The sequence below is a fragment of the Lagopus muta genome, chromosome 7 (assembly GCF_023343835.1).
Source record: "Lagopus muta isolate bLagMut1 chromosome 7, bLagMut1 primary, whole genome shotgun sequence".
NCBI lineage: Eukaryota > Metazoa > Chordata > Aves > Galliformes > Phasianidae > Lagopus > Lagopus muta.
Window position 1 is genome coordinate 44,079,525 of NC_064439.1, and position 143,265 is coordinate 44,222,789.

At 40.7% G+C, this 143,265-nt stretch overlaps 1 long non-coding RNA gene across 1 annotated transcript; it reads left to right on the forward strand.

Moving 5' to 3' along the window:
- Nucleotides 1-5,061: 5,061 nt before the first annotated feature.
- Nucleotides 5,062-113,856, forward strand: LOC125696446 (uncharacterized). The gene is made up of 4 exons (XR_007378346.1): nt 5,062-5,106; nt 106,988-107,125; nt 108,729-108,897; nt 112,021-113,856. It is a non-coding gene; the product is annotated as an uncharacterized LOC125696446 (long non-coding RNA).
- Nucleotides 113,857-143,265: the final 29,409 nt, after the last annotated feature.

Sequence of the window (143,265 nt, forward strand, 5' to 3'; positions counted from 1 at the left end):
GGTGGTGTGTCTATTCTGAGAGTTTGTAATTGAATAAAGCAGGAAAACAGGGTAAGAGTTTATTGACAGAACAGTGGTTCTGTGTTCATAGACTTCAGCACCGTCTTGTATTATTAACTGAAATGTTGCTTCCCCAGCATATAGCTGTTCTATGGCTGTCTTAATCATTTTGCTTTGTAACCTCTAACAGGGCCTTCAGTGTGCTACTAGCAGCAGGGTCAATCTGTAAATGAATCTGATGAAATGTCTGTTTTTTCCTTTTTTTTTTTTTTTTCCCCTTGTTTGAAGGGGTAGAGAAAAGCACTTCTGCAGCATAAGTACATTTACCTGGATGGAACAAACCCCAAGGGGTGTTGAGTTTTGAAATACAGAAGTCTTTCCTTAGATTCCTACACTTATATCTGGGACAATGAGGAAGAACAGTGGTAAAATTTCTCTGCCTATGCAAGTTCCCTGTCTCTGGGAGCTGCAAGGAGTCAAATTTTGGTTTAGGTTGGGAGGAGTTTTTTTCTTTTTTTTCTTCCTCCTTTTTAAATGTAGTTCAGCCAGCCGTTTGGAAGATGAAGATAAGATAGCACTGAGGTTGTCTGCAGACCCAAGTCAGGAGGACTTATAGGCCTCTCTCTCTGCTCACAACGAAGTGTTGCAGTGTGCACCTCTTGGGATCCATGATGAAGGCATGTATTTGATTCCAGTTTCAGTGCTTTTCTCTTGGTTTCTGAGGCTGTATTCTTGCTAAGGAAGCAGGAAGATGTTTCGGTAGTATTAGAATGAGCCATCAGTGTTGGAACTAACACCTTTGCTGTGAGCTGGGCAAGAGCGCTTCAGAAATGGCACGTGGTTGTTGTTAAGTGCAGTGAAAAGCAGCAGTGTCTTCTAAAAAAAATTAACTTCCAGGATTTCCTGTGGAGCTGACTATTTTCTTGATCTTCATGTAAGTGCTCAGTATTAGTGTTCATAAAAAGATTTTAGTGCTAATCCTCCTGTAGGTTCCTTTGAAATACAATGTTAACTTTTTTTCTTTACTCCCATAAAAGTTGTTAATGTGCCTCCTACGCTTCTTTCAGCGAACACACAGTCTCTGATTTATTAATGCACAACGTGTCCTAGAAATCAGTTTAACTGATTCCCATCCATCATTCAGCACCACTTCTATTATTTTGCAGAGCGGATGTCTTTGAAGCCTATTTTGTATATGCAGGATGATAGTTCTGTCTAACTTCTTTGAAAAAGAGATAGAACTCACCAGTTTTATTATTTATGATTGAAGGGTGCATTGGTAAGAGCAGAGCCAGAAATCTACTTTCCACAAAAACGCTGAATGCTGTTTTTTAGAAGCTGCCTTTCATTTACACTTCTTAAGTTTTAGGAAATAAATTTAATGATCAAGAAAGGACTGGCAACACCAGTTAAAACAATGTTTAAGGCCAGGTCTGTGCACAAAAGCAAGGTCTGTAATCATACACTGTGCTTTACAAATTAATCTAAACTGAAATGTTATTTCTTGGAGGCCTGGAGCAAAGCTGATACTTATCCCAGGAATCCTTCCGTTCTGCCATGTCATGTCTGTCCAATGCTCCCAGCTGCCTGTCTTGAGGCACTGATCTCTGCTGAATACAAAATGCATTGATTGTCACTTCTGCTCTGTGACATTATTGAAGCCTATGTAGAAGGATGTAGAGCTACTATTTGTTATGCTACGTCAGCCATAACATAGTGCCTGTACCAAAACAATCTCATGGTCTCTGATGTTCAAAAGCAAGCAATGTCAGGGGAACAAAGACAAGCCTATTACTTGAGGACTTGTTTCATTTGGAACCTCCCCTAGCTAAATACTCCCTGACCTACATCTGGAGCTTGACTGCAATTAGGAAATAACTATGTCTGCTGTGTTGAGCAAATCAGGAGAGAAGCTCTCAAAACAAGTCAGCAGTGGGTTATGCCTAAGCTAGAGATACTTAAAGCAGAATCCAGCAGTTAACACTCAAACAAAGAAAGTGAGAGACATGATAACTTTCTGGTGCTTAATCCTACACCCTGCTCAGAAAGCTGACTGAAAACAGTTCCCTTAAAGCAGACCTCTGTGGGTTTGCTGATGGAGAAGCTGAGTTACCAGACTGATCCATAATCAGCAGTATTATGCACTGAGATGGTTGGGATGGCCATGCTAGAGTCAGGCAGTCTCTCATCGTTAAGTAGGAGTTTGCAAAGCCTCAGATTACAGTCTGAGTAGGAATTAACTCTGTTTTTCACAGGGATTAAATCTCAGTGAGACTCCACTAGCAGGACTCCTTTTTGCTCTCTCACAGTGAGGTGGTGTCCACAGCTCTGTATCTTTTCCCAGATCTTGTGGTGTTGATGTGTTTATAACAAGCAGCAGCACTGAAGTTAGCTAAGAGGCAGGTAGCGTGTTGGCACTGAGGAGAACTTCAGCAAGCAGTTCGTGGCCATCCCACACAATTGACACATTGCTGTGGTATTCAGTTTGCTCTGTATAAACTGTTAAACAATGAGTTAGGATTGCCAGCAAGCATTGTCAGTTTGGGAGTATGAAAATGTGTGCATCAGCATCTCTAAAATAACAGAAGAAGTAGAAGCTTTGAGTCTGGAAAAGATTTGCAGATAGGCAGCACCCACTTGCTTTAATCGAGACTGCAAGAGAAGAGCTGAAGGTGACCTGTAAGGGTATAAAAGCTGATGTGTGTAATAGCAGAACAGGGATTAAAAGACCTGAGGAAGGGAGCTGACTATCAATGCTTGCTAGTGAGAAGAGGAAGCTGCAGCTTTTGGATGAGTAGAGACCTCTTCACTATTCAGTAAGAACCCGTACTGATTGAATGCAGTTTCCTCCTTTCTGGCTAAACAAAGACAGATGGAATATTACAATGAACTTCAGCCTTTTACTGCTTTAGTCAGTACAAAATTAGAGGGAACAGGTCAGCCTTGTGAATGCAGAGGAAATAGTTCAGAGGTGCAGCATATGAACAGCGTAAGAACAACAGCATCTCTTTTTTCATAAGCTATATTATTCCTGTTTAGAAGCAGATTCTGGGCTTCGTGAAGCCCCAGAGGGTGTCTGTTGTGAACTCTGGAACAGGTAGATGAATGGTGGCTGAATTTAACTAATATTTAGCATAAAGAAGCCTTCATTAACTGATGAACTGAAGAAGAACAAAGAGAAATCGAGGTTGAATAACCCCGCTTCTCCTCTGAAAGGGAGAGCAATGACATGGAAATCAAATGACACACTCCTTACATGGGAATAAATTTCAGGCCAATGTGCTGAACAAAGATATCAGTGCTTGATTTGTTTTCCAGGTTGTACCTGTGCTGGCAAACTTCATTTCTGACAAGCTATTGGTAGTTGCTGGTGCTAGGATTCATGGGTGGTTTATGCCAAAGGGTGAGTCCCACTCTTGGCATTTGAGGTCTGTGCTCTGCATGCAATGTAGTTGTCAACATTTGGGCTCATGACCTTATTCTGAGTGACACATCCTATCCTATGCCCTGGAAAACCCATATGTGCACAATCCACTGTTGAACAGAGTTCATAGAGAGGACATACTATTCATATAAAACTTGTTTTGAAATCTTTGGTCTTTGCCCTTTACCTATTTATTTGTAAGTTTATTTACAAGTCTGTACTCTGTGTCCATTTGTGTTTTGTTGATAAGTGACAAAACCAGATCTCAGTGCTCACACTTGTTTACTTCTAGTAGATGGTGTGATATAGGTGCTAGGAGAGGTGAATCTATTGTAAAACAAAGCAAAAATATATTTCATTCAAAAATGAGCTTAGATAATTCTTCCAGTGATTAAAACTCCTTTGCATTGCATCCAAATATGAAATCAGGTAATAGTGCAATGTGTCCTAATCAAAGTCAGGGGTCACTTAATTAGATGATCTCTTCATTTGACACAAATAGTATGTGGCCAGATAGTAGGGGACAGACAATTGCTGCAAATAAAAAAAATACAACCGAAACCAACTTCCACCTAAACCAGCCTTTAAAAGCCAAGTCATTGGAAAGATGAATCCTGATGTACTTAGTCTGAGATTAAAGGCACCAGGCCAGAGTAGATAGAATATGCCATGACTGATGAACTGCAGCTAGTCAGCTCCAAGTGTAAACAGTCATATAAGGGACAAGGTGGGAGAACTGCATGCAGAGGATTGGCTAGTACTTCAGGTTGCTATGTAAACTTGAGTGGCAGAGAAGAACTAGGACAGGTTTTACTCTTATGACAGCAGTGTGAGTCATGCCATGAGTTTTTCCTGGTAAATAGTTTCAAAGGCTGAATGTGAAATTTGAATGCAAGTGGTTATTATTCCATTAAAAATAAAGATGTACTGCATCTGGCTTCACTGCGTATCCAGGCAATTTTAACATTTTTCCAGATCAAAACTGCACCAAGAAAACTTGTGCGAGAAACTTGCACTTACTCAGGAAAGAAACATTATTTGCCACTAGATGCTGAGCTGAATGTACAGATGCTGCTGCTTCGCCACATGTGAAGTTCTTCTGTGTTTTATAGTTGTCTGATTTTTTTTTTCATGTGGATGTACTTTTCTTTTGAATGTATTTTCTCCATTTCTAAAGAAAGATCAACAAGTATGTGGCACACTGACATATCAGCAGTTATACAGGACAATTTTCCATGAGAAGGATGCTAATTAAATTTGAATCAAAATGCATTTGAAATTGCGCTTGCCTTCTGGTGATATGTAACAAAAGTTAATAGCCTATGACAAGTGGGACACGTGTATGAAGTTTAGTCTTTTGTGGTGTGGCACTCAGGAAAATACTCCTCAAATTCATGTTGTGGAATTTCACAGTGCAGTGGTTAATAAGTTTTTCTCTATTTCATTCCCCAGAGATAGAGTATACCCTTGGAGAAGAAATGTTGAATCACAGTCTGAACCAGTGATTGAACACCTGGTGGGAAGGCAGGGACAACCCAGGGGAGCTCAGGTGCAAGCAATGAACCTGAGTGATTGAGAGGGCTGGAGCCAGGATCCACCCTTTCTAACACCTCAGTTAAGGGTTGGTGGTGGAGGTGAGGGTATCTTGCTGGAGATCCCTGCTTATCTGAGGTCTTCTGAAGGTAAGCAGCTTCTTTTCTTTATTTTTGTGGCCATTGTGTTTGGACAAATCCTCGCTTGTTGCAGCCTGGGATCTTGCTGCTCTGCTGTCACATCTGTGCTTTCCATTGTGTTACAGCCCTAAATTGTGCTCTTAGTCTATGGTAGTTCTATGGGCTCCTTCCAGATCTTATTTAAAAGCAAATGGAAAATGGGAGAAGTAGATATGGGAGACAGTAAGCTAAGGTTACAGAACATCCAGCTTCCAGGAGAGGTGTGCAATACAAAGGTGTTGACTGGTTTTCTCACTTAAGTCTTCTTTATCTTCAGGAGGGATTTGGTTTGTTGTTTATCTATCAAAGGATGGTGGCAGGAGGAAACTTCTTAAGTACTTGAATTTAAGAAGCTCCAAGTACACTCACCTTCTAGGGGTTTGCTGTTTACTGGTGTGGATACCTTTTCCCTTCTTAGTTTCTTGTCCCAAGGAACTCCCTGGTGTAGCCTCCAGCTGCTCTAGAAAACTCAGTGCACAGCTGTAGTTGTGGATTCCAAATTCAGTGACCAAACTTACGAGGTTTTCTTCTTGGGTTAGAGCCACGCTTTTCAAGCACGTGTGTGCAACTTCATCAGATCTGTTTTGTTTTCAGCTGATTATGATTATGTTTGTATATGAAGCCCTATTGCAGGATAAATGCAGAAGTAACACAAAATGAAGTTGTATCAAAGCAAAAGAAAAAGTTTGGACTTCACAGTGTCAGCAATGTGTATTGCCTCCTTTGCGTTCCTTGATAGGCAACAGAAGTTCAGGGTTTCTGCTTTTGCTGTGCTGTTTGTTACAAGGCTATGCTGCCGAAAGAGAACTGTGGCTTCTTTCTCCTGTTTCCATTTCTTTTTCTTCTGTTTGTGGAACTTCTCTTTGTGAATGTAGTTCATCAGCTGGATGTATATGAAGAGATGCAGCTTTGACAGCTAGAAATATATGGTTCTTCAAGCACAGCTGTTGAGAGGAGAATGCCATTTGTGATTGACAGCTTATTACTTGGCTGTGGAGTAGCTTTTGATTAGTTTTAGTGTAATGTAGACGTTCTCCAGGTAAGAGGAAGTTCATGTAGAATTGGGATAAATGTTCTTAATAGGCTTTTTCATTTGATGAAGCAATAATAATAAACTTGCAATTATTGTGTATTTATTTCTAGACAAGTCAATAATTTGCTTCCAAAGTGACTCAGTTATGTTTGGCCACTCATAATGAAAAGCTTTATTCTGATAAATTTACAGCACATGTCTTTTAATCTCTCATTGAAGACTGAAGTATAATGCCTAATGTGGTTCTTCCTTGTTATGTTTTGCTAAAAAAGTACTTGTCTTTGTAGTTCTGAAATGGATTAAATTAAACTTCACAGTACTGCTGTGAAGAGAGGAGGTAGGAAGTGCCCAGGATCATTGAATCATCACTGGAAAGCAGTTTAGCTCTTCATAAACACTCCGGTAATCTCAGTGTACTAACCTGTGGGCAGAACATAAAGAAAATGATATAAAATCCAATTTAACTTCAGGCTCTTTCATTTCATAAACAAGAAGAATTTGTGGATCTGCATAGATGCAATAGAATAAAACATGTAATGCAAGCCCTTTTTTGTGGATTTAGTTTAACCAATTTCAGCCATGTGCCCAGTCACCTGAGGGGGATGCTCCAAGAACTACTGAAGTCACAAACCTCTTAACTAATTTTGTTGATGCTAATTTAAATTCTTGTAATAAATTTCCACTAGAAAAAGGTCAGAGGGAAATGAGAAATACTGGTACTTAATGCTCAGGAGATACAGAACTAGTCTGATTTGCTGGGGAGCTTGTGCCTTTTAAAATTCCACACTTATGAGCAGTCCTATGAATGTTTTGGTCAGTTGCTGCCATTTAATGAAATCTTCTGAATTCATGGCATCCTTAAGAACCCCGTGGAGCATCTAGTTGATGACAGGACTTGGACCAAATGATTTGGTGTCTCTGGGTGATGGATGACTGAGAAGTCTGCTTTATAAAAGCTCTGTGACTTCAAGGCTGTACGCACACAACTTAGTTGTCATACCAGCGCTTCTGTATCTGAATGTGCTGGAGCAAGATGCCCTCGGATGGAGATGGAAAGCCACAAACTTTGTATTAAAACATCCTCATTTGATTGAGGGACTTTGAGGGAGTAATTCATTACTAATTACCAATTTGATTTGGTAATTAGTAATGAAAACCATGCTTGTGACCTACCGTTAACACTAGAAGGAAAGTTTTTGGAAGCCAGGTGTGATGAAGGTCTACAGCTTGATTCACTTGCTTACATGTCCACAAATGACCTTATTTTAAATGACTTAAGATATCCAATCTGACCTTCAGCTGCTGCTCCAGATCTGCCATGTGACTGTCTCTGATACTGTAGAGAATCTCAAAGGCTTTTAACTGACCCACACTCCTTGAAGAGTAAGGTGGGAAAGTCTGCTTGTTGCCAATGCAAAGATGTTATCATGATTGCTCTTTCTTAAAAGCTTTGCTGTGGAAGAACAGCTTTAGTTAAAAGCTCAGTTTGGTGGGGCTTCTATTTATAGAGGTCACCTGGAAGATAGCAAGTATCAGCAGTACTCAATCCTTGGCTAGACTAGGTGTTCTTCAGTACTGAGCTAGGATGTGCTAGGTCCTTCATTTATTTATTTATTTCTGACCACTTGTGCTCTCTAGACAACTGTTATATTTGGATAGGTCTCAGGTTGAAGATCACTGCAGTCATTCACTCTTCCGATCATCCTGGACATCAGATTCGTGTGAAAATGAAATTGGCTTGTCATGCTCATTTCTGAATAGAAACATTTTGCATGCCTCTTATGTCTATAACTGGGCTTTGTGTCAGATACTTTGAATGCTCAAGATTTTATTCTTTAGCTGTGGCAGAGTACATCATTGATTTATCTGTCTTGAGTGTTTGAAACTGCAAGGAAGAGCAATTTTCACAATATGAGTGAGAAACCTGCAGAATTACATATGGTGACTAGCAAGTAGAGGTTAAGGTAACTTGGTCTTTTTAATTTAAAAATGTAATGTGAGATAATAAGTTGAAGGAAACACTGTATGGTTGTACATGACACTGGAATAGGGGACTTGCACTCAGTGTTGTTACAGGAACTTGCCACAAGCAAATTTTACTGGCTCGTTAAAAACTGCCTTATTAAGAGCATGGTGAAAAATGGATATTTAAGATTATTTTTTGAGTACAGAAATAATTTACTTTTAATGAAAACTTTATTTCTTGACCATCTTAAGCTATACATCTTAAACCCTGTTTTACTTGCTCTGTTACTACCAGAAATGCAGTGTGGTGAAACATGAAGTACTCTTAAAAAAATAAAATAAAAAATCACAAACATTACTGGAGTCTTCTATGGGCACTTGATGTTGAAACATCTTTACTAGCAGTTTATAGTCACTTAAAATGTCATTGTCCTATAAGGTCAATTGCTTTTGCAACTTCACTAATGGGAGTTACATTGCCTGCCCTGTATTGCATGAAATCTTTGTATACTCATTTAGAGTCATATGCTTCTTCCATTTCAAATACTCTTACATATGTTATAGGAACTAGAACTTTTTAAGCAGGCTTTTTAAAATCTGATGTAACTTTTTGTACAGTCAATGAATATACAGATGATATAGTATATCCAGGAGCTTGGCTGAAGTAGTTATTATACTGGAGTAGGAAAGAAGGATGCTCACCCTACCCTGGGCTCACATGAGAAACTCCAGTGGAGTGGATCTCCAGAAGAGAACCTTCCCACCTGCAGTCAGCTCTTAAATGGGTCTAGGAGAGGTGCAGCCAGGCTCCACCCCTTCCAGCAGCACAGCTGAATGGCCTTCCCCTGTGCTCCTGTGGCTCAGTGCTCGCCTCAGGTGATGAATGAGAGTTTCAGGCTATGATTCAGCAGCCCCATACTCTTTTAAATCATATTTGCCTTCCCCTCGTTTATTTCCGGAGCTGTTAAAGGCACATAAATGAAAATGCTTTTGTAATATAATTGATGTCTGCCTATAACGCTGATCTTGTCATACTCAACTTTTACCTCTGTTCTTATATCACTCTACTTTTTTAGCAGAGTTGAAGAGGATAGTGTCTGCTCTTGATAGCTCGGGTACAAATAAGGATCTATGGAGAGTCCTAAATGAAATCATTTATCTGCTCTAAAACTATACTGCGAGGACTGTTATGCTTTCAGCAGAGATTTGTAGGGGAGGAGAAGAGATCAGAATGAAAAACTGAAGTGATGAGTCATATGACATACTTGCATACAAGCATCAATAAATAGACTTTTCAGGGGCATTTGCTGGTATGTACTCCTCCTGAGTGTGAGTACAGAGGTATGCTGTCTGCCAGTGCCCATTGGGTGGTTCAACATGCAGCTACACACACTAGCTTAACAGAATGCACAAAATGTAATTCCTGGAGGCATAAATACATGTACTGAGAATATAATTCCTTAGGAGCAAGCAAACTGATTGTTTGACTCAAATTGTTTCTTAATTGAAACACAAAACAGCTCCTCTTTAATCTTCAGACTACTTGAAATCATGTCTAGTAGGGAATATATAATGTCAATATATGAACTGCATCTTTGAGGAATGATGTCTCTACTTTTTTTTCCAGTAACAGATGCCGTTTGGATTAACAAATAGGGATTCTTTTCACAGCAGCAATATCTGATGAGGTTATCAAATTCTGTGAAATTAAAGAGAATGTGACAGTGACATCAATCAGATGTTATTGCTGCACATACAAATTCATTTGCTAGCCCAAGTGGTAGTTCATTTTTGTACAGATGGGAAATTCCTTTCAAGATTTGCTAGTAGCTCAGCAGCGTTTGAGTGGATTTGTGTACATAAATGACTTATATGGGTGGCAGTACAAAGGCATACAAATCTGGAACTGTTTGCTCCTGATCTGAGGCTTTCTATCATCAGAGCTTTGTCTTTTTGGGCTGTGTTAGGCATGAGGTGCATAATATCAAGTTGAAACTTGCCTTGGTAGATTCACAGATCATAGAATCACAAGGTTGGAAATGACCTGTAAGATCATCTAATCCAACCGTCTTCTCATTACGCTGCTACCACAAGCACTAAACCACATCTCGCAGCTCCTCATCCAGATGCCTCTTGAACACTGCCAGGGACAGTGACTCCACCACCTCCCTGGGCAGCCATTCCAGTGCCTGACCACTGTTTTTCCTCACATCCAACCTAAACATCCTCTGGTACAACTTGCGGCCATTTCTGCGGGTCCTGTTCATTGCCTGGGAGAAGAGGCCAAACCCCTCCTCGCCACAGCCTCCCTTCAGGAGGTTGTAGAGTGCGATGAGGTCTCCCCTGAGCCTCCTCTTCTCCAGACTAAACAATCCCAGCTCCCTCAGCCTCTCCTCATAAGACTTGTGCTCCAGACCCCTCACCAGTTTCATTGCCCTTCTCTGGACACGCTCCAGGGCCTCAACATCTTTCCTGTAGTGAGGGGCCCAAAACTGAACACAGTGATGTTTCACCCATGTTTTTGTTAAATTCCATGTAGGTCTGCAGTATCAAATTTCAGTCTTGATTAAACCTACATCAGATTATAGTTTGGAGCTGCAGTTTTCACTTTCATTTTATAATGGAGTAGGTATCAAGTTTAAAACATTGCCTTATGTCCCTAACGGTTAGGGGGTGTTCAACACTAGACTTCTGTTGTAACCTTGCCTTTATAGTTTTAAATGGTAATTGCACTAGTGGCTATTTTATACACTCAAGTGGAAGTGCTCTATATGTGTATAATACCTGGGCTTAACAGTTGTCTTTGTTCAGTGCCGTATCAGGCATAGCAACAGCTCCTGCAAGTCAAAAGCTTTTACCTTGTGAATACCCTCCTTGCCTCTCTTAGTTGACCTTCTCTTAGCAAAGAGGTTCCCAGCAGGACTCAAATATCCTGCATGCGTTTCTCATTTTGTAGTGGAGCATTGCAACTGCAATGTCCTCTCGTGCTTTGAGGCTTTGAAGAGCTCCACTTCCTTATGGCTGCTTTTAGATTAAAAAATAAAATGTGATCGGAACAACAACAAAAAGCCAGCAGACTCTCCAGCTTTGCATTAGCACTCCATGTATTGCATTCATTTTCTGGGCTGTGGTTGCACTAATTTCACAGTGCTTTCCAATATTTAGTAGGTCTTAATCAAAAGAATCTTGGTCTTTTCTGTGTCTAGCTGTTCTGGATTTAGAACAGTCTAGAAATTAAATAATGTTCTGATCTTTCCTTAATGGCAAATGAGAGAAGACTACTCATCTGTGTGAGCGTGGCCAAACTGTGGCCCTGATTTTAATCTGTGGAGGGAACATACTTCCATCCATGCTGTTATTGGGCCATGAGAAATCAGTTCATTCTGACCAGATTTTAGGAGAAAAAAAGAAAAGGAAATATCTTGACCATTGCTGTTTTTTTTTTTTTTGTTTTTTTGTTTTTTTTTTCTTAAAGCACCCTGTGAAGAAAAAGCACAAATTCTGTTCATTTATGGAATCAGGGGCATCTCAATATGTTTTTGTACTTGTTAATGAAATGGGATGGCTGCTTGGATATTCAGAAATTGTGGTTGAAAGAAACTCTAAGAAACGTGTGTGTGTGTGTGTATGTGCATATAGAATTGATTCACGTCAGTACAAAAGACTGTAAGAAAAATGCTATTCCAATCTCTTTACAACCTCCATTCAGTGGTACTGGCTTTGAAAGGTACAGTCCACCCCTACTTTGCTCACATGTGTACACTACTTCTATTTTAAAGTGTGCTGTGAATAAAAGCAACCAGTGGGTAGGATTCATCTTCTTAGAACTGAGTTTCCTTTATAGTCAATAGAGATCAGATCAGGACAGTCAATAGATTCTGGAGTGCAATTCCTGCTATCTTAAAGCAATGCTTAAATAGGTCAGATTAATTGTGCCTGAAGTTTATTTCTTTGCACTGATTACGGAGGGAGAGTAGATGGTTGTGTTACAGTCATCAGCTGTGAAGCTCAGTGATGTGCTTCCCACCTGCGGTGTCAGTGCAGAGTGGTTCCTGCAGCAAGGTCCCTCCCACCTACTGGCCTCCAGGTCTTCGTTTCTGGGGTTCTGCTTTCTTGCACACAAGTGTGTTTTTTCCCTTGACACTGGAGTTCATAGATATGAAAACATAGTCTCCAGGTGTTTTAGAGAGTGGTTCTTGTGCTGACAGGCGGAATTAAAACACTTGAATTGACATAATCTATAGGAGAAAAGTGGAGGTGCTGCAGGAGGCTGCTGTTAAATGTCTTCGTTATTACAACTAGAGCAAGGTAGTTCTGTTTTGAGTAGGGTTGGATTATGCAATCTCCAAAGGTCTCTTCCAGTCTGGTTAATTCTATGACTCTTCAGCCAAGCAGTCATGATTAGTAGTGGCAGGTTAGAAGTTGGGCAATCTCTCATTAGACAACTCTCCAGGTCATAAAATAACAGTCAGTATTGGGGCTGTACCTTGCTACCTGACCTACTGCTGGGGCTGGGTGAGGAGAGCTGCCTAGCTTTTCTCCATGAAATAAGATGGATCTTCTGTAGATATTCAGCAGAGTATTGCTTGGCTTTTTATTTCTTCTCCTTTCCTTCCTCTACAAAGAATAAATATATAGAATAAAGTGAAAGAGGATATTTTTCTGTTCTGCTAAGGAAATTTTATAAGACTTGGCATGAGTATCCTGGGAGTCTGAGCTAAAGATGGTGAACATATGGGAAAGCCCAGGAGAAAGCACGGAGTTTTAGTTTTCAAACCTTACTCTTGGATTGCTACAGTAATGGAATGAAAGGACATTAAATGAGCTGAGGTTATTAAACCCTAAAGGTTATAGAGTCCTACTGGGGACCACATTCAAGATGTAATTAAACCAAGTCCAGATATTTTAATTTCCAGCTGGAGATTTACACAACATAAGCTGATTTTTTTTTTTTTTTTTTTCCAGTTCTGAACTTTATTGAAAATAGGCTTGTTAATTTGCTTATTTCTTTTTAGTAGTAACTGAACAGACATTGTTTAGGCCCACTTGGCTCTAGTAAAACAGTAGGTACCAGTATCAAAGAGTCATGGTTCAAATCAGAGCACGTATCTGGGAAGGCAGATGCTTGCATTCTGCTATTAAAGTCTCACTCCCCCAAAACTATGTAGTCTACAAACGGTTATCCATTCTGATCCTCCAAGGCTCTGCCTGTCTGTTGTTCCAGATGGTCCATTGCTCTCCATTACAGTGCGAGAGACAACAGTGGTCCTAGAACTGTTAATTCTGCTTATTAGAAATACAGGCTTAAACTTATTAATGAGATTGTTTCCATCTAAAACATTCCAATTTCTTTGTAATGTGAGCTTAAATGATTTTAACTCTTCAAGAACATGTTTGTTTGTTTTTTTTTTTTTTTGTAAGGAAAAAAAAAAAAGAACAAAAGTTCACTAAACATGAATGCCACTGAAAAAAATCCCTGAAGCAAACCAAAATCCAAAACCAAGGATGTGCCTTCATGGATTTGACTTGACTTCCTAGCGTTGGGTTGGCTCAGCTTTGGAGTAGTCCCTTCTCTCCTTCTGTCTGACTAGCTGCTCTTCTCTGAAGGAGTCAGAGATTGGCTCTGCCTTTTTTTTCCTCAGGGAAAGCTGCCATGAGAGTTCAGGTGCCTTGTGCTGCAGTTTGCAGGTCTGTGTGAGAAAGCTGACTCTTGAGACGACCTGGGTGAAAAAGAAGACATCACTCCCTCTACCCCACACCAATTTATTTCTTGGACTAATTCTGTGACCTTTTTGGACATTGTGACTCCCAGGAAGTTTCTGTGTGAAGCATGTTTGGAGTGTGTCCTGTGGCTGCCTCAGAGCTGGGTGTTCCTCCTCCTGGTGAATGATCCCCATTTACAGAGAGCAGTGGAAAGTAATTTGAGAGGGCAAGAAGCTAGATGTCTGCCTTGGTGACTTGTGCACGCTGACTGGGGTTTGAGTGACCTGGGATGATCAGACACTGTGGCAGGGTACATCTGGGGGTTGTAAAAAGGTGTGGATTAGAATTCGCAAGGTCAGGGGAGACTCAGTCCTAAACCTTTCACCTTGTTTGCCTTGACTGTTGGAAGCAATGAATGCTTAAGTTTTAAATTCAGAAAAAAAACTGCAGCAAGCCAAATCGCCTTAGTAGAACTTACTACTTGCTTATAATTCTGTCTGCTACATCAGTGAAGACATGAGTTAAGAGCAATTGTAGGGCAAGGAGGAAGGTAAGGAAAACATGGTTTTTAAGGCTGTCTTAATATTCAGTCATTGGATAAACAAGGTTGCTAAGTTTGTTTCTACAGCTAGAGTAGGGAAAACCTGTGAAGAGTTGCTCTCCTGCTGGAAAGTGTATTTGGAAGTGCAAGCGCTCTGCCCAAGAGACTGCAGGCAGCAGGTTGGAGTAAAAGCTGCTTCAAGGACAGAATCCAGTGAGAATGGTTTGTATGCAGGTGGAGGAGAATGTGAACCTTTCACCCTGCTCTCCTATTTTGTTTTTGTTTTTTGTTTTTGTTTCCCTAATCTGATAGGGCTGCATAGGGCTGGGCTTCTTAGAAGAGTAACTATATTAAAGATAGCAGTTATTGGAAAGGTCAGTTTAGGATACCTTCCTTTTGGTAAACAGGCAAAAAAATAGATGTGTGAGTTTTGCACTTGAATCTCGACAAGCAGGAGGCATGTGGTAATGTGTGAGAAGAGCCTCAATGTGCGGAGTGGCCCAGAGAGACCGGCTCAGTAGCGGATCTGGATGTGGGAGTCAGCCAACGCTCCCACATTAATTAATGAGGTGAGGAGAGATAGAATTGCATCTTCTCCAAGCTTGTTCTCCTCAGAAGATTTATCTGGAAAAGCTTCTGTGTTGATTTAATGGAGATGTGCACGCCATAAAGTGTTTGTATAGTTCTGGGCCATTTGGATGCATGTCCCAAAAGCAGAGTAGGGCAAGTGATTATAGGCTTCTCCCCTGCTGATTGATTTATTTGCTTATCTTATTTTTCACTGAGCAAAGGTGCCCTGTGTGTGAGCTGGTTATTTCCCTGTCCTTCTGGGGCACAGTGCCCATCCCTGCCTGTTCCCTGCATGAGTGTTTCCTGAGGGAAAACTGAATGAGGAGCGCGGAGTGAAGAACCTGTTTCCCCCAGGAGAGCAGCTCAGGGATTTGTCTTGGAACAGAACAGTGACTGAATTTATTCCTTATCCAAAATGTTTCATTAATGCTGCCAGCTTGCCAATGCATTTAAAAAAAAAAAAAAAAAAAAAAAAAAAAGGGGGGGAAGTACGTGTGTGGGGAGGTGGATGGAAAAGGTGATGCAGCAGCCTGTACAACCCATGCAAAAGGGACAAAGTGAATGTGCTGTAGGCAAGGCAAGCTATTCTGGGTGAGGTTGAAATGGAGAGGGGAGCAGGTCACAGGCACAAGCTCAAGAAGGTCAGCTTTGAAAGGCACTCCAATGGATTTTCTCTGTGTTAGGGAGAGGCAGTTGCTAATTATGCCTCTGCTGAAGTTGGATTTTGTGCTACTGCAAGCTGCAGTAAAAAAGATGCAACGTCCTCTGCAAAATGTCAGCTGAGCACAGAACTGGGTTTGCAGGGATTGCAGGGGTAGATCAGTCTATTGGCCTGTGAGCTAAAATGAGCAGGAAGTGTGTCACAGGGAACAGCTGATGCCCCATGGCAGCTGATGGCTCTGTTCTATGTGATCATGGCTCTCTGCTGTGTGGTGAGTATTACTGGCAACGCAGGTAGAAGACAAACAGGACACAGAGTCATTTGCTTCTTTATTAGTGCAAGCTTGATATTGCACTGATATAGTGCAAGCTATGCACTTGTTCACTCTTTCACTCGTGTGTGTGCTTTGTCAGCTGCAGTTATGGCAGGGAGTAAGGAGTCTCTGTCCCATGTGAGTTGTTGCTAGAGGCCAGCCAAAGATGCCTTCCTGTTCTGGGCTGTGGGAAGCATGGCCTTTGTACGCAAAGATGCCATCTTGTGATCTTCTGAAAGGGCAGGGAAAATACAGGCTGCCCTCATTTAGGGCAAGAAGGGGAAGGGAAACTGTAGAAGAGAACTCTCCTTTATAAAAGATGTTAACCAGCTGCTAGTGTGGAGGCTGCATGCCAATAATAGTTTAGGATGCTGTAATGTCCAGAACTGAGCAGTTAAATGCAGAAGTACACAAATGCAAGACAGACCCAAATAGTCAAATGCATGGAAATAAACAACTAAGAAATTTCTGTAGCTTTAGCTTAAAAAAAAAAAAAACAAAAACAACAAAACAAAAAAAAAACCAAACATTCCTAGTTTCACCTAAAATCTTCCAAAGCAGGCAACCCCTTCAGGTCTCAGGTGTTTCTGAAAATTACTGGAGCCATAAATATTCTTATACAGCATTCTTAACGATGTCATTATTTCCCTTTTTTTAAAGGGAAAAAATTGTATTGCGTGACTTACGAATGCATTTCCATGCATCAAATTTCACTTGGATTTCTTTTCAATTCAAACTTAAATTGAAATTTCTTTTGTTTTATGGTTCTCCTTCAAGGGATTACTATGATATTCCTAGTTTTGCCTTTGCTATACTGCTGTGATGCCAGATTAATGTGGTTTTGATTGAGGAGAGCCAGTGCTGGAGTTAGAGAGCATCCAAGACTGTGTGTATTTAAAGAAGCCTCCTGCTTGGTGACGTTGTTTGAATAATGGAGAGAAGGTACCACGATGTTTTCTAACAATTGATAGGGACAATGCTGGATAAACTCGAAATATTGTTCAGTCTTTTTGCCTCCCACTCTTGCATGTAAGTTCAAGTGAAAGCTTCAGGTCTGGAACAGATTTCATAGAGTAAACACATTTCCTTGTATTAGAATTTATTTCCTCAGTTTTGCAGAACTAAACTGTGCTACAGTTGAGGTCACTTTAAAACTTGTCACTTAGGCACTTCAAAATCTTTGACAGACCAGTTATAATTAATGCAATGTGCCTAAATCATAAAAAAAAATTTCTCATCTCTTCTATTTGAGTATCTGTTATATATTTAATTTTCTTGAAGTTTCTTCATAAATTTTTAGGTTACCTTACTCTTCTGCTTTATAATAATTGCATCTTCTGAGTTAACTGTGCCCTTTATTTTTCTGCTGGCTGTTTCTTTTAGGCTTGCCATCTGGGACTGGCAGTCCTTAATAGATCCAAGCATTTCACTGAAATTTGAACTGATCTTTTCTTTCCTTTTTCTTTGTCTAAACCAGTTGGTTCAGGGTGCATGGCACACAGTGTGCTTGGCTGAGAATTTCCAGGCAGGGCGAGGATCCTTATTAGGAAAATCCATTCCCTTCAGGGAGAGCTGCCTCCAGACCCTGGGAGCCCTGGAACAACTGCAGCTGTGCCTTGCAGTAATCTGGGAAGCAAGAGAAAGATTAGACTGATTGGGAAATAAATGATATGGTGTTTGTAATGGACAGCTTTTCTGCTGTCTCTGCATATATTGAAAATCTGTGTTATTTGATGTTGCCTCTCCTTTTCCCACCAAATGTTTTGTGGCTTGCTCTGAAGCTCCAGCAGAGTCCTGCTGTGGTACCTGACTTTTAATCTGAAGGTCGAAAGGCTGGGCTCATTCAACAGCAAACTCTATGGTCACCAAAGTGTCGCTGAAGCCATGTCCCAAGATACATCCCGGTAAGGTTTTCCAGAAGTGAAAAGATGACAGTTCTGACAAAAGCCAATGAAGTGGGAATTATCAAAGCAACATCAAAGGGGAGTGAGTTCACTGAAGAAAATAGAAGTTTCCTTCTGGGACTGGGGGGAAGGACAGAAATGAAATGAAGCTTTCTTGTAAATATTATAGAGAAACTCTTTGCAGGCTTGGCTGAAAGATGTTTTCCTAACAGTATAATTAGTCTACGATAATTTTTGAGTCTGCATTACTTTTGAGAGATTGTTTTTCTGGGCAATCAGACCTTTGGAACCTGCATTAACAGAAGTTGTTCTCCTATAGTCCTCTGGATGCAGAAACATGATGTCACCTAGAAAAAGCAACACAGAAATCATAAACTGAATGTGAATTTGCTGAAGAGGATCGTTATGTGCTCCTTAGCTCAGAATTGCGTGATGCCTCCCTACAGGGGAGACTCTGAAGGGGCATTCAAAATGGAGTACTTGATATGCTTCATGTAAAAACCAGTGTCTTAGTGGAAACTGGGCATGGTGTTTTAATATTCATGGTTTTGCTGGGGAGAAGGAAAAAAAAAAAAGAAAAATCCAGGTTGTTGTTTCTAAATGAGTTCTAGCAGTGACCCATACAGTCCACCCTCTTCTTTTACACATGCACACAAGGGATCTCTCACAATAAAGAGTGCTAAGTTTGCATGCTTAAATCTAAAATCCTGCTTAAATAGAGTTTAACTAAGACCTTAACTCTCTTGACGTTAGACCTAATAATTATTAAGCAAAGCAAGTACTGTCTCTTATTAAACAAATGGGTAGAGCTGGAATTAAAACAGATGAGCTCATAGGTGTAAAAGGATTTGTCTGAATATTTTTCCCCCACCTCTCCTAGTCAGTGAGGGGTGGGGAGAATGAAGTATTTTTTATCCATTCAAACCTTTTCTTGCCCATGTCCTTGATTCACCGCAACTCTGTTATACACTATATTATGAACTATTGCTTGTATTGTGGTGGGGTAATAAAAATGAGAGGCCCTATTGGGGGAAGCTACAGTCTGGTTTGGACCAGACTCTATGGTGAAGTGCAGTAAGCAAAGAAGCAGCAGCATCAGGAAGAAACCATGAACAAAGCATGTTTCTGAAGCTTATAGCTTCAGAAGCTATAAGCAGCTTCTCCTTGCTGACAATTAAGGAACTGGGGATAAAATAAGTGATTTTTGAAGGAACTAATGAAACTTGTGAGGTTATACGTTAATGTCCAGTAGATGTGGGCTCCCAGTCACCAAGCTGGCCTCTGTGTTCTGTCATTTTTTCAGAGGTCTGTGGCAGATGTAGGAAAACATTGGGAATTCTGACCTGGGACCTTGGTTGGGCTCTTTAAAGAGGCAGAGGACACTTAGAAAAATTGGTCTGAACTGGGATTTGGAGCAATTAGGTGATCTGAGAAGTTCAGGTTTGGTATTGTGCCGGATAAAGTTATGCACTACCGAGCCTCTCTCTCTTACTTGGTGAAGCAGGACTGAAATCTGCTTGGATTTGTCCAGTTTAGCAGGATTTTAACTGGCACAAAGCACATATAAACTGTGTCTGCACCATTCTCATTATCCCTGACTCATGCTGGATGCAAACAGCAGCTATGTTTACAGTATCCTGTTCTACAGCCATCTCTGGTCTAGCGGGCCAATATCTGCTTGAGACTAACAATGGTGCAGGCCTTCCTGGCCAGTTGGAAAGCCTTAGCATGCAGGTCTGGATGTGAAAATAAGTCTCGTCTGCAAGAATAATTCACCTGCATTGTTCCGAGACCTCATTTTCTATAATGAAGTGAAAACACTGCTAATGAATTTCAATTCACACACATCAGATCTGCTTGAATTTGGTCAAATATGAGACTCAGTAAGAGGCGATTATAGTGTCTCAGTAGCAGGAGTTATGCTCTCTCTGCTGCCCTGTATTATCCAGCATCTGAACTAAGCGTGGTAGAGCCTGTTGCAAAGGTGGAATGTGCTTAGCTTAAAAACTAGGTCAGGGTCTGAGCAGGCAGTGATTTATATCAGGGTTCAGACCATGTGTAACCCATTTCTGTGAAATATTTATATTCCTGAGAAGGATTTTTATCATGGGAGGATTTCCCAGCAGGTTAGGCACATACCAATGTACCTTCATTTTTCATGCTGTGATTTAACTGGGTCTATTCAGGAAATGAGTAATTGCTACACCATTGTGATTTTTTGCTTTCTCTTAGAACTGCAAATTTATCTGTTGCTACAAAGTTCTGCTATGAACCTGGTGAACCAGGAACAAATTGCTTGAGGCTGAAATGGTATGGCTGTATTAGCTGTACCTGTGAATGATTTGGACCACATCTGTTGGCTAGTTAACTTTTCCCATTTGTGGTAATAAAAAAAAATCCAAACAACAAACAAACCACCACAGCAGAATAAAGTATGTAGTTCTTGCAGTGTTTGTAATGCTTGTAAGAATATTTCCAATGGCATCCATAACAGCAACTAGGAATCATTGTATGTTTTCATTGGAGATGTGTATTGAAAAAACTTTTAGAAGAGTATTTTGACTGTGTGATCATTTTCTATCACTTTTATTTTTCTTGGGAGTATTTTCTGCTGATTGTCATCATTCACACAATCATAAGAAAGCCAAAGAATGAAAACTGAGACATGGGCAAGATCCGAGTATGCTATCTGGTGCTGGTATTGCATCACGACGTGAATTGTCATTCTGACCAGCCACAGAGAATGTTGTAGTTTTGTTTTGTCTTCTCAAGCTTATCTACTTTCTGCAATCACCTCAAAAATGCAAGGCTGAGCTATGCCTCTTGATGAGTCTGCTTCATGCAGCTGTTTAAATTACAGTGTCTATCCCCCATCATAGCGCAACGAGTCATTTTTCAGCTTCAGAGTGCTTTCAGACTGTCCACTCTTAGTCCACCTAATGCTTGAGAGACAGTGGTTGAGAAAGGGAGGTTATGGGGCTTGCTTCAGGCCACAGAAGCAGTTGTTGTCTGGGCTAAAATCAGGTTTCTGTACACTTGATTCCCATTCTGGAATTATGAGCCTCCATTTAAAAGCCAGCTAAAGCTTTTATCTACTTATTTCTTTAATTTTTTTTAAAGGGTGAAGGCTATATTTTGTTGCTCCACTGCAGCAACACTAATGCAAGTTCCAATGTGTGGCTGTAACAAATACCTTCTTACAGGCGACAGCTTAGAGTTTCTCATAATGACAGCTCCACACAAATAACACACACAGTAGTTCTGTGTTAGGGCTGTCTGATGGCAACAAAATTCTCAGATCAAAGGTGTGGAGGTAATTAGGAATCTTGCTAATGATTCTGTGCATTTTTGTTTTTTCCTTCTCAATGAAATGAGATTCACATAGATTAATTACTACCTGCTATAAATAAACCCTGAGACTGGCAATCTGCATCGCAGAGGCAGAGGGTAGCTGTCATTTAATATATCACAGCTTTCCATGCACCTGTTCACCCGGTGCTGTTGCCATGGCAACTACACTTTATAAGGGAAGCTCTGCATAATTAGCATGGATCGAGGTCTATATCAATCAGAATAATTTGGAAGAGTATGGAGAGCCCAGAGGAGAAGGCAAAACTGCTTGTCTCAGTAGGGAAGGTATCAGACCTCTGCTGTGTGGTACATAGCAAGGCAGTTATTAGAAAATTCAGCTGTATTACAGATCTAAGGAAGCCAAATTATACAAAACAAAACTTTTGCGTGCGTGTTATGAAACCATGCTAGAATGAGCTTTGAAAAGTGAACAAAATCAGAAAACCAAAACAAAAACCATACTTGCGTAATTAACTTGGAGGCTTTGTTGCAACCTAGTATGTTTCATAGAGTGCACAAGTGTTGTCAGCCTGGGAGCCAGGCAGTGATGGCCAGCAGTGCTGGTAATGTCCAGCTATGCCTTTTACCTTCATTGGTCCTTGTTTTTTGTCAAAACCTGCCAGACACATTTCAAACTGATGCAGATGTGTGACCCATGTTGCCTCCCAATGCAGCACTTTAAGTGTAAAACAACAGTTCTGACTTCAGTTTTATTTTTTCCTTGACTGCTGGTACCAGAAATGCCTCTTTAAAAAACAGGACTTAATGGTTTTATAAAATGCCTATGAAAAACTAGTTGATTTTTTAATTTTTTTTTTAAAGAAAAAAAACTGGGAGAGCTTTGTGTCTGGGTGCATGAGTGTGCATTGAATGATTGTGAGTGAGTCTTCTAACACAGTCTTGGCTTCAAATCTCATCTGGAAGTGACTCAGGTTTAGTGGAGCTGTATCAGTCTCTGCAGCTGTATGTGAAGTGGTGACCTTTAATTCACTGGGGATCCAATTTGAATGCATGTGTTGATAGTGTAGAATCATATTTGTGTTGTCATAAAACTTTGTGATGTGAGTCATCAAAGCATCTTAAAAGAAAAAAGGAATGAGAACTTCAAAATGTGTGCTCTTCTGCATTAGTAATGCTAGAAAATAATTTCAAATACAGTGGGTGTTAGAGGTCATACAATGGCAATGTGACAGTGCAGTATGTGTATTGTCTTGGCTTTTGAAGATGCAGTTACTGAAATCTGTCTAGAGTTGCAGAATTTATAGATTTTATATGACAAATGTTAGAATTTTTGGGTGACACTGGTTTGTGTTACTTCATTACAATATCAGAAGATCATGGCAACTTGTTGCACTGGCCAGATGTGAAAAAAAAAATTGAATTAAAATCACAAATAGGCTTAGTTCACTTAGCATAACATAGCATAGCATTTCAGTCCATCCTTACTTATCCCTAGGATTTTATTCAGCTTGCCGTATTTCTGAGTGCCGCATTAGATGACACACTATAGGAAGCTCCTTTGCTACACCTGAGTAAGAAGTCTAGGAGAAAAGGCGTTCTTGTGCCTCTGCTGCTCCTGGGTTGGGTCCTAGGTGGAGAGGCTGTGTGTGATTATTTTTTTTTTCCTATAGGGATGATAGTGGGAGGATACTTGACAAACAGAAGTGAAGCATTGCATGCCACTGTAACAGAATATGAGAAGATACTCCTCTTAGGTTCTGTGGAGGACAGGGCAGGGATTTGAGCCCTTGATGTCTTGAGGACTCCTTGCATGGCATCACAGCTTCAACAGGCAGAGCCTTGAGCACCCTTCACTTAAGTGGGTGGCTGCAGCACTGGTTTGGAAAAATCAGTCCTGAATCTTCCTAAAGTGAGCCACTGGAAAGGAGAGCTGGGGGAGCAGCCTTAGCTGTGCTCATTCCAGCTTGGCTTTGCACCAGTGCTACTGTGGCCTTCCTGGCCAGGCTCAGAAAAAGAACCTGACATGTGACAATTTCCAGTCAAATAAGCAAGTGAATAAGGAGCTTAATTTCTTCCAGGAAAAGGTTGCAATTGAGTGAAGTTTTCTGACTTGTAACTTTCCAGGGAGATAACTACTATCCACAGAAAATCTTGTTTTTAGGAGCAAATCTAGCTTCAAGTCACTGTTCCAAGTTAAGGAATTTAGCTTTGATAGTAATGATGCAATCAAGTACTTCCATAAATTCAATTCATTTAAAAAAAATATTTTTTTGTGTTCCCAAAAGTACCAGATCTCATAGACTCATAAACATTTGAAATTTTTAGATAAATGAGTTTTTTATTGTTTTTCAATAGGAGAACATTGCATCAAGACAAGGAACTCTTGGTGCAATTCAGTCAATTTTGGAGATGTGTTCTCATTGGAATTATTCCTCATTTCTCTTCTGTGTAGAGGAACACCAGGTCCTTAGGTCCAGTGGTTCAAATCTTTTTATACTTGTAGAGTAATCATGTTGAAGACAAGGGGAAAAACTTGTCCAGAAAAACTTAAGCAGTATGGGGTCCTAAGTTTTAGAAGGTAATCTTTGTACTAAATTAAGATTGAAGAGTGGCATGGACAAGTGGTTAGAATTTCCTAACCGATGTCAAATTATTCTGTGATTTACTAAAATAGCAGACTGGACTTTTCTCGGCATGTCTGCTTCTTTTTTTTTTTTTTTTTTCTTCCAGTGCTCATTTTTTTTTTTATTATAAAATGTCATATATTTGAAATCTACTAAAAAAAAAAAGTGAAAAATGCACTTAAAATCTTCCTTAAATATATAACCATCCATTTATTCATGCATCGTAGATCTATCTGAAGTAAGACAATGAATAAAATGTCTCCTGATGGAAAGCTTTAAACAACTAGATTGAAGCAAAGATTACTTTTAAACATGTTTTTTTGGTGTTTGTTAAAGGGACTAGATTGTGACAGTAAGGGAAAGTCCTCTAGATCTGAGTTTATTAGTAAGGAAGAGGTCCACTGCCTTGTCAACTTCTGTGGCCACACCATCAGGGATACTTTAATGACAATTAGTGAGTGATTGTCCTTTATGGAGATGAAATAAAAGTTTACTTCCCTCCTCCCCTGCCCCATCCTTCCTCAGTTTAATGATATTAGAATGGACCACTGTCATCCAAAAACTTGAGTGAAACCACTGAATCATTCCATATGTGCCTTCAGAAACCTCTTTAACCATGACAGGCTTTAATTGCTATCTATACAGGAAATTGAGATGAAATGGGAGTCTGGTATGTGTGTTATCAGTTCCCAAAGCCAGCCAATACACTTGGCATAAAAATACATTCATATTCTAGGCTTACTTTCAATGCCTCTTGCTGAAAATGAAGAGACTATACATTCCACCTTTGAGCTTACAGCCGATTTATGTAAGGTAGCAAAATGGGATCAAAGATGTCCTGATGTGTCTTCTAGTTTGTGGTTTTTGTAAATTCACAAAACATTAGTAAATCCAGCAAATTTCATTCTCATACCAAATAGTTTCTTCAATGAACAATGTTTAATAGACTCCAGGTGATGAGACAGGCAGAATTGCAGGAAAGATCTTTTGAAGGTGTGAGGATTAGCATAATGTGTTTGGAGTTTGGGTTTTACTTGTGGTCCAGTTTGTCCCTCGTGGACCTAGAATAACCTAGAATAACTAGTTTCTTCTGGAAGTGTGGCTCTTTGCTTTGTTTTGCTTTGGTTTCCACACTTGAGACTGCACACTGCAGAACAGCTGCTGTCAGTTAGCCTTTACTTTTCTTCTTTTTCCCCCCTTTCTTTTTCTGCCTAATTTTTGCTGAATCTTTCTCCTATTGTGGCTTACTTTAACTCATTCAGATCTAGAGATCCGGAATGGGAGTAGGGAAAGCAGTCAGATTTGTAAGCTTTATCTCTTTGGCAAAAGCAAATGGCACTAACCCTAATTCTTCATCACTTTTATTACATCATTATGCTGACTTACTACACTGACTCTTCAACGTAAAATTGGCACAGTGTGGGCTTTTGGAAAGTGGGGTATAATGCAGGTACAAAGCTGTGTAAAGCATGTTCTGGGGTTGCACTCTAGAGGAAAGAGTGAGTAGGAAAAAAAGCAGATCTGTGTAGCACCCAAATACTTCTACTTCAAGCAGTGGATCTGTTTGTTTCTACTGGCATACGGAGGTGCTTTGGAGGGCAAAGGGATCCAGAATTTTCCCATCTGAGACTAGGAGTGAAATGTCACATACCCTTATAGGGCTCAATTAAAACATTCTGAAATGCTTATACTGAGCATGCGTACAAACACATTCAGAAGAAAGGAAAGACTCAGTTAATGATGGTGCATCAAAAGTTTGGTGTCCTAAACCTTCCCTTTTAAACTCAGAGTCTTTAGAGATGTTGTCGATGGCAAATGCTGTTTATGTTGCTTAACAGTGTCTTCTGCCACTGACAAAGCAGCACTTTGCTTTTGTAGTTAATGCGGCAGATTCTCTCTGTCCCCATTTGGATGCTGATGGAAGTTATTTACAACCTCAGCAGAAAGATCACACAGCGCTGTGATAACTGGCCCCTATCGACACTGCCAGGTTTCCAGGTCTGTAAGACAAATGTTGCTGCTGGCTCGCAGCACCCTGTGTGCCTTGCATTCTGATGCAGATTTTTATTACCTGGCAGGTGGCTCGGGAGCCGTGGTTGGGGAAAAAAGAGCTGAGATCAATAACTGCAAACGATCGAGTCATGTCAGAGAGAGGTCAGCAGGCAGCACTTGTGGAAGCTGCCCCTTGACATGACTCTTTCGGAGGAGGAAAGGGCCTTGATTTCTGAAAAGCACTGTGCTGTGTTAAGAGTGCCTAATTATAGCTATTGCTATGGCCAGCTGAAATAACAGAGGGCTTTGAACAGGACTGGTGAAGAACTGCATTTTGCTCTGATTGTTGGCTGCATTGCTGCTGTCTCTCGCTTGTCTTGGGCGCTGCTGGCCTAGGGCACAATGCTGTGGGCCTGGGAGAAGTCCCAGAGGCCTTGGGCAGCCCCACAGCAGCCATTTTGTGCCTGGGGTGGGCTTATCCTGCGTGCTCTTAAACACCTTCAGTGTCACCTTCCTTTAGCACGCTCCCTTCTGTGTGGAAATTTGAGCTGCTGCTGTTTCGTCCGTAGGCATTTCAAGGTGGAATTAACTCTTCCAGTTCAAAAAGGTAGAGTGTCTACGACTTCCACTCCAAAAAAAAAAAAGCTGCTGTTGTACCTTTATCCTGCTGTGCTTCTGACAGAATCGAGGAAGTCCAACTTTCTGCAGTACGATCTGAAGGAACCATCTGATTTAAACTAGGTACTAAAAACAGAGGAAGGTTTCTAAAACCAAAACCAGCAATTTTTGCTCTGGTTGCACAAGCAGAACTAGGAGAGGCAAGGGCCTCATCAACGTTTCAGGCAGAACTCAAGCAATCTCTTCACTTCATCTTGGTTTGTATCTCCTTGGAATTAGATGAGCAGCAGATTCTGCAGTTTTCTTCCAGCGCAATCCAGGAAGATGTCTGTAAGCAATTTCTGCATTATAGTCCCTATTTATATCCGTAATTAAAGAAGGTAAGTATCGTAGTTATCTTTCTAATTTCATAATTACCTCTTTGAAATAATAGCCCTGTTCCAGGTGTTTTCAAAAATAAAACAGCTAGGGAAATTAATTTCAATTAGAAAGGAAAAAATACAAACTGAAGTGGAGTGTTTTTTTTTTTTTTTTTTTTTTTTAAGATAACAGAAAAACCAACAATAAAACACAACTGCAAAGAAAAAGAAAAAAGCCCAACGTGCACTTCTTGGAGTGTACTTCATTTAGGTAATTAAATCCGTGCAGTGTGAATGAACCATTGGCAGCAGTGCCCTTTGTCAAATGACATTTAGAATGCATTAATCTGCTCAATTCTGAGGCTTCCCAGCAGCTTAAAACACATCTGGAGGCAGAAAAATCAGTGAATTCTTAATGGGAGTGAATAGTCTTTTGGTATGTATGCTCTAGGCTTTCTCACTTGGAAGATTCAGTAATGTTGAGAAGCTCAAGCTGTATACGTGTGAATTCAGAAGCAATCACAAGTTTATGGTGTTTGTGTTGGGGTTCAGAAGGCATTTTTTCCATTCCAAAGAAAATGAGGGAACCCATGAAGGAGAACACTCTTATCTCAACTATTTCATTCCTTCCTTTCTCCCTAATCTTTCTTCCAGCACCTTTTGTATTGTCTGTTACCACTACAAATCCTATTTTCTTCCTGTGACAGGGTTGTAGGGGAAACTGTTTGATGTGGGATATGTGGAAAGGAGCTCTTAGAGAGCTGCCAAGGCTGACAGATTTTGGGAGAAAGTCATGCTTGTTAAAGCTCAAAGTCTGAAGTTGAATTCTGTTAGCAGCACCTGTTCTCTTCTCTTCTCTGGCTCTTGGCAACCCTTCAAAGTGGTCACTGGAACAGAGCATATGAAAACAGATAAGGCCTGAAAGCACATTATTGAGGTCACAACTCTCTTCTAGAGTCTTTCAAAGTGTTTGTTGCCCTTGTGATGTTGCTCTTGTCAGGATTTACATCAGCAAGGTACAGTAGAACCTACCTTCCTGCTGGTCCCCTTGTGAGCCATTACATTTGAGATTTTGAAAACTTATTTTGAGGCTTTAATTCATCTGTGCATCTTCAAGGGTGTATAGTGGCCATGATGAAGCTTCAGGTTTTGGTAAGCATTTGATACAAGAGAAGTTCTTAAAGTCTAGACCTTTGGATTTGTGCGACGTTTGAAAGTGGCCTGGTTATCTCCCAAGAGTGTGTTCTCTGATAGGCTCCTGAACTTCTCGGGAAAGAACTAAAATTGTTCTTAACAAGTACGAAGAAGTGCTGTGGCAGATGGTGAAAATGAACAGGAGAGTTCATTTTACCTCTTTAGAGGTAAATTACAGTACTGGGGATACTCAGTGTCTGAAAGTATGTACTTTGAGGTTTAGAGAGAACTTAATGAGATCTGCGTTATGCTAGCTGTGTACTATTACTATTTCAAAGTAAGATCTGGCACATGCCACCCCTTTCCATCACACACATCACCTGAACTAAATAATTGCTTTCAATTGCAACGATTTCTCCAAATTGAATATCACTCCTTTAACTAATGATGTGGGACAACAAACTGGGAGGGAAGGCCCTCAGTGGGCACCGAAGAGGGATGGAATGAAAAATGACCAGGATTCATTCATAGGAAAGGTACATTTCAAGGGTGGGACTGCAGAACAAAAGAAGAGAAAGATCTTTGAAATTAGTGCTTTAAAAAATATTTAACTTCTGGGGGAAAAATTTTTTTGAACATTGCAAGATGCAGTCGGATGTATATTTTGTAATTGTTCTTTTTGTTAGTAACTAAGGTTTTTACAGCTTGAAGAGTTGATCCCTTGCAGCCTATCATTTTATCTCTCCTTGATCCTGCAGTGAAATCATACTACTTTTTTTTTTTTTTTTAGTGATATTATGATCATTTCCATGGCAACAGACTGATGTCCAAAGTATGGGATCATGACTTCAGTGTGGGATCAAGGAAGGGGAGATAAAGTCCTTATTCAAATACGCACTTTGTCAATAAGGAAAGAAACTCATGAAAAATCCATTAATTTTATTATGCGTTTCCTTCTCTAACTGAACGCAAGTACAAAAAAGAAGTACTTTTTTAAAAGAGGCTGTTTATTTTTACTCATTAATGCTGATCAATAAAACCTTGGCGTTAAAGAAAATGTGAGCAAAAGAATTCAAGCTATCGTATATCATATGCATATATAAAACCTTACGTAAAATCCTGATTATATATACTTTTTTAAACCAAGGAGTGTTTTCTCCTAATAGCAGACCTACTAAAGATTATGAAAGTAGACCTTCCCCTGAAAAGATTACCTTTGTGCATTTATTATGCCCATAAGGAAGCTCCTGATCACCACAGCTGTAGTTGTATTCCATTAGACTCTCTTTGTCATGATATCTCTCTCTTAAGATATTTGTTCTGCCTCCAGTTAGTCACATCAGGGAAAAAGAAACCTTGGCCCCAGTAGCCTGTTCTGCAAAACCTGATATGTATTTGGCAGAGGTGACTGCCTTCTGACCTACTATTGAATATCCCAGACCCACCAGATGTCTGGGAGGACATCAAGAAGGCCTACGTTAAAAGATGTCCATATGCTATTGGCGGTCCAGAGGCATCAAAACAGCTTTCTGAAATAAAAATGGTCAGGATTACATTTGTTATGTGCACTCCCTTTCCTTAGAACTGGGGCTAGCTTGGAGAGGTCGCTGTGTGATCACTTTCTTGATATTTCTAAGTAGGAGCAAGAAAGAAGCAAAGGATGTCCTGTTTTATTATCCTATACTGTAAAATATACAGTGAGCCTCTCATGCAGTGGTTATTAGGAGTGGTTTCATACTCAGTCTGAAGCCGTCAGACCTGTCGACTCCCTCCAAGACGTTTCTAACAGTTGTCCCCCAGTGAGGAATTACCAGGCTATCTGTATGTCTGTGATGTGTGGAAGGGCTGAAGGTGTGGCTGCCAGCCTGTAGTGGAGAAAGAGGGATGGTGAGGCAAGGATAGATGAGACTGAACCATGAATCCCAGTCTATTCCATGCTATTGGCTTCTGAGAAGCCACTATGGTCAGTCTGTGGTACTCTGATATATTTGTCTTTTGTCACTGGACGAAGATATTGAATTCTCTGCTGTCACCCCATGGACCTGGTTCTCCTCTGACTTACACCAATGTATGTCAGAAGTATTCCTCCTGGGGCCAATAATTTGGCCTAAATTAGAGGAGAATAAAACCCTCACTACAGCGGATAAAAAACAGACGTAGATTTCAGGATCTCTTCTCCCATCGGTGTGTGCCTGATTTATGCACAAAACTCCTATTAGCATTTGTGGGAGAAGAGATAACTTACATTGCTAAACAGGATTTTTTTATTTTTCCTCAGCTGCCTGAAGCTACTCAGCATAAGCCTGTTGTGAAAGTGATTGGAGATTTAGGAGAAGGAATGCCAGAGAGAAATAAGAGAACCAAAACTAATCCTAAACCAAGCAGCTGTAAGAACTGTGGGCTTTTTTTGTGATTTTTCTTGAAACCTAGAGTTTTTAAGTAACTAAATAACTATTCTTAATGGTTTCAAAGTCTTGGAGTAGCTCTGTGGGTGGGGATTTGCAGAGCCCCTGATGAGGGTAGATGTAAAAGGACAAGGAAAGCTCTTAAGTGAGAAAGCAGGAGTCATTTCTCTGCTCATTTCCCTCATCCCAGTGTTCCCTGTGGCAGCAGAACTCTATAGAAATGCAGCTCTAGCCCTTACTATTTTGCAAATCAGGTTTTGCTTCTTTTTCCTTTTAATAAAACTTCTGCTCTGTTTGCCAGCCTCAGAGCTGTTACATTCAAGATTAGTTTTCCCTCTCTCCTTCCTTCTCTGCAATGTCTTCTGAATTTCTATGACTCCTCTTGAATTTCTGGTATCTATCAGAAGGCTCATTGTCTTGCCCTTATGGATATAGCCACCAACTTACTCATGGAAATTTTGGGTAGAATCCAGCCGTTCTGCTATTTGCTAAGTGCAGGCATTGCAGTAAATTCTTTCAGGGAAGAGTTAACCTTTTTTAAGCAGAAGCATACAGGACCCACATAGACTCTATAGTCTCACTATATTCTCACTCTTACCATTTCCTTTATTGATTTGCCTGTCTAAATGAGTACTTCTAAACTCTGTGGGAGTTTTCCAATTAGATAAAAGGCAATTCATGTCACCCTGCTGCACCTCTAACAGCCATAACCAAGAGCGTGCATTGAGGACTCTCAGCAGAACAACCTGGTTTAATCAAGGCAGCCCCCTTCGGTGCTGCCTCATCTGCAGGACATCTCTCAACATGCAAAGCTTTCTTTACTGGAACTTTAGAGGAATGGGCTGCAGCTACGCTAACAGCTAGATGGCTAGCAGAGAAGATGCGCGAGCTTCCCTCTCTTCACCTGTTTGGGGGAAGTGCTGCTGCTTTCAGACTGCAGGCATGATGCACGCAGAGCTTGGCAACTTTCACCAGCCAGGGCTGCCTGTAGCATCGCCCTTTCCAAATGAGAACAAAATGTCTCAGAATAGCACTGCTGTTCATGTGAATGGCGTGGCTTCTGTGAGAGCTGAAACTGATAAACTTGCTAACAGAACCAAGCTAGCTTTTGCTGAATGTTATGCGCTTGCTGGAGAATAATAGACTCTGCATTTTGTGAGAGAAACACATTTTCTTATATGCCCGGAGAGTGCTTATGTTCCCTGTCCTGAGAGGCAACTGATGGACAACCTCTGGGCATGGCTGAAGAAACCACAATAGGAAGTGTGGGTTTCAAACTGAAACTCCATTGAGCTTAATGCTTTGCATCCTATCCTGGCTTTGGCTCACCAAATTTCTCCCTGCATTTGCCTTTTGCCCTCCTCAGCTTCACGCCTTTCCTAGCTGACCTGTCTACCTTTGGTAGGATCTCTGTGCTTCTTGGTTTATTGTCCTGCACCAGGTTCCTGGCGCCTCTCCTTGGTTACTCTAGCAAAACAGCCCATGCAACTATCCATCTTTTTTGAGATGCAAGCAGTCTCCAGGCTCTGTGTGGCTTTTAAAGGCAAGGAAGTCCCTCACATCACAGGGATAACGCTCCAACAGCCTCCTATTAGCACAATGACCCCCAGCCAATAGTAGATTTAGCTGCTGCTGAGGGGAGGCTGGAAGGGGAAGGCTCAGGAGGGGAAAAAAATGTCGCTCTCATCCAAGAGGGAAAAATCTTGGGAATGGGGGTCTGCAGCAGAACTTAGAATAGTGCAGCCTGGTCCCAGTGGGTGGGAGCCCAGCATTAGGATAAGGGCTTTTTATTATGGTTCTGTTTCTCACCTCCTCCTGGCTGCCTCAGGGAATGGCTTCTTGGCTCTCTGAACACACAAAATGAGGCTTTGCATCATTTTTTTTATTTCCTGGGTGAATGAAGTGCCTCTGTGGAGTGCTGCTTGGAAGTTTGTTCATCTGTACACCTGTGAAATGCAGGAGAAGTAGGGGAACAGGTAGATCTTCTAGGAAGGGAAAATAAAGTTGATCAACAGAGTAGTGTATGTGAGAATTATAGCTGTGAGCCTGTTTGTTCATTTATACTTAGGACTGCTGGTGTGATCCTCTGGTGGATTGTGAGCAGTTAGTTGACTGTTCCTTATGCATCCTCTAGAGTTCTGAGGAGGAGATGGGCATTCTTGGCCTCAAATGTTTGTTATTAGGAGAGAAATGTGTCTGAGTGTGCAGAATTTCATTTGTTTTGCTTTCTACCTGTAGTCCTCTCGGAAGATACCTTGGCTCAGAATTGCTGAGTGGCACAGAGCTGAAGTAAGGGAGATGGTTTTCTCTTCGTTACTCCTTGGTCTTATTTACTCTCTGGTGTACGGTATGGGGTGCCCATAGCATCCTGCAGCATGGAAAGAGCTTGTAGCTTTGACTGTAGGAGACAGATGGAGATGTGACCTATCTAGATACTGAGCACAACTGAAATTTCTTTACACGTGTAAGATCTCCACAAAATACTTTCCAGTATCAGATGCTCTTTCTCAAGGAACTGGACCATCTAAGAGCTCCTGGAGACTCTAGAGCAGTGCTGCCACATGTCCCAAACTGTGATCAGAGTCCCGTGGAATATCAGGTAGCCAAGGGGTATTTTTCAGTTGCAACTTCTTGCATTAATACTAAAGTTACAGTGAGGAGTATGTTAATTATTATCATTATACTTTGCCATTGTCAAATCTAATGCTGTAATATTATTATTTTTTTCAGTGGGGAGAAGTGAAAATCCTGTTTTTCTGTTATTTATCCAGTCTAATTTGAATGTGGTATTAGTGCTTGTGCGTTGCCTTTGCAGAGCAACCAAAGAAAACGTGCTGTGATTCCAGAGTTCTAGATGTGCTTTCAAGCAAGTCATTTTCATTTTTCCTGGCTTGAATCAAGGTGACCCATCCTTCTTGCTCCAGAAACTACTAGTGCTTTTTCAGTGACAGCTGAAGAAGTATCTCAGTTCCTCCTTTGAAGGCGCTGGGATGTATCTCTGTAGGAGGTGGCCTGTACTATTGCAGTTCAGAGCTCACCTTCTGGCTGGGGCAGTTTGGGCAGAGCTGAGAAGCTTGCCAATGCTCTATGTAGCTAAGTAGGACCAACTGTTGGACCCTCCTGAGTTCAAAACGTCTTGTTGTATCAAATTTACAATGTAAAGAAGTGACTCACTGCAAATGGTAATGCACTTCTTTTGAATAATATGGCTCTTTGTTCAGCCTTAGCAGAGTGTACTTGGTGCACTGGGTCTCCTCCTGTTGCCATGGCTGAATGCTGCAGTAGCTCTGTGATTTGCAGCCCCTTCTCTAAGTGTATCAGCTGTCTGCTCTAATATTCTCATTCTGCTGCCCTTAGTTGCATGGCTACATGAATCTTCCCATTCAGCATGGTGCAGCTTAGCTGGGACCTTTCCATCTCTGTCTACTGAGGCATTAGATTTCTCCAAGGGAACAGTATGGAGATATGGCTGGTAAACCTTGCTTATAGGGAGCACTGAAGAACATTGCCAATAGGAAAACGTGATTTGTCCCTCCTGTCCACACTCTGCAGTAACCTCATGGCTGACCTGCAGCTTTGCATTGTCAGTATGTTGATGCCACTGGCCGCTGTAAAGCAGAATGGGAGACAGCTCTGCTCTGCTTGTCTCTCTCCTGGAGCATTGCTGGCCGTGCTGATTTCTGTCTTCTCTACTCTGCCTACTCATCCACTAAACTTGTAAGAACTCAGTTATGTTAGAAGCTTCCCCAGCCCCTGCCCCCCCCTTTCAAACTTGGGTAAAGTTAGCTGAAGTCAAATGATAGGGGAGAACTTGTAAATTTGCATGTTGTCTGGACAGACAGTGTGAATGTATCAGCACGCTACTATTAGAAAACTAGCCTAGAAATGAATAGTAAAATTCCTGGAAATTTATAATGTAGTTCTTCATGTCTTAAACATCCTCATATGGTACCATACTCTTAAACAAATTATTATAAAAACATTCAGTGGGGAAAGGTAGGAAAAATCCCCAAACAGTCATGGCAAATGCTGTTTTTCAGCTCTCGCTGGAACATGTGCCGAGAAGCAGAAACCCAGCATCCAAAGCTAGGATGACTAACATGCTACTCCTTTCTCACACTGAGAGACTGAGAGCAACGTGAAAAGGAATGTTAAGAAGAGTAGAAGTGTAATGGAGGCGACGAAAAGTCTTTGATGGTAATTAACATGTTTTTCCTACAAAAGACTAAGAAAGTTCTTTTTTTTTTTTTTTAAATGTTTAGAATGCCCCTAGCTGTAAATCTTACAAGTGTACTGGAGAACTTTATTAATTTTGAGAATTCTTTAACCTTGCTTTACATCATCTGTGAGGCACAGCTTTACTCAGGAGTATGTAATTGCTGAACAAATGCTGCATCAGAGGGCAAGATGAATAGAATTAAGGTTGCCATGGGTACTTGAACTTCTTTACTTTGGAATTTGAAGTCTAAACATAAAAATCCCAACAATTTTTAGCACTGAATACACATGTAAATTAATGGCTTACTCATGGCTTCAGTGTAGCTATTACTGTCTAATGTATAATTCCCTGTAAATAGACAAGCTTTGATTTCAGTTGTTCTCTAAGTTTTTAATTGCCTACTGTTTTGCTGTCCAACATAAAGTGCAGGTGTTCAGAAACTATGTAGAAATCACAGAATGGCCAGGGTTGGAAGGGACCTCAAGGATCATGAATCTCCAACGCCCTGCTACATGCAGGGCCACCAATCTCCCCATTTGATGCCAGACCAGGCTGCCCAGGGCCCCATCCACCCTGGCCTTGAACACCTCCAGGGATGGAGCATCCACAACCTCTCTTGGCAGCTGTTCCAGCATCTCACTACTCTCATAGTAAAGAACTTCCCCCTGACATATAACTAAATCTTCCCTCCTTCACCTTAAGACCGTTTCCCCTTATCTTGCTGTTATCTACCCTTTCAAAGAGTTGATTCCCCTCTTGTTTGTAGGCTCCCTTTAGGTACTGAAAGGCTGCACTGAGGTCACCCCACAGCCTTCTTTTCTCCAGGCTGAACAAGCCCAGCTCCCTCAGCCTTTCTTCATAGGGGAGGTGCTCCAGTCCCCTGATCATCTTTGTGGCCCTCCTCTGGACCCTCTCCAACAGCTCCCTGTCTTTCTTGTACTGGGGGCTCCAGACCTGGATACAGTACTGCAGATGGGAATGAATGAAGGGAAAAATTAAGAAAAAGAAGAGAACCAGGTTATCTTTTGACTGAGAAATTTACTCTGGCATTTGGAAGAGAGGAAGGAAAGATAAATGATGATCAACATTCAGTTGGGGGTTTTATGGGTACTAGTGCAGGCTATAAAAAAAACAATCAGAAGGAGTCTGTGAATAAAGGCATGTAAATGTCATTGGTTGGGAGAATATCAAATTGCAGAGCATTTCTTCTCTTATATGCAAATCTGGGAAAAGGAGCATGTCTCTGAGAGGAAGTTAACTGATTCCAGCCTGAAGGTTTCATCAGGAAGTTGTGTCAGATCCATTTGATGTTCATGCTGGGGAGGCTCGTGGATAATGTAGTAGGTTCTGCCTCGAGGTGCGGGGCATAGACGTAATCCCAGGAGGCCCAGTCTCACCTCACTGCTGTTGATGTGCCTGGGACCTCATGGGTGTGACTGGTGCTGTGAAGTTCATGTTCTACAATGTGTTTCTGAAACCTGGCAGAAAGAACACAGGACCCTTTCAGACCTGGCATACAGGGATAGTGCTCTCATCTGCTACTGAATTAGGCAGAAGAGAGGATCCCAACAAGTTCTGATCCAAGCTACACCTGGTTGAAGGACTCTTAATGAATACTTTCATAGTGTCTATACACGAGCCACTGCTGACTTAATTAATTGCCTTGGTTATTAGTAATGGTGCTCTGCGTGCTTGTGCTGCTGGTTCCCCAGATCTGAGAGATGTGAGGAATCCACTGGACCATGCTGTCCATACTTGGCTGGTGCTGAGTGTTCCCCACAACGTGTTTTCAAAGGCACTGTCTCACTTAATTGATTCAAGATGTGGTCTCTGCTTGTTTCAGGAGATATATTTCAAAATACAGTGAACTTCCATGTTGGAAAGCATTTCCCATCATGCAGCCTTCTCTTTTGCTGGTTTAATTACTACTGCCATTTTGCAATTACCAATACTAATTACCATTGCGTGTTCATTTATAAAACAGTGTAGTGAGTTCTGCACTAAGCTGGCATAGTAGGATTCCCACTGATTCAGAAGAATGCAGCTTGGATGTATGTTTGTCCTGTGGGAAACTCTAGCAAAAGGCAACATTTTGTTCTAAATCAAAGCAAAGCACTGAAGTGGAAAAATAAATTCTTATGAAATTAGGATTTCAAGAAAAGAAGCTCTTAAAATCAAAGTAAATTATTTCAAATTTGACATTATTTTAAGTAATTTAGCCTATTTTTAAAATCCATTTTCTGCTTTAGTTCTTTTTCTTTCAGTGTTAACACTTTTTTAGATGACTGCTACTTTTTAAGCAAGGGAAGCATCATCCTTCCTGGCTGATGAATCCCCTGGTTCAGATGTGTGATGCTGCTCCCTCCTTTGGTGCACAGAGTTGTCTTCTCACTAACGTGCTAACTTCCTTGGATCTCAGGGCTCCTGAGGAATTCTTTTTCATGCAAGCACACAGACCTGGCTCCTTGACTCCATAGCAATCCTCTGCTGCCCATCCAGAAGTCCAGGGAACCTAGGAAACCCTCAGAGGAAGTCAAGAAGGAATTATTCCGGAATTATGTGCCACTCTTCCACAAACTGCTCACCTTTTAGTACCTTCCTGCAGAAAACTACTTTTCTGGAAAAAACTGTGTGTGTAGGGAGGGAGTTTGAAGAGAGTACTGTGCAAGCAAGGAGAGAAGTGATGGTTATGTAGGAGCATCTGCTGGCAGGACTAAGTTCCTGCTGGTTACCAGAGATGCGTTGATACACAACTCTACCTCTCTGAATTTTGTGAGGCATTCTGGGGAGTATCTTTTTAATGGTAATAGCCACAAGTTATAAGGTGTGCCTTGAGACAGAGGTGGCTTTTATATGCTCTTACCTGCATTACAAATTGTGGTACATACTTGTGGTTATGAGCTTGTGTGTGTTAGTCTTGATAGAGTTTAGTCATTATTTCAGCTTCAGTGGTTTTTAATCATGCTTCCCCTGTCAAACATAGCAAATGTTTCCATTCTTCTCTCGGGTAGCTTTTTCTTTTTCCCTGTAGCTCTTCAAAATGAAACAAAGCAGTAGGATTATTTCAGTTCATCTGTATGTTTGTGCATCTCTGCTCTTAGCAAAAAGCACACTAAAATTTATGTCCATTGAGGAACTGTTGCTATTGCCCTAGCTGCCTGATACTCCACAATATCTGTAAAGTGAAGTCCACTGGAGTGTTTAGGACTGGAAGAACACTTAATAGGGGAAAGGAACCCATCTGGTAAATTGTATTTAAGACTAGTTGCTGGGGATTTGCAGTTTCTATCCAAATCAAAGCAATAGTGGATATTTTGAATAGAAAGAGCCCAAATGTCACTAAGATCAACAGTGCTCAGGTTGGGGTCTAGAGGCAGTAACTGCGGAGTTCTCCTCCTGATTTGCTCCTGATGTGTATTCTAGTCTGGGACAGCTCATCTACTGAACCTCTAGCTTTGGTTTTCCTGTCTGTAAAATGAAAGTGTCAGTGTTCACAGTGATTAAGATGAACATTATGCAAGTGCTGGGGAAGAAGGGAATAAGATGCTCCTTCTCAACACTGGTCCTTAGAGGAATGTAATTCTGGCATTATCTGAAATTTCTTCCAGCCTTCACCGTTTTACTCTTCTTGCCCTTTTTCCTTTGGGTTAACCTTTCTATTAAGTCTCCAAATTGGCTCAAATTCTTTGTAGACTTTAAATAAAATGTCAGAAGAGGGGTTTGGTTCTTCAATTCCACAGGGGCTGAAACAGAGAGGTAGAGGTTTTAGGAGAGGGCCTGATCTGCAGTGTCAGAAAGGGCTAGAGGAAAAAGAGGAGCTCCAGAGAAAACTGCTGAATCATGTATATGTAAGAATAGAATGTAAGATATTTCATGGAACAATTCTCAACAGAGCAGATGTGGAAAAGCAATCCATCTTGCACCTGATTACCTTGATGTATTCTGTAGCAGGCTGTTGCTGGATGGCTTTCTGGCTGGATGGCTTTCTGGATACTTGTCCTGAGCTGCTCCAATACAGCCATTTCTCTTCAGCCCCCTGTGTCTTACTGTTATTTTAATGTTTCTTTAGGATGTCTCTCATCTCCTATGAGTAACTAACTACAGGCTATCCTGAACTCTTCTGTATCTGAGGCGAAGTTTTAATATCTTTATTATTGGAGATTCTTTCCATTACAACTCTGCAATGTTTTTTCTTTCTATTTGTTTACATATGTGCAGTAAATAAAACAACATTCAGCCCTGTTATGTAAAATTTTTTGGGAGCATTAGTCCATATATTGAAATTTATAGTTCCTTATATAGATTGCCTTGAAACTTCAACAATAGATTTGAAGAAATTTCTGTACACAGTTTAACTATTAGTCTGGAAGCTATTTTACGTATATATATTCTTTGTGCATGGGCTCCCTCTGGAGCTTTCTCTTATTAAAAAAAGAAAAAGAAAACACCCCAAAATCCTTTAAAATACTTTTAGAGAGAGATTTTAATAAAAGGTATCAAACAAATGAAACCAAATACTGTTTATGCCATTGCAGGTTTCAGTACCACATTGTTCGATACCTGCTTTAGATACATGAACAGTTTTACTGTGTTATGCCAGCTGAGGAGAGAAGCCCTTAAAATTAACATCTAGTTGGACTTGGAGAGAGCCTTGTGTGAAAACAATGCCACACAGCATAAGAGTAATTAATTACAGTACTCTGAAGATGCAAAATGCCATGTAAATCCCAGGCATTCATCATAGCATTTAGACTCTAATGGCTAATAGCAGATTTGGTTTTGCTTTCAATGAGTCATCATCATCAAAGAAAATTTTGTTTCTCTGAATATTTTCATTATTTTCCATATGTGTTTTATTAGAGTGCGAGCACACACAGAGGAGAAGCACTTAATTTACTGAAATCAAACTCTGCCAGTATTGGTGCAGACACTTTCAATGCTTTCCCCTTGGAAATTCTGGGAAATTTTTGGAAAGAATTGTATGTGTGAAACCTATTTGATGATGCTGAAGTGTTTACCAACTTCTGGTGGCTGGCAATCCTGCCTGCAGTAGGGCATTGGAAATTGGTGATCCCTTCCAACCCAAAGCCATTCAACGATTTTGCCTTTTTATGATTTTCTTTATTAAGGACAAAGTAAGCAGTAAGATCTACATTGGCTTTCTCTGAGGGGAAGATAGTCAAAGTCCTATTTCCTTAAATTCTGTTATTGCTGCTTGAAGAGCTTATAGACAGTGTTATTCTGAGGAGCACTTTCTATATATTTTAATAAAATAGGATATAATTGTGCTGTGACCAGCTGTGTGTACGTTTTTAAAGATGCAGTCTGATTGACAACAGTAAATGAGTACAGATTATGTACTTGATTTTTTTTATCCTGTTATCTGCTCTCCGAGTCTCTTAACCTGAGCAGGACTGTAGTTTGTCCATCTCCCAATGATAATGGATGAGGTGCATCAGAAACTGTGTCACCCTTCTGGCCATTACTGTTTTTATCAGAGATTTTTTTAATGCCATATCAGATTTGAAGGAATTTCTACTGTATAGCAGCACGACTGGATTTCTGTTTCTTTTTTGAAGCTATTTCAGTGTTTTCTTGATTTGTCTTCTTTCTGTTTAACATGAAGGGGCCTTGTACAATTAGCTTGCAGACAGCGATGTGATAGAGACATTTCTTGTACTTGTATACCTGTAATGAATTTCTGACTCTCCTTGTGAAGGCATCCTGATAATAAGTGATCTTTTTCCTGCGGAGCTCGGAGAAGGAGGCCAGCATGTTCAGCTCTAGAAACAAAGATTCCCCAGTCATTTTTTTCTTTTTTTTCCTTTATTGTGAACAAACATTGTTTGTTTGTTAGTATCAGAGGCTCTTTTGCACTCCAGCTTTTAGCAAGAATGACCCAGGGAGTACAAACACTGTTGCTAGGTATGCAGAATCTCTCAGCTTTGGGCGGTGCTCCAGTCCCCTTCACATCTGGTCAGTTTTTCTCTGGAGGCTCATTGGTCTGATTGATTCTCCAAGGTAAGGATATCATGGGTGTCCATTCAGTTACAGTTTCTCCTAAGCGTGGTGGTTTGCTCAAAGTGCATGTTCCCTTACACTAGTGTAAACCTTCCTTGACTGTGCATTTTATTTTTGCAGCATTCCTTCCTGTAATGGAAGGTTGTTAATGGCTATGCCGCTCTGCCTGTTTATTTTTATTTATTAACCGATGCGAGCCTAGTAGTGTGGACTTTAAATAATAGAGCCATTACCTTTGAGACTACTATAAGCTGACTTACTTCTTCAGTTAATATTTCACAATTTTATTCAATTTGCAAGTTAAAAATCACATTTTCACTTTTAACATTTACTGCTTTTTTGGGAAAATTTAATTTCCTATCATCGTCTCTTAATTAAGTTACTGTGTAACTTAAAGGACATTAATAAGTAGGACATTGCACCAGCTGTTTGAAATCTCTGCCCTTTAGAATAGACACATTGAACATGGATGTGGTTAAAAAAAAAGTGAAGGAAGGCAAAATCCAATGGGATTTTGTTGTTTTACTGAGCCATGTACCTGGTGCTGTGACTGTGGTCCTACTCCTGAAAAAATGTTTCTTGATACTGTGGTGAAATATGAATTACCTTTCAGGCTGAAAACTTTTTCTGAAGTTCTGCTGCAGTAGGGTTTGGCACACAGCACACACACATGTTTTTGCCCTGTGTTCTGTCTTCTGGATCCAATCACTCTTTTTATGTGGTGAGAAACACCAGCAAGCACTTCAGCCTGGCAGGGACTGTGTGAGAGTTTGGAAGTGGAAAGCAAAGTGCCTTCCCAGGTGAGCACAGAGGCACAGCAAAAGTAGGACTGCAGAGAGGTGAAAGTACCAGCTATAGGACCAACAACATTAGTAAATTAATTTTCTGGGCATTTATTCAGATGCCATGGATTGTAAAAGCCTACGTTTTCCCTTGGTGATAAGGCCCAACAGCTTGCTCTCTGAGATTTCCCCCTCTCTTTGCAGAGTGAATCTCAGGTGTTTTATGAGCAAATGAAAACCAAGATTTGCCTTGGTCCTGTGTTGTTAACAAGGTTGATTTTCCTCTGTCTGCTAGAGCTGCTGCTGATGCTGCACAAAGCGTAGCTGGTTGTGCAGGAATGGAAATGATATTCTGTGAGTGATATGAAAGGCATAGAAAGGCAAGAAAGAGGGAAAGTAATTGTGTGGGCTCAGCTGTTCACTATTTGCAGTGTATAGGAGACTTTTTCTGGTCTTCTTTAGTAAACCTGGTGAACTGAGAGTGTGATAGTTAGCTCAGTTAGCTCAGTCTGTAGTTCCTCAGTTTTCTGTGGTTTGGTAAATAAGGACAGTGATTGCAATTTTTTTCCCTTAGAAGACCACTGAAAACTGTGAGCTTGTGCTGCATTTGCTACTATGCCTTTCTCTTCCTCTCTCCCTCCCAGCTACCTCCTGACCCAATTAATTGATGAAGAGGTAGAATAATAAAAAATAATGAGTTCCCATTAGTTTCTTGAGCAGAGGTGGCTCATTGAAGAGGATGGGTCCTATGCATGCTCCCATGAAGCACAAATCCTTGGAAAATGCACAGGGTGCAAAGCTGTGCTTTGGATCAAAATGTTTCAGAAACAATGCTTCTTAATTTTGGCTGCTGATGGCTCTGTTAGCTTGTAGTTTTAAGTGCATCAACTTCTCCTTGTGATGGCTGAATGAGGGTTATTGCATTAATTTGGTTTATGTGAGGAAATTTTCCATACAGTTGATGCGTGAATGGGCTTATGGTCCAATTTAAGATGAGTCTGGGGCTCTTCTGGAATATTCTGCTCAGCCTGGATGCCTGGCAGTTCATAAGGCAGGAGGAATCTGACACCAGAGACAAACTTACTGATTTATAAGAATATAAAATGTTAAAACATTCTTTTTCCCTTTATAATTGTCAATCTTAAGTCTCTTGTGGGGAAGACCTATTCACATTAAAATAAAATTGAATGCCACTGTTATGCTGAAGACAGGAAGGATTTTTTATTTCCTGTTTGATTAACCGCAATATTGCTTTTACTCTTAAACATTGTTTCCTTTTCTGTGTTGTACCAATAATATCCACAGAGTGCTTGTACAAACCTAGAGACTTTATTCCTTAATTTATACTCCAGAGGGTACATCTCCTAGAATCTTTCTAAGGAAAGGCCAGGGAAATAAAAATTGTAAGAGCTCTTATAGCCACACCACTGAAGTATTTTAACCTTTTTATTGCTGTGTGGGTACATGCCCACAAATATTACCACTGACCTAAGTTTGTTCTGGGTAATAAAAGTGCCTTCTGTTGATAAATGGGACCTGTCTTTCCAGACCAGGAGGCCAAGTATTTTAGGTCTCACATGATTATGATTTCCTCTTATTTCTGCTTGTATGAGCTTAATCCAATACCCAGTTGAGGAGATAAGTCTTCCTGTCGACGCATGCAATCGAAGGAACAGATACAACAAAGTTGTTTGAAAGTTGCTGGTAGTTCATTTTTGTCAAAACAGAAGTGACTTGGTGGTTTCTTTACAGCTCTTCTCTCTGGCTGTAAGTATGCCTGGAGAGGGAGCCCCAGCTCTGGATCAGGAAGCGCAGCCCCAAACCACTTACCCCATTCTGCTGATGAGTGTCTGAAGCGTACAGGGTCCTTTTGTATTCTCGTTTTGCCACCAAGTATAGGAAAGGCTTTTTATTTTCATTAGTATACAAAGTGGCATTAAGTTAGGTCTGTTTTCCAAGCAATCCTGCTGATGCATGTCTTGGACTTTGTCCTTTGGGCTGCTCCTACAGCATCATGCTACTGTGGTGGTACGGCGGTCATCCTAGTTGGCTAAACTTCTCTATGTGCAAAGTTTCATCGCTGAGCCTGGAGGAAATGTGCCTTCCACAGGAATCCTAGTCTGAAAGCGAGCAAGGAGTTAAAGTGGCCTTTAGGGGCGACTTTATGTCAGCCTCTGTATTCATCCTTGTGTTATGTGTGCCTTCTGTGCTTTGCCTATCATGGAAAAATCCAGGCTTGATTATTTTCATGGATGTATTGTCCTGTTTTCTCATGCGTATTTATCTCTTCTCCTTTCTTCCTTCAGGACTCCAAAATAATAATGTCTTGTGTGATTGCCATTGTGAGCGAATTTATGGAAGAATATTCCATTCAAACTGTCAGCGACACAGTATCTGTACAATAAGCAAATATATAGCTCTGGAGATAAGGTATGGAATAGGGATGCATTCACAGTATGTGTGTGTCTGTATACATGTACATGAAAAGCTGTATTTGTATGTATCATATATGTGGTGTGTGCATAGGTCTAAGTATCTACGTATGTGCATGTAGGTAGATTCTTTTACTACAAGTGGGATTGGTGAGCTGAAATCTGTGAAATAGTAATTGCATGTTGAGAACGAAAGTGAGAAACGTGCATGGGAATACATCAGCAGATCAGGTAGCTTTGCAGTTGCTGTTCTATGCAAACAGACTGAAGAGCATTTTGGAAAATAGAGACCAGTAGGGTTGGTGCATTTTCAAGAAACTGCTTTAGGGCAAAGAGAAAAAGCTGTCCTGTGCATTGAAAAATAGTATATAATGCTTTTCCAACTGACTAAAGAGGCCATATTTCAATTAAGCTCACACTGAGCCAAGCACTATGTTTGTTGAGCCAGCTTGGATGCAAGAGGGCTTTTGTAAGACCAAAAAACATGCAGTTGTTCTTGTTTGTGCCAGACTCCTTTGTTTCACTGAAGAAAAAGAAAATAACTTCATACATTAAATCTGGAAACATGAGAAATGATGATGATCTTCTGTGTGCAAGAAGCTTTGTTGAAATCATTGGTTTTCCTTTGGATTTACACCATTGTAAATGAAGGATGGACTAAACTTACAGAGGAAACATGAGGGCACAAAATCAAAAATGTCAAGGCACAGAAACAGCAACAGAAAATAATAGTAAGAAATTGTTCTAGAAAGGTAATAGGATGACCAAGGGAAGAATCAGTCTTCTACTCCTGGGAATGAGATATCTGAGCAACAGGTGATGTTAAAAAATAAGTAATACTCTGTCTGTTCATGGAAGAGGTCGCCCATAACTTGTGTTTGGAATAGTAGAAGTGACAAATCTTAGCCTTTAACAGGGACAAACAGAATGGAGACTTCATGACAAATTGGAAAATTTTAAATCAAGCTTGACTGAGAAACTTCATCCAGGACTTATAGCATTGCTGGAATGCCACAGCAAGTTACCAATAGTCAAATCAAAGGGGCTCAGACACAGTGTTGTGCAGTATTTTCATGTCACCTAGAAGGCAGCGTAGATGATGCTAAGCCAGGATGAACTGCCAAATATTTAAAAGGGAGATATGAGTTCTAAATTCATAAATCGAAGCTCCTATTAAAATAAAAAAAAAAAAAGGAGGTTCTGCAGAAGTAACAAGGTGAGATGCTACGAGTACATAAAGCTAAATGACCACACAAATTTGGGATAGTGAAGTCCCATGGAAAACGTGTGAAGGGGAAACTTGTAGAGTCACCTCTGCACACAAAGCTAACAAAAAAGAAGATAATTCTAGGATGCAGCAATGGGAAGTAATTGCTTTGCTGAGTATCTGAGATACTGCCAAACTCTTCACCTGGTGTGGTTTACTCAGTTTTGGTTATCACACTAAAGAAAGATGAGAACAAACTATAGAGAGCTCACAGAAGAGAAGAATCAAAGATGCAAAGGCACACCTGAATGAAGCGATTTCTCATCATAGAGGGAAGGTGACAGGATGGGACGTGGTATTGTTTTTCAAATATTAAAGGTAGCTATGTGAGGAAAGAAATAATCTATTTTCCATATCCAAGGAGTTGTTTGCTAATATGAATATCCTCATCAGATGCAGAATTGAACTCTACTTTCTTCTTTATTTTATGAATCAACGTATGCATATTGTGATCTAACACTGATGCATGACCAGCCACCCTTTCTCTGATCACACAACCTAGTACATATAATTTTGTGGGTAAGGTTCAGAAAAAGGGTGGAAGGGAGTTGTCAAGAAATACAGCCAGTATGTTTGTGCCCAAAATGGGTACAACTGAGGCATTTCCATCTGAAGTAACAAGTTTGAATAGAGATTAGTTGATATTTCAGGCTTTGAAATGTTTCTTTAAGCTTGACTCCTTTAACTATAAAGTTAGAAAATTAACTTGGCTTCCTGGGTAAACTTCAGTCATCCTGATGAACCATATGCAAAGATGTTTGGATAAGAAAAGAGAGAGCATTACTAAGGTGATGCTTAATTGAGCTAAATCCACATGTAATCATTCCTATTATAGTGAAGTGCTGTTCCTCTTAAATGAAGTAAGCCACTTAGAAAATTCTGCAAATGTTTCGTTGTGTTGCTGCTGCTTCTCTAACTTACACTAATGGGGATGAGGAAATGCTCTGTTGAAATCTGTGGTGCTAAGCAACTGTTAAACATCATTTGACATGCCAATATTAAGACAGACTTATGTTTTCTTTGATTTTCTTTTAGTAAATTATTCATTATTATTATTATTATAAGTGAATGGGCAAAACTTCAAAAGGAAGGAAAAACAGCTAAGGATTGAAACAGGAGGAGCTCACGTTGAACTGTTAATAGCCACAAGGAAGGTGTTTTGGAACAACAGCAACAAAGAAGACATAGCTGTTGTCCCAAATCATCATTTTTCCTCTTGAGTCATTTATCTAGGGAATATCTGACAGCTTCTGGCTCCACTTAATATCAGTTTTATGTACTCTGCACTCTCATTTTTCTGTGGCTTAAGGAGAACCTGTTGCTATTCAGGTGCCAATTTGGCTAACGTAGATAAGTTTGTGGGGGAATATCCTGCATTGGTAGCAACCAATACATCTGGGAAGAGAGAGATCAACCCAGTATGTTCATTCCAATGCTTTAACTGCTCTTGTTTTTTAAAATTATTCTATCAGAAGTTGGTAAAAGATTAAAGTAAGGGGAGGAAATGACATAGTACGTGGTTATTTCATGCTTGTATTTTGAGGTTGTCTTCTGGGCATGATCTGCATTCCTTGGTCTTGCTTCACCCTGTCTAGTGGATGGAGATGGAGGGCTTAGCTCTGGTGTAAAACCAGCTGTTTCTGCTAGGAATCATGGTAATATTCACAAGATTTTTCTTCGTGTGCTTTTTAGTTGAAATTAGATGCTCTGGGAGTTACTTGAGTTGCTTATGATGCTTTTCTAGGAGTAAGGAGTAAGTGAAATATTCCTGGTTTTTTTAGAGCACTATTTTTCTTTAAATTAAACCATTTTCTTGCAATTTCTGTGCACTTGTATTAAGCCGTTTCTTTACCCTAATTTAAAAAAAAAAAAAGCAAATTTATACAGGGGGGAATTCAGAAAAGTAGAGAACAATATTTGGCACATTTTCTGAAAAGTGCTGTATTTCTAAATATTGGGTTAGTTGTAGTTTATCATAGTCTTTGCCTGTTTTTTTCTGAAAGCTTTGGTCATCTTGAATTCTAGAATAGCTGTATCTTTTGTGAAAAGTGAGTATCAAAAAGACTGTGAGGGTCCTGGATTAGCAATTTCTTTCCCCCAGTCTTTTAGGCTGGAGAGAGACTGATTGTAGCTGACAGTGCTGTACTTCATAAATTTTCTTTCCAGTTGTTTCTGACAAATGTAAAGAAATCTCTTCTGATATTGCTTTAGAGAAACACCTTGTTCTCTGGTTTCTTGCTGAAAGCTCACTAAGATCTTATTATTCAGAACTCAGCAATTCCTGAGAGGAATAACTGCTGTAATTTGGACTGGGAGTTTAGGTAATGTAACAGTATTTACCTGAGTCCATGTACACCGGAAAAGAAGAAGAAAAATGTGAATAAGGGAAGGAGAAATATGTCAAGTATTAGCTCAGGAAGATTTAGCATTCACTAGATTGTTTAGAATTTAGTCCACAACAGCAGTGCTAGTAGTTAGACCCCATTTTGTCTTTAGGATAGCAAGAATTCCTCCTTTTTTTTTTTTCCTCCAAAATATGAATTTAGTATTGTGACTTGTTAGATATGAATCCTTTCAGCTTTCCTAAGGGCTTGTGCATCACTGGAGATATTAAAGATGGAAGAGCCTTATTCAGTCATCAACAAGGCCGTCACAGTTTTTATTCTCTGGACTATGGTTTCTAGTATTGTGCTCTCCTGATCTGATATGCTCTCAACAATAAGGCTGCCTTATCATTTCTCAGGAGGATGTTCCACTGCCTAATATGAATCACGATCAAGAAATACTTGAGATATCAAGATTACTGTTTGTAGGAGATCTGATGCAGCACTATGAAATCGCTCTGTACTGAGCTCGTGCTGATCCATCAATGCAGAGGAGCTCAGCCTGAGCTTTCTGCTGCTGGAGTTCACAGGAAGGTTCTCATCAGAGGAAAAGGTTTCTCACTTCACTGCTGAATATATCCCACCTAAAATTGATTTTGAACAAAACTAATGACAGTTCATCCTCACTGGTAAAATATGAGGTCTGCTCCAAAAATAATGCCTCCTATTTTGTTGGCCTACAACATTGGAGGCAGATGGTGATGGTATGGCAGTAGAGGATGAAAATTCCCACCTGGAATCCATTGCATTTTGTTGTGGGACAGGTGGCAGTGGAAGGGCAGTCTGACAAAGTGGTATCTGGCATGGAAGTGCAGATGAAGCAAAGATAGGTTATCCAGTGGTCCCTTCCAACCCCTGTCATTCAGTGATAGCTAATCAGTGCAGTCTGAATTGGGCTGCCCCAAAAACTTAACACAGGAGCCACAAATTCATACAGACAGTTCCTTCTAGTTTTTCCTCTGGAGCATAGTAAATATATTCTTCTTTGTTTTGTTTTTGTTATTTTCAAGCTTTTTGCAATTTCCAGGCTGTTGATCTCTCCCTTTCCTCATACCACGAACAGATTATGGAGACTTGGCTCTTTTAATTCTCCTTTATAGATGAGCTCCTTCACTTCATGTGCCCTATTTGTCTTTAAACTCCATCCATTTTATTAACATAAAGCAAACTCTGTTATCTTCTAGCTAAGACTTGAGTCTGTTCAGCATGTGGAGTGACTCTGGAGCCACAGAAGCATGAATTTTTACCACCCTGACTGCTAAGCAGCAGCTGTAAGAAAACTGAAATATATGTATCAGTTTTATTATGTGTGCTCAGTTATGTCAGTCTTTCACCCCATCTCTGAAGTCAGTTACGTCTGTTCCTACGGAATACCAGGAAAGCAGGTTACCTTGTTAGGAGTATTTTATTACCTACTTCATCCCAACCACTGAACTAGTAAAGAAGTTTCTCCTCTGTAGCACCTCCCCAGTATATCTTTGACTGTCTGTGATCTTCATAGATGTTTGCAGAATTCTTACCACCTCAGGTGGTTGGACATTTGCTTAGGTGTCCCCTACTGCTGGCTTAAAAAGAAAAGCAACTGAGAGAAGGACCTTTGTTACAGCAAAATCAGAGCAACCGGTAAAACCCATTCAGAAATCTGCAGTACTTCTTGGCCAAGGGCTCCCCAGGGAGCTCACTGGAAGTAGTTCTGTCCATCTGCTGAAAGTAAAGATACATGCTATTGCTTACCTTTGCAGCCAACCCCTCTCAGCCAGTGTCGAGGTAATATCAGCATTCAGTTTTCACCGCATCACCTGCTGAACAGACTGCAAAATGTGATGTGAGCAATGGGAAGAGTAAGGGGCATTCTGTGTGTTCATGTGCTTAATGTGAAGGTAATATTATCTGCAGAACCTCCAATTTGCGTTGGTCAGAAGCTGTCAAGTTTGCTTTTGTTGTGAGGAACAAGATTAAAAAAAACGGGAAGTTTTCTACTGCTTTCATCAGTATGACTGTGAATTCCAGCCACAGAACACAACAGAGATTCTGAATTTATACTAGTGAGTACAGCATCTGAACCTTTACCTGCACAGGCTTTTCCACAGTACTACCTTTAAATTTGTGTTGTTCCTAACTGATCTCACTGCTCACACCACCATACGTGTTGATCTTTTGAGATGTGCCTCTATTGAGAAAGGGCATCAAGGAATTCTGCTGCGTGCTGCTCATTCTAACCAAAGCTGCTATCCTGAACTTAGTAGGCAGCTCTGCTCACAGAGCTTGGCTTTCCTTTGAGATGCTCTGCATTGCTCCTTCCAATGTGTGAGATATTCTCACTCAACAGCATTTCGACTGTCAGGAATTGACAGATGCATCTGTTTTGGCTGTTCCGTGTTCATAGTCTCAACCTGCACCAGCTGTTTTCTCCCAGTCCCGTTCAGGCAGGAGGGCAGACTGAGTGCCACGTATATCCTTTCTCTGTGTGTTTGTGAGTCTGTGTTGTCTGCTCCTTTATAAAATATGTCTGTGATGACAATCTCATATAATTGAGGGCAACCTCTTGAGACACTATCACTTTTTACAGCCATTGTTTCTCTTCATTGAGATGCACAGTACTATTTTCACGAAGTAGGACAGTTTCCAGGGCTTCCAATTGTATTGTTTTATTTTTTGTTTTTCTCTATCTGTTGCTTTATACATCAGCAAATCTCTAATGTGTTTGACATTGGATTTCAACAGTGTAGGCAGGCATTCTGATTTTCAATTTTCTGTTGAACACAATGTCAGAGGGTGACAACCCACACTTTAATGGTATTGTTCCTTAATTAAATAGTACAGAATACGGATAGGAAACTGATTCCAAGGTCTTTCAAATAAGCACTTTATTTTGATACCGCTTACCAATATCTCTTTAAATGAAGGATAATGGAGACTAGTGGTTGCCTGTCTCTAGGCTCTCTTTGAATTCATCACCATTAAACTCTAGTCCACTTTCAGACATACCTCTGGGCAGGTAGAACATACAAGAAAAATGGATTTGAGATAAGCAGTTGTTAATTTAATTATACTATCTTCTAGTGAGACTGTTTCAAAGGAATGCAGGTAGAAGTCTAAGAGAAGTTTGTTTTAATATGCAGAACGAAAAAAGATTGGGAGTATGCCATTCCAGCCATGCTCCACCCTGTAAATTACTTCTGGTGAGCTAATCCTTGGCAATAGCTGTTACTGGTAACCAGAAGTGCAAACTGACAACTGAAACCTCTTTTGTTCAACTTCAGGTAAAGGCTGCTGAATACATGCCTGTTCATCAAATTGCTATGCACTCCATATGTTTGGAAGTACTTTTATTTTCTCTCTTGGACGATGTGTGATGCCAGAGTAAGGAGTTACTAGTTAATGCTGGGTAATTTCTTCCTTAATGAAGGGAGACAGGAGTTTTTTTATGCTTTCTCTATATGAGCTTGTGGCTGTTCAACCTTTGACACAAAAGCAACACTAATCCCCATTGCTGGGATGTGCATCAAGGAGTCCCTTTGTTTAACTATCCCATATCATAGATATGAGTCTTCTAACTCTTTTGGTTTCCACATCTATTTTTTGCTATGGCATCCTCATGTTGTTCATTTGGGCACAAGTCCCTCCACTGCTTTACATCCTTGAGGATCCTCTGTGTCCTCCCTTCTGCTGGGTCATGTGCATTGTGATAGCTCCAGCAACACCACTTCCACTACCAGGGCTTGCCTCAGGTAACCCAAAGAAGTGATCTTAATCTCAAAATAAAGTCATCTTTGCCTCTAAAGGGAGGCAAATAGACAGCCTGAATAGAAAGTCATCTGAACTCTCAGTGCTGCCTTGACTTTTTTTTGGTGGCTGCCTGATAGGGTTCACTGAGGCATATTTGAACAAAAGAGCTCATTGCATAGCCTGAGCTGAGCTGTGTTCGTAACATCCGTTGTCTTGAGCAGTGTAGTTCTGCAATCTATCTTTAGTTTAAAGCACCTGTCTTGGATTTTAACTTCTGCGTAACTGAAGAACCAAGTTATAACATTCAGAACAGGGTAATACAATGAAGCACTGACATGTTTTGTAGTTTAAAGAAGCACCAAGTTTATTGTAGTAAAACAGGGAAGAACAATTTGCATTTGCTTCTGCAACTCTAATCTCATCAGAGTTAAGACAGCCAAGATAAACCTAAGGCAACTTCATACTTAACATATCTTTTTTATGCAGTCATGCTTAACAGTGCTGCTGCTGTATATTCCTAGGATAACTACGGCCTGTTTTTCAGCGTGTGTTGGAGTGTTTCTGTTTTTAATATAAGGATCTGACTTTGAAGAGGAGAAAAACATTCTTTTTCCAAGTTTTTCATGCTGAGAACTACAATTAAAAGTAATTGCTTCTATTTCCAAAGTAAAACATGCCTTTTAAAAGCTGTAATATTCAGCAGTACCAGGAGGACACTTATGTCATGTAGAGACAGTTTCGATATTTCACTTTATAGGTGCTCCCATCTGCCTCTCTTAAAGCAGTTCTTCCTGAGAGATGAATGAAGCAGGTTTCTCAAAAAGGCTATATAAAGGGAGAGGAACACAAAACACCAGAAGCAGAAAAATGAAATAAATACGAATGCTGCATCAATCTGAAGGCATTTGTGCAAATTGCCTCATAAATATGAACAGTGTAGACTGCTGTGATAAGTAGAGACATTTTAAGGTTGAGATGTTTTGTATACAGCTCCGATGCTAATTGTAAACTAAAAAGATTATATTGATAAATGAACCTTGTCTTTTTTTTTTTTTTGCTCATAAAATAGAAATACAAATTGCGTGAGTTAAATTTGTTTTACCTATAAACCATTATAAATAAGAGAATCAAGGGAATGTCTAAACTTTGAGGGGAAACGGAGCAATGTAAATGGATTTAGAAACCAGTCCTGACCTGGCAACAAATTGTGCTGAAACAGCTTAACACAGAAGGACCTGATCAGAATATCCCACGTTTGGAAATTGAGGTTTTATGCCTGGAAAGGAAAAGTGTGAATTAAAATAAAATACAAGTTCAGATTATGTTGAAAGGGGATATGTGGCTTTCTGCAGAGCTTATGTCTGCCTGGGAAAATCTGCTGTGATCCGACACATCCAGAACAACTGGACAAGCATTGGTTTTGCTGGCTTCCTTAATGTTGTTCCCTAGGGAGCACGCTGTGGATGCAGTCAAAGCCAGATGCTTGCCAAATACAACAGAAAGGAACTACAGAATTAGAATCCTTTGCAGCCTCTTAAAACATTATCAAACTTGTGAGATTGACACACAGCATCACTGTTTTCTGGCTTAATTAATTTGCTAAGTCCATTTTCCACTGCCCTTTGGACCTCCTCTGTAGGTCATCCCCCTGCAGAGACTGGCCAGCTTTTTAGGAGACCCAAGCCTTTAAATATAAAAGCCATATTTTTAAAGGCCATGCTCACATATCCGTAGATGTAGAAAGTACTTTTAGCAGTAAGGATGGGGGGCAGGTTGGAGCATATGTAGGAAGGCTGGGAAACCTGATGCCCTGCCATCCTGCTCTCCATACATTTCCTGCAGGATTTGGGGCAAATTACTTTGCCTCTCTGCCTGGCAGTTACACAGTTGTAAAACGGGGACAGCTGTCCTCCTCTATTTCTCAAAGGACTTGTGAAAATAAAGGCATTAAAGATTGTGAAGCCATCTGTTGCTATGGTGATGAGGCTCATTTAGGCACTGAAGCACCAAGATTAGGAACTAATATGTTTCCTGCACAACTTATTTAGAAATATAGATGGGCGGCATGACGTATAGGGTCTGGCTCTGCCTCCAGTAACAGGGTTTCTTGTAGCAGGCGCTCTTTGCTAAACCCTGGTATGTTAAATGCCTCAAATTGGGTCAGTTGCATAATACCTCATGGTTGCTTGTTACACCAGATAAAAGCAACGTGCAGGATTTTAACACCTGTCACAATTGCTAGATGCTTTTGTATTTCTTGTTAGGCATTCAGAGCTCAGGTGAACGCAGTGGGAATGTAAAAATTTTGCTGGGGAGGTACTGGGGAAAAGCAGTAGCAAGGAAAGGGTATAGGGAAAGGTATTTTCTTGCTTCAGCCCTGTCATAAAGAGCATGCTATGAATGAGTCAGAGGCTGGGGAGCAGAATACCTGTGATACTGCTGTTGGTGGGGAAGGATGATGAAACTTCTGTGTCTTGGTTCGGCCTGCAAGTGTAAGTTTGATATACCGAGGTTGACAGATTTTGCAAATGTTACCTGCCTGTCTTTTCCCAATGCTCTGCATCAGTACTGCTAGTGCCATTTAGCTTTACTGAATAATTCAGGTTAGAAGGGACCTTTGGGTCCTCTGGTCCAATGCCTTGCTCAAAGGAGGGTACGCTTCAAAGCTAAACCAGGTTACTGGAATTTTTGTCTAATCAAGTTTTTAAAACCTCCAAGGATAAGAATTCCATTTATGGACTTCGGTTTCGGTTCTGATCCATGTTTTTTCACTGTTATCTAACTAGAATTTTCTTTGATGCTGCTTATTCCTAATGGGTCTTTATTGGACTCTGAGGAAAAATCGCAGTACCTTGAAGCCATGAGACTGCACCTGCAGGACATTTGCTTATTAGCAAATGCTGCATGACCAGAAATCTTCCTGCTTGCAAGGCCTGAGCTACACCCCATGTGGGACAGCCCTGTGCCACACTGCTGCTCATTCTCAGTTTGCCTGGGTCTCTCTTGCATTATGCTGCTCTGCACCATCTGTGTTTGCCCTTGGAAATAAAGAGATTGGAAAACAAAAATCTACTTATGATGGGGAGCTTTAATAAGCACTTGATACAAATAGAGAAAGCATCTGGGGTCGGCTGTAAGATGTTTGCTTTTAAATGGCCTATCAAAGTATGGGATGCTTTCTTTAAATCTGATCTTGAGAGAAATCTGAGTGCTATATCCCATTTCCAGATGGCATAACTTAATATTGTGGTGAATCATTTGGCACACTTTAAACAGATTCTTCTTCTCCCGGCACCTGAGACAGAAGCATCATAAAATTATGTCTGGAAAGTTTGGTGAATTGTTGTTTCTTATACTTAAAAATGTGATATGGCTTTCCAGACTTTTCTGGGACCGGGTCAGCGTTCTCTCTTTTTAAACCTAACATGACTTTTTCTCCTGTGTATTTGTGTTTGTGAGTTATTCCAGCACACCGTTCCCAACCATCTGTTTTTGTTCAGTGTTTTGAATCTTATTCCTGAATCTTATAGCTGCCCTGTAGCTCAGATATCTCTGGTGCAGAGGGAGAATAAGAGCCAGTAAAACAGTAGAGCAGCTAAGTGGCTCCTGCACGAATGGTGTGTGTTTGCCCTGTACTTAAACAGTGTGAATATGACCGCTAAATGCAAAATGCTCTGAAGGAAGAGAGCGAGGCAGGAAAGCTGCTTATTTTCTGTATTTTGCTGAGACATTTTAGTCAGAAGTAACAGGAAAATCGATTATTTTCTCACATCCAGGTGATGGCGCACATAGCCTCTATTAGCCAAGGACAAATTTAGATTGTATTTATCTGTGCATCGTAGCTTTGTCAGTAATTTTCTGTTGAGTTAGTAAATAATGTTTACTGTGTAGAACAGGATCATAAATACTCTTCTTTACCACTGTCTGTTGTTTAGAAAATTAGTTTGAGAGGAAGGATTCGTATTTCCTAGCTATTAATGTTTATTTGTTAAATCATTCATGGCTTGTTCAGGTGATCCAGTAAGGGCTGAGTTCTGCTTTCCTGTACCTTTGAGTCACTGCAATGAATTCCAGTTTTTATTTGCTTCTGTTGCCTGAAGTATAAGCCAACAATCACATGTAAATGCACTTCAGAAACTCCACAGGTGCTTCATGAACACTGGCTTATAGAGTTGAGACAGAACAGGATGCAGCTGAAACATAAAAGTAAAGGTTGCAGAACTGTATTTCTGCAGCTGAGACCATGCCTTGGGGGACATTTACCCATTCAGATATCTCCTGATTAGGACTTGAAGAAACACAGGAAAGCAGAGTCCAGCTAAGAGAGGTAGGAAGCAGGAATTAGGGTATTGCAAAACACACAAGCCAAAATCACACAGCTGAGGAGTCAAAATGTCACGTATGGAGTGGCTGAGCCAGAAAAACAATTGGAAGCCAATCGAAGGATCATGAAACGATCACAAAATGTGGTCAGAAACAGGGATAGAGCAGGAATGAGCAGCGCTGACCCTTGAGCAAGTTCAGGATGAGGTGCGAGAGCCCCATGCAGCACAGTGGTGCTGTTCACATGTCCTCCATACCTGCCTGGATGCTGCCACCATACCTTAGGCTGACTCTGAACACTCTCCAGCACCTCTGCAAGCTGTACTGCTCGGTTGCATTTGCAATTTCTTAACCACTTTCTTCTTGGCAGTGCCTCTACAAGGAAAGGAGCAACACTTCTGTCTCTTTCCTTTCGCTCTGTCAGCCTTGTTCTTTGGCTTGCCAGGGTTATTATCATTAAGGGTTTGCAAAGCTCTCTTCAGCCTGTTAGCAATTAGCAGACAGTGGCCTGGGATTTCTGAGACAGAAGATATGGCCTTGCAAAAGCAGTTACAGCTCAGAGAGGTGTCTTTGCTGTGCTCTTTCAATACATAATTGACTGCTTCAGGGCAGAGAGGGAATGAGCAGACAAGAATCGGAAGGAGAAAAGTGTATTGCCTTTTCTTGATCTCATACAAGCACCTGCTTGAATCTGCAGTGAGCAAGTCATGCTTGTAAACGGCCTTTGCTTTGCTTTGTTTTGTTACTGCCCAAACTACTTAGAGCTTTCCAAAGTTTTGGTGTTAAGTCTACAGGAAGGATTTCCATCTGTTATACTCAAAATGGAGTAAAAGGCTCTAGGGGCCAAAAGCCTTTGGACTTTAACTGTGTTTCCATACTGGAAACCTAAGTTAAACACTGCATCACCACTGCAAGCTTTGGCTCTGCCTTAGAAACTGGACTGGTATTTTGTGGACTAACCACTGGGGCTGGGAAAGCAGACTTGAACTGTGGTTCAAACCTGGTAGAAGCAAAGCTCTGCTGACCTGAAAGAAATGGATCTTTGTTCCCATTTCTTCCACTGTTTGGATAGAGAACATTTTGTGAAAAATGATCATGTTCCAGTTAGCTTTGTTGCAGCTGATAGCTATAGCACTGCCTGTAGCAGTATCATCTCATTTCAGCTCTGGGTGACAGCAATAAAAGATTCAGTGGGCTTGATGCTGCTCTCACTCAGATATGTTTATGCCAGCAGGCTTCTGTGGCCGTGTTATTGTTTGTTTATAACAGTGTCAGAACAAGAACAGAGCTTCTGGGGACAAATCTAGGTAACTGGAATATTTCTGTGGAATTCAACTCATTCCCTGCTCTCCCTCACCTGTCCAAAAGCAAGCTGTCCAAAAGCAAGGGACTGAACCAACTTCGCAGGTTGGTCCTGTTCCAGGAAGGTCATCTGAAAAGTTGTACCACTTGCCAATGATTTAAAAATAAATAATAAAACCTGTTTGTCTCACTTCTTCGGCAGAGAAAGAAAGGGCACCAGCCTTAAAAAGAAGGTTTTGAGCTGTGAATTCCAAGGAGATAGAGGCATTAACGCAGCCATGCAGAAATTATTGGAAGAGAATGCGGATTTAAGAAATACCCTCTCTTTACTATGTATTTGTTTTCTAAGGATGGAGGAGCGTGGATTTTAGATGGTTCCTAGGTTCATGAGCTTGAGTACATTACACCCTGTTATCGTGCATTAAATGCACCATCTACTAGACAGGATCTCTCAGCAAAGGTGAGGTCTCTGAAGTGAGATATAGTAGTGGCTGTCTTCAGTTCTGTCTTTAGTGTGAACATCTTTGCCCAAAAAGGGAGCTTATTTAACTCTTTTTCTCTACCAACATTTTGCTTTGGTAAAATAAGTGAAAAATCCTATTGTTAGACAGGGAGGAAAAAAAAAAAAAAAAAGAGGGGGACTTTTTGTCCCTCATTGTGTTCTTTGGAATATTTCAAGGATGTGATGTTTCGAAATCAGTGAAAGCTAGATGGGATTTAAATATTAAGAGGCAGGAATTTGCCTTCAGGTAAAGGATGACATTTGCATAGTAACAAGAATGACTCATGTTTTTAGGTGAATGTCTAAGTAAAATTCCTGTGTATTAGTGACTTTTTAACTCTGTAGCAATGGGAAATATGTTAAGCAGGGAGCCCAGCACTTCATCATGTTCCACCATAGGAAATGATCGGAAGGAACTCACAAATAGCGTGTAGTGTAACAAGATGCTGAACTAAGTATTATCACTGCTCAACTAAAACTCCTATTGCTTTTAATAATGTACTAGGTTTTTTTCTTTCTTTTTCCCACAAATACCAGGAAATCTCGTCATGTAACAACTTCTTTGGAAGCCATGAATTTCACTGCAATTTCATTTCTGTAGTTTAAATTATATGAAAGAATGTGCTGATTTATCTGCTTACCCGTGTCTCTCCTCTGCCTGGCATTACAATTTTCAAAGTATCCAAAGACAGACAGGCGGTGAGATGTCTCTGTTAAGTTATTCTGATTAATGTACCAAAATGGAGGTGATGGGTTCAAACATAATGTTCTTTTTTTCTTACTCTTTGAACCAACTTTCCTGCAAAGAATTTGCTTCAAATGCAGTTCTTCATCCTAAATTTTTTTCTTTAACAGTTCAGGCAAGTTAACACCAACTGATTTCATCTAGGTTTCCCATTAGGGGTGTAACTCAGCTAGAATTGCAACCCAACCTCTTCAGCTACTCATCTTGTTGCTGTATGTAGTAGTAGGTAGGGTCATCTCTTATTCTGTCATTTCATCTTCTCTACAAACATTACAGTCCCCTCATTTAAGAAAACTATATCCAAGTCCAACTCAATTCTGTAGTAATTTCCTTTTTTCCTCCCTCTTGCTTCCCACCCCCTCCCTCTTCTTTTCTTCTGTATCTATAAACTACTTGCTCATTGGACACTGAAAATATTCCTTACAGCTGCTTAATGTAGAAGTATTACTTTCATATGGAATGCAAGGTGAAATAGATGATGACTTTTAATTGCTTCTTTATGCAAAACAGAGTGACTGCAGCACTTAAAATATGGAGAAATGGAGTTGTGGTGTCTGCTGGAATTGCACAGAGTGAAAATACAGAAACTTTCCCAGCTATACTGCCAGGGCCCAGCTCTGCTTGTCTGCAGTAATTCTCATTAGTTCTGGATGAGCTCAAATGGGTATTTGTGTGAGTCCACAAAATGTATATTTACTTGAGATTTAAATACACAATCCAATAATGAGCTGGTGCAAATCAGTTGACTTTAGGAAACCTATGCAGCTGCAAAATTAGACTGGTAAGCAGAGTCCATGAATGTCTGCCTGTGCCCTGAAAGGCAGCACTGCAGTTTCCTTCTGCAGCTGAGGATTTCATACTTTTTCTTTTTAATTAAAACAATAAGAATAAGGGGTTGGGTGTCCTCATTACCATCAAGATAAGCAGGGAATTACTCTACTTTCTACTGGAAAACAATAGTTTCATGGAAACTTCCTGACTTTCATCTGTTTTTGCAAGTGTTATATCAGCATATAGAACCTTGCAATGCTTCTGTTTCTTTCCAACAGTTTTTAAACAGGCTAAAGCAAACCTGTCTTGCTTCTCCCACAAAAGGAATGTGACTGCCTATGGATGTTTAGTATCATGTTTTCAGAAGTTGCAGAATAAACAAAACCTGACTGTCTGTTCAGTATTTCTTTTAGCATCTTTTCATGGTATTCAGGGAAATTTCTGCCTAAAGTATTTAAGTTAAATTCAGCATGACTTTAATTCGCTGCTGTAAATAGGGTTTGAAGATATCTTTCTGTTTGCTTGGTTTGCTCCCCCTAACACTTGTAAATTTAGCTCCCCTAAAGAGACACTGCTGCAACACATTTGTTGGAGTACTTTTAATGCCCAGCACTTGGTTCTGTTTCAGTCTCAATGTTGTTACTTCCTCAGTTGTGTTACTGTAGGAAAGGATCTTGAATTCTGTCTGCCTTGGGTGATTCACTTAAAAATGATTATCTAAATAGCAACCTACTTATATTGTTAAGGATTAATTCATTTATTAACTGAAAGCACTCTGTAAATATAAAATGCTATAGATGTAATTTTTATCATTAACAGCACTTCAAAACTGGGAGTGCTGAAGCATTCATTAGCAACATCTTCTGGGTACTGACTGAATATTACATCAGCTCAAAATGGGAAAGTACCTCATCTGGAAACATGAAGTTGTATGCAGTATTGTGATCCCTGGGAGTGCAAAAATCCTGATCCTGTGCTTCCCTCATGCCAGCATTCATTTTCAATGGTGATGAGTTCTAACGTAAGAGTGATGAAAAACATATCAACAGTTGGGACTGATGTGGAGTAGATACAGATCAATGTTGTATAAAAACATTAAACGTGCTCTTGCTTTTTGGTAATCATTCCCTTACACCTTTCACTGTATTTTTGACTCGTATTCTGTGGGGTCCCTATTTGATGGCATGAAAGGATGAGCAGGAAATACAATTTGTTTCTCAATATTAATTGGTCCAATACATTGTGCTTCCCTGCGCGTCTGTCTTCTTCAAAGTTGGCTCCAGCTCAAAGTGCTTTCTGTTATGTTGTTTTAAAGGGCTTCTAGCAAAGGAACGGCACCATTCACTGATGGGGAGGACGCTGCGCTTTGATCAGTGGTGTTTGTCCCTGCTGAACTCCCTTGCTCTGATCTCAATGCTGCGTGCATGCCTCTGAATGCTTGATCTGTGTATTTTGTTTCTGTAGTTCTTGTCACAGTATTATGCAAAGCTTGTTAAAATGCTGAAGCTCTCCCCGCCCTCAGTTTATTTTTCCTGTGCTATTTTCATGACCCGTGGCTGAGGCATGGCCTCTGTGCACCTCATATACTAATTTGCTGTTGTGTTGGAAGCGGGATGCTCTAACTTGTTATCTACATCTAGGATATAAAAAGATATATTCAGCAAATTCAGATGCTAAATATTGCTTACATTAATTAATATGTATATATTCTATTTCATAGTATCTATCACAATTTGACAGTCCTGAAGTAGACATAAGACACTTTAGATTTACTCTAAGATAAATTTAATGAGATAAGGGGCAGCATGGACCTTGTGTAATTTACCTGCAATAAAACATAAGTGGCAACCACCTTGAGATTTACGTGGCATGAAAGCAGATATTTATTATTTGTGGCATATACGTGCAACAGAAGATGCATTTATGTGTCAAATGTACTGCCTCAGCAGTGAGGCACTTGCTGGTCAGTGGGGTGTCATGGCTTGTCAGTCAAAATGGAATTGCTGCTGTATTCCCCTACAGCCTTCACAGACAGAAGGTCAAGGGACTGGGAGCACTCACCAGTAGTCAGGTCCTTTGCAGCATCAAAAGCTTTATATTTTCTCTTATCTGCTAAATATACAAGAAGAAAAAATTCTAATTTTCTGGGAATCTCAGTCCAAGTATAAAAGCTGGACTTTTATCTACACCATATATGTCCTGGGCTGCACTCACACTTGCACTGGCTGCGGCTATGGCTCTCTGTGCTGCAAACAGCAGCTCATGCTGCAGAACAGTGAGCCTGGCTCTGCACTCGCACTGCTCTGAGCAAGGGGCACAGGGGAAAAATGCTCTTTCTTTAGAAAGTGCCATCCGGTTCATTAATCTTGTATTTAGTTTTAAATATTGGGTCATTTTAAAAACATTCTCCTTTAAGGTGTTAAAACGAGCCCTAACAGTGTACAAGCATGGACAACCAGCAGACAGTTCGAACTTTGAGGTATGAAGTCTTCAGCCACGTCTTTAACTTTTGCAGGGTGCGAATAACATGGCCTGAAGTGACTTAAACAAGCAAAATTAATTGTGCTTAGGGATGGTCAGTCCAGTCCCTTTATGTACAGTAATACGACTCAGATATGGAAATACTGTAAAAGTGCTCAGTACTAATTTAGGCACTAAATTAGACTGCTCTGAAAAGGTAGCTGAAGAGGCACCCGCTTGCCTTTGCAGTGCTGCAGAGAAGGACTGTGTATCTGTAAAAGCACATCTTGTGTAGCAAACAAAATAAAAAATCCGCTGGCTTAAATGGCAGGTTTTATGAAGGGCGAGAAAGAGAACATAGCTAACCCTCTTCCCTCTGCGACTGTCACTGCAATAGGACTCTGGCATTAGTCTTATAATGCTTTTCAGACATATAAGCACCCTTTCCTTTACAACCTCTCAAATTATTCCACAGTTCCATGGGAAGAGATTTCTTGTGCAAAGAGATATTCCCAAATCCCCTAGCCAAGGAACCAGGTGGATTAAAAAACTGAACAATGGTAACCCCCCTGCCTTAAGACGGCAAGATATGTAGCCTGCTGCTGCTGCTTTTTCTTTTTCCTTTCCAACCATATCTTCCCTCTTTTTCCCCTCCCCTTCCCCTTTGTAGTATGAAATGCTCATTGTGACTCAACTTGCATCCTCCAGGTTGCTTGGACACTACTGCCACTCGAGCCTTAAAATTATTCCCTAGACGTGAGTGTGAGTTAAATTCTTTTTTCCCCCTCAAAGCAGAATCTGACCCTTTTAAATCTCATCTGTTAATGCTGACTGGCTCTTCTGTCTTAGCGTTTGTAAAAACATTAACTGGGCTGACCACGTGCAGCTAGGTGGGGAGCAGCATAGACGGCACGCTGTGGGTACAGAGAGACGTGGAAGGCCGGCGGAGATGTAATGTGCTCATTATTTAAGGCTCACTAATAATTGCAGGAGTTCTGTCTGGGTTGCCAGTTTTTAGATTTGTGTGTTGAAACATCTTGAACAAAATGTTAGCGAGAGCATTTCTGCAGCATCCTGCTGACTGAATTCAAGGTGCTGCCGCATTTGCCATCTGCCTGCGAGCTCACAGTGGTAATTATAGCGAGTCTTGCAAGTGCTGGAACGAGAGGTATGTCAAATGCATTTTCCTTCCTTTTGAAGGTAATTTTCATTTTCTCAACTCATTGGAAACTGCATGTGATTATCAGCCACAGGTGTGAGAGCCATGCAAGAGACAGACGTGTACACAGCCACAGAGCGGCATATCAACTCCTAAAGCGTCCACAAGAGCTTGCATACTAAGCTTGGCACTTCTAAATTAAATGCAGTGCTGGAGAAAATTCCCTCATTACTGCTTCTTCTATCCTTGTGGATAGAATCTTAATGTCTCTCTTATTAGTGTAATAGTATGAAAAGCACTTGATTTGGTTGAGTATCACTGGAATAACGTGTGCTGGAATAATAACATATTATAAAAGCTACTGAAAGTGTATGTCACGTTCCACTTGTAGAAACTTCCAAGGGTTTCTAGTTTTAGCTGAGTTGCTGCCATTTTATACGTCACTTGTTTCAAAACCTTGCAGGGTTAAAAAGGATTGTGAAGAATAGCAGGGAGAGGTAACTGAAGTAGGTGGTATGAACAGCCTTCTCTGCTGCTGAAGGCATTTCATTCAGTTGCCATTCAGAGCACCTGCTTGTATTCTGTGAGGTTGGTGGAGAAAAGAGGTGTCTAGAGGCTGACCCAGAAGACTTAAGTTAGGTGTGTTCCCTGCATGGTTGCTGTGGGACGTGATGTGATGTGCAGCGTGGCCTAGAGATCTCTGACCGTCAGTTTGGTACTAACAATGTGTCCCTCATGGGGCAGAAGGGAAAGGGTGGCTCATGGACACAGCCATGGTGAGGCTAAGCAAGGTGGAAGGTAAAATCAGCCCTAAGTGACGAACAGTTTCATTTGATGTGTGAATGCCACTGAGAAACCGGGCTAGTAGAGCTGACTTGTTTTGTGATTCAAGATCTGTTGTGTTTGAGTGTTGGCCACCTTGGAGGAGGAGGCTTGGAACAGGCGCTGCACTTATGTACTGGCTCCAGACCTGCAGCAGTCTGCCCCTTTTCAGACTTGAGGCTGGAATTCTCCTGGAAGAGCAAGAAGGCAAAAGAACAACTGCTTCCATCATCTGACTTCTTTAGTGAGTTGGGAAGATGGGTGGGGAGGAACAGAAGTTGGCTTGCTATGGACAGCACGGTGGGACTTGTTTGGAGTGACACACTGGATGTGTCATTATCCATCAAAAAAAATGTCTATTTTCGTTGTTTTACTGTTTGCCATATTTCTGGTTCTGGTACTTGGCCAGGAGGCGTGAAGTAGACACTGTGATGTTCTCCCTTTGCTCTCCCTGGTTTCTCCCTTGAAAGAAGAGGGAAACTTTGTCCAAGTTGCACATTCACTGAAGTGTGACTGAACGTGCCTGAACTGCTTTTCAGGCTTTTTACCCTCATGAGACTGGAAAGATTGGGGCTCTGCAGGGAAAGAGCAGCTGAACTTGATGGGCTTAATGAGGGCAACTTACAGACCACTGGGGCCATGGATAGATTTTAAAGGAAATAGAGAAGGGTCCTCTAAGAGATTTGAGCAGCAGGCCTGTCACAACCTGCTTAAGCAGAATATTCTTTAATATGACTTAAAGTTAAACCTCTGTATTTGCACTTGTATGTGAAAGATCAGGCACACTCAGCAGTTTAATATGTCAAAAGCAAGAGAAGACTCGAGGTTTTTGATTTTATGCCTTAAATAAAAGCTCTATGTTAAGGTTGTCTTTTCTTTTTAAGATATAAACTAATTCTGAAACAATGGAATATCGTGTAGTTTTCAAACAAGCACCTGAGCCATTGAAGTCTAATTTCCCATGGGTTTGTATTTCCTGGCAACTTATTAGCTCCAAAGGACATCATCACCATGACTGTAGAATGGACCATCTTCATTCCACACCTTATTCCTTGCCATAGCCAGAAGGTTCTCTGCTGAGCTCATCCAGCAGCCTTTCTTTAGTGAGAGCAGTCACTTGGATACCCAGCTGCCTTGCACAGACTGGAGGACTTTACTTCCCATGGGCACTTCACCATTCTGTCAGAGGTAGCTGAAGTTAGCCAATCGGTTCAAAAGTTATCAAGGAACATATATAGAGTGTGATCTCATAAGTCAAGTTTCCATAGGAACTGCCTAAAAATAATCTGCATTAATGCTCAGTTTCTACCATGCTGAACTATTATGTAAGTCGTTTTTTTTTTTTTCCCCTCTCTTTTTTTCTCAGTAAGAACATTGCAGCCGCTTGTTAATAGTTTGTGGTAGAATTTACAGACAAGTTTACGAGTCATCATATGTGCAATCAACTGTGTTTATTATATCATCTGCCTTCTTTCCTGCTGACTAAAATGGGAAATTAACAGAGCATCCTGTCTTATGTCATAAAAATGTCCAGAAGATTAAAAATAGCCTAGGGCTTAAAAACTTCTTCACCTGTTAAGGTAGAGTTCTGTGCTAACAGTCATATAAATGTGAATGTTGTAGCCACATCAGTATACAGGGCTATATGTGGGGTCTGAAGAGGAAGGTTTGGATGCCTGTACATCACAGAAATCATGCCATATTGCAGCATGGCAACTTGTGAATATTTGCTCTTCGGAAATAATGAGTTGCTGCAGACCAGGAAATTGCCACCAAATGTATTATTCAAATTTTGAATCCATTCTTATCCCACAAGAAATGTTCTTAGGACAGCAGCTTTTTTTTTTTTTTTTTTTTTTTTTTTTTTTTTTTTTTTTTTTGTGGCGTGATGCTTTAAGTTGTGTAAGAAGAGACCAAGAAAGCAGCTTAGCACGAGGTGGTGCATGTTATAACATCATAGTGCTCCGTGACTAAGATGAATTTTTGTGCTTGCAACTACTTTTGTGTATGTTTCCAGAAACAGATTAGAAATTGTCTGTTGTGTCAGCTGGAGGATGGGAATGGGTGATGCATTCCTAAGGAAACAAATCACTACAGACATCTACTTTGAAATGTGTAGAAGTATCTTCCACTGGACCTCTGAGGATCCTTCTCTATCCCATTTTAACATTTGATCTCCACAGAATTTATGTTCGGAATTTCTGGGGGGCATTTATTCCTCTTCTGGTTTTTAAGTTTCTTTTAGAATCACAGTAGGGCTCAAATTGTAAAGCTTAGTGTTGAGAAAGATTTTTTTAATTCAAATTTTAACAGTAAGAAAATAATGCATACATATACTTATATATACTGTATACTTACTAGTAAAATTCATGGAGTTTACGTGATACTGTACTCGGTATAGCATGCCAGAGAAGGAGAAAGAAGGAGTACATGTATTCTGAACCTTATAATAGCATGCCATGGAAAAAATTTGAGTCATGGGTATTAGCAAATGCTGAATAATTTACACACCCAGAATTAATGATCAAAGTTATTATTTAAATTAAAAATGAATTCAAGAATTCAACGTGATGTCTGTGGACAATTCATTGATAGAGCAGAAAAAAAGAATGAAATCAATCAAATAAATAATTCATTGTAAGTCACTTGCTTCTAATTATAAAAAGGTGTTAAAAAATTGATCTGCTTTTGAGTTTGAGTGCACATACATATCACCACAAATACAGCTGACCAAGAAGCTGTCCCTGTTTTAATTGCATCTGGCTCAGGACAATAGGTAGATGCAGATGTGGTAACAAAGGCATTGACTTACCCAATTTATTAAAAGTTTTTTGTTTGCTTGCATGACAAAGCAACCTAAGCTAATGGCTCTGCAATGTCAGAGAGACCAGTTTAGCCTCTCCAAATCTTCAGAATGCAAGTTCACACAGGCTGAGGTTTCCTGTTCTTCTCTCACTGTCTACCAGCTCAGAGCTCTCTCTTCCCAGGGAGCTGGTTACTAAATAGGCATAGAACAGACCTTTCCTACTGTCCATGTCTCCTGAAGGCAGTACTTGCAGATGCTCCTGTGCAGCGCTTGCCTGTGTGCAGGTGGAGCAGTAGTGAGAGGACCACACCGGTGGGCATGGGGACCTTGTCAGGAGCATTTCTCAGCAGCCCTGAGAGCAGAGTTTGTAGATAGAGGGTGGGGAAGAGACGACATGGGAACTAATGTAATGTGTGTAAAGACTTTTATTACAAGGCCTCCAGAGAAATGAATCACCAGGCGCTCCATCTTCAGCATCTTTGGTAGCTGAGAGTGAGGTTTAGTAAGCCATGCTGGTCCCACTTCTCCATCCCACTGCACTGCCAGCACTTGCTGCTGCAGAGACTGTAACACTGAGTAGGCAGGATCCAGCATTTATTTTATTTCATCTTTTACATCTTTTGCTTATCTTTCTCCTTGCCACCAGAAAAACTGTTTCTTTTTTTTTTCTTTTCTTTTTTTTTTTCATAAGCATAAAGCAAGTCAGGGTTGGATGGGTCTCACTTGCAAGAACTGTGTTACACAGGGAAGAACAAATCCAGTCCTTTGCGCTGCTTTCCTAGTTTAGCTCCCATTACAATAAGGGCTAGCAGCAGTTGTAGTGAGAAGATGATGGCATTTATCATGAAATACCTGTACAGATTTTGAGCAAAATTGCTTTTACTGCCTTTAGAATTGCTAGGGAAGTGCTAGAACAAAAGCCAGCTAGAAATCCCGAGTGCAAAAATAACTGTGCAGTGTGAACTGGAACATCCACTTAAGTACAAATGGTGCTTTTCCTAGCAAGCTAAAAAGTCCCTGTCCTGTCAAAATCAATGTCATGACTGGAAGTCTGAGATGCTCCATGGTAGTGGGTTCAGTATTTTTGGATGTCTGCACTGTCCACTCTTGGCTTTGTCACATCATCAGGTCAGGCAGCAAGTGGCAGCCTGACTCTGTCACTGTGCTGTAACAGCGTCAGTCTCTCAGCCATCAGAAACTGCTGAAGATTCTAGTTTTCTCTGCAGCTGAATAATGCAGAAGTGTAACATATATGCAGCACCTGTGAAATGACTGAAAAGTGGGGTGGAAGAGCAGGAATTAGGTGAGTGCAGAGGATTAAATTTGCCTTCGTGTCAGCCATGCCTTACCATATTAGTAAAAATAAAATCATCAGAATAATACCATCTCACAAAGGTCTTTACATCAGCATTTTGTCCTCTGAAAATATATTAGTGGCAGTTTTTTCACCACTCTAGCAAAACTTGCAGTGGTGGAAAATTGCTTGCCATTAGTATACAATAAGGCTTCCATTTCTTCCTCTTAAATTTCAAATCCCCAAATAGTTCATAGTAGTCCCCAGTATGGCAGTGACTTTGGGATTTTTGTAGTGTTAGTCATTTCGAACACGCAGTGCTTTTGTCTTGGTGACGTGAGAGCAATTGGCACTGTGGAACAAGAAAAAATGAAGGAAAGACCAATACAATGTATTAATCACCTTCAAAACATCATAAAATCCAGATTGCCACATGCTGAATACCAATGTGGTAGAAATGTTCAGAAACTGCAATCAAATTGCTTTGAATGTCAAATGAAATTACTCTGGGAATCTTCTAAGCCCTCTTCTTAAAGCACACTGGAACGTAAATCCCCTACTTTCATTTGATTAGTCCGAAAGGCTATAGGATATATTATTACATCTAGAAAACATGACTGGAGTCTTAGTCATTAGAACTGCTGAACTCACAAATTCTCTCAGGTCTTTATTGTTTCTTGCTCTGTATCTTCTGAATGGAACATGGTCAGTGAAAGCTTTAAGTAGGATTCTATCTCAGACTCATTGATTCTTATGATGTATATATTTATATATATACATTGAAGAAAATCCTTTGGGATGTTTGCATCTGCTGGATTAGTGTGTGATAGCAAAAATGAAAACATAATTAGTGAATATTTAGAATTGTGTATAAAGGCATAGGTGTAAAGAATATTTGATTGGCAAACTACCATACACGAGTAACAATCAACTTTGGCAACAGAGCTTTGATGTGATTAAATCACAGAAGTGTGCACTCAGACTGCCCTTAATGATTTGTTGCAAAACTTCACACATTTAGCTTACAGCTGGGAAAATGGCAACAGAAGGTGAAAGCAATTGTGCAAAGGCATTTGTATGAATGGTAATGACATCTTACGTTGGACAATGGTAGCAGGTGGATCTGTATAATATGGAAGTGTTGGGAAATGCACAGTCCTACTTTGCTGATAGGCTCTCCCAGCCTCCAGTGGCCTGAGGTCCTCAGCCTGGTATTCTGTCTTCACGTTTATTAGCCTTTGAAGGAGTTTTTTGTTTTTATTTTTTTTCCTCATCCATGATTATTTCTGGTCTGCTTTTGCATGTGAATTAGTAGCGTCCTATCCAAGTTCTACATGTTTGGTAACAGCTTCTATGGCCAGACTACACATTCAATTCTTTGTTTAGAATGTACATTCTAAGAACTTTGATGCCTACTTGTGTTCTAGCACAAGGGCAGAAAACGAACAGTTGTTTCTCTTGTCACCGTGCCTTTCCTTACTTTGTCAACTCCCTCCATCTTTTTTCAGGGTGAGGAGTCACAATGTGTTAGTTGTTCCTTGCTTGGAAGCTGTGCCAAACCTTTGATTCTCTCTATTGTGTTTCTGTATCTTTCTTCTAAGTCAGCTTACATTCTTTCTGAAAAGAGGAGAGTAGAATTTAACAGTAACCAAGATATGGGCAAAATGATGGTTTTTGGTTTTGTTCTCTATTTCTTTTTTAATAGTTTCTAACATTTCAGTTGCTTTTTGACAACTACTTAGCACCAGCTTGACACGTTCATAATGCTATCTATTATAACTCCAACATCTCTTGTTGGAGTGCTAATTGCTAGTTCAGAGCCCATCACTATGTCTTTAGAGTTAGTAATTGTTTTTTTTAACTCATGTGCATTACTTTTTATTGTTGCTTTCACACCAGACAGAGGATGAGGTATTGACCCTTTTATTTTAGATTGTTATTTGAGAACTGCTCCATGTGTTTGGTGCACGCATCAAACCAGAGTTTGAGCAGAGCCAAATGTGGACTTCAGTGGAGCTGTGGTCCTTTGCACTTACAGGAGCTGCCTGCAGTGAAGAGTCCCTCTGCGTTCTTGGCTAAACCAAAAGGTCGCATAACATGTGTGCCTTCTTGGCAATTGAATAAAAAGCTGAAAAACTGGTGATCTGCATGGTGGGCAAAATAGGGAAGGTATTTGGGCATATCTCAATTTCCCTCAGCATTCACACCAGGTAAGAGATGTTGACACTTTTGATTACAGCAATACCCATTTGTTGCCCCTGACTGCTGCCTTTGTGTGTACAAGGGGTACAACTCCAGAGCAGCCATACTGTGAAAAGAGGAAGCTTGAACATTAGCTTCATTAGTGAAGTCCTGCAGTCCTTGGTCATTTGTGGGTGAACGAGTGCCTCTTCCTAGGCAAACCTCCAGGGCATGCAGTTTCTTGACATTTAAGTCTCTCATACAGATCTGTGTGAGGATGCCTTAAAGAAGTCAGCTTAGGGGTGCAGCTTCTATAGTTGTACACATGCATTCTTTACTAAAAAATCTTATCTCTGGCCAAACCAATGTTGTTTACATCTGTGTTTATCTTGAGACTGACAGTAATAATGAAAACAATCAATAATACTGTGGTTTCTATGGAGCATTTAAATAGATGCCATTGCTGGGTTCATTCCACAGTTGTTTTTTTTTTTCCAAGAAAAATAGCCCGTAAATTTGATTTTTTTAAGAAGTGAGACGTTGTTTAGTCTTAGTAAAAGATACTGTTATTACTGCTAGCTGCAATACAAATGTGACAATTTATGCAACGCCCTCCTCACTTTTACAAATAACAGTATTAGGATGAAAAGGAAAAATAATGACATTCAGGATGGGCCTGGATCTATCTAAAAATGCTACTGATACTTTTATTTCAGTTTATTTGTACTCAGAAGTCAAGTTCTGCTTATGGAAAAAGAAAAATGAAATCAGCACTTTTCCTCCAACTAAGATTTGAGGATGTTGCAATTAGGGCAACAGATTATGCCTCCGATTTCAGAGAATTTTCTGTTTAAAGTTGCATGTACGTATACGCTTCTACAATATCTGACATCTGCTTGAATATGCAGATATTTGTTTTGACACAGTGACAGTTGCAGAAAATGTTTTTTGTTAAATTTTTGAAACATGTCAGTGTGATAATTAGACCTTGGTTCCCATTTGCCAGTGACACAGGGTTTGAAGTCAAGCATTTTCTCATTTATTTGTAGGCTATTTTCTCTAGTCCACCACTTGTGAAACCTGTGCTATTTCTGTAAGGTGTAGACTTCACTCAATAAGTATTTGGCTCTGGCCCCAAAAGTAATTTCTATTTGTTATTAAAAAACCAAGTATTTTTAATGAAGAGGATCATCCAAGTTCTGGATTACTTATGCAGAGATCAAGGCCCACCTTCTGGCTCAACAGAAGCCTTTTGTGCAGTGAGTTGAAGGTTAGATTGCAGTAGTATATTGAAGCTAGTCACAGCCTAGACTTCATTGTGCTCCTCTCCTTATTAACTGATCAGTTAAACTGTCTTGAGAAGTCTTATGGTTCAAAAGTTGAGGTAACCTTTGTCTTAATGGCTGATGCTATGTAAGCACGCCATAAAGCCCTTAAGTCCCCGCTCCTTTCCAAGCATACTAGATGTGTTTCTATGCTATACAGCTTATCACATATTAAGTCCATCCATAGGCCAAATGATTTTTCGGTGCTTACATCAATTCCTGCCCTGAGGGGCATACATAACGGCATGCAAAGCCACAAAATAGAACAGGATTTTCCACGGCAAAGTGACTGCAACAGCTGATTCCCCTCCATCCCCACACTTCACTGTGACTGAAAAACACAGGAAAGCCTATAGCTGTTCTGTGCACAGGGTGGTCAGGTTCATGGTGAACCTCTTGTGTAGCAGTTTTTGAGTTGTGGCCTGAGGGTATTCCCTGCAATTTGCTATGAATTGCTTTGTTACTGTTACCCTGTCCCCAGGCTCCGGGCACTGTTTACCTCACCTGATTTTGCTTAGCATTTTCAGGAAATCCATCATAGATCTGTTGGTTCTTTATGCTTGTGGTGAAAAAGTGATCTTTTTTGTTTCTTTCTCCATAACCTTCAGCATTTTGCACTGCTTCTGTAGGCACAAACATCTTATGTGCAGGTCATTATCACAGATTCAACTTCTTTTTCAAAAAACATCTTCTATTATTAGAATGTCTTAAATGGCAAGGAAGAGCTGCAAAGAACCACATGAAAAGCTAAAGGCAAGCAGAGAAATGTTAGAGATAAGTAAAGCTCTGGAAAACTTTTGGAAGCACAGTTGGTTGTTAGGGATCACTTGTGAATTATCTTTTCTTACCCGTGAGGTTTGGCACTGGGTGTTTTAACATTATAATACAATCAGAACTGGGTTTTTTGTTTGTTTGTTTGTTTTTTTCCCTAGAATTTGAGTCTTATGTTCTTCTTTACCTTCTCTGTTGTGTTCTGCAGTACCTTGATGCTCCAGAGTCTTAAAGGAGGCTCAGTGAGGTAGAGACCTTTGTATCTGGACACTGGAGTCATTCACATACTTTGGAAATGTTGAGTCTTTGTGAACCATTTGGATGAAAACAGTTGATTTCTCCAACCTGCAAAGCTCTACTTTGTATTTGTTCTGCCTATTTGGATTGCAAGTTCTTTGAGGCCAGTGTGTATGTATGTTTGTGTAACATACAGAGCAGTAGCCACAGTATCAGTTGGGTTCCTGTTTCTACAAAATATAATTAAGCTGGCTGCTTCTTTAGAAGAATAACAAATACACAAAAACAAATATCTACTTAAATTGCACTACGAATTGATGTCTTAAAATGAAAATGTGAATATCCTAATTAACTTCTTCAAGGTGCATATGCTATTGTGGTTGTAAGGACAGTACATCTGCTCATTTCTGCTCTCTTGGGACTGGCTTAAAATGAAGTTGCGCAGATCCGGGGATTGTTTTCAAACTGTTGTGCTTACTGACTCCTACAGAGGAAAGCAGAAAGTGTTTTTAAGAAGACATATTACAAATAGTTGCTACTTACTACATCCACAATTCCTCTGTCTGCAGCCTCTGCACCTGATGGGTTCTTCCTCCAAAGGCTGTGGAACACCATCATGGTCACGGTTCTTGTCCTGTAAACATCAAAGAATCATAGAATGATTTGGGCTGGAAGGTACCTTTAAGATCATCTAGTTCCAACCCCATAGCCGTAGGAAAGAACTCTTTCCTCTAGACCAGGTTGCTCAAAGCCCCATCCAGCCTGGCCTTGAATGCCTCCGGAGAGGGAGCATCTAGAACCATTCTCAAGCCATTTTCCTCCCAGTCTGTATTTGTTCTTAGGATTGCCCCTACCCAGGTGCAGAACCTTGCACGCGGCCTTGTTGAACTTCATGATGTTGGCATGGGCTCACTTCTCAGGCCTGTCCAGGTCCCTCTGGACAGCATCTCTTCCCTCTTGCATATCGACTGCATCACTCAGCTCGGTGTCATCTGCAAACTTGCTGAAGATGCACTTGATCCCACTGTCCATGCCACCTACAAAGATGTTAAATAACACTGATCCATGAGAAATGCTGTTCATCACTGGTCTCCACTTGAGAGCTGAGCCATTGATTGCAACTCTGGCTGCTGCCATCCAGCCAGTTTCTTATCCAGTGAGTGATCCATCCATCAAATTCATTTTTTCTCCAAGTTGGTGACCAGTTTTTCATGTGGGCCATTGTCAAACGCTTTGCACAAGTCCAGGTAGCTGATGTCAGCTGTTCTTCCTTTATCCACCTACACTGTAACCCCATCATAAAAGAACACCAAGTTTGTCAGGCATAATTTGCCATTGGTGAAGCTACGTTGGTTTCCACCAATCACCTCATCTTTATTCTCTGTGTGCCTTAGTGGGGCCTTCAGGAAGATTTGCTTCATGATCCTGCCAGGCACAGAGGTGAGACTGAGTGGTCTGTAGTTCCCTGATCTTCTTTTCTTTCCCTACTTGAAAATGGGGGATTATGTTTCCCCTTTTGCAGTGGGAACTTCACCAAACTGCCATAACCTTGATGGATACTGGTTTTGCAACTTCATCTGCCAGTTCCCTCAGAACCCATGGATGGATATCATGAGGTCCCATGAACTTACGCACTGTCAGATGCTTAAGATGGTCTCGAACCCGATCTTCACTTACAGCAGGCGGATCTTCCTCCATCCAGTTCTTACCTGGCTTTCTGCAACGTGGGCAGTGTGGCTAGAGCCCTTGATGGTGGAGACTGAGGCAAAGAATTCATTGAATACCTCAGCTTTCTCTGTATCCTTCAAGATCAGGTCTCCAGTTTCCTTCTGGAGAGAGAAGTGTGCATAGGAACTAGGACAGAGAGTCTTAGTAATTCTATGCACCAAGGCACCCTTAGATAATGAAACAGAGAATATGGAAGAATAACATTCTTGCTTAAACATACTTAATGAGGATTTGACAAATGTAATTTTCCCACCTTTACTCAGAACTGGAGTATTATGGTCATCTCTGTATGGTCCCAGTACAGAAGAGACATGCAGATACTGGGCAGTCCAGCAAAGGCTCGCAGGGATTACTATGGGGCAGTGATTGCAAAGAGAGTTGCAAGAAATTCCATCCAACCCTAAATTTTTCTCTGTGAGCCCTTGTGCAGGTTTCCCAGACAGTTGTGGGGTGCCCTCCTTGGAGATCTTCAAAACCCAGCCTGCCCTGGGTGGTTCTGCTTGAGCAGGGCTTGGAGCAGATGTATCCAGAGGTCACTTCCAACTTCAAGCGTTCTAATTCTGTAGTTTATGTAGACTTTTTAGGTTGTCCTTAAATGGCTCATTAGATGAGATCAAATTTGTGTAAATACAAAGCTGGAGTCTGTATTAGTTCCATTCTATAATACACTATCAAGTAAATGATTCTGTCTTCTGCAGGTGCTTTTTTGGTCTCTTTTGTATATTTTGTCTTTATTCTGATGATTTTTTTTTCTTTCTTTAGTTACTATTATAACTGCATGTTTTACAAGTAAGAGAAGACTGAGTAGGAACAGAAAATTATTTATCTTCTCTGTGGGAAGAATCCTAGGTCCAAATATTCACAAATTTTGTCTGATGATAGCCAGATTCACTTCTAGGACCATTAAGAAATTAATTCAAATAGTAGTATTGTTCAATCATAGAATGCAGCTTGCTGTTATGTGTGTTCCCAATAATTTATTCCAGATTCATGGAAAAGGAAAGTCTTGTCATAGGTGCCTCAAAATCTACCTGTTCCCTTGTTCAGTTAGAAGCATTTACAAAAACAGCCACAAAACAAAGTATTTAGCTTTTCAACATTTTATAGTGATCCAGTGATTAAGCCTCTCAATATTCCTGTGATGGAGATGAGTTGGTATATATTGTAAATTAATAGCTAAGAAAGTTATTAACTCAGTCACAAGGGTATTTTATTTAAACTTTAGTCATTTGACTTCTAATTACATGCTGTAACAACTACACTATGCTTCCCTGGAAGGGAAAGTCCTTTAATGAAGAGCTTCATTCCAGGAAATATTTTGTTTCCCTCTTGCTGATCAGGAGAGCTCTGTCGGATGGCTTTCCAAATCAGTGCAGCAAAAACTACAGATTTTACTCTGCGAAAAACTTTGGAAGGCAAACTTGAGGTTTGATTGGCAGAAGCAAAGGATCTGGGCAGACTTGGCACTAAATGAGGGCAGCAGTTGGTTAAAGTGCCTGAAGCACTGTCAGTCACTTGCTAAAGATATGCTCATGAAACAAGAAAATATGCTGGTAGCAGCACCTAGGTAATCTTCCCCCTCGCTCCCCCCTACATTCGCTATCTGACTTAATCAGCAGCCTTGCAGCTCTGTCCTCTGGAGGAGATAACCTGCACCTGTGGTTTTCTTTCTATATGAGGAGGGATTTGAGTTGTAGAAAAGAAAATCCTGACAGTGGGTCTGAGAGGGTCAAGAGTGGTCTGCTGTGGAAAGTAAAGCCAGCTGGTTCAGCTTGTGAAATAATTCAAAGCAGCTTTAGGAGTATTCTGATATTTTCCAGATCGGCACTGGCCCCATGCAGCTGTTCCAGCAGCTGGAGAATTGCCATCGTGAGCTGCTGCTGACATTTGCCTACATCACCTCCAGAGGGAGGGAAGAATGATGCGGAGTTGCTTGTTCTGGCTTTGCAGTGTGTGAAGGGAATCCAGCTTGTCAGCCAGTGTGGCTTTATGGCTCTTCCATGCTCCTATGGTGGTGTAAATTAGAGCCAAGTTCCGTACTGAAATAAAGCAGGAGATGGCTGCTGCTGCATGTAAGGGCACAGCTAATTCTTTCTACTTCTTCCCATCCTTTCTTGAACTCAAGGAGGCTGTCAAATTAGTTCTGCATTTTAGCACACTCTGTAGATATATGTGGCTGAGAAACTTCTTCAAGTTTCCTTCCAAGAAGCTTGGAGCACCTATGAACAGTGTATAGGTGTGCTTTAACAGATTAGGATTTGCATCGGTGATCCTTGCAGAAGGTGTTGGTCCCATGAGGGCTTATACAGATGCTTTTGTTGGTTGGTGATGGCATGGCAGCACCTAGGACAGAAAGACAGAGCTGTGTAGCCACCTGGATGCTTGAACTCACGCTTTTTTTCCAGTATCAAGTATTTAAGGCACTAAATAAAAATCTGAATACTTCATGCCTATTTTTCTCCCAGAATGCTGACAGAGCACTTACTGATGTCAGTGTCACTGCAACTCTTATGATGCAAATTGTCACTCTGCTACCCTGAAATATCTCTCAGGGGACCTATTTCACGTTAAAAGACTGACCTCTGCTCTCAGTAACCCCAGTATAAATCTAGAATAAATTTTATATTGTCAACAGCAATTATACATGCCACTCAGGGTGTAAGTGATAGATGCAGGTCCTGCCCGAAAGTTGATTCAAAGCTCTGATGATAATCTTACTGCCCAGTGCAGACATTTGCCATCAACTTTGGTTGTGCACCCATTCCTTTCCTTTGGATTCAAATTCTCTTTTTGGAGGGGAAAGCCAAACTTATCTACAAATGCAAAATACAACCTGGCTGTTCTCATTTCCATGCATTATGTTGGATTTCAGCAGACGGCCTGTCAATAATGCTGACCTTATGCATTTTATTTTCTCACCTGGCTACTTAACATTGCTTCGGACTGCTCTGATTTTACCTACAGACTGAGGAAAAAAGTCACCTTGCCTCTCTTTCAGTGTCTGCTCTTTTTTTCAGTTGAAAAATTAAAAACTGGAATAACTACCAGAAAAAAAGCTGCGAAGAAACTTAAGGTAAAACAAGAGTCTACAAAATAAGTATAATGAAAAATGGAATAGGTGCAAAATAACCTGAAGTAGAGCTTCAGGTACGCAGAGGTCCTTCCTGTCAGCCAAGGTTACCACCAAACTATTAAAAGTTCACTGAATAAACCACTGGACATTGTGAATGTTCCCATTATATCATAATTACAGAAATAGTCACTGAGTAAATTTATGCTGATCCACTGGGAACATTTTTAGAAAGTTTAATAGCCCTTAAAATTTCTCATTTCTACCTGACGTGGGCTTGCCTTGTGGCTGCTCATTTTGCTGTGTTATAAAAGGAGGCAGAAAATCAGATTTCTGGCTTAAAATCTCACCAAAACCTCCTTGCTGTTTAAGACAGCAGTAGCCACACATGCATTTCTTTCTGCCTACCAGAGGAACATAGCAACACGTTGCATGGCCTGAAGTACTTCTGGTCTAATTAGAAGAGCTTGCAAAAATCTGTGCAAAGAGAATATATGAGAAGGTCACTGGAAAGTATGAGTAGCACAGGTCTAATTTCTACTACTGAGTATCTCACAAACGAGATACCTGCTTGACAGGCTAGGCTTAAGACAAGTTTGTTAAGCCTAACTTCTGTGGGGAGATGTAGAAATTATGCTTTACCTCTAGTCCTAGGACGGAGCTGAAGTTCTGGATGAACCTGGGAATTTGTCTTCCTGCATTTAAGTAGGAGTTTCAATCTGATAAAAACACAAAGCAAATGCACAGTTTGAATCATTAGATGAGAATTTTTACATCCATAGGGGCAGATACTGAAGGAAGGATTTCACAAGGCCTCTTAAACATTGTCCCCTCGCTCCTTGCTCACACAATTTCAGTTTCTTGTTTATATCTTTCTAGGGGTGCAAGTAGAACACATCTTTTTGGCCTTGAAGTTCTTTATATCTGGTTCCTGATTACAGTCTAGTTATTGACTCTGGTGACTTCTGTAGAAAAGAAAACAAACCCAAGTGGACATAATCATAATGAATCAAGATTAAAAATTCATCCAGACTTAAAACAAAGAGGAATTGAAACTTGCTAAGATAGATGGAGCTATGGTGATGGGATGTAATCAGCAGTACGGAACACTGAGTGTTTAATCTAGGCATCTTTGGTCTGGGAAAAGGCTTATAAATATAGATTATATATTAAAAAAAAAAAAAAAAAAGCAGCTTTCAAAGCTGTGTAAAAACATAATAAAATATGAAAATAATTATGATGATAGCATATAGCAAAGTATTAACCCAAATGATTGCAATTTTGCAGAGCAAAAGGAATAAGGCAAGGAAAATATAGTATAGCAAGTATAAGGGAACAGCAAGAACAACAACAAAGATGTATAGTCTGCTGAACACAGCACCTGGGAATCCATTCTGTTATTATTGTGTATGAGAACTAGTGAGTAACTCATAATATAAGGGCTGCTCTGAAAGTAATGCCTTCTGTTTTATTATGTTGGCTCATGATGTCAGAGATGTGTGTTGGTGGTATAGCAGTAGAGAAGATTTTTGACTGCAGCATGCTGGCTCTTGTTCATTGCTGGTGAAAATGCATAGCTAATGGTGGTGACTGTTGAAAAATACTGTTCTGTAGCCAAGAATTTGCTCTATCAAATAGTGTTATTGTGCTCTTTGTTATGTGTTGTGGTTTCCATGTAAATAAATAGGAAGCATTACTTTCAGAGCAGCCTACCTATGCCTTTCGGGGCATGCCAGGCTGAAAAAGAAAGCCTTATGCAGTATTGCTGGAACAGAAAGGCTATTAGTCACTACAAAAATTAATATTAAGTTGAATTCCTCTATCTCAAAGGTTTTCTAAATCAAAACCCTCTGGAGTTCTTAAACACCAACCGATTTCAGAAATCTGCTCTTACTGGAATTAGGACATCAAATAGGGGGCAAAGGAAAAGATCTTTTCCCTTTCCCCTTCCCTTTTCCTGTCAAGTCCAGTATTTTGGAAGCTTTTTTTCCTATTTAGTTTCTTGTTACCATTTTCATAGAAGACAGTTCTTTGACCTCTCTCCTGTTCTGATCTCCATCTAAATATCTGATCATGACAAATTAATGCTTTTTTTTGTGTATCTATGTTATCATTTAGCATACGTCGTCATTTTTCCCTCGTAGGCATTTATTCTCTGCTATTTGTGGATAGCATTCATATCTCTTTGAATCCTTTGTTTCACATCTTTTGGAAGTAAGCTGTTAATTTCCTTAATTATCCTAATGTCCTGATCTAGTTTCAAATTATCTTCCCTTTATCTACCTTTGAATATGAATGCCTAGAACCATCCTGCAGATGGATGCCTATGGCATCTATGATGTGCATGCTGTCACTGATACTTTCCTATTTCTACTTGAAGCACTGTACCTGATAACAACTGAAGAGTGCACACATTCTTTCACTAACTCCAACCTTCTGTCCTCTGTGAATAGCCCAGGCCTTTTTCCTTTCCATCATCTCCAACTAATGAGTTCTCAGCTTAGGAAAGGGCTTCTTGTTAGTGAACTGTAAGTGCAAGATGATTCCACTTTTGTACTATGCTACTTGATTCAGTATCTGCTGTTCCTGCTCTTGAATTCTCATATTCTCATCACAATATTCTGATACTCATCTTTACAGATGACATCTCTCAGCAAGCATCATAGATCACTGTTGTTTTTAACTGAAGTTTTTATTTGAAAATATGAGTCATGAGTGGTTCCCACTGATTCTTAAGGTACAGCAGCAGTCAGCCCTGTTTCACTCAAGAACTTCCTTTTTAAGCTCAGACCACTTTGTTCCTTGCACTAATCCCTATCTTCACCTGCTTTATAAACATCACGTGGTGTTTCATCAAATGCTTTTCTCATGTCAAGCTTGATGAAGACACTGTGTTTCTTTCATCTAGAAAATCATGTATCAAATAAAGCCAGTATTAACATAGAGCAAATTCACTCTGAATTCTATTTCAATATCTATCCCGAAGATTCTTTTTATTAAGCTGCCTTCTTGTGAGCTGATTGTAGGAATTCAAAGTGGAGGTACTTTAAAAAATTCTGGAAAGATGTTCAAGGGTATTAAGATGATGGAAAGTTTTCTGAAGGGCCTCTAGTCCATTACTGTTTTATCTCTGTTATGCCCTGCTTATTTCATGCTGTCACCTAACCATGCCCTCAATCGCTGACACTTCCAAGGGCTCTCTTTTCTTTGTTTGCTTTTGCTATTGGTACTGTGCACAGGCCTAAATGTCTCCTCACAAAAAAAGCTCAATCATTCACTTCAAAAATTTCTCATTCATTTTTGAAATACTGATGGTGTTATTTCATCTTTCCTCTTATAGTCTGATAAAGCTTTGCTGTCAAATCTAGGTTGCAGAAAGGCTGGAAGTCATGATTCCTTAGAATGGTACTAATGATTTATGAAATAAGAGCCCAATTCTCTCATTCTTCACAGTTTACAACTTATTTAGATTTTCAGATGAAGTATGCTTTATTGTTTTCTATCATTACCACATGGACATTTGTCTGCGTCAAAGGCCACAGACAACTAGAAGAATATTAGTTGATTACCTACTTAGAAGACACTTGGTTGTGAAATACTGAAGTGATGGGCTTTTTTGTTTGTTTTTTTCCCCTTTTTTGTTTGTCTTCGGTTATGCTTTAAAGTGAAACATGGACATAAATAAGTCTAAAACAGCATCTGCCCAGGCTGTGCTTTGCTTTATCTCGGGCTCTATGCTCCTGCTTTCCTGATCTCCTAAATTCATTCTTTATTGCAAAAGCACGAATGTTAACTCTACCTTTCATTTCAGTCATTCTATTTCAGCAGATTTACCTTTCTGAATCACTAACTGAACTCAACAAAAGGTTTTTATCTGCTGATAAATTTCCATCTGAGAGATTTAAAGTGCCGGATGACATTAGCTTCAGCTCAATGATGTTATTAAATTCTCACCTTAAATCTCACCTACAGAAAGCTCTTGTCAAGTCACATGAACAAGATGATCACATTAGTCATACTACACAAGCAATGCACTTATTTCAGTAAGTTCACCTATATTCAGACTGAAGTTTGATCTGTGACAGGATTCTTCATACCTAACACAATGTCGTCCTTTGCTTCAGTGTTTTTACTAGTTATTTTCTTCCCATTGCAATTTATATTCTCTTTATTCTGGAGTATGCATTTCTCAAGATCCTTGCTGCTTTTGTGAAACTGAGATCAGCTACAGTTATAAAAAAAAACACGCTTAGTTTATGCATTGCAAAAAATTTCTTCTGCTCGTAGTTCAGTTTGAAACTAACTTTACTCTTCTGAAGTACAATTTTCATAGCCTGGCCTCTGAACTATAAAATGGAATTGACATGGCTGACATTTTGCATGTGAGAATTTATGTAAAGATTGACTTATGGAAAGTTTAAATACACTGCCTGAAACACTGGTGAATTATGAATGATTAAAATTGTGTTTATGATTCTTATTTCATTTCTGGCTTCTCTTAACCCAGTAATATCCAGATAGTTTGGGACAGATAGATGTTTTTATGTGTGAGTGTTGATCATGAAGGAAACCAGTGCCACTGACTAGATTTGGGGATTAAAATGCTTTTATCTGTGGATTAAGAACTCTGTGAGCCAGTTTTAGAGGATGTTATGAAACAGGAATTGGCTAGCTACAGAACTCCTAATACACTTATGTATTTTTATAGCCTAAATCATCTTAGTATCAGAGCTCTTCAGCAACTTGAATGTACCTACAACACTCATGCGAATTAAAAGGGTTATCTCATGATTCTTTAATGGGATAACTGAGGTGCAAAAAAAAGATTAAATGGCGAATTCAAAGCCAGTAAGAAATCTGTAGCAGACTTGGAGCTAAAACTGAATTCTTTGGGTTGCAGGCCATTGCCTTGAACACAGCGCTGCTTCCTCCACCTTACATAACAGTGTTACTGAAGCCAGCAGCACACCTCCAGAGTGCCCTGAGAAAGGCAGAGGAGCTCATTAGGCAAAGTGGGCAGCCAGATGACAGTCCTATGTATTTTCATGTTGCTAACTTCCTCTTTATAGCATCAGAGGGAGCTTTACCATCCTGTATGTCTTATCCCTTCTGGTAATTAAAGAGATTTGTAGGTACAATTATCTACATCTTAGAGTTGGGGAAAAGGGGAAGTGACGTGTGTGTGTAGTGCTGTAACATGGATCTGTGTCAGAGCAAGAAATGGATATTTTCAGAAATGGACTTTGTTTTTTTCCTGAGATCATGCCATGCCCCATCCAGTGGCCCCAACCCCATCTCTGAAGGAGATCCCACCTCACTCATGTGGAAAACAGCAGCAGTGCCCAGCAGCACAGCAGAGGGCTTGCAGTTAATTAAGATTTGCAGAAGGTCTAAGAGAGGAGCTGTTTGAGTAACGAGGGCTATTGTTGCCTCAGAGAACAGTGACAGCCCTGCTCTCCCATATCAACAAATCTGGCTGACCAATCTCCTGTTAGCATTGGCATGTGTTCCACACCAGTGACATTACAGTGCAATTTTGCATGACTCAGTAGCACAGAAGTCATATACCCATGTCTTGTCTGTGCACTGACAGTATCAGTTGCATTCTGTGCTGAACAAAACAAGATGTATGCATGTACGTACGTATGTATTTATCTATGTATTTATTTATTTAAAATGTTATCAATTCTGAGAAACGCAGAAGGGAATGTCCTGAGATCCCCTGAGCATTAGGAGATGAGCCTTTGTGGTGCCCGTACAAGGTGTGTGCTCAGAAGACTGTTTTCTCCTTTGTCCTTTTTCATCATCGTTAACTGTCCTCTTGTAAGTAAAATATTTGTCCATTGCTTCTCTTTTTCCAGTTACTTTCTGGTATATTTTTCCAGAACTTAAAATGTAATAATGCTGTAAATCATTTTGACACGCACCACTGGCTCACTGGGTATCATTTCCATTGGCCTTGGGCTTCTTTGATAAAAAGTGCGCTTCTTACAGATCTTCACTTTGTCCTTTGTATCATCCACTGGCCCAGTGGTCCCAGCCCAACGTAAATATTTGGGACTTGTCCCTCTTTCCTACCTTTCTGTGTTTCTTTTTGATTATTATTTTTAGATTCTAATCCCCTCTTCTTTTTTTAACTCTCTATCTTCTTTCATCCAGATTCCACCTCTCTTCTTTTTCCTTTTTTTCAGTCCTAATTATTTATTTAATAATATATGTATGTATTCATTTTCGGCTCCTTTTTTACAGCTGTTTTCCTACTCTGTCTGGCCTGTGCTTTGGGTTTGGTGAGTCAGCAACCTGATTGTTGTGACAGACACAAGCCTCTGCCCAATGGTGCTGTGTGGAGTGACACATGGCTTGACGTACCACCGGTCTCATTTGTGTAAACTTTGCCTTTCCACTCTTTTGTGTATTGCTAGTTGTTGCCGCTGACATTCTCTAAAGCTTTTTTGACTTAATGTACTAACGTTTATTTGCAACCCCATCTTGGCCAAGTTTTATTTTACTCTTTTGCGTGTAAAATACATTGCTCATGAAAGCAGAGGCTAATAGCAGATGAGAACGAAACCCAGTAAAAGCAGGTGTTATGTAATTTGTCACCGCATGACTCTGCTAATGCATCTTTCGTCCAGAACTGCAGTACCCCTGCCATGTTTTAAAGTGCAGGAAGATAAGCGTGCGTTGTACCCTGGAGTGCCTTCGTCTATAAATGTAATTCAGAAATATGGGAAACAGTGCTCTGAATCTGATGGCCTTTTTCAACACAATTACAGAAACAGCGTGAGATTAGGAACATTGCAGCTAGAGTGCACAGAACAAACAGGAAGTTGGATGTGCAGGATATTAATTCAAGCCCAGATAAGATTCTGACTAAGAGGGTTTTGTTTTTAATCCTAATATGATGCTTGCATGATAGCAGTTTTCCTGAGAAGGCCTACTGGATGCCAGTGCTCATCTGTAGAGCCCCATTTAATGACAAAGACACCTCAGGCTTTTGAATGGGCCTCTATAGACTTCAAAGATATGGATCTAAAAAAATGTTGAATATTTAAATGATTTGACTGCAGGTGAAGACATTTTACTCTGGAAAGACTGCATGCAGTTTGAAATATAACGAAAGGGACAACATGAAAAAGAGTACTTTCTCTCAGGAGGGAGATAGAAAAAGCATTCAATCCACCAGTCCCACACTTTTGTCTGTCTTTGTTCTTCCAGTATAACCTCCTGGAAGGTGCCAGGAACCTCTCTTGAACGCTCATTGTCCTCAGAATCCTGTTGGTATGGATGGGAACTGAAAACTTCTGATACTGGAGAGGAGAGGTTTAACTCTGAGGGGCTGCAGAATAGAAAATGCATTGCTGTTCCACAACCTCCAGGTGCACGTAAGGTAAAAAATGGTTGGACTGGCTGCTAGGAATTTTTTCAGCTGTTGAACAACAAATCGTTGCTCTAGTTAACCCCTTGAGACCTCACTGAATAATCAGAGCCTGTAATATAGCCTGGAAATCAATAATCCCTGGTTTTATGTGTCTGGAAATTGGAAAGAGAAAGTTGGGCAAAGCAAGCGTCAGCATGCACACCTTTTCACAGGGAGTAGGTAATCTCCAGCATTTCACCTGTGTAGAATCAGACAGAGCTTTTTTCTCATTGCATTCAACAGGTGGGTGCTGCTGCATGTGAGAAGCTTGTCTCCTATTTGGCCTTCTGTTTCTTCCGGTTATAGAAGCAGTTTGTGTGAATAGGCAGATGGAGAAATCTCAGTTTATTTCCAACTTGATGCCCTTTGATCTCACCTGTTGGAAATATGACAATGAGTTACAACACCAACTCAGGAAAAGGTTTTGTGGCAGGCAGACATTGCAAAAATTGCCAAGTGCAGAGAGAGTCCTTTGATCTACATATGTGTGCAAATGAGTGTTCATGCAGCTGGATGGCAGCTCTTTGAAATAGTATCAGCTCAGAAACTTTGCTCGTTGTATATTTATGAGATGCTGTGAAATAGTCATTCACCTTTATATTAATGCTGTGCGAATTTTTCACTCCCACCATTTTGTATTCAGCAAATAGTATGAGAAATAAGATACTTTTTTTGCAGTCTCATGGAGTAAGTTTCTCAGGACTGGTAACCTTTCAAGTGTTGTATCAGTAGCAGATGCTGGACCTGGTATTAATTAGCATTAATGCTCTTTTTCTAAAAGTACCGACCAGACTCTTTTTCTACAAAGAGCTGACACTGTGTTCCCCAGGGGAATCTTATCATCAGCCCCAAGGGAGGCTCTGCAATTTACTTTGGTGTAAGGTTTGTGGTCCTCTCATCTGCTAAGCTAAGCAAGGCAAGTCTCCCTTTTCTCTCACACACGTCAGTATCACAAAGTCTTCCTTAGGAATGCTGGTCCCTCACAGACAGTGAGGTCTGTTGCACATAACGTGATTGCAGACGTGTACTAGTAGCAGAAGCACCACATGACCCTCAGCATGAGCAAAGCCTAGGATACATGTTCAGAGCCAGTTCAAAAACACTGACACAGAGAGATCCTGTCTGTCTTGTACTTTGGAAGGATTTTGTTGCATGTTTGGATGACACTTTAAAAGGATTTATGCAGAAGAAGCTGAGCCTGCTGACTTTGTCCCTTCCTCAGCTACTTGGTAGTGCCATCCAGATGCAGGGGCTCATTCTGTCATTTGTTCTGGCTGTGACTATTTCTGACCACAGAGAATGTCTTTAGCCTGCTCTAGTGAGACAGCTGGAATGGAGAAAGGGCTGGAGCTAAGCCTTCTCTCAGACTTGCTCATTGCAAAGAGAAGGATGCTCCGAACTCCTAAAAGTTCCTCCATACATTTCTGCCTCAATCAGTTCTTCACGTTTCCCCACAATGACTATTTGTCTTCTTTTGCTGTGCCAGATAATCCCTATGCTTAGCAGTGAGGCATGCTTTTTCAGGCTATTCTTAATTAATATCTTATAATCTGTCAATAATTAGTGTGCAAATCAGAAAGAATAATGTTGTTGAGGCTGAGATCTGCTGCCTGGCAACAGTGGATGTACATATCGATTATATCACAAAATTAGAAGCTGGAGAAAGGACTGATCTGTATGACATTTTGTAAGATGATATAAATGGGCACACTCAACAAACACTAGATTTATGTGAGGATATGAATGATACATGTCTGAGGAAAATATATTATCTCTCTTATGAGAGTGCAGTTAATACCACATATCAATTAAGTATAGTTCATTAAAGCCTCTGGGTAATCTTATTTTTGGACTAGATCAGAGGAGCTCCCTTTAAGGATTGACAGAGGGGTTATCTCAGTAATGATATCTACTTTTTCATGTAACATCTCTCATAGGATGGTCTAAGTGAAGTAGCATCTAGACTGTAACAAAAATAACCTTTTCAGCCTGAAAGTAATAGTATTTTATTATGTTTGAAGTGGTTGCATCAGATAGGTATATTGAGACATGCCAGTCATGATGGTAGCGCTGATATGATAATAGTTGGATTATGCACTTACTAACAGTCCTCAGAAGAGAAATTTTCCTTTTTTCATGTTCACTGAATGTTGTTTTTATCTAAAGCACTTCAGCTGTATAGATGGAGTGGCTTAGAGAAAAGGAGGTGGCATTTTTTTGCTTCTTCCTGCTCTGGTTAAAATATTCGTATCTTTAGAGGTACAGTTTTCTAGAACTTGCTAATTGTCTCCACCTTTCGAATCTCACATGCTGTGCTTGAACTAGATGTACCAGCACTTACTATTATCAATGCTAGCTCTTCAGCTTACAGACAATGTCTGCAGGAGAAAAAGAAAAAGGGGATTTGCTGCTTTGGAATCTCCCCATCTTCCTCCTCCTCAGAATTCCCTCTAGGTGAGAGATCATTGAGAAAATGATGGTGAGAAAACACGCTTACTAAGTGGTGCCATCCATGCAGGCCAAGTGAGGTCCTGTAGGAAGCAGTGCTGACAGCTACCTCTGTTGAAATGCTTGGCACTGTTACCCACCTCTTCCTTACTCACCTTCTCTTTCTACTTCCCTTCTGCCCGCTGTGTGGAGCCTTGCTCACTGTGTGTGTATTGCAACGGCTACAGCACTCCAAAGCTTCATGCTACCGAAAGTATGTCAGGTTTCTGGTAATGCAGTTCAGCTAATCCTTGTTCCTATCCGGGGTTTTCTGTTTCAGAGGCACTCAGGATAGGAAGCCATGCCAAATACAGTATAAAGAGAGAAAACTGGCAATGCAGCCTTACTGAAGGTTTATTTCCCACAGGCCGTTCATACCATCATGCATGGTGCTTGAGTTTTCTGCTTCCCACAACTCTCCCCGAAGCCTTTTGGGATCCTCAGATATCTTTTTCTAGTAATTATTCCACTTTAAGGATTTGGGTCTGTTATTTTCCACCTACCTGTGTTAATTGGGCGAGCAATCAAACTCCACATCCAAAGGCAAAGGATAATTTGTGGAAGTTTAGAGACTTGAGGGAGAGATTCAGAATGGCATAAAAGCAAATCCAGTGTGTACAACATGAGTCAAAGTAGAGCCATTTCCAAAACCCAGCTCTAAACATCCCTATTAGCAAAGCTTCTGCATTCTACTTAAAGGGTTGGCAGCCATGTAGCTGGCTTCAGATATATAAAATGTGATTGTATTACCTGCCTTGCACTGTAACTAGCATGGCTCCTTGTGGGGCCTCAGCGCACAGCAGCTGTCAGCTCCAATGGCAGAGATGATGAGAGAAAAGTGAATGTCACGGGGCCAGCCTCGGGACAGTGCCCAGCTTGCTCTCATTTTGAGGGTAGCTCTGACTCAGGCTTCTGCTGTGGGGCTTTGAAGTAGCCCTTCCAAGGCACAAGGAAACTGGCAGCTACCTGAAGATAAAGGAGGTTAATTTCTTTTTTGCGCTTTCCTGGCAGCTCTTCTGCTGGTCACACCTGATGGTTTGTTTTCAGGTTTATTTGCTGCTGTGTCCATATGAGAATCGGATGTTTTCCTTGCTGAAGTGCTGCCCCTCGCTTTAGAGGAGAGTAAACTAACAGGCTATTGAGCTCCACTGAGACAGGCAGACTCTTCCTGCAGCCCTTCCTGAGATTCCAGCCCCAGCTGCTGCTGATAGTTGTCACCACCTGAGGTCTCACTGAAACCTGAGTTCTTTATCCCTCACACATACAATTAAATTAAGCCAGCATGGTTCCCCAGAGAATGCATGGACCAGGAGGGGGCAAATAAGACAGGAAAGAGGAGAAAGTGAACTAGTTCTCTCTTCCATTTATACTTTTAACGAGATGAAGTAAGAAAGGCACATTTAATAGAATATCTCACTACAGCTTTTCAGCTTTTGCTGAAACACCTTTCTGTGAGGCTGGGAGAGACTTCTAAGGCTGCTGTTCTGATTAAGCAGCATGCTACTGAAAGGCAGCTAATTAGCAAAGCCACAGCACTTGGGCTGTTATGGTACGTTCAGTTGTTTCATATTGGGAAATTGTAGGAGCTGTGAGCATTGCTCAGTCTGTTTTTCAAAATGCTTCCTTTTCTTCAGGCTGGCCAATTACTTCATTTCGTGGTTCATTCCAGTTCACATCAATATCCTAAATTTTCACAGAATGCATATAATAATTTGCAGGACCAGCATGGTTTGTGTAAATGTTTCATCTCTTACCACCTTGTGTGCCTATGTCACCTTTTTTTCCCCTGCTTGCATTAACTGGACATCTACCAATGCTCTGTGACCAAAGGCAAGAAATCATCTTTTGAAGTCTTGCCTCTATTGGAGGCAGGAACTTTCAATGACATAAAATCATTATTGTGCTCTGTTCAAGTGATTTACAGTTTTCCAGATTAGTTTTTCAAATTTATATATTTGAGCCAATACAAAAATAATGCAACTAAAAAGCCATAAAATAAATGAGCATGCAGTTACGATACATTCATTTAGAGATGCCCAGATCTTTACACCATGCAGTTATGCTGAGTATGGTAAATTCTTACTCTAATCTCCTTACTGTGCCTTTCTCTGCTTCTTCTTATTGTACTTTTTTTTCATCATATATGTCTTAAGAGCAGAGGGACTGCTATTCATCCAGTTTGGCACCCATGCAACATCAGAATCAGATGACTACCTGGTAGACAGTCTGAGTTATTCTGTGATCTTCCTACATGTCTCATCTGGTCCTCTGCTGTTTATCTTAGGGGTCTTTAGTAGCCTTGAAATAAAAGTAGAAGAGTATAAACAGTAAAATCCTTTGCTACTGAAAACATAAAACAGAAAAAAACTTTCCAAGAAGGATCTGTGTTCCTATTTTATAGATAGGGTCTTTGAGACATGACAAAATGATCCAACCTCGGTCACCCAGCAGGCAAACAGCCAAGAAAAGGTGGAGACACAGGTATCCTGAGCTCTGATATAATCCACTTCCCGCTAAAATACAGTGCTTTTGAGTCCCTGCAATCTGCAGAATGTTGGTTTTTTTTCCTTACTTAGTAAGGAGCAGAAGCCACATAGAAATCTGTGAGAGCAATCCTGCTGAAGGCATTGAAAAAGCCTAGAGACGCAGGGAAAGGCTTACTCTTTTCTTCCTGCAGTGGTAAAAGCGAATAAAACGATAAAATCCCCCCTTTCAAAATAGTTAATATATGGAAGTGTGAAAGGATACTGCCTGATGCAAAAAGGCAGAGATACATGAAAAATGGGTAACAAATTACATGTGGATGCTATGTATTAAACTCAGAGTATTGTAGACTTGAGGATCAAGACAGTTTTGTCCTAGATACATGTGCTGATTCACTGAGAAAATGTGCAGTGTTAAATCACTGTGTCATATTTCTTACCCATGCTGGGGTTAGACTGGAGGTTGCAAACTGGGCTGTCAAAACAGCACATGTGGGATCCCAGAAGTGTGAAATCTGGCTGTTTTAAACACACATTCAGAATCTATCTTCACTTTAAAAAGAAAAACCAACAACTGGGAGGGAGGTGGGAGTATATAGCAAAGATCCCCCTGCTGCTCGTTGTGTTTTACATCTCTGTTTCCCTTATTATCCCCTTCAGATAACCATCTGAGACCAGGTCCCAGATCAAGTCCCAGACTTTTGGAGTGACCCCAAAGAGCCATCTGTATACTTTTATTTGATATTTCAAGAACCCTAAAAAAGATATGCAGGAAGTATCCACCACGCTGCAGCCTGTAACAGGCACACTGCTATGTTTAACATTCCCACTGCATTGCTGTAGATGTTACAGTGGACAGTGCCAGCAATATGCAGAGTACACAATTTCCTTTGATACCTTTTGGGGGTAGAATTAAGTAGAAGGATTTTCTACTACTGTCACACACACAGTTCTTATGGTTTTCAGTGTCATTTTGGTCTCAAGAGGAAGCAGGATGACTGAAGCGAATAACACTGTCATGATGTTTTCAACCTTAGTTATTTATTTTTTAAGACTGCTTGGATATATCAAGGTTTAAATGAATACCAGTAGCTGAACAAACTTGTCTGGCACAAAGAGGAGCTGCATTTTAACTGCACAACTGAGGATTTGTTGAACTTGGACCTCCAATTTCAATAGTTGTTTTTTTTCTCAAAGAAATCAATAGGCCGTAAGTATGAATAATAATAGGTCACAAATACAAGTCTTTTTTAAGGCATTACATCAATACAATGTGAGTGAAGGCTGCTGACTTATTTTGGCAACAGGATCAGTTTTAGTGGAACAAGTCTGCTACAAGACATCTCACCTCTCAGGCATCGATTAGCCTGTTGCCCACGTAAGCAAAAATAGCAATTTAATGTGCATTGAAAGGTGAGCCAGTAATCTCATTGAATTTTCAAAATCTTCAGTTTCCCAAAGCATTACAAAAGGTGCTTCTACTCTTGTGTCTTATTGCTGTTGCTAACAAAATTGGATTTGATGTGCAGCGAGGCTGTTCTCTTCAAGCCAGCTGTGCTGTCGGTGAGACAGATGTGGTGCAGTTTGCATTACACTCCTTGTCCAGCCTTGGATGGGCAGCTTGCATGGGCACTGGGTGCCTGGAGCATTCCTGTAGAAGCTGTTATGTTTGACATTTCTGTAACCTCTTGCTGTCTGTTTCACAAATTGCACAGTGGGATGTTGTTGCTGGTCTTGCAGACTCTAATAGGAGATGTAATTTTAGTTTTTTAAATTACATTTTAACTTATACTTCATATCTTACTCCTCCTCACAAGCAAATGCATAGTAATATTATATGTTTGGCAAATGATGTTGCAGCTGAAACCTCTACATGCAGCATGAAACAACTATTTGTGCTAGATGAATGGATGATTATTACCTCTTTGTTTTCTTTTTCATTATCCTTTTGAATTAAAACCTCCTTGCAAAACCATTATCCTTGTTTTAAACAGCTCTCTATATTAAACGTCACTGCCTCTTCTAGTGTTTTTTCCTTTGTTTAGATTCAGTTCTAATTTCCTTTTATTCCAAACTCTTTTTTCCCTTATTGTTTCATATTTGTGCATCTTCTTCATAAATTCAGTATGTGCATACTCCATTTTGTTTCTCAAGTACAGATAGGCCAAAAAGTAGCAGGAACCTTCTCTAAAAGCTGTATTTACAGCTCTAGTGGCAAGCACTCTCCTCCTACACTGAAAAGCTGTGAAAAACTGTCAAGATGTGACTATGCATAACAATGCTTCTGACTGCTGGAGCTGATTTATTTTTTAACCATGGCTTCATTTTGTCAGCTAGACCAAATACAGTGAGAAAGAGTTACAGAATCATAGAATCACAGAGCATCCTGAGTTGGAAACAACTCACAAGGATTATTGTGTCCAACTCCCCACTCCCAGCAGGACCATCTAAAATTCAAACCACATTTCTGAGATCTTTGCCCAAACTCTGTTGAACTCAGGCAGACTTGGTTCAGTGACCAGTTGAAATCTACTAATAAATCCCAGCAAAACAGTCTTCCAAACTACTTCAAATTGCAGCATCTCATACTCACCTCATTCTCTGCAGTGCTGTAAAGAGTGGATATACAAGTACCAAGGAAGGTCAGTGATGTCTAGGTCTAATTCCTTGCTTTTCCAGTTTAGAAATGGTCAGGAAAGATCCCCCTACATGCAGTAGTAGTTGGTAACCTCCAAAATGCACCACAATGTCACTTGAGACCAGAAACCATGACGTGCCATAGGGAGGAAAGAAGAAAGGGAATGAATGTCATCAGTATCATGGATCTCTGCAGTAGACTGGTTTAGTCTTTTGTTCCTTTAAGAACTTATGCTGAATAAACATATGCTGATTTGTAATATAATACTGCCTCACCACCCTCTGAGTGACGAATTTCTTCCTAACATCTAACCTAAACCTCCTTCCTTAACAATTCTTTAAACAGCCAGAAGTTTGCTCTCTTGAAATTCAGGATCCAGGCTCTACCAGGCACACATTTCTTGAGATCATGAACTCAAACAGGGCATAGTTGCCGCAGCCCAGGCTGCCTCTGATCTTAACCTCTTTAACAATCTCTTTCACGTTGGTGAGCACCACTTCCAGCAACACTTCACCACCAGTGGGTCTGTCCAATACCTGACCCAGAAAGTGGTTGTCAGAGGGCTCCAGGAGGCATCTCGACTACATTCTCTGAATCTGAGATTTTTCCCTGCTGCTTCCTAAAGCAAGCGTTCCCTGACTCTTCTCTGTACTTCAGCAGTGCATCCTCTTCCCCCATAAAATCCAGTTTACAGCACTAGCAGCAGGTTGAGGTAAGATGCGGCAGGTTGAGGATATGATGGAAAGAATTATGTTCTGGTGTCTGGAAATCTGGGAAATAGAAAATAATGTCAGAACAATGTAGAGGGTGGGGTAGTTAAATCATGCAAGGGTTTGAAAAGTTGAAGGGCAGCAGGTGAAGAAGGTGAAAATAAGAAGCAAAGAAGAGATATGAGAGGGATTGAGGTTTTTGGGAGACAGTCACTTTTTCCTACATAGCTAAGAGAGAAGTTGTTCTGAAAAATCTTTTGCTGGGGAGAGGAAGAGGAAAGGGAACACAAGATGAGAGTAGGAGAAAACAGATTTTCCACTGTCATCTTCTGTACACCAGACAAATAAAATACCTTTTGCTTATCTGGAGATAAATGGTACTTAACTACAATTTGTGTAGTGGTAGAATTGCTATGTTAGGTTGGCATATCTGCTTAAAGGTCTGCTTTGGGGCCATTTATTCAACATGGTCTATCACCCCCTGTCCCTTACGGTTCGAGTGGGTTACATGTTCAGCAAGGGCACCTTGTTTCTTAACTGCAGATCTTGATGGAGTGTTTTAGGACTGACTTTAGAACTGCGAATGAACATCATGTGAGATCGGTGTTCTCCTGGGCCTGGCACTGTTCTCCAAGCACTTTTATGTGGTCTGTTGTAGGATCTATCACTTGTTATGAAGAAAGACTCAGATGTCAGAAAAAATACAGGGCAAAGCCAGTTGGGTATTGACCAATCAGATTGATGGACTGGTAGGAAAGCACACAAAGATCGTATTGATGTTATCAGGATAAGGTCTCAATAACTCGAAATAAGAAAAATAATGCTTCAAAGGTAGCTGAGACTTGCTGCAGATGGAGACTTAAGGTCATCTTAGGGTGTGCAGAGATAGATACCTGTGTGAAAAGTGCAAAGGTTTTCACAGTCTATTAAGGATGAGCCCTTCTGTAGAAACTTTCTGAATCCTATCAGCAGCTCATTCGCATCCTGGAGCGTAAAGTCTTGTGTTTGTTTAAACATTGCTCAGCTTAGCTAGTGTAATAAGAGATTAATATCCTGGTGTCACACTGAATAATAGTTGATTGTTTCCTCCCATTTCCAGTCATTATTCGTGCATAAATGAGAAAATCATTCTTGCTTTGTATACAGCCATATGTAGTGTGTGGCCCTGTTCATCCTGGTCTGCTAGTCCATTAAAGGAGAGCAGCACTGAAGGTAGGATGCCTGTGTGATTAACAGTCATCTCCCATTCATTGCTTTTTAGCAATAAATAACACTGTCAAGAAATGAGCAAAATAACTACAGAGATACCTGCTTTTTTTCTTTAAAGATAATAGGAGATACTTTTGTTCTTTCTTTCACTTACAACCTTCATTTTGCTGCACACCTTGAAATGTTAATGTTTCAAGGTGGGAAACACTGATTTTCTGAGCTTGATAGAGGATTTTATGAAACCTGCTTTGGGGCACGGGCATTGTATCAGGGAAATCAAGCTAAACTCAGGCCTCAAATCTGTCTTAGCTCACAAATGAAAAAGATCAGCAGACCTAAGTCCCCAACAGCAGACATTTATTTGCCTTATGAAACTGCTGAGCAGTTGATAGACCTGAGAAATTGGTATGCCACAGAGAGGAAAGGACCAATATATTTCCTAGATGGAAGCTTTGCTGTAAGTATGGAGTATACTTTATAAAATCTCATGCATTTTAGGTAATATATACCACCTTCAGCTGTGTTTCTATGAATGAAGGGGAAGAATAATAACTCTAAAGCCTTTCTAGCTTGTAATGGACGTGTAAGCAGAATCTGGAGGCAACTATCTGCTTTACTCTTCAACTACTAGGTTTACTGTAACTTGAACAGCTAACTCCCCATGTCTTACCAAGCGCTCTGAGCTCCAGTGAGGAAATTTTACAGATCTTGTGCCTGAAAATCACCTTGCATAACACCTTCTAACACGTTACAGCATCAAGTAACAACTGATGTGTGATACACAGAAGTCTCATTGCTTCTTGACTATCAGTGCAAGCAGAAAATTAAAACCACTGTACCAAATACTTGGGCTTCTAATACTTAATAATAGATGAACATGGTTAATGCTTGCTAATTTTGTGCATATGAATAAAAATGCTCAGTGACCACTAGTGAAAAATCTTTTCCTCTTGGACAATGACAGTTGTCCAAGCAACATAGAATCTGCTTTTACAGGAAGGGAGGACCTCAAGGAGAGGTGCTTGGTGATGATGAGCTGGAATATGGAGAGGCATTCAGACCTCCCTTGAAGAACAGTTTTAAGAAGTCCTTTCAGGAGATCCATGTTCTGTTATAAAGAGATCTGTGTACTTAACCATCGCTATCAATAGGCATAAAGTCTTTAAGACCCCAGTGTAAGCTGCACATACTCAGGCCAAGCTATTGAAGACAGCCTCAGTTTGTGTAGCATTTAGCATCTCCCTGCTGGTCACTACTGTTCAGTGCAGAGCTACACAAATGCATTCATTTTCTATCCTCACCTCTTTGTGCCTGCCTGCCTCTTTGTCTCAGGTGGCAGAAAATTTAGGGAAATCTCACCATCTGCCTTGTCGGAACCAAGTTGGGCTCCTTGCAGTGCTTCTTAAAAAAACCCTTCAGAATATATTTCTCACAGGAAGATCACAAACAGGGTTTCACTTGTGAGACAGCAATAACAATTCTTCTTTTGTCTATGTCATATAGCAAGGAGCTGAGTTCTCCTCCCCTCTTTTTGGATGCTTTACCCTCTGCTGATGTTTCTCCTGTTTTTCAGATCTTACTGTGCCAAGGAGAAGAGTTCACTTCTGACAGTGAAATAGCATTTACAGGGATTCACAAAAGAAAACATTTGTCCTTATCTAATTCCAGAAGACGCCAGCTGCACAAAAATGTGCCAACCTCTAGCACAGCTTTTTCATTTGTCCTGTCTTACTGTGTGAATGGACTCTCACTGCTTTTCCTCCTATCCTTTTCCTCCTACCCTTTTCCTCCTGCCCTTGGAATGAGACAGGCAGAAAGAGGTTAGAAAGATGTACTATCTGCGCTCCTTATTTACAGCCCAGAGGGAAACAAAGGGATAACTGAACAAATTACAAAAGCAGATTTTCTGTAACATAACACAGCCAACATGCTTAAAACCAAAAGACGTAGCATTTCGGCAAAGGAGTGGAATCAGATTAGGAAATGAAAACATTTGGGTCTTAAGCTTAACTAAGATTCTGTTAGAGATGAGAATTAACGTAGGTTCCTCCTATGCAGACTGCAGCCAGCTGTGCTGGAAAATCAAGAGAATTGTGCAGTGGAAGCAGATATTCCAGATGTCAAAGAAAGGGGCACTGCATCGACATAAGCCAGCACTAAAGCTGCCCTGGAATGGCAAACAGTATGAGAGGTTATTCAGACCTGAAAGAGAAGTATGATCTCTATTTGGTGACGGAGCTATTTCTGTAGACCAGACAAAAGAGAACCATGATTGAAGTAATGCTATTTTCTGAAACATTGCCTTTGGCGGTGTCAACGATCTCAAGGCAGTGGCAGAGATGAGCAACTTATTTTGCTCTCTTTCAAACTCAATCTGAAGATTGCATAGCATTTGGGAATATGCATGGGAAAAACATAACATACAGGCATAAACCCTGGGTCTAAATCCGTGTCATTTGTGATGAGTGGTGCATTTTCCTGCAGGATTCAAAGTCTTTATTTCCCCACTCTCCCAGTTCTTTCCTTTCTTGTTTGAAGAAACCTTTCTGCAGAATCTAGCTTGTAAATGGTATTAATACGAAACGTTATCTGTAATAATGAATTGGTAGAACATCGCAGCACCTTCACAAGATCCTGTAATTTGATGTGGAGTTGGGTGTATATGTACACTGTGCAAATTTCCACTGCAAGGAGATGGAACACATGAACCATTTGTCCATACTGCTCCTCTAGCATTGTCGCTTAAACAAACCTTTTCTTGTAAGAGATTGTTACATTAAGAGTAGAAAGTAAGTTAAAAAGAGACATTTCACCTGATTTCATCTGAAAGGTTCTTCTAATAAAGTAAAATGAGAGATGGTCAAACATGGCTTTCTCTAAAGCAAAACAAGTATTTACAAACTTATCTGCCGGAATGCTTGCAGGAAGAAGTCTAGCATTTAGTATCCTGGGCAGCTAATCCTCGTCCTTTGAGAGAGATGAATAAATCAATATTACTACAACCACCTTGCAGATGGCTAAACTAAAGCAAAGCTGTCACTCCTTTGAGACTACAGATAGAGTCAGTGCTGTAAACATGCAGTCTTCAATCATGATGCGATGCCTGTTTTGATCTTGAGGAAGGCTAGAGCATTTCTGATGTAAATGCAGAAGAGTTTGATGCAAGAAAACTTGTACAGCATGCTTCATCCTGCTAAGGGCTGATTAAGAATAAGAGAAAGGGTTTTATTTTTTGAGCATGAGTCATTTTGTTTAAACATTAAAATGCAAAATCAATCTTCTGACTATTTAGTCATTATTTCAGAGGAACGGAGATTTATTTACTGTCTCATTCATTAAGTTCCTCTGCTGCCTTTACCAAAAATTATGACATTTTTCAGAAGGTCACAAGGACTTTCTGCACAAACTAGTGTTTCTTCTGCAACACACGCAGAAGACATTTGCTTGCATGATCTATGGACAGGGCCACGGGCCTGTGTGAATCAGAGAGCCCATTTTTTCTCCTGGTGTTGTCTTAGATTGACTTAAGAGTCTTGGAAAAATCATGTTCCTAAAAATTTTTATATGTATATGGCTTTTGTGAGTGGTTAGATCTGTGGAAGGAATAGGCTTTTAGCCAATAAGGTGTTTTGTTTTCCAAAATGCTTATTATGTTAGCAGGAGGAACTTCCTCCCCATTTAAGAACTTTACAGGTTGTTGCAGAGATTCCTTAAACATGATCTAGTTGCACTAAATGAGATCTATGCTATTTTCTTGTTAGAAGCCTGAAACAAATCATGTTTCAGGGAAGATTCTTGGTAAGCTGTGAACAGAAGACTATCACCCAGACTGATGATCAGAATACAGAAAATATGTCCCTGCTGTCCAGAATTCTCCCCCAGCATCATTTTTATCCTAGTTTCTAAGTACAGTGAAGGTCTGGACCAGGACAAGCGTTCCCCCTGCGCTGCTTCTGCCGGGCGGTTCAAAATGGAGCCTCCTTCTCCTGCCAAGCTGAGATCTTTGCTTCTGCAGAGTATGTGGGACAAACCTGTTTTAGTCACTGCAGGGCAAATTCGTGTGCATTTCTCATTGGTTTGTATGTGTACAACTGACTGCAAAGCTGAGATGTATTTCCCACAAGCACAGCATGTTTTCTACAAGTAAGGTGGGAGATTGGGTGTTGACTGCCCTTTCTGTTGATTGCAAGCATGCAAATCTGAATTGGAGAATGTGTTTGGAATGTTTGTCCTATGGAATTTTGCTTGAATTTTAACACCCAAATGTGACAAAAGGGAAGCATGCACAGAGGAAATTGTCTGTGAGGGATATGCTGTGCTTGTGTCTGTTTCCATGTGTTCTATGGTGCTGCCACATATAAATTTTATATATTAGCTAAATGTGGATAAGGCTGTTTGTCTGAAAGGTATAATTTCCTGCATTTTGAGAGACCGAGAATGGATCAGTGTACAAAGAGAATGTACAGTAACAGCCAATCAATTGACAGTTGAGAACCCCACCTACAATTTCTAGCGCATTGGAAAAGCATTATGTATCTCATTATGGGCAGACTATAGGAATAGAGCAATGAAAAAATGGCTAATTACAGATGCTCAAACAGAGCATTTTGTGCAGATAGGATAGGATAATGAAATTAATCAAGCATACGTGTTGAATTAGCCCTCGGAGGTCAAGGAAAAATAAGGAGGACATGTGTGAAACTCTAATCTTCCCAGAAAAACAAGCACACTGTACAAATTAATGTCTGCATCAGGACACTTCGTTAGCCGTTGACAAGACTTTCACACATGCTCATGTCTGCCTAGGTGTATTATATCTCCTTTTTTTCACAAAAAAATTATGGAGTGGGGAAAGAAGCATCTGATCCCTTAAAAAGTACATTTGGAAGTCAACCAAAGAGACCTTGTTATCAGTCTTTTTGATAAAATGCTTAATCCTCCCCCTGCTGCCCTGTCTATTAAGAAAAAAGCAACGTGACAGTGAACTTGGCAGAACAGTGAATCTGGATGTGTGTGAGACTGTAGCACCCCTAACAGCTAAACTACTTGTTTTTGAGAAGATAGCAGAAGGCTCTCCTCCACTTGTATCTATGCAGAGCTTAACCAAGTTTTAGGCCGATGTGCTGTGTTGCTTTTGTCACTGACTCAGGTAGTATCTTCTGGTTTAATTTGATTAGAAAGACAAAGATTTTTTTGTAAATTCTCAAATTATATATCCTGCACATATAATTTTACATCTTTTCACAAAAGATCCTCTGCTAATGCAGAAGACCGCTGTTTTGTCACAAAGAGACCTTTACAAAAGACAAGTTACTATAACAACCAAGTATACCATTTCAACCTAGGAACTGTGTTTTATGCTAGTCTTCCAATTTCTTTTTCTTCTTTTTTTTTTCTTCTTTTTTTTTTCTAAACTGGGTAACATAGAGAGATACTCTAGCAAATATGGGGGTATATAGACATAAAAGGTTCACAGTTTGGACATGTATTTGAGACACATCCAACATTACTAGCACACATGTGTGCCTTCATCTATTACTAAACTAGGAACAAAGATGGAACAGAAAGAAATGTCTCGTTTCTGTACCAAAATATCTACTTTGTTGTCAATCTGATCTTTCCTGAAATCCTGCAGACAATATTAACTAAGATCATCCTTAGACGAACAGTGTTATTCACCTGCTTTTGTGGCTGGGACTCCATCTCTCCTGTCCCATTCTCTGCCATGGCTCCTTGGTGCTGTTGGCAGCTGATGGAAGAGGAGCATTCCTCCATCAACATCATAGGAACTAGAGGACTAACTGAGGCACTTTTCAAGCCAGAGGCACAGGCAAATATATGTAAATAATTTTCTCCCTGATTTCCTTGCAAGTTGCTCTCTCTGAAGTCCTCAAATGTAACTGCCAGTTTGACCCTATAACTCAAATTAGAAACACTCTAGTTTATAACTGATCTGTTTGCTAAGCACTGTGTTACCTTTATAACTGTGTTTTCCTACCTTAAAGAATACCAATAGCCCTAACATGAAGAAAATATTTTAGTTTCAATGCTAAAGCAGGGAAAAAATAACTTCATTTAGGCCACTCAGATTTTAAAAACTGGAGTCGGTCTTCCCTGGTGTCTATTAAATGAACAAAACCCCAACCTTACTGTAGAAATCTGTCAGAACTCTAGATGAAAGGCTTTTTGATGTATGCCATGATGATTGGTGTGGAAGTTGTTGAAAGCAACAGGCATGAAAACACTGGGAAAAATTTTGTCCTCCAGGGCTGCAGTGCACTGGGCAGAGTCTGCTGCAAACTGGTTGTGTTAAAGGAACTTTTCCTGGTCTCTTGAAGCGCAGGTTGAGGCTTGAAAAGCTAAAGTGCCTTTATCCATGCATCTGAACATTTTGGGTGAGTCGTTCCATGTTGAGGTGTCAGCCAGGACTGTGGTCTTCCTTTGTAGCTTGAACAATGCATTTGGAGGGGAGATCACAGATGAAAGAAAAAAGAGTTAGGAAAGAGTACCTAAGAGTCAATCTTTTTGCACTGGGCCATTGTAAGAGGTGTAGAAGAGAGGCACAGTACTCACGGTCAGGCTAGAGAGAGCACGCTTATCAGATTAGCAAAACAAAAGCAATATTAAAGATGTTAAGTCTATGAAGATGCCACATTACCTGACAACTGTACAGAAATAGTGCAAGTGAGGACTAAGTCCACCTAATGAGTTGACAAGGGAGGTGAAAGTGAAAAAAGAGGAAACTGGAGCTGTTTTCATGTTATTGCTGGGAAAAAGGTAAAAACCAAGTGGAGACTTTTGCCAGCAGTATGGGTGAGAAATATTGACATAGATGGGCTGACTGGACTCAGTCAGCACTAAAGAACCCAGAGGAAACAAGACCATAACAAGCTACATACTAGAAACTAAGTAGAAAAATTTCTTAACCAAGGATAATGAGGGTCCATGTTTCACTACAGAATGGCAATGAAACACTGGTGATCCTGCCTTGACAAAGGCACTGTAAGTCTGCATTGCTTTGAGATTTCCTGTAAATAAGGCCAAGTGTTAATGCTTCTCTGCAGGGGATGTCTGTGCACTCTTCTGATCAGCCACGCTCAAGAAAGATAAATTCAAGTTGGAAAAGAAAGACTATTAGGGTAGCTGGGAGAAAAGAGAACTTTATCTTATAGAGATTAAAGGGACATGCTCTCTTTAGAGTAGCAATATTAAAGCTGAACAGGGACAATTGTTGTCCATGTGTATATCAGGAGAGTAAACACTACAGAGGGATAAAAAGCACATAAAGACAGACAACAGTGGTGGAAAATGACCAAAAGTTCTAAACTGGCAAAAGATAAATTAAAGCAAGGTTGCCAACCATAGTAGTTGAACCCATTTTCAAATGGTTATATTATATAATATATATATAATAAACCCAGGGTTTTAAGAAGAAGTTTGCTAGGTTTATGAAAGGAATTATTTGACATGTCTAACGTTTGAATACTGTCTCCAATGGACCAGGCTTGTCTGAGCTTATTCCACATTTCCCGAGCAAATACATGTGTATGTCACCAAGCCAAGATCTCTGCTCTTACCTACCTCTGGAAATATAATAGATTGACTAATCAGAACCAAGGGAAATCATTTCTGAGACCACTTGTCCTGGTTTTGGTTGAGACACAGTTAATTTTTTCATAGTGGCTGGTATGATGCTGTGTTTTGGATTTAGGAGAAAAGTGATGTTGCTAATGTGACAATGTTGTAGCTGTTACTAACGGTGCTTGCACAGAACCGAAGACTTTTGGCTTCTCATGCTGCCCTGCCAGCAAGGAGGCTGGGCAGAGATAGAATCAGGACAGATGAAACAAACAGGCCAAAGTGATGACCCCTTCCATGTGCAGTCATGCTCAGCAATAGAACTGGGGTCTGCTTCTTATTGAGGTCTGGCTGAGCATACATCAGTAGGTGGTGAGCTATTGTGTTGTGCATCACTCGCTTTGCATGTATGTATATATATGTATCTAATATAATAATAATAACAATTATTATTATTGTTGTTATTACCCTCCATATCTTGTCCTATTAATCAGTCTTTATCTCAACCTATGAGTTTTACTTTTTTCTAATTCTCTCCTTCATCCCACAGAGAGCAAATGACTGTGTGCTGCTTAGCTGCCAGCTGGGCTAAACCACAACACCACTGACATGATTTTACAGGAAAGATTGTTGAAAACCAGATTTAGCCTTAGAGAAAGGCAGGCAAATAATGAGAGGAGCTGAACTGTCCAGGAAAAAAAAAAAAAGAAAAAAAGAAAAGGATCAAACATCAGCAAGTAGTGGAAAATGAGTACAAGGCCTTAAGATAAAAGTATAATGGTAGAAAGACAGAGGCAGACAGTCTGAGAATGGAGATGTCTTGATCTAAAGTGAGGGTGAGAGGTAGAATGAGTAAGGCTTGGCCACTACCCAAGAGTCCATAAGTGGGAAACAGGACAGCTTTATGACCTGCTGCTGCTACTGTCCCAGGAGGGAAAGAGCAGCAGAATATAGGAAGGATTGGTGATACTGTAGTCTGAATGTGGTCCTAAACCTGTGCTCCAGTTCAAACCTCATATAAGAGGTTCAAAGAGTTCAAAGCTCATATAAGAGTTATTTAGATGCAAATTTGTTCTTGGGCAAAAATGTTGAATTAATTTCAGAGAGTGATTGAAAAAATGTTGGACTGTGTTATTTCTTGATATGGGCTGAAGCATATGACCTGCTGCACATAGCTTTTCTAACTCAAATTCACTTCAGCAGTAGTCTATCTACCTTTCCAGTGCCAGCAGTTGACTAGCATTGAGATGTTGAGCACAAAAGTCTCCCTGGAAGGTCTCCTAGTTTGTATTTGCAATTGAAGACAGTACTAGTAGGCAACCACAGAATAACACTGACAAGCTGTCAGAGCTACAGGTATCACAGCTCTCTGGTGTGCCCTCCTTTGCCACAGTGACATCCATGGAAGACATCCTCAATATGTTTAGAGAACTTTACACCTATGTCTGCAGCGTAGTCCTGGCAATGCTGATAAGCAGCAGGGCTAGATCAGAGAAAGGAGAGTAGATACTGCTGCTGTAGAAGGAAACTATTTGAAGGCTAGTAGTTTATGCAAGCTGTTAGCAAGATCAGCAGCAGGGCATCTTGCCCAGATAACCTACTGCCGTAGAAGATCTGCAGCTGAACATGATCAAGAACCTAAAGTTTGTGCTGCCAAGACCTCAGTATTTTGAAGCAGAGATAAAGTGATACTTGGAAAACACGTTTTTGGTGGCAGGTGCCCACAGCTAAGACTAACTTTCTACGGTAGTGGAAAGATAGCATGCTGGTATTATCCTCTGCATTTTTGTGAGGACGGTGCCAATGATCCATAGAAACACTGAGTAGGTTGTGATATGGGAGGCAGTTGGAAGATTCGTGCTCCAGGTGTGAACAGATCTCAAGAGAATCTCAATAGGAGAATGTGGTGTAGGTTAGGTTGAGGGTGCAAGACAGGATTCAGTTTAAAAGGATGAATAGGAATTTCAGTGGCGTTAGGAATTAACTTCATTAGGTGACTGGAGTTTACCACTCTTAGAACTTTCTTTTAAAAATTCAGTGTGATTCAAGCTTCTTTCTTTGAACAGGTGTTGGGTTGGTGACTGAACTGAAAAAAATCTGTTTCAGATACAAATTGGATCTGGGAGAACACTTTGGCAAAGACAGTGATCAGCAGGTAAAAAAATATAGAGAGGTATCAGAAATAAGACAGCTTGAGAGCCCTTATCTGGGAGAGTTCTGAACACTGCTGTGCAGTGAGATGGAGCCTAAATAACTGAGATGAAACTTGTTTAGATATTGTATGTTACAGTTAGTCGTAACTGAATTCTTTATTGCTTCACTCAAAATCATATTTAGTGTATTTGGAGGGTCCAATATAAAAAGCCCTTTCTTGAAGGGATGAAATGGAAAAGAATAGGACTTTTTAGAGTTGATTGACATTCTTGTGGTAACTCTTCTGCTGGCTCAGTATTTTGGTCTCTGTGTGATAGCAGATGTGTTCTTAATATCTGGCTTTAAATGTATTCTTCAAAGGCAGCGGGGTAATAGCTCGTTCTGTAAACAAAGTGAATTTGTGCAGTGTTTAATCTATTGCTGCTTAAAGACTTCTATGAAACTCAGAAGCTCCAGAATATGCATCCACTTTGACAGGAGCAATCTGTGCTGTCTCAGACCTGGCTTGGAACCCTTGGAAAGCACTTGGATGGGTGACACGTGGTCAATGTCCAGTGCCCAGGAGCCTTCCTGGGCACACCTTAATGCGCTGGCAGGGCTGTAGCCATACAGGATGATATCCGAAGTGCTTGCGTGGTTTTGGATGAGTTTTTGCGCTTAAATGCCTTGAATTACAACAAAAAAATTTTGCAAGCAAAATGAAAATTTCAGGATTATAGTCCTGTGTACAGCGAAAGGAGGAAGAAAACCCAGCAAACTCTGATAAGTACATTATTAGGTGGTTAATTGCTCAATTTAGTGCTTGGCTGGTAATGAAATCAAATACATATGCAATAAGACTGATTTTACTATTACAAGACACTTTGGGACATTTCGAATAGGCAGGGTGCAACGGTATATTAAACCAAATAGTAATTCTGCATTTGACAATTTGGCTTTGTTAACATAATACCATTTTTATTTTATTGTAGCAGTGAAGAGGGAAACATTTTGATAATAATTTTCTTTCATTATCCATTTATATTACTTCTTCCCACTCAATATTTTATTTTTATTTTTTAAACCAAACAGAAAGCTTTTATAACCAAAAGGGATGAATGAAAAAAAGAAACCCCAATCTGACTAGTTCTGTTTTCAGTATTTAGCAAGGAGGCTGTCGGCACAAGAGAACAACTCCAATATCCATCAGCTCTCCAAATATTCCTGGTATTTTTACAGAAAAATAAAAAATTGACATGATATTATAAAACCTGCATGATAGCAAGGAGTTATTGTGCTTGTGCTTGTGATTCGATGTGGGAGAGAGATGGTTTGGAGGGAATTATAATATCTTTTATTAGGTCAACTGGTATAATTGGAAAAAATGGAGAAGAAGAATGTATAAGATCTTGCTGCTTTTTTCCCTGGCTGTTTCAGTCTGATGTAATAAAAGTCACTGTTATTTTTTTTTTCTCTCTTCAAATCTTTCTTCTTTTGAATCAGAGACTCTTGCTGCCTGTGCAGGTTTTCCTGTGATTCAGTCTTTCTCGTTATGTCCAGCTGTGCCTAGATCTGCCTATTTTCTTTCAGAGACCTACTCCTGTCCCTATGGCTGGATTTTGGCTGATTTTGGCTATCTGCTTGGGTAGCCCCAGGAAGCTCCACCGCCCCAGCTGCTGCTGCTGCCCCATCTCTGCTCTGCCTTGTATTTCCCAGTGTTGGCTTTCTCTTCCCTTTCCCAAATGGCAGACAGAAAAAAAAAACAAAAACAAAACCAAAACCCACATTTTCTGCATGTCCAATAGCTTCTCTGTAATTTCTGTTTCTAACCTGTAGGAAGGAGATGTGCCAGGAGCACACTGAAATGTCCTTTTGGTTATCCAGACTTGCAGATTGAATTTGCTGGGGCCCATCCCTTACACAACTACTGCTGGTCCACTGTCATCTGTAGGGATAACCGTAGGCTAAAGCTATAGCTTGAATGTACCTGTGCCTGATGGTGGGCCCTGCATGCCCACAAGAAAGGAAGCATTGCAAATGGAACTTAAAACCACAGCTGTGTTTCTCCTAAGGCAGAGAATAGCTGCATTTCAACATCCTATCTTACCACTTCAAGTTGCTCTTTTTTCAATGCAGGCATAGTTAGTTCTACCTCTTAGCTATGGTCAGTCATTAAATAAGATGATGTTATTAAGCTAATTAAAAAAGTCTAGCAGGAGAATGGAGCGCAGACTTCTGCGGGATGTACAATTAACCTTAAGTGAGTGAGGAGGGGAAACAGCAAATTAACAAACCGGCTGCCGTTAGCCAGATACCGTGCCCAGCTTTTCACTTGCTGTTAATCAGACAGATTGTTACATGCTTTGGGAAGTTTAGCTGACTTGCCAGATCAGCACAAAACAGAAGCTTGCCAAAGAGATCACACAGTGTTTCCAAAAGCATCTGAAGGAATTTATAGCTCGTGAATTACAAAAGCAACTCTTAATTAGTCCCCAGAGGCAGTTGCATGAGTAAAACTGAGAACACTGCCTCGTCATATTTGCTGCCTTCTCACCATTTTCATACGGAAGCCTGATAATGAATGTTCTCTAACAATTGGAGCTCAGGGACCTGTGGCTAATAACATTCCTGAGCAAACAGCATCCTGTGTCTGCTGTGCTGCAAAGATCGGTTGGATGTCACTGTGTGTCGATACTGCCACAGCCATAAGCTGTGGTTAAGCTGAAAGGTTCGGTAGCAACCAGGAACATCTTTGATGGAAAATGAGTGCCGTGGTAGCCTAGCAGTAGCCAGAATGTTCTGTGGTATGTTTGTGTTTTCTGAGATGTAGACTTTATTCATAAGCTGGAAGTATGAATTCTCAGTGCTTTCCTATGGTATGGGTGAAATTGATTTTGGATTGCCAGGAGCACAGACATGGGTGAATGCAAGCCTCCATCCTTGTGTACTTTCTATGTCTTACCATACTCCTGGACCATTTTCAGATTTTGTTCTCCTTGGAGACTGACAATCAAAACAACACAAACCAGCTGCAATAGTCTGGGGAGCCTGAGTTTAAACATTTATTTTTAATATGGGATCAGTTGAACAGGGATTAGGGATTCCAGGATCAGATCCACTGACAACACTGCATTCCGAAAACTCTCTGAACTGAAAAACGTTGAGAGTTTGGATACAGCAATAATTTCCTTGCTATCTGCTACCAAAGCAAATGTGACATCATGCAGTGGCTGTCTCTGACTTTGCAAACCTGCAAACCTTCATTGATCAGTCATTAGAAACAATTTTTTACCAGTTGCATTAAGTCCCTGCAGTGACACTGTGTATCAGTATGTATGATGTTACGTGAGGTAAACGAGTTATTTTCTTAATCCCATCATTTAAAGCTGTCAACCCAAACCTCAGTTTTGATATTTTCCTTCTCTTACACTGAGACAGAAGTTTCTCAGAGAAGTGTTCCTAAAGTGAATGTTTTAAAAAGGGGAACATCTAGAGTGAGGAATTGTGTAAGTGCTCAGTTTTTCAACAGCAGTGGAGGAAAAAAGTGACTGGAAAATCAATGGGGAGTTGCTGGAAGTTCTGTATTTTTTAAAATTGGGTTATTTATTTGGTTTCTTATACATAGATTTACATGCTTGTCATTAAGTATGAAATATTTGACCTCAAGTAGTTTGTGAATTCTCCCCTATTAGTCCTGATTAGTGCACATTTGTTGCAAATTTTTTACAGGAGAATGAGGAATATCTTCATCCTTCGTGCTGCTGCAATTTGAGTGAACAGCTTTATGATTAAAGAGTCTTATCAGTTTTGGAGGTGAAATGGGACCTCAGCGATTCAAGGGGAGAAAAGTAGGAAAGTCATAAAAAGGTACGCAGGGGAGATAGGAAGGGTGAAAGACAAAAGCTAAGTTGATATATCAGTGACATAAAATGAGATTAACATGACTATTTTTCATTTAAGTTTAGTGTTTGATCACAAATTAAAGACATAAGAGCTGTCTCGGCTTTAGAATCAAAGGAATTTGCCCTTTTTTTTCTTACTTTTTTTTTTTTCTTTTTTTTAACTGAGAAAGTCAGCAATTTAACTAGTGGCAGGGTTCCTGGCCAGAAATGTTATCCCAGATAGCATTTAAGAAGTTGAATCAGTCATTCTGGCAAGATATTTGCAGAACTAAAATACTTCTTCTCAGTCGTCGTCTTTGTTATGCTCAAGTGGTTTCTGATGAAGGAGACACAGACCAGGTCAGCTTCTAAGATCCAATACCTTTGAGTGCTCATTGACTTCTTGAATCAGCACCTCATACCGTATAGCTCTGGTAATCGGAAACCAGCAGGTGAGTAATGGGTCACTGAAAAACTTGCACTCTACTGCTCCAATGGATTTATTAGGCAGGCTGATTGTCTATGCTGTGCATTTGATAAAATACAAATAACAGGGCATTATCACAGCACCTTTGCTCTTACTGTAATAGCAGATAAGTGGCTCTCTTTTGCAGTGGCGTTTGTCCATAAGTGTTCCAGAAAGGTGATCTATAATGCCAGTGCGCCAAGTCATGACAGCAATATAGCCCTCAGACATTAATTCTGCAGTCTTTTATGCTAATAAGTATAATTTCTAGGCTACTAGAAAAATGTACATTAAACATAGCTAATTCAAAGCCATTCAGCCCTACATTCCATTGGCAGCGAGATGCCATCCTGAGATCCCTCTGCCAGACTAAAACACAGGTGTAACCACTTGTGGGCCTCCATGTGCTGAGAGAATCGCAGTGACCTGAAACATGAGAGAAAGAAATTCAGCAGGGTCTTGATCTTTGGCTGATCCCCAAAACAATGTTGGCACATAGATCAGGTCTGCAATATGCGCAGGTCTTATTGAGGTGGAGAGTGTCAGTTATTAGGAAGGGGACAGAGAGAAGTGAGCTGTTAACAGCTGCTTCTGCAAAGCTCAGGTCCCTCCTCAGTAGCACTGCAAATGAGGTAACAACTGGGGTCAGTGTCTGAGCATCTCCATCATATTCCGCTGCCTGGGCTCTTGATTATTGAGAAGATACCTCTGTGGTCCTTGTTTTTGTAGCTACTTTCTTGAATTTGGAAGTCAAAGTTTCTTTTCTCAGTGCTTAAGTTTGGGCTGCTGTTGACCCTTTAGATAGACCCTATGATTTTGGCTGGATTGCTTCTGCCAACATGCTTAATAATTTGCAGTTGAAAAACAGTGCAACAAAAAGCCATGCTGGTAGAAAAAGTAGCGAAGAGGGGAAAAAAAAGGCAAAAGGAAAAAAAGCAGTGTTCAGATGACATTTTGAAATGCCCTGAGTGCTCCACAGGAAGACTTAGAGGACCCTCTGGTCTTTCCAGCATGTTAAAAAGCAGGTTTAATGGACAGCAGGCTGAGAGTCACTCAAATGATGAATTGAGACAATGGTTATCTCCAAACAACTCATTTGCTGTACCTTTTATCTTTGAGGCAGTGATGCTTTTGAGAGGATCTGCGGATGGCTGCCATTTATCGAGACAGATGAACTCATTTGCAGGAAAAGGAAAGGCAGAGATACAAAGATTGACATTTCTACTGTGTGGTTTGAAGCTATAATGTAAAGCTCGGGGTCCCTCCTGTCCATGGAATGCTCATCTGCTGTGGTGAGTGAAACACTGAATGCATTTGGAGAAAAAGAGCAGCAAAAGGCTGATGGGGATTAGTTCTCGTGAATCCATTTCTTTGCAGAAGCTAAAAGAGTGAATGCCAGAGGACTGCTGACATGCTGTGCCATGATAGTCACTCTTGAAAGTCAGATTTATTGGCATCAGACCTACTTTGAAGGGTCCTTCCTGGCTGAGGCTTGGATTAGATGTGTGTGGTGACAGGCTGCAGATGTGTGTAGGCAGCTCTCAGCTTCATATGGATGCTGTGGGGCATGGCTAAGTTTGCAGAACAGGACCATCCCAGATAATGATAGGGAAGGAGAGTCAGGAGGATGGAGTGAGGTGGGGAACCTCAAGAGAGGGTAGGGAGAGGATGGAGGGAGAACTGCAGAAGAAAGATGAAAAGTAGGTGGCAAGAAACAGTTGGCAGGAAGGGAAGGAAAAGGAAAAGAGCAAGAGAAATTCAGGAGTCATTGTTTTGGGCTGGATAGGAAGGTGGGAGCAGGGCTAGTTTAGCACATAGGCAGGAAAGGCTGCTGCCAGCAGCTATGCCAGTGATAGCCAGCCAAGAGAGTCACAGTCATTTAACTGAGAGGATGAAGGTGGGCCTGGGGGCTGACATTTACCAAATTAAACTGAGCAGAGTGAAGGAAGGAGAAGGAAGGAGTGTTTATGTATAAGAACACAAGAAAAAAACAGTTGTAATGACTTATCTGAATCATTAGCAATGTTCCTCCAGGTCATTCCTGTGCTGTTCAAAACTTGGAGTCCTTTACTTGTTTCTCTATTCCATATTTTCCTTGTCATTTCATAGCAATTTATGTCCTGCTCATGCAATTTTGATTCAGGTAAACTTCCCTTTCAGTCTCAAATTAGTGGAAGTTTTGCCTGAGCAATGGGTGAATTATTTAGTTTTTAGAGCTATTATTTCAAGCATTACAAAGCCATTATTTATAGTAGTCAGTTTGTGTGTATACCTGACTTTGTGTCTCACTGGAATTAAAAAAGGGCACTCTGTAAGGGACTGTAAACCAAAGCCTACAGAGCAGGAGGCACATCTGCTCTTACAGGGCTTTGAGAACTACCAAAGAGCAGTGCTTTTTAAGAAGTAAGTTCTGCTGGTAAAGATAATTATTTTAAAATGAATTTCTAGTGGTTGTAAAAATACTGACATTTCTATGATCAACAGAATTGTGGTTGACTGTTCTTAACCGAGTGAAATGGCGTTTGGTTTAGATATTTTTAGTTGCTTCCTAGTTGACTCGACACTGAAAAGGCAGTACTTCATATTGTGAACACGTACATTCCAACTTTTTCTGTGATGAAAGACATAAATGCTGAAGACTTCTGAAGTGACTTCTGGTGGGGTTGAAAAAAATTGGAACACTTTTTGAACTGCTTTATCATTGTGATGCGAAAGAGGTTTTGCTTTGCTTTGCTTTGCTTTCCTCTTGGATGTCTGCAATTCTACTGCCCTCAGTGTGTGAAGTGCTCCTTGTGACTGTGTCCTTTGCTGAACTTTTCAACTGTGCCACTGACATTGAAATATATTTCAGATTTTCCTCTGACTGTCTGCCAGCAAATTTCCTTCTATGTTCACCTGATACTGAGGGGTTGAATATCTCTCCATGAGTTGCATAGTTCATCTCACTGTTTCTCTAATTTAGAGTACCTTGTTACTTTTAACTTGTTTTGAAGACTTTGGCATTTTCCCTCATTATTCCATCTTCTTTCATAGCTATGTTCATTTGCCTTAAACCTGAATTGTGTCCTGTACGTGTTACAGACATTAAAAAAGCCCTCTGATGTTACATCTGTTGCCTTGTCCTTGCCAACCTGTGATTTGGAAAATGACTGATAACATTTTTTTCCTGACAGTTTAGGTCTTTATATATCAGCAGAAGTGAGTCTCTTTTCTGGCTCAGAATCTCACTGCTAAGAGCAGAGACTTTATGTTTACTTATTTCTTTATTTTCATTGTTTGGTGCCATCTGGATATGACTTATTTCATGTAAAAAGAAAAGAAGCAATCTTTGCAATGAAAGAAGACCTCTGGATGGACCGTGATTACTATCCAGAATATTTTGAGAGCTAATAAAAGCAGCCAAGGTGCCATTTCTTGATAATACTTTTCCTCTCCACACATGCTTCTGAGCTAATCCAGTGCTCTGAGCAGAGTGCTTGTACGTGAAAAACAGGAGTTCTTCCTTGTCGCAAGCCTTAGCAAACTGCTCTGCTACTCGTGCCTGTGAAATGCATTTCATGCCTCACTCATCTGTTACCTAAATGAGATGTGAAAGCAGTTCCCACCTCATTTACATTTGTGCTGTTTTATAGAGCAGCGTAGATGCAGTTCCCCTGGAAATAACAAAATGAGGTCAACCCCGGCCTCTCCTTGGGCTGAATCCATGCAGCCTGAGCCTTTCAATTCACTAAACTGGAAATGAAGTCTGTTTCTCTGAGCAAGTTACTGTGAAACACCAGCGTTCTCCAGCATGCAGCAGTCACCCGTAGTTTCTGTACTTTACCAGGCTGTAAGCTGTCCATGCTGGAAAGAAAAATAGAAGCTGTGCATTTGCATGAGTTATCTGAGCCAAAGGGGATTCCTCCTGCACTGAGCAGAATGTCCTCAAGGTGAATAGGCAGGAAAACAGTCTAAACTGATATGAAAATGTGATGAAAACAGGGGAAAAAGAAAAAAAAAAAAAAACAACCCAAAAATCAGTGCTCCTGTGCTACCCCTCCCTTAGCTGAGTTTGCAGCAAATGGTCTGCAGGAGCATGGCCAAGAGGCAGAGGGCTGCCGAGGGACCAGCACCTGCACAGCTCTGGGAACCCTGGATGCTGCATCCAAACCACTTCTTTTCAGTTTTTGAACATTATAAATGTATAAATAGCTGCTTAAGAAAGGACACTCAAGGCCCTAGAGTATAGTCGAACAAATTCAACCAATTCAACCACTTCTGTTCTTTCATCAACTGAATCTTCGAGTTGTAAATAGAGTGGCAATGTAAAGCTTGCAAGATGTCAGCTGTATTTGGCATCATGCTAATGCCTCAGAAGACACAGACTGAAAACACTAGCTTTCCTCACGTGATACCTTCCTTTTTTTTCCTCCTAGCGCTCTCTGCTGGTTATGGGATCAAGATGCCTTGGCTGGCTTTCACCTCACATAACTCTGAGAGCAGAAAATAATCGTGTCCACCTGACCAGTCACCCTCATGAATGAAAAGAGCTGTGTTTCAGTAGTGTGGCTATTTTAAACAAATTCTTTCAGAAGATGCAGCATGATATACAGGTGCCTCTTTCCTCCTGTTGACTACAAAAGAAATTAACCTGCAGTTACGTATCCTGAGGGTGGGTGAAATGAATCTTCCTCCTTTTTCTGCTGAAGGAATGAATATGTTGGGATAAAGGAAAAACTGCTCAGGTTTCTATGGCAAATGCACTGCAGGCTGGGGTCACATCTTCTCAGTGTCCTGTACCACAGATGCTAATGGATCCCAGCTCATTTAATAACTGCAAGAAAGGCAGATCAGGGATGCCAGCTCATAAAGAAGGAAGCAAACAAAGCAGGCTGTCTTGGCTCCCACCATGTGACAGCAGAAACACTATTGGCCAAGTGGAAAAAGACAAAATCTGTTGAGGAAGAAATGCTATTTTCAAGCTTTATAAGAGGAACCGCAAACATTAAGAATAAACAAACTGGAAAGTAGAAAATATTGGGTTTGTTCCCCATTTAGTGTTTGCAAGAATGACAAGATGGAACATGCTGGACTTGCTGGAGATGTGTGAGACTACAGTGTGCTGAAATACTTGTCTTACAAAACTCGTGGGTTAAATCACTATATAAGCAAGATAGCTTTGAGTAGATTTCTTCTAATGGGTGGCTCTTTGGCTTTGTTCTGTATGGTGCTGCATGTCCTCTGACAGTGCTGAAGGTACCTGGAGGGTTTCACAGCATCCTTCTTTGTGCTCAATTTTTATGTGGTGGAGGGAACTGTTTCATTTCTTACATCATTCGAAGGCATATCAAATAACAGTATTTATGCATTTTTCTCTCTCTGCAATTATATTTTCACATTTTCCTGTTACTATGTTCCTGCAGATTCTATAGCTCACAGTCTGTGAGGCATCTGATTTGTGCCACAGAAATGTTGCATACAGGGATTAACACAGTTCAGAGCAGATGTAGGGGAGCTTTCAGTTATGTGGGCAGCTGTTTGGGTTTCTTCACTGGAGAGAAGTACCAGACTGACTGCATTTCTGACAAAATACACACCCTCCGCCTACTTTGCACCTTCCTGCAATCTTGTCAGGATTGGAAAAATCTCAGCCTAAGATCTTTTTCTAGCCCCTGCCATGCAAAATGCATCAGTTTTGTACTTAGCTTCACGTTTCTGATATATTTTGCTTCACTTTCACTTTATTGAGTATATAACCTGAAGGATTTAAGCTGTCCCCACCTATGCTTCTTTCTGCAGCCTTAATCTTTGTAGGAAAAGCCCTGGGAACAAACCAGCCCTTCTGTGTGTAACTGGAAACTTGGGGTAAGCAGCAGGGTATTCAATGATGAGAAAAATTTCTCCAAGGCCATATTAGTGTGTGTGGATGAACCGGGAATAGTCACAGTGAATCCTGAACCTGAGAAGTAAGTGGAGTTTCTAAGTGTACAGTGAGAAATCTGACTCTCTTTAAAAGTACTAATAAGAATACTTTGTGGATTGAAAAGATGTCCAAGAGCCCAGCTGTTCTTTATCTAATTAATAGAGAGACTAGATTTATTAACTTCTGGGGTCTTGAGATTTGTATTGCAGGCTGGTAGGCTGACATTTCTGTAAGTGTTTTGATCATCTGTGCAAAGGGCTGAACGCCTTGTTGATGGCTGGTGCACTAAGTCCTTTGCAGTCATTTGTAACCTGACCGCATGCGCAAAGCAGTGCTTGGTAATAAACCAGGAGAGCTATTGGAAGTGGCAAGGAAATGGTCTCTCTGGTGCCAAACATGACATAGGGTCATCTTTGTGAATGTTGGGCAGAACATCTGGAAATAAATGGAACTCATGATGAAGACTTGTTGATTTCTTTTAAGGATTTACTTCTTTCTAATGTTTATAATAATTTAAATCTCATCTTAGTCAGTGGTGAGGCAAACCATGCACAGCGAGATCTTTTGTTTTCCTTCCATTATGTCAGTCTATTCACAAACTTCTTGCACATTTTGTCTTCAAAGTTGTTTCAGGTCAATGTAATTCAGGCAAGCAGTTAGGTAACAATTTCCTTGGTTTGATAGCAAAGTCGTCTAAATGTTAAAGCTTAACGCTATGAAAGAACTTCACTCGGTGTACTCTTCAGGTTAGTGTAAAGGTCAAGAGTTAGTATCATGGAAGAGTTCATGTTGGTCTGTGGCAAAAAGTTTATTGAATTTTTCTTTAGCTCCCATTGCTGCTCTCAAGTCTGCCAGGCCGCTGCACTGGATTCTTGGAGCAGAGTGAGGCATGGTTTGCACAGACTCTGTCCAAACTGAAAGCTCCTGAGCTCTAAAGCTAATCAGACTTGAGATCCAAACATATGTGCTGAGAAAAGTGTGTGAAGACCTCTTAGAACAGTCTTGGAGTGCTACACCTTTACAGTAGGCTAAGCTGACAGCCCCACACTTGCTGACCCAGCAACTTCCATACAGCAGAACAGAGTGGAGAAAAAAGCAATAATGCAAAAAAATATGGGAGAGAGCTTCTCCTAAGTGGATAAGAGGACAAATGAAGATGCATTGGAGGCATAAGAACATTGGAAAAAGGTAAAGGGAAAGCCTGTGTTGCTTAGTTAACATCAGATAATTCTGATTTTGCCTGGGCAGAGAAATGCTCTCCTAGAATAATGATTTTTTTGCATGGATATTTGCATTGGAAAGATGTATTGTTTCTTGAACTTCTGAAACTGCTGTAAGATTCTCTTGTAAAATCCCATAAAGAACTTTGTATCTGATCTGAGGCAGAAGCCTTTGACCTGTGTATCTCCTGCCCATTATTCAGGTTTTCATAAGTTTGCCAGTTCAAAGAAGCTACCATGTACTTGACTTGTGAATGTCCTCTTGTTCTATCATAGTGAAGACATACAGCAATGCTGGCAGTCTATCCCTCTTGGATTCCCTTTGTACTCTACCCTAGAGGCAAAAGTTGTGCTGCCTGTGAGGCATAATGGAGAAAGGAGAAAGCTATAAAGTACACACAGATTTACAAGACTGGCATTCTTATTTTAACCTATCTGGAACTTCATGATCTCACTTTAAAGGTTACGGAGGTGCTCAGGAGCTCTGGAAAGTCAAAGACCTGAAGAACTGATTTGTTGTTTCCATCTGTTCTCCTTTTCTCAGTGTCTGCGACTCAAGTAGGCAGATCCCCAGCTAAACTGTGAAATGTCATACTCATTATCACAAGACTTACTGTTCAGATGACCATCTTAAGCTACCAGAATATTGAACAGTAGACCTATTAGCAAAAACGTATCATGCTGCATCAAGAACTTGGCTGTTCTTGTATGTGTCAAATGTTTTTCAGAAAGATATTGCTTTATTTTTGGCTATGTTTGGAGGAACAAGGAAGTGTTAACAATTTATTCACAGTGTGAGACAGATATTAATAGAATTTTAATGAACTCCTCTCAACAGGATTTGAAGATTTTTTTAAATCAAGTATTGTATGCAGTTCTGTTAATGCTATGGCAGTCAAAAATGCATGCATCATAAGAGTATGGAAACAACTGAACCACAATACCAGAGACAACAAGAAAGAGAAAGTAAGGAGACAGTTTCAGCTGGATAGCCCCAGATGCTCTGTCACTACCAAAGTCAAAGCAGTTGTTACCAGATATACAGATATATACAGGTATACAGGTATACAGGTATACCTGTATACAGGTATACAGATCCCATGTAATGGTGTGAACAGGTTGTGAAACACACGTTCATATATTGCTCCAGTGGAAGGGCTTCTGAATTTGGACTTCACCTTCTGTCTCTTTAAATAATTGATTATCAGTTCTGCATTTTTTAGAAATAAAATTAAATCATCTGCTTCCTACTGATGCTCTCTTAAAAATCTATGTTTTTAAGTACACAAAGAGGCACAGTTTCAGGCCTCCAGATTCCCATCCTTATACCTCAGTGACCTTAATAATGCCTCTGCCTAGTGAAGTGATAAAGAGAGGATGTACTTCTGTTGGCCCCTGCTCTCTGAAGTGAAATATTGAGACTTTCATTTTGTTAGTGAGAAAATCCTTGCTTTGCACTCTCTCATCTCTGACCCCATATTTTGTTACTGTACTGTAATCCTTTATTGGGCCACTGCTAGCTCTAATGCCAGCTTTTTGCAGGAGGAGCATGACATATGTATTTGAGGCAGGTTCTGAAAGGCTGAATGCCTTTCCCTGATAAAAGCATCCCTTTGTTAGTGGACAAGAACATAAAGGTCAACCATCACCAAATGCAGTACAAATGTACTTACCACCTGAATACAATAAAGATGCTGGTGACTTCTGCTCTATTAGCTCATAGAGTAGGTTTTTAATTAAAAATTTTCATTTCAATGCTGCGCAATGTGGAAGGACACCGCTTCAGGTGCAGGTCCTTCCCAAAAGAGCACTGATGATTCTGTGTCTTCTAAATCTTGGCTCCATTGTACAGTCCAAAATATTGCCTGCTTTTATTGTAGAATATGGCTCAGTTGTATTTTCTTTGCCCCTTAGTGAAGTCAATTCTGTGGATTTCACCCAATCCTTTCCTTGAAAAGTGAGCACATGGAATGTGCCATAAGATGTTTGAGAAGAGGGAGATGGGCACTCAGGCTCCTAAGAAAAAAAGATAAAATTGGTAATAGCGCATGGGTGCTATTGGTGTAAAACATAACATTGGTAATAGATTTGGTGGGATATATTGGGATATATTGGACTAACATATGTTAGGACTAATTAACTCAAATCTTAGTGTGTAACAAAACAAAGGGCAGTAACTGGGGTCAAATATTTCCTCACATGGGCAGTTTTCTCACATGTACTGCTGTCACCTGCTTTTGCTCTGTTAGACTCAGGTTTTCAGTATTGGCAGTTAAGGGCAAACTGAAGTGTAACAACCTTGCCCCTGTGTAAGGCTTTTAAAGGATCTTACTTTCAACTAAGCACTAATAATACTGAACAGGATTTACTAACCTCTTCAGGAAAACTTGTAGCTCTTAGATGTTATTCAGAAGAGGGCTCTGCTGAAGGCAATGGAAAAAACAGAATCCTTCAGGGTGTGAAGCCATCACTGCAAAATAGTGTAACGATGTCCTAAAGGGAAAGAATAAACACCGCAGCTCTGGTTTAGTTTGCTCCAACAGCTTGTGTTCTTAGGAGCATTTTCCATTTCAGTTTTTTAAGCTGTTATATTGGAGGGCAAGGCAAGTTCACTGTTCACATCTAGCAGGAACTGCTGCCAAAAGGACAGTTCAGTTTGATTCCTGACATTGCATGCTAGCAAAAGAAAAAAGGAGAGAAAGTTTTGATGGTTGTGAGGGAGCCTGTGTTTGTAGGAACCATTCCCTCTCCTTCTCCAAATTTTATTGCTTTCATTGCACAATGGTGTTATGTTTTACAAAGTCACAAGCAGCCTGTGGGATAGCTGACTTCTTTTATGGTCTTTATGCACATTTGCCTGCCTCAGGACAACAGAAGTTACAACATATTACAGCTGCACTTTGGGAGAAATGGATTATAGCCAGAAGAGACACCAGACAGCCCCCTTTTCCCCATTAGATTTGAAGAATCTCCCCTGCACCTGCTCCTGCTATGGACATCTGTGGTCCCACCAGCAGCACGTGAGATGCAGCCCTTCTGTCTTATTCCTCATTTGTCATGCAAGCCTCACTGATAATTATCCAGTCTATCCAGGCACCTGTGTGCATGCTCTTGCCCCTAAGATTTAAATCTGAAGTGACATTAAGAAAAAAAAAAAATCAATCTATTTTCTCTTCCTTCTCTTCCCCTCACCTATTTCTTTTTTTCATTTTATTTTTTTGTTTGTCGGTCTCATGTGCTGAATATTAAACAGGAAAACAAGTACATATATCATCTGGGGCTGAGAAGGAGCACAGGTGCACATACCAGGCAGCGAGCAAAACCAAACAATTTATTTAAAAGATTTTTATTCACTATTGTGCTCTCATACTTTATTTGACAGCCCAATATGACACCTCAAGTCCGCCTACGTGCGCACGCTGCTTGGAGCTGAGATGTTTTCTTGGCTCTTACACGATGTGAATTTTTACCACGGTTTTGCTCAAAGTTGCCTGGTGCAGAAACACTTCCTTTCCTCCTCCTGTTTTCGCAGCCTTTCTCTCAGCATCTCTCTTGGTTTTGCATTTGGGGCAGAAGTCGCACAGGCTCTTTAAGTAAAGGGATGATTACAGCCTGCTTACTCTCTCCAAGAAGTGAGTACAACAGGAAATACAACGAACTCTGACACCAACTTTTCCCTTGCAGTCTGTCTCTGCTGTTTATTCCCAGTGGAAAAAAAAAAATCTCAAATGTTCATGCATTTATTTATTTCTCAAATTTCTATTTTCACTGCTATTGGTAAAATTTCCATACATTTTGCAAGCCTGTGGCTCGGGCATGCGCTGGGCAGGGCACAAAGTCAGAGCTGGGTTCAGGGTGACTTCGCAGGTTTGAGTGGTAACAACAGAAAAGCAACCCCACTATAGAAGTCATCTGTTATTTATCAGACTGAGTTACCGTTTTCAGAAGAACAAGTAATTAGCCTAATTCTTTCAATATTTGGTTGGTTTCTGGTAAGGGTGCAGAGGCAAAATTTCTCTTGTATGGCTTAGGGGGAGAGCCATATCCCACTTTGGCCCTGGCTTGCTGCTTGTCCTTGGAAGCTCACTTTAGTCCCTGTGTTTTCTTCTCCCTCCTTGTCTTTTAACACTGTGAGCTCTTTCTGAGACAAAATGCCTTCTGTGAAGGATGTGCATTATATCTTCTAAGCAGGGTTAGCTGAACTTGCTGTCAGTAGTGCTGTAGAGGTAGAATCTGTTCTCTCTGGTCCTGCTTGAGAAGAAAGTGGGGCACAAATTGCCCCAGCACTCATATGTGTAGCCTCACCCCATCTTATAGTAAATCCATAGCTGGGTTTAGTCCAGCTATGCTATGGATAGAGTCACAGAACAGCAACCCCAATGCCTGGTCTCTTTCAAGACCCTGTAACTGCATAGCTGTGTTACAAGTGCACTGACTCCTATGCTATTTTTGCTGTGGCTTCCACCACAGAAGGCTTTGGAAGGATGTGGAAGGAATAAACCCAGACTTGTATAAGCGTACAAATGTGTGGGCTCTGAGATGCATGTTACTCCTCAGGAGGAAGACCTTGGGGTTTCAATAGACCTTTCAATGGTGTTTTTTTTTACGTTATTATTTTTTGATGAAAAAATAATACAAATCAAATGTTAGGAGTGGGCAAGAAAGGACTAGAGACCAAAGCAGAAAATAACCTTGGTTCACTCTTGTCATTAGTATCGTATGCATTTCTGTTTTCCTTGTCTCAGAAAGAATATCCAGAAAGAATATCCAACCTTGGTGATTCTATGAATGCGGAAGAACACAAAAGGATTTGGAGGCAATGGGAGTAGTTCAACATACATAATGACTAAACAAGCTAGGGCTGTTCAGCCTGGAAAAGAGATGACAGCATCTTGAAAGGCATGGATGAGGCAGATAAGAATTGATTGTGTGTTGTTTGTGCCAGTCAGAGAGCTAAGGCACATTGCGTGAGGCTGGAATGAGCCAGGCTCGAAGCCATCGGTGACTCTTCATGCAATGGACAGCACATCTGTGCAGCAGGGAAAGTCGTAGATGCCAGCAATTCATTGCAATGAGTATGAAGGGAGATGAGAGAAGTTTATCCAGTTTATCCCCCGCCACTGCAACTCCGTGATGGTAAAATGCAAATTAACAAGAGAGCAACAGAAGAAGCAAAAGGAGTACTGATTGGTTTGAATGGCGATATCTACCCCTTTTACCAAAATATTCCTGCTAAAAGTCATAGGTCTTAAATAGTTTTCAGAAGAGTTAGAATAAGGTATTTCCTTAGGACAGGAAGATGGAACAGGAACAGTGAGGAATGTCAGAGGAAAAAAGTCCTCACCAGCAAACAACCTGAACATGGGAGAAGTGACACAGATGGAAACTCAATAGGAACCCAACTGGAAACAAGCAGCAGAAACAGCAGCACAGGGCAGGGTCTAATCAGATGTTCATCTGGAAAAATTACCTTGTTTTGTAGAAAGCACTCAGGTAGGAAGTGGATTATAGCATATAGTCACCAGTTGACTTCATAGTGGACTGCCACAGGTGATAGAGACTATCAGCTATTGCTGTGGATGGCACTGTGTGTGCCATTAATGCCGTGCTCACTTTCTGCTGAAGGGTATCACAAGAGTAGCATATTTAGTTGTATTCAGTGATATTCAGTTGCACCAGGAGGTGCAAGTGAATGAGCAGATAGTTCTTCATGACTTAAGGGCCCCTCTTCCTTCCAGGGAAGGTAGAGACTAATTGGTTATAAATGATTTGTAACTGACCCAAAGGGCATGGTCCCAGAAGCACCACTTGGAAATTAGCAGTTGATGGCAGTGGAGATATTTCCTTCTCTGACCCCAGTTCTGCATTTGTAGACATGTAGCCACTGAAGGCTGAGGTAATGATGGATGAGTTGCTGAGTTAACCTCACTGAGTTTATGCCTGCAGTCATCAACATAATGTGATCAAAATTTGGTGTGTCCTGTTTATGTCATGAAGTTTTCCAAGCAAGGTCTGGACTGGCTATCTGTGCAAGTCATGCCAGCATGAAGCTCATGAATGTACATTTCACTGGATCTGTTACACTGCATTAAGTGTCAAAGAGAGTGTTTGTAATCCCAGTAAAAGAGGTCTTATTTCAAGGTCCTCTATTCCTCTATTTCACACAGAGGGTGGTGAGGCACTGGAACAGGTTGCCCAAGGAGGCTGTGGATGCCCCATCCCTGGTGGCATTCAAGGCCAGGCTGGATGTGGCTCTGGGCAGCCTGGTCTGCTGGTTGGCGACCCTGCACATAGCAGGGGGTTGGAACTGGATGAGCATTGTGCTCCTTTTCAACCCAGGCTTGGGTTGATTGGGTTGGCTATGATTCTGTGATTCTATAACATATCTTGTTCATATAGATAACTATCCCACGTTTTCTATGATTTTATGATTTTATGATTCCATTTCCAAAACAAAATCTAGAATAGGTGAGCTGCATTTCACAGAATCACACAGAATCACAGAATCACAGAATTGTAGGGGTTGGAAGGGACCTCCAGAGATCATCATTTCTGTCCAGACAGACACTAAAAAGCAGTAATGAACAATTTCCAAAGAATGCCTTTTCTTGTGAGGAACGGTGCCCTTTGAAGAAATAAAACCACATCTCTTCGCAGATCTGAAATACAAGAGCTTGCCATTCTGTAGTACTTTTCAAGCACCTGCACAGGAGGAAGAGAAAAGAGTAAATATGTAGTTTTGTACAGTCTAACACCTTGTGGAAAGTGATATCTCCAGGCACTTGTCCAGCTGTGTTTACCTGGTAGTGATTAACCAGCTTGGTAACTATTGCTAAATCTGAGTCAAACACGTCTATCTGTGTAGCTCCATTTTTCTGTGTGCAACAACCTTGACTGAATTGCATTTCCAAGATGGTTGCTGAAATCAAATTGGATGCCATTTCATTTGTACATCTGCTACTACTGCTTTTATTTACGTGAGCTGATGAATTGTTGTGCAGCTTACATTACAGACAGTGTTTTCATTGGAGGCTTGCAGAATAAAGTTCACATATACGAAGATAAGCAAAGAAGAAGAACGAGCCAGTGGACAATATTTCAAATGAGAAATGGAAGTGTGAATGTTTCTCACAACTGGAGAAGATCCATGCACCATTACAGTGTCTGTGGAGCATAAATTTACAGAATGCCCTCCTAAAACCTGCTCAAAGCCATTATCGCCTTCTAGTTTTGGAAGCTGTCCACTTGGAAGAGAAACACTGAAATATATCTATAATGCTTGTGATGACACATGCCAGGTACATTTCTGTGGACTGCTTTGCAATGACAGATATTCACAAATCCTTGAAGTCCTTGGATGTAACTCTCTCACTGAAAACAATGGTTACCTGGAAAATTGTGTTGATGGAACCTGTCAGAATTCTGAATTTCTGACAGAGGTGTAGTCCACATTATGATGAGATTATTTTGAACATTTAAGCAGGGGTTTGGAACAGAAACCTATTCTGTTTCCTTTTTTCAGGTGGCAAATGAAAATTTCAAACCATAAGGAGATAATATATTTAGTAAAAAGCTTCCCAAATGTTCACATCTATCATAAGAACAGTAGACACTGTGTTCAAAGGGCAATACTCTTGGTAAAAGAAGACCTCAGTTAACTGATGAGAGGCCAGATAAAAATATCCACATTGAAAGAGCTACAAAGGTGTTTACTCTTAAACTGGGGTTGTCAGTATGTGCTATTTAGCTGCTGGGCACTGTAGCACCATATCATTTGCATGTATCTGCATCAACATTCATGCTAAAATGAGTATTTTCTAACTCCAGAAGATCTGTAGCTCTCTAAGATTCAGAAATACCAACCAAGTTTTGAAATTTCATTGGAACTGCTTGAGAACATTTGGATAGATCAAGCAAGACTTGAAAAGACATAAGCCACCTGTCTGTCTGCTGGCCAGCAAATGCTGTGAGATGTTGATGACTTACTGACAGCAACAAAAATAAAGAAGCAAGTGCATGGTGATTTTGAGAAGAGTAGAACGATGCTTCTGAAAGTGATCCTCCTTGGCAGAAATGTGAGTAAGTGGACACTGAATTTGCAGAAATAGATGATGTAGATCTTGGGAAAGAAACTTCTACTCTACAAATTGCAGTTTATTTTTGTAATTGTATTAACTGTTGTCTAAAGCTGGCCATGAAAAAAGTGCTTGTATGTTCCACAGGATCCTTTGGGTACCAGCATGGTTGAGTTGAGTCTGTATGAAATAAACACAAGGCAACAGAGGCATAGTACAGAACTGTAAGGGCTGCTGAATGTATCCTCCTGCCATATGGTCTTGATGAGCCTGCTCCAGAGAATAAATGGCAGTACAGAGCATTTTCAGAGCTTATGGAACATGCCTGTCAGCACTGTGTGAAGGTGAAGAAATTCTTGTAGAATTGATGTAGCACTTGAAGTTTACTAAGAGATGTCAATAAAAACTGCTGAGAGATGCAAAGTAGATCCATTGCAAACCGTCTTTTCAAGAGCACAGCAGCAGGTCACACACCAAAGAATACTTTTTTATTCAGCAGGTCAGCAAAGTTAGGGCCAAACAAATCCTTGAACAAAGAATAAAAGAAGAATAAGCATAATGCAGAGAAAATTTGTGTATGCTATATGAGAGTTCCTATGCAACATGCTGACCAGAGATCACTGTGTGGAAATCAAACCAAATTATCTCAGGAGGAAACAGATTCTTGTATTGTTTTGCATATGTTTAGCAGCTTGGATGATAGCTGCAAATCAGTCATAACCCAAATAGATACTCTTGAGCTTGTCCTGCATTAAGCAGGACCATGTCTTGTTCAATGTAGCAGAAGGCTGTAGTGTTAAGACGCTGATGAAGTAATGTAATGAACTCAATAAAGTAGCATGTTATCTTGGAAATGCTGTACCTGAAGCCCTTAGAGGCAAATAATCCCAGGACTTAGAGAAAGCATACTCACCTTACATTTTTCATGCGTACCAAAGCACTGGATCTTTACCCAAAGTTTTTGTTTTTGTTTTGCTTTGTTTCTCTAAAGTTTCCTGAATTCATATACATTTTATCTTTCATTAAGACTGCAAACACTGATTTCAGCAAGTGTTCTCGTACCAGTGCTCCTAGGCCAAGAGGAGTGAAATAACCCTGCCAAGCTTGTGCAGCTGAAGTGCCACCAATTCTGTTACATACCGTGTGCAAACTACAAAAAAGGAACTTGGTAGTAAACCGTGCCCTGTGAGTTCCTCCTCTTGTTAATGCTCCATGAAATCATCCTCAGGGCTGAATAACTGATGCCAAGAGGATTTGGGATAGTCGCTACATGTCCATGTTGCCATCACCCAAAGCAGTCCCAGCATCTGGAATTCTGCTGTTCCCATTCCCACAGATCAGTGACTGCATGTGCATGAGGAATGGACTCAAGAGACCACTGGCAAGCAAACTGTAAATCTGAACCAACTGACAATTGATTATATGGAGGAAAATGATGTGCAGTGTTGCTTCAGCAAAGATTTTGAAGAGGAGAGTTATAGAGAGTTATTAACATTAGAAATGTTAGAAACAGTAGTTTCTTAAAAGAGGCTTACAGCAAACTTAACACACTTTCATTAAGAAAGAGCATGTATTTACTTTCCTAATAGTTGAAAAAATGATTTTTTCCTTTTGGTTCATTAATAGTAGCAAGCATCTTTGTTTCATAATACACAGGAAACCTGTCATAGCACAAAACATAATTGTCAGGATTTAGGAAGTTACTGCTATTAAGAATTTTTAGAATCCCAGGCATTTATACAGACTGAGGGACAATCCTGAGAGTAGCCCTGCAGAGAAGGACCTGGGGGTCCTGGTGGATGAAAAATTCAACATGAGCCAGCAGTGTGCTCTTGCAGCTTGGAAAGCAAATGGCATCCTGGACTTTGTCAGAAGAGGGGTGGCCAGCAGGGACAGGAGGCAATTATCCCTCTTTACTCTTGTGAGGCTCCATGTGGAGTACTGCGTCCCCCAGTACAAGACAGAACTGCTGGAGAGAGTCCAGAGGAGGGCCATGAAGATGATCAGGGGGCTGGAGCACCTCACCTGTGAAGACAGGCTGAGGGAGTTGGGCTTGTTCAGCCTGGAGAGAAGAAGGCTGTGGGGTGACCTCAGTGCAGCCTTTCAGTACCTAAAGGGAGCCTACAAACAGGAGGGGAATCAACTCTTTGAAATGGTGGATAATAGCAGGACAAGGGGAAATGGTTTTAAGGTGAAGGAGGGAAGATTTAATTGGATGTCAGGGGGAAGTTCTTTACTATGAGAGTAGTGAGGTGCTGGAACAGGCTGCCCAGAGAGGTTTTGGTGCCCCATCCCTGGAGGTGTTCAAGGCCAGGTTGGATGGGGCCCTGGGCAGCCTGGTCTAGCATTAAATGGGGAGGTTGGTGGCCTGCATGTGGCAGGGGGTTGGAGATTCATTATCCTTGAGGTCCCTTCCAACCCTGGCCATTCTATGATTCTATGACCCCTTCTATGGAAACCTCTCCTTTCCTCAGTGTCTAGAAGGAGGAGCATTCCCCTGTACCCCTGTGCTCTGGTTTCTGGTAGCTTCTCACTGTGCAGATCTTCTGGCTAATCTCCTGTCTCTCCTCTTGTGTTCACGCACTTCATTTCTGTGTGGGGCTGAATCCTTCTGTGGTGTAAATCCTGACAGTATCATTAGCCATGCTGATTTCAGCAATGCTGTGCTTATTTATGGTAGCTGAAGGGCCAGGGCCCTATTTGAAAGCAGTTTTCTCAACTCTGAATTCTTGGACATTTTTTTAAACCTATTGCTTAGAAACGGATATAACAGAAATATATAAATAAATGCAGAAAGTCAAAAGTATTATAGGATGCAGCTCTGTTTCCATGGAAACCTGATCTTCTTCTTATCCACTTCTTTTTTTCCCTGTTAGCCAATTTAACCTCTCTATCCTTCTATTAAAAATCTTCCTCATTAAAAGCATGGTTGCAGGGGTTTTGCTAGAGAAATGTGGGCAAAGAAATATCAGCTTTCGTATCTGTTTGGTGAATTATATATTTAAAAAAAAGCTGCTGAGCCGTAGGGAAGAATGTGGAGGAGGGAGAAGGTAGAGGGAAATATAACTGTATTATAAATAAAAATATGATTCAGTTTGGATAACCACCAAGTAAATTGGTAGCAGCCATGCAATCCATAATCAGTGTCTTTTCCTCCTCTGTTCCACTTGCCATTACATTAAGAGATGTTCTGTCGCTTAGGTGTACGACAGGGTGCAGTTTAGAGTACAACACAATGTTAGTTACACAATGGTGAGAGACCAAGAAGAGCTGAATTTGCCAGCTGACTGGCTTGATGGGTTGGTGTTGGAGGGAGGCTGGGTACTGTGGCAGTTCTCTGTCTCTTCCTCATTTTCATTTCTGAGTCACTTTCCCAGCCTCAGTGAGAAGGCTTTCACATTGAGAGCTGCCAATAAAGGATCCTCATGCTAATTAATTCACTCTCTGAAATGCACCTGAATGACAAGGGAGGTTTCTGAGCTATTCCTGAGTGCTTTTGAGTGGGACAATTTATCACATTTGGACGCAGCTTTTGCCCTGTCTCCACTCCTGATAATGCGGTGGTGATTTTTTAAGTGGTGACCTGACCCAGCCTTAGAAGCAATAACATTGTTTTTCTCTCTCCTTGTTTTTGTGATTGCTAAATAATGTAGTGTCCCTTGGTGGCAAGGTGCTGAACTTCCACTGGTGATAGGAATGCAAGTTCCCATGTCAAGAGATGCTACAGAAAATCACATAAATATTCCTGCTTTTTTATTTTTTCACCTGTGGAAACAAGTATTTTTGTGTGAGGATCTCATTGCAGTGAGCTTCAGTCTGGTCCTAATCTCATGTGGCCTTGCAGGTCTTCTGAAGCTGTGATTTTTTTCTGCATATAGAAGCTTGACCATGGGAAAGATCAGAGGACTTGGAAGCTCCATAGGGGTGGAAATGCTTTTTTTGTTTTCCTGAAGAAGCACTAATCAGGCTTATCAAGTGTATGTAAATATTATTCATAGTGAATTTTATGGCACTAGTTGAGCATCTGAGAGAAAGACACACGTTCTAGCATGTCAAACAATGTCCTTGTTTCCCCCTCCTTTCCTGTTCACAACAACAAATTCTGCTTTATGTGGCCTGGTTTTGGAACATGGCTTCCACAGAGTGCATTTGGGAGCAGGGCTAATCCAATACGCTTCTTTTCAGAGTTTTGTGCTTGCACTGCTTTCCCTGATATCAGGAACTGAAGCCATCTCTCTTTTTTTTCTGCTCTCTTCCTTCAGCAAAACCTCTCTCTCAGTGTGCTGTGAACTGGGTAGACAGAAGAGAGCCTTGGCTGAGCAGAAGTATGGCTTCCAACTTGCTCTTGAAGCACTAGTCATGTGCTGTGTGTGATTCAACACTGCTTGTAACAACAAGCATGTGGCCAGATGCACTCATTTTGTGATAAGATCTGTCAGTCACATAATGGTAAGGCAGAGGTTTGAGCCCTTTGTGATAAGGTAGAAGGCCAAAGTTGCCTGGGAGTCAAGGAGTTGGATGAAGGGCAATAGGTGGCATGAGCTGCCCATCCAAACAGTTCAGTGTTGGTGTCTGAGAGCAATCCCAAACTCTCTTGTGAAAGCAACTTCTGATGCTAGTCTGGGATACATAAAAATTTTCATTTCCCATGCCAGAAACCATTTCTTGAGCCATTCAGTTCCCATAGATTTCATTAAATATTTCCTGTAATTATTTCTTGGATAAACTTGATAGGAGTAGGAAATGGGGAGGGAGGATTACCACGGGAACTATCTTGGTTTCTTGTCTTTTTCAAGGAAAGTGAATCCTATGGTAATCCTAAGATGCTTTTGCTTTTCACTGGACTTCCTTGCACAGCATTTATCTCAAGGAGAGATCTTGAGATTTTTCAGGAAGAAGTCTTGTGCTGTTCCACCAGCAAAATGCCCCACAGCAGATTCACAGATCTAAAGGTCAAAAGGAACTGCTTGTCTTGCCTGATCTCCTAAATAATGCAGGGCAGGATTTCACCCACTGATTTCTACATACCCTAAGATAGTCACATCGTATCTGATGACAGCATGGTGGAGCTGAGGTTAGGAAGCAGCTCCATGGGGGTCAGGGAAGAGATGGAGCTTTTCTGGCATTGATGCTGTAGCCCAGGGACTGGATGGAAGCTCCAGTGCAAAGCTGGGAATACAGAGGTTGCTGCTGCAGTAAGCCAAGATTGGGAGCCAAAGCTGTCAAAGGTGTGGAAATCCTCCCAGTCTTGTTCAGCAGGAACTGATTGAGCTGTCAGATGTATGCCATCTAAGCACTGATTGCCCACCAGATCATTACAGACTTTGAGGGAATTTGTGAGGATAGCTCTGAGATTTGATTCTCGTGTTCTGTTTACTGTCATTCTACCTCTTACAAGTGAAGATTTTTAATTAAATGTTTACCACATTTAAATTTCAAGTATGTATTCAGATGCATATTACAGTAGAGCAATTCTGAATATTGAACTGATAATTCTACTGAAATGCATCGATGGGAGCTCACACAAATGATAGAAAACAACAGGTAGATTTAACTTAGTGGTCGGCTGCGCAAACTAATAAGGAAAATGGCACTTCTTTAAACTGGTCACTAACAACACCTAACCAAGATCCAGTTTTATTTCTGTCTTTATTCTATATCAACCTTTTATCTTTGGATGTCCTGGTTCGGCCTTGGTGTTAGCCAAAATGGTGATTGCCATCTTTCCTGGAAAGCTGGAGGGAACGTGGGGCCCTTTGTTGTTGATTGCTGTCTGTTTTCTTTGAGTGATGCCAGTCTGTATCTGAGATGAGAGTCTACCCAGGGGGAAATGAGGAGAGAGATTAACTGCTACAAATGCAGGGGGGGGAAAAGAAGTGAATTTTAGTTTTGATGAGCAAATACTGCTGCCTGTTATTTAAGATTTTTTTCTATCTGATCACAAATCAAAGATGTGACGATAAAAGGAAATGTGAGTAAGAATAAATCAGCGCTTTTCAGGCCAGTTAGTGAGGACTAGGTAGAACGTGCAGATTAGAAACATTTACTCTCTTATATTCTTGCTGATAATTAAAAAATTAGCACTGCCTATAGAAGAGCCTTGTGTGCTTGTGTCACTCTTTTTTCCACCAACTCCAGTTCTCCCGAGTCCACTTCTTGCCGACCTTTTGAAATCCAGGGAATACTCAACACAAATGGATCTGCACTGGCACCACATTTATGTTTGCACATCATGGCACTTGCCAGGTGCCTCTTCTTGAGCAGCTGTTGTTGCAGGGCTGCCAGCTTGCATAGCGCATGGGGGTTGGTATCACTAAGGTCTATTTTTCAAAAATGCCTCATCCTGGCATCAGTTTGGGGAAGAGGGATTTATTTTTTGTAGAAATGACCTTTTCTATTCTAAAGGTGTGAAGGAAATTTGAAAATATAAACCTTAAATATGAAAAAAAAACTTTTAAAGAAATCCCTAATAATATTGCATGAGATCTGGAGATGCAATCTCTGGGTTCTGAATACACTGTATGTACTGTGACACTGAACTATTCACATTTCTTAGGTCGTCTTTTACTGCATTTCTCTCTTTTTTTTCCTGGCAATCTTCCATGTTGCCATTTGCCTTTCTTTTACCTTGAAGCATAGAAAACACTTAAAAAATACATTGTTAGTTAATGCCAGGAGAGAGAAAAGAAAAGCTCTAATATGTGTCATCTGCTGGAATATGCTATTGAATTAAAAAAATTAGCACCACAATACCTACATTATGTCATGAACTTCAGGATTCTGTGCTGTGTTGACTCCATTATAATTACTCCAGGCAGAGGTAATTACATTAGGTGTGCCAAAGACCTAGTGATTTCAAATGACTGAGAAAACCTTACACTGACAAATGGAGATGAATGTTCTCTGTCCCTCAAAATTCCCCATTTAAAAGAGAAACTTCTGCCACTCATCTTTGAAATCTTTGCAATAGTTGGTAGCATGACACTGAATTACTTGATTGTGCTGGCACATACAAAACCTGTTTCTCCATAGCAACAAGAGATTATCATGGTAATAAATGCAGCTAAACCATATATGCACAATTTATTCTGCTGTTCCCTATCTGCTTTACCTTAAGTGACTTTTCCTTTCATAGTCAGTATAAAGCTATCACACAGAATTTAGATATTTACTTGGACTTCAGCAAGGCACTTTAGACTGTTTCCCAATGCATTCTCCTGGAAAAACTGACTGCTCATGGCTTGGACAGATGGACTCTCACTGGGTAAAAACTGGCTGGATGGCCAGGCACAGAGGGCCACCGTCAATTGAGTTAAATCTTGCTAGTGGCTGGGCACCAGGGGTGTTCTCAAGGGGCTGGTTTTGTTTAATGTTTTTATCACTGATCCTGACAAGGGAATTGAGTACAGCCTCAGTAAGTTTGCAGGGACCAAGCTGGGAGCAGTGTTGATCTGGTTGGGCCACGAAGGTTCTGCATAGGACCTTCGATGAGCTCTATTGAAGGGCTACATCCACTTGTATGACATTCAACCAGGCTAAGTGCCAGGTGTTGCACTTGGTGCACAACAACCCCATGTAGCGATACAGGTTTTGGGAAGAGAGGCTGGAAAGCTGTCTGGCAAAAAGGTCCCAGGGGTGCTGGTCACCAGGGGGCTGAATGTGAGCCAGCAGGGTGCCCAGATGGCCAACAAGGCCCATGGCTGCCTGGCCTGCACCAGATGCAGTGTGGCCAACAGGACCAGGGGAGTGATTTTCTCTCTGTACTCAGAGTTAGTGAGTCTGCATCTTGAGTGCCCCTCACTACAAGAAGGGTTTGAGCTGCTGGAACACATTCAGAGAAGAGCAAGGAAGCTGGTGGAGGGACTGGAAAACAGGAGCTGTGAGGAGCAGCTGAGGGAACCAAGGCTTTTCAGTCTGGAAAAGAGAAGGCTGAGAACTGTACACCTGACAAGCAGATTGCAGTGACGCAGGTGTCAACTTCTTTCTTCAGGTGACAAGTGATAAGACATCAGGAAATGGCCTCAAGTTGCTCCAGGGGAGGTTTAGAATGGATATCAGGGAGAATTTCTTCGTGGAGGGAGCAGTCAGGTGTTGGAACAGGCTACCCAGGGAGGTGGGTACTAATTCACAGGCAATTGCCACCTGACTCCCATTTTAACAGGAAGAGATGGTTATGGACTTCTAAGTAGAAGACAAAGATACAAGAAGATGAATGCAGGCAGAAAAGGGAAGGGCAGCATTCTAGTGATAGGTGCACCTTACTTTGGTTAGTAAGGCACAAATCTCTGACTTGTAAAAGTGTTAAAATATGGCATGTTGACCATATGTTGGAAAAAGGTATTTTAATAGGGGCAGCATCCCTCAACACGTTTCTTAAAACAATGTTAGCTCCCTGTACAGCATCCTCTCCTCCTTCATACCAGAAACTTTGCAACCACAGCTTTAAATTTGCAATAGGCAAACCTCAAAAACAACTTCACCACCACAGCTGCCAAGAGACCTTACTATTTTCATGGAGATCATTATACCCTACACAACTGTGTAACCCACCTAATTTTTCCTTAACGATTGCTTTCTAACATAAAGAAACAGCCTTCCCAAATTGACTCATTCTGCAGCTGAAAATGATCGTATGGAGGCTGAGAGCGATGGGGAAGCATCCGACCTCCTGTTGTATTCTCATCTCTGCTCGAGAGAGTCAGAAAAGGTCAGAAGGAGCGCTGGGTTAATAATGAGTGGCTTGAGGAAACTGGCCATGCAGCTGAGTCACCAAGTGCCTTTTTTCCCAGCTTGCAGTACTTTACACTCAAAATGTCCTGAACTGGCATTTATGAGCTCTTTCCAGTGAATTAAGTTGGCTCAGACATATGAAAAAAAAAAAATCTAGATATTTATTGGCAGACTTGCAAAATAGAGGTGTTTTTTTTTCCTCCTGGTTTCTTTCAACGTATCTGCAGCTTCATTAGATCCAGAGTAAGACACAGTAACATACTGCGTGCAGCTGAATTATGATTAAGCTCATAATAATAACAGTGACATCTGTCAGTACTGAACAACAGGTATGCCATATCCTCTTGCTTTTTCTCCTAAAGGAGAATTGTATCAGTGGGTGAAGTGAAGGAGAATGAGGTAATGATAACTGTCTCTAACCATCAACAAGAAAGCCAAGCATTAATCCTGTAGATTCATATCCAGAGAACAGTCAGGAATATTTCTGTGGTTTCATATTTATGTATTTCAGTTGCATGAAAATAAAACATTTTCCATTCTGTTAGCAGTGTGTTTTTATGTGCAACAGCGATGCCTGGTTGTACATAAAACTAAGAAGCCAGTGTACACAGTGCTGTCATTGTAGAGAATGAAATTACTCAGACATTTAAAATTAGCCTTGAATACTGCTGTGGATCAGGACCTAAAACTGTAATAGAAGAGAAAAGACCTGTTTTCAATCCAACTCTGCAGTTAAGAAGCTGAGCTATTGCTGAGGACTGTATCCCTATTGAGAGGGCAAGAACTTTGAGTGTTCGTTGCAGGAAATACTCAATTAATGAGAAAGTATTTAGCAAGAGAAGGAGTAATTGCGTTAAATTTGTATTTGGAGCTCAGTTTTACCTGTTCTTAAATTACTCTGTGGTATAGATGTAAAAGAAACCAATATTTTCCTCTGCAGAAGTAATTACACTTAAGCTGTAAAATAATTAGAAACATCGAACAGTTACAGCACCAGTCATTCAGAAATAGTATCTCCAAACTTACTTGGGCAAATACACCCAAGCTGGGATGCCTTTACATCTTGACCATGTTACAGAGTTCTTGGTCAGACAGTGCTGAAGTATTTATCTGGTCCATCATTGCTCTCAGACTGCTGCAGAAAGCACCATTTATTTATTTACTTATTTATTTCTCAGCATCTTGATAAACGTTATTGTGCTAAATTTCTGCATTAAAAAAAATCTATTAAAAATATTCCCTGTATACCGAGCTCTATGCATTCAGTCACGTATCAAACCTTAGTGCTGATGGACAGCTTGAGTATTTTCTTTCAAGCTATTTCATTATCTGAAGTTCATGCTGGTATTTGAGACTTACAGTCCTAAAATACCAGAAATATTAAGTAAATGTGGCTGAGGCAATTCTTTTAAAAATAACTGGGAGAAGGGAAAGAAAACAGAAAAGTAAAGGCGTGTGTAGCAATAGATTCTTTAAAAAAAAATCGTTAAAAATCAAATGCCAAGAGAAATAATTAAGGAGTTTCTCCTTTCACTTACAGCAAAGAAGAATAAAGAAGCTGCCACACCACAGAGTGAAAGAGAGGGGGAAAAATGGCACTGCTTCATGCGCATGTGCCCTAGATTTTATGCCCAGATCTCATAGATGCCTCATAAAAGGCAAGAGTGCATCAGCAGCTCCAGAGCAACTTTAATGTCAAAACATGAGCATAGGCAGCAGGGAGAGGCATTTCTAGAAAGGCAAGTCCAGAATTATTCTGCTCATTGTTCCTGTGCTGTGGTTTTTGAACTCTCTCCTGAAACTCTTATGATATGTAGGAAAACTGAAGACAACATGTTGTTTGTCCTTGCAGGACTATAGCTTGAGGCACATTTGGATGGAAACCCAAACTGCCTTATTAGCAAGCTATTAAAGGTACCAAGTCTTCACATCTTGTTATTGCAGAGCTGGTAGGGCTGATATTAGCACTATTCCTTGAAGAGAGATTGAACATCCTGCACAAGCCTCATCATTTCACACAAGATGATGTGCTAGGGCAGGGTCAACGCTTATGAATGCCAGGATCCTGGCACAAATAATTTCCTGTATTGGCTTACCTGCTCAGAGTCCAGCTCCATGGCTGGTAATTCTGTTATCCTGACTTTAAGCAGGGCTCTCTGCAGATAAGGTGGGCTGCTCTCTAAGGGCCATTTGCAGGATTGGGCCGTAGGGCATAATGTTCTTAGCTTTTAATTTCTCTTAGAGGTACTACAAATGAAGCTCTTTATTCTTTCAAAGGCTTATCCAAAGGTGAAAAAGAAACAAAAAATAAAATAAAGGCTACCTGTGAGTCCTCTTCCTCTGAGCTGAAATCATTGCTATGTAGAGTATGGGTGGAACCATGAGACTTGTGCTTGTCACAAGTCATGCACCTGCTGCTCAGTAAGAAAGGAAGCTTTTCTCACACAGCTTTACTCTAGATCTAGATACGTGAATTTAGGAGACAAACATAGGTTCTGATGAGTGGATGATCTGGCTTTCACCTGCTGTCTGATTTTTAGTTGCACTTCTGACTCATTTCATCCTTCCTTTTCTGTGTGTGCATATGCAGCCTTGCTGTCATTAAATACAGATTTCCTGCATGTTTATGCAGGAGATACGTGCATTTTTATCAAGCCAGTTGCATTTGAATGGAGCATGCCAAATTCCCAAAGCAAATACAAGCTGCCTGCTCCGTCTCTACCAGAACTTAATGTGGGAGCCAAATCTCAACTCAGTCTTTTTCTTGGGAAGGATTAATGCTCACTCTTCTGAATCCAACCTTGAAGAGATCATGTTAAAACTTTCCTTCCCAGTTATGATTAAAACACAGCACTATACGATGTTTCTATATAAGGAATATGCTAATGTGTTTTGTCACCCAACACATGGTAGAACTGTTTCAGTTATCAGGGGAAATGGTCTGTGTGAAGGGAGGAAGTTACAGCCATACTGCATATGTCCAACTGCATATATTCTGTTGCAGCATGCTTTACTTTTACTGAAAGTGAAATTCTGCCTTTACAACTATTTCTGGTAGGCAAATACGAAGAAAAGGAACAGAAAGATGACCTTTTAAATATTATAATCAGTGCTCACGTTTTCTTCCTGAAGTTAAAGAAAGTAGAAATGTGGTTAAAGGAATGAACTGTCCTCCTTATGCTTTGACATAGCCCCTGTAGGATGACATCCAGAGGAAAATGTGCAGTACTACTGCCATGGGCTTGATGGAGCTGGGTATCTGAGAGGAGCCAACCCAAGCAGACTATGTCTACCTGGCATTTAGACAGCACGGACAAATGCATGGTGATAATAAGTGGAATGTTTCAGCAAAATCCCCCTATGTGTGTCCCTCCTGCTCCCTCCAAGCACTTCTAGACTCTCTTACCAACACTTCATGTTTAAGTAAGAGGTGTGTTTGGATGTGTCTGGACTTCAGTTTTGGACAGAGAGCCTTTTCTGTCTGTATACTCATAGTACTCACTGTGATTGGGAAACACCTTGCCCTCTAAAATACCCAGAGTTGTCAGGAGGCTATTCAAAATAGATTATGCTTGTGGATCTGTGACAGAACCATTTTATGACTCTGCTATGTAGATGTTTGCAGAGGACACCAAGCTGAGTGGTACAGATGACATGACAGAAAGTAGGGATACGATGCAAAAGGACCCTAACAAACTTGAAAGGTGGGCCCACATGAACCTAATGAGGTTCAACAAGACCAAGTGCAAGGCACTCCCAGTTACATGTACAGACTGAAAGAACTCATTGGGAGCAGCCCGAAGAAGACTTGGAGGTCTTGGTGGTCAAAAAACTGAAGATGAGCCAGCAGTGTGCACTTGCAGTCTGGAAAACCAATAGTATCCTGGGCTGCATCAAAAGGGGTGGACAGCAAGGTGAGGGAGGTGCTGCATCCTGGCCTGAGCTTCCAGCACAAGAAATACATGGAGCTCTTGGGCTGGGTCCAAAGGAGGGCCACAAAGATGATCAGATGGCTGGAGCACCTCTTCTATGAAGGAAGGCTGAGGGACTTGTTCAGTCTGTAGAAGGGAAGGCTACAGGGAGACCACGTTGCGTATTTCCAGTACATAAATGGAGCTTATAAACAGAGACCAATTTTTTACACAGTCTGATAGTGATAGGACAAAGGGAAAAAAATTTAACTAGAAACAGGGAGATTTAGACTGGATGTTAGGAGGAAATTTTTTACTGAGAGGGCGGTGAAGCACTGGCACGGGCTGCTCAGAGAAGCTTTGTTGCTCCATCCCTGGAGGTACTCAAGGCCAGGTTGGATGGGGCCCTGAGCAGCCTGGTCTGGTGGATTCAACCCTGCCCATGGCAGAGGGTTGGAGCTGGATGGTCTCTAAGGTCCCTTTCAACCCAAGCTGTTCTGTGCTTCTTTGATTCTATGTGGATCTGTGTGCCTTAGTCAGTTTATTCATTGATGTTTAACTCTTGGGTTTTTTCACTCTGCAGATTCTCAGTGCAACAAGGAAGGAAATGTGATTGTAAAACCAAGCCAGAGAGCAACAGAAAGGTTTTAGAAAAGTGCATTTGTTTGGTGGGGAGGAGAGGGAGAAGAAAGGGACAGAGATGAACCTGTGACTGAGCTGTTATGTAGCCAATGCTCCCATGGCAGGTGATCAAGGCCAACAACCTAGCTATGGCCTGAGCCAGCCTGAGCCCCGTTATTTGCCTACAGCCACTCTGAAATGAGGACTTAACTCTTAACAGGGAGCTGAGATGAGTGGTGACCATCTGTTTTTTGGTCAGCTGGGGGAACATACCAGTCAGGCTGTGGCTCTGTCTCAGCAGCATCCTGATTGGGCAGAGAGCATCACGTCTGCTCCAGCTTTCTTTCTCAGATCCTGAAAACATTTATCAGTGTGTCTCTGACACCTCTTACTTGACACATCTCTACATCACCTGCTGCCTTTCTCACAGGACCACTCGTGCCAGGGAAGGAGTTCCTGCTCAGAGGATCACTGCTTTTTCTGAAAAGATGCCATTCCCCATTGTCCTCTGCTTGGCTCCAGATGGATCGTTCACCTCCAGATGAGATAAGCAGATGAAAATCTCCTTTTTTATTCCATAGGTCTCCTTCTCTTTCAACCCTGGGGAAGAATTTAACCTGTTCACCTTTGTGACACACAAAATGCTGGCTGAAAATGAATGTATTTAAAGCACTCTGGCATTCATCACACCTAAGAAAATAGAGTTTCAAATCTGCCCTGCTATTTAATTGTTCTCGTCTTGACGCTTCTCTTCTTTGTGGCAAACATTGCCCTGCTGGGATCATGCCTTTCTGCTGCCCTTTAAATCCAGCATCTTTTCCAGGATTTTCCATCTGTTGCTTTTCTTTCATACCTCTCCCTGCCTGCCTGCCTGCAGTCACCTCAATTTCTAGTCTTTTCCCCGTAGTGATCCCTTTCATCAGTGCCTTTGCACAACTCTTTGCATCTCTTCTCATTCCCTGTTAGCCTTCTCAGGACACTGCTTGGCCATGTTCCTTCCATACCTCCTCCATGTTGCCACACCAATACTGCAGGTCATGAGGGTACAGAAGAAGTGTAACCCAATGGGAGAAGTGGCCCTGATGTCAGAAGGGAAGCACTACACAACCTGAGCCACTCGCTCAGAATTTTGGTCTGGGAGGTGATTAGAAGGAAAAAAACTCAGATGAAAGCAGCGCCTTTTGGTTTTGCACTACATTTGTATGTGAGTTGAGAAGAGTTGGAAAGGGCTGAAATCAATTTGTGGAATTTCAGTTTGGAGCCCAAATGATCTTTTTGGGGATGGATATGTGATTTTCACTCACCGGTGTCTTAAATCGGTTTGGGTTTTGTCATGTTCAAAACTAAGCATGGTTTGAAATATCCATATTGCTGTGCATAATGAAAATTCTATAATCAGAGTACTTTTGCTTCTAGAAGAACCCTTTTTGGTTAAAGGATTGCCCGGTGTGCTTCTGCATACCTTACTTGTGGTTCCTTTCTTCTCACTCAGTCAATGTTGCAACCAGCAGTTTCCTCATTTTCAGTCCGTTCCCAGTTTACTATTCCAGGACAATAGCTAGAGTGGCACAACTCATGTCTTTGAAAGTTAATTTTATGTAAAGCAACCAGAAATGAAATTAAAAGTTTTTCCATTTTGCTATAGAGTAGGCAATACAAAGAAAGCATCTTTGTGCTTTGTAAGCCTTCACCCAAGTCTCACAGCATTCAGACAATGTAAAAACTGTCCTTCTCCTCAAAAACGCTTTCATTCAGACACTCCACCAAAATAAAGGACTAGATGGAGCCATTTCTGCAACTGAAAAAAAAAAGAAACACTTTCAAATTCCCTATAATTTCAAAACTTGCTTTGATTTCTACCAAACTTCTTATTTGAAGGAGGGGATAAAACACAACAGAAAACAGCCTAATACAATATCCTTTCTGTGTGGGTAGCTAAGGGACTGGAAATCACATCAGAGTTTGATTTATGATAGCAAAGGTGATGAGTCTAAGCAAATTATCTGGATAGGGAATCATTAGAGGACATTCAGAGCTACCAGTGGGATCTTCCTTCACCTGTGTTTTCCGATAACATTTCAAAAATGCTCAAGAGACACCAGCAGCTCAAGTGTTGCATCTATTAAAGGATCCAAGAGACTCTAGCCAAATTATTATTTATTATTTGTATTACACTATTGCCTAAATGTCAAGTGATTCGCAGCTGTTCCTAAAAAGGTACAGTCTTTTTACTTGCAGCAGCTTTCTCACAGTGTGGGAATTCATAGCAGATATTCTGCAGTCTGGGTTATTGCTAAGGCGAAATCCCTGCCCCACACACAGTTGCTGTTGCACCAAGTTGCAGCCCATCGTGTTGCGTGCTATGTCACGTTGCATCACCATTTGCCACCCGATATTGTTGAGAACCTACTTGCACCTTCTCTCTCCCACTTGGTGATGCTTTCCCTGGGGAGCACCATTTGCAGCAACAACCGTGCGATTTAATGCCTCCGAGAGCTTGGTGGTCCCTGAAGGATTTGCTGAGCAGCTTGCTGATGGGTGTTGCTGTTGCTTGGCCCCTCTTTCAGTGCCATGGTCTGCCAAAGAGCAGAAAGAAGGTCAAAGCCATGACTTCGATCCCAGCTTTAAGCCACAGGGACTGCACTTCCAGTTTCTACCCTAACTTTATTCTTCATCACCTATCATGTGGCTCTTGTATGAAAAAGAATAAAAGTAGATTATACACTTTGTAGAAGAAGCAAGTATATTTAGCTGTTGCTGATCTTGTAACTTTTGTTACTTTGTATGTGGCTAGCCATCCATTCTTGCCAATTACCAATGCGGTGCTTTGACAATAGTGGAATGAAATTCACAGCTACACAGTCACAGCTTGAAACTTTGCAAATGAACATTCATGGCATGCTTCTCAGCTTCCTTTTTATAGAAAAGCTGGCACTTACAATTATATACTTTTTAACAAATATTCTTTCTGCATCTCCAGCTTCCAAGTTTGCTTTGTGATCCTTATGCATCATTCTTGCACTGCTGAACTTCCCAAAATAAAATGAGAGAGGGAAATTATGTTCTCATATAAGCAGGAGTAGCTAAAAGAGGTTATTAAATGAAGATATCAGTCATCTGATTATTTCTGTGAAAAATATTGTTAATCTGAAAGTTTTATTATTATTATTATTATTATTTTTTGCATTGCTGACAGCATCTAATCCAAGAGAAAAGGTTTTCTAGCTAAAAGTTTTTCTCTTTGGGGAGAAAATGGATATGAAACATTAACACAGAAAAAGCCTTATGGCAAGGAGAAGCAGCTTGCTGTCCTTAAATCCACATAATTTTTGCTGAGGAGGAGGTGACACACAACCAATGCTAATGGCCCAGGTAGACTTCCAGTGCTGCTGGTCACAGGAGGCTGCACCTGGCGTCTCTATCAGGGCACTTAAATTGAATGCCTCATTCATGTTGTCTGCAAATCTTATGGTAGGCTACTGCATACTTACCTGAAGTTTTAGACAGGTTCCAAATGAATAGAGATATCTGTTAAACGAGCTGGGGAACAGAACAAAATGGAAAAGAAAGCAGAAATCATCCTACCCCTGCCTTTTAGGTGAACTACCAGGGCTATGTGGCTGCAGGGTGGGCTGATCCTGACTCAGCATTTTTTTGTTTTCTTGTTTCTGCCTTTCTTTTCTGTTCCCACAGATCAGTTTCTTTTCTTTCCATATCCTCCCAGCATCAGACTGAAGCCCAGTGAGTGTCACCCAGTGCCAGTCGGAGCCTCAGTGCTGGGGGATCCTTCTCTCTGGAAGCAAACTGTATTTGTCACTGGTGACTAGACAGACTTCTTAGCTAACCAACAATGCCTTAATCATAGCAGTGCTTCACTAAAGAAAAAGGGGCTGTAAGGTGAGAGTAAGTCTTCACATACATCCTTATTTGAGACCATTCACTCTGTAGGAAGAGTCACAGGAAAAGTCTGCGTTCTTCTGACCCTTCAGAGAGGCCTTCTTCCTCCATCCCCATCATTTCCTCCGTTAATCCAGCACAGATACTCTCATTTTTATACAAATAACTTTATAAAGCAAATTTTATCCAAACAAGTTTTGTTTTTATCCATTGACTTTTAGCTTCTCAAGTGGGGCTGGCTGTCCATGATAAATGCAGTGAGATCCTCAGGACAATCTCTGAGACAGAGTTTTCCATTGCATGTTTAGAAAGTCTTGTTTTCTAACACTCTGCTATTATATTTAGCCAATACAGTCATGCAGTCAATAGTTTGATTGCACAACTTTCATAAATTTTTACAGTTAAGACTTATTTCCATCACACTGTTGTGTCATTGATGTTACCAGAAATAAGGTGGTAATGTATGGTATGGGACAATATATATCAGAGGCTATAATCAGGGAGAGAAATAGAAGTCGCTCTACACAGTGGTGAGTCACAGCTTGTAAAAGGAGCTGGAGTAAAAGGCAAATAACAGGGTGCTTGAGCATGGCTTTATCTATCCTTGTTTACAAAGAACAGCAATCAACGGCACTGTATTGACTGCAGTGTTTTTCTGAAAAAAATGAGATTACAATATATTGTTCAGGGTGGTTTTGTATTAATCCCCTCTCTGTTTTTTTTTCTGTCACTGAGTCTGATAATATGAATATTATTGAAGATTTTTTACTTTTAATCTCTTTTCTTCCCTAAGTGTTCATTATTTTTTAGCAACAAGACTCAGCTTTTTAAAGCTTAAATTCTTGGTTGAGTTTTTAAGATTTCTTTTTCTCCTTTTGCTCCTCTGTCTTTTCAGTCAGACTGAACTCTCTGATGGTTCGGAAGACGGGGAAAGGATCTGGAAAAAATCAGTCCTGTTCAGTCAAGTGCTTATGGCTGCAAAAGATGAAAGTAGAACGAAAAGTCTGGAAACCCATTGAAACCACAGTGCTTGTTTAATTTTATATAAGCTATCCCATTCAAAAAAGAAGCTAAATCGCATTTCTTCGCCAAATCTTGTTCTTGACAGAAGAAGAGATTGTTCATTTTTTATAGGAAAATTTTCCAGATGACAATTTTCAGGCAGCAACGGTTGCTAGCTCTAGGAATGACAGAACAATTGGAGCAGTGAAGCTTTAAACTATTGTTCTTTTCCTCTGGGTAGCCTTGAAAGAGTATATTCACCCACTTACCAGGGGTGAGCAGTTTTTTAGCAGACGACTAAAATATCATTTCTTTCCCATTGACATCATTCATCATGATAAATATCTCCATTCTCGACTTTCCTGTAGTCAATTGCAAGTAAGGAGGTTAAGCAGAAAATACTAGCGGGCAATAGAAATGGTTGCAAAATTCAGCTCACCAACAACTGGCACATCTTTTTGCTGATGTTAGCTAACTACTAGTTTGTGTCCCACAGCAGTGCAAGGGATAAGGAAGTGGACAAACGAGGCAGCAGTGCTGTCATTGTGTTGATGCTATTCAGTAAGGGGCTGCAGAGAATCTGTTCTGTTTCAAAATCATGCATTGCCGCGTATCTGCACAATGCGGTTTCTTGGGTAGTGCTGTACTGTCTAAATAGGGAAAGGAAAGCAGACGTTGCTGGTAAACAGTCGGTGGGCATGACAGTCAGATTGGATTAAATAATTAATCTGCAATAATGGTATCTAAACAGGAAGGCACAGTCAATTTGGAGACTGAGGGGATGAAATCTATTTGCTAATGCTGGGGAAATGTTTTCACCGTGATAGAAAAGCTAACCTTGAGCTGAAAGCTCTGAGGTGTCAGCTTGTGGGGACAGACTTTGGCTCAGCACGGAGCAGCTGAATCCAGAGCAGCCTGCAGTGCCATGGTCACGATTGAGTTTCCAGTACGAAGCTTGGGAATTCAAAGGCCAAGAAGTGGAAGTGTCCATTTGGGCACCCTGCACGCTATGCTCAGACACCTCAGTGATGTGTGCTGTGGGTGTCCGCGGTAAGCCAAGCTGCCCTGGATTCAAGAAGCTGCACATCGACAGTGCAGCTTCTGCCAGCATGTTGCACAGAAAGCTGTGAGCTCGGCTGTGACCCAGCCAGGGCTGGATTTCCCATGGGATGCACTCCTGCTCCTCCTGTGTCAGCACAGCCTGCTCAGGGTGGGTCACTGCCATTCTGCGATCTGCTTTTCTCCTTCCTTGCATGTGTCTGACTGTACCTCTTGATACTAAATTCCTTTTAAAAAAAGGTCTGTTTGGTCTCACCCTGTTACCCTATGCCAAATCCCACATCATTCAGCAGTGCTGGGAGGGGTGCTGCAGCTGGCCGGGCAGCTCAGTGGGCAGCATGTTCACAGGGAGACCCAGTCCAGGAATGGGACCGAGCTGTTACAGCTGGATTGAAGAGAGAAGGAGACATCCCAGGGCTAGGCTTTAGGATCTCTGTGGTTGTATACAACGTATAAGTGAAGGGAAGAAAGGAGAAAAGTGTGCTCATTTTTTAAGAATTCCCACCTCCCTTCCCCTTCTCACATTCTGTTAGATCTAAACTCTCAGGCCTTGTCCCCTCTGTTCAGCTGCTGAAGCACTGCTTGAGTACCAGATTTTCAGTATTTGGATTTCCCAGAACTATTAAAATAGGTGCTAGCAGAAATATCGGTACCAAAAGTCGAAGGAAGTCAGCAACAATTTGTGTTTAAAGCAGGCAGACTGAAAAGCATTGACTCTGTGCAGATTCACTCTGTAGATTATGCTTTCTACATACTGATGTCAAAGTAACACACATGCTTGCTGTTGCTGTAGACTCTTGTTGGGAAGAGGAGCAGTATTTAAAGCAGCTATTTATGTGAGTAAAGACAGATTTGTCATTAGGGAGATTTCTTCTGGAAGTGCAAAGCTGGTTACTTAAGCCTCTAATTCATAACTGAAGTAGGCTCTTACTTCTCTTCAAATTGCTTGAAGTTAAGAAGCCTTATAGCTGGCTGGGAGTCCAAGGCATTTCTTCTTCCAGGCCATACCATAAACAATCTGCCCTGAAAAGGCTGATTAGAAACGCCTGGTGCATGTGCAGACTGAGGTGGCTGAAACCACTGAGAACAGAGACATCTAACAGTCTTCCAAAGTGCCCATCTGTATTTTTTTTTTAGGAATACATGCACTTAAAATTGTCCCCAAGCTACTCAGACATGATAGTGCTGCCAATACTGAAACCTCTTTGGGCAACTGAGGGAGATGTGGAGATGTGGCTGACCT